This window comes from Pelophylax lessonae, assembly GCF_965119305.1.
Source record: "Pelophylax lessonae genome assembly, chromosome: 8".
Lineage (NCBI taxonomy): Eukaryota > Metazoa > Chordata > Amphibia > Anura > Ranidae > Pelophylax > Pelophylax lessonae.
Window position 1 is genome coordinate 224,053,147 of NC_138775.1, and position 136,914 is coordinate 224,190,060.

A 136,914-nucleotide genomic window follows, 5' to 3' on the forward strand; every position below is an offset into this window, starting at 1 on the left:
ATGGTCATTTAGGATTTGAATAGCTGAGTATAGTGTGGGAGATTCCTTATTCCTCCGTTTTCTGGCAATAGAGAGCCTTGCAGCAATTAAAACGTGAGTAATGATGGTGTGAGGTTAAGAAGGCCAAGTTTTAATACCTACACCTAGGGGTACTAGCTTGGGATCTGGTGTACGTGAAGTTTTATTTGGCAGTAGAAGGAATATTGCCAACCAAAAGTCCATAAGTAAATGGCAGTTCCACCTCATGTGCCAGTGAGCCAAAGGCTCTGCAATGTATTTACTTGGATTTTTATTTGATCAGATGCTAGCACTGGTCTGATACATTGCACATTTACTAAAACTGGAGAGTGCAAAATCTGGTGCAGTTCTGCATGGAAACCAAATCAGCTTCCAGGTTTTCTTATCAAAGTTTAATTGAAGTTAAAAGCTGATTGGCTATCATGCATAGCTACACCAGATCCTGAGTGCACCAGCTTTAGTAAATCTCCCTCAGTGTGTTTATAAGCATGGTATTCAATTAGGATTAGCCTAAAGTCAGCCAAAGACGTCCTGCTGAACTGGCCGGATTTTGGTCCATCTATGGGCAGGTTGGTTGTACTGAAGTCGATCTATCTATGTTTGATCACTGTTGGTGGCTAAAGCCACCGGCAGTGATCATTGTATTCTGATCGCTGGAAAACCTCTACAGTATCTGTCAGAATACAATAGCACAGCAAGAGGGCTTTCCCCATCAACACTGACTGGAGTTGATTTACTAAAACTGAAGAGTGAAAAATCTGGTGCAGCTGTGCATTGTAGCCAATCAGCTTCTAAAGGCCCGTACACACGTACCGATCGTCGGCATACAAACGTCGGTGGACGAAGGATCTGCCGATTGTACGCGTGTTAGTATGGTGCCTCCGACAGATGTCTGCGCACAATCCGCGGACAAAAGTCTTTCGTGCAAACATGAAAATATTTGTATGCCGACACCAGAACGGACGATTGTTCGCCTGTCAGTACACAATTCGGCCGACAGACCGCAGATTTGCAAGACTGGGCATGCTCAGAAAATAGAAAACACAGGGAAAGTTAACCATTACATGACATCACTTCTGCAGTCGGCGGACAAAATTCTTGTGCTGTCCTTGTGCTGTCTTTGCACTTTTCAGCAGACACCGACATCCCGGGGAGAAAAGAGGAACATTTGTAAGCCGACCATCGGTACGTGTGTACGGGGCTTTACTCTAGCTTGTTCAATTAAGCTATGACAATAAAAGCTAAAAGCTGATTGGTTTCTGTGCAGAGCTACTGTAGATTTAGCACTTTCCAGTATTAAAAAAAAAAAACTGCCCCACTATGTTGATGGGAAATCAAGCTATTTTTTTCTCTTCAACCTGTGGTTGAAGGAAAGAAAATTGCATAATGGATGACCTACCTAAGTATCTTTATCTGCATAGATTTTGGAAGACTGAGAGCTTAGCAATTAGCAGCCACACAATTGCTCAATTCTCCATTTTAGAGCTGACGTGGGACAGCAGCAGCATGACACAAATGGAGGTGAATATGTATGTTTTTTTTTTTTTTTTAAGTCTATATTTCTTCTTTAATGACCTACTGAGAGATGGCAGCCAGCACTTGAACAAATGTTAAGGTTAATGATAATGTTAAAACCTATTAAAATATAAACCACATAGAAAGCCTATTGTGTTAAAGCGGAACTGTCTTTACATGGTTCTCGGCGCTCTTTCCATAATATGCAAAGAGGCACCACAGTCAGATACAATTAAGTAAAAAATAAAAAGTACAGTTAATTAAAAAAAAGGATAGCAGGAAGGGAAAGTTGTTTTATGGCAGAAGAAATATCTTTTTCCAGCCATAAAGTTTACCCGCTACTAATCTTTTGTTGATTAACTTTAGTTCCGCTTTAAAGCTGATATACTTGCATTGAGACAGAGGAATAGTAAGCCACAATCACTGTTGGGAGCAGTAAGAACAGACAATAAAATAAGCACAACCAAAAAGTGCTGCGCCAGACCATAAATATTCAAAGTGCTATAGATATCAAAAAATAAAAATGAAACCCATGTGAGTAGTGATAATAAAAGTCCAGAAAGTCACAAGTGTGTCTAATAATCTGCACCTCCGTGAATGTGTTCTTCAATTCACCATAACCAGAAAATTAAATCCTCTGACCTCACCTTCTGGCCCAAGAATCACCAAGGGTCAGATACAGCTGTGCCCCTCAGGGGTTAACGGATGGTTGGAGAGATCACACTAGGGAAAATGGCAAATGTTCACAAGAATAATCCCAGGCATAGAAGAAATAAACACAAACGAGATCTAATGCTCTCTGATGGATAATCTCAATAGTTTATTAAGGTAAATAACACTTACAAAACTGGCACTAAATATTGCATGTAAGGCGCATTTCCGCAAATGATCCGGAGAGGAGGTGACGTTAGGCAAACAGCCTCCACCCCCTATACGTCTTACGTCGGCGTGTTCAGCGTTGACTTCTTCGGTAGGGGTGCTGACCCTTGGTGATTCTTGGGTCAGATGGTGAGGTGAGAGGCTTTCATTTTCTGGTGATAGTGAATTGAAGAGCACATTCACGGAGGTGCAGATTATTGGACACACTTGTGACTTTTGTGACTTTAATTATCACTACTCACATGGGTTTCATTTTTTTTTTTTTTTTTATATCTATAGCACTTTGAATATTTATGGTCTGGAGCAGCACTTTTTGGTTTTGCTTATTTTATTGTGAAGTGGGAACGCAGTCGGTGTTAGCAGCCGGACACTGAGATTGATTGATATTTGCTTGATATTATTTTTTTATTGCATAATTTATATATTTTTTTATAATATATATTTTTTATTGCATCATTGTATCACTATTATATTCATCACTTTGCACTGGTTTGCACAGTTTATTGCGCTGATAGCTTTCTACACTAAGAACAGACAGCCTGTATGCTTTAGGTGCTATTTCTGTTGCAATATGACGCACTACTTAACAGCAAAATCTGCCCTAAGAGTAAAGAGTGAGCATAGCTGAGTTACAGAACATTCTATCCACATTTGTAATGCTCCCTGGTTTAAAAAAAAAAAAAAAAAAAAACGATGAGAAAGCTTGCAAAATGGTCTAAATATGGACCCTGATGTAGAAGGTCAATTCAAAATCATCTTGCTACTCTTGATGATGTCACAAAGAACACTAATGATAAGGTTCATAATTGGTTAGACTGAAACTGTCACTAAAACAAGTTGAATCTATTTACACATAAACTTTTAAGATTTAGAATATATCCACAGCCATTTTTATTTGTTTTGGGTAAAGCAGCAAATGGTTAGAAACGTTGTCAAATCTGCTGTTCCTACCAGGCTTACAAACACTCAAATTTCATTGGTGGCTGGACAAAGGTCTTTATCGCACCGGACATTTCCTTGATCTAAAAGGGGTTCATCCCTCCTTATATTTTGTACAAGATTTAGAGATGCCCCCATCTGAGAGTTTGCACTTACAACAAATTCAACATTATTTACATTCTCTGTGACGACTGAGTCCCAATTTAACAGTACAAACGATGTAGGAAAATAGGTGCATGCAGAGGGCCCTCCAGTGGTGATGCATCTCGATGTTGTACAAATTTGTTACTCCACCGTCGAAACTCTCCTATCATATTACATGGGGAAAAGAACCTGGGCATGGCCCCTGAGGGGGAGGACTGGTGGGCCTGGAACATTTGCGTCCATAAGGGCATCATGCCATAGAGGAGGCAGGATACGAGGTAAATGCTAGGTAGTACACAGTGCCAGAACGCCTTGTTAAAATGTACCCAGGTGCTTCGTCCTCCTGCTTCCAGGGTTGTAGCCAGGTGGGGATGGCCTTTCACAATTGATGGACCTGTCCTGAAGTCAGACACTTTTGGATACGGGTCCAATCCTTAATACTATCTGTGACCATGGTCAACATTACTAAAGTTACTTGGATTAATAAACGAGCCAGTGGATAATATCCTAAGACACGCTATAGCTTTGGCTTTGAAAAGTCCAGTGATAGACTTGGCCTTGATGAAGCGCACGTTGACCTAGATTATGCTGAAAAGATTGTGAATGTCCTTTGGGAAAAAAAAAATCATTATATAACAAGAGGTAAATGTATGTCCCAAAAATGATTAAATCTCTATAACATAGAGAGATACCATCATACTATTGATAGCAATATTGGTATAGCTGGCTACTCACCTGGGGTAATACCTGCCACTGTAGGCACCACTGGGGCCCTAATACAATTTGGATATTTGGGTCGCAGGCTAGTGAATTGCGTGCTACAAACATCTTTATTGGCACTGTGAGATTTACTTTGTTCTCTTTGGTGAAGTGCTCAGTTGCTTGGTTAATTACCTCTTCCCCCAGGGGGATTTATGTGACCATTTTATTGATACATAAATACGTGGCCTTGCGATTATCCCCTGTGTCCACCTTAGGGGATTACACTCGGGTTCCCCTTCTGTTGCTGCAATATCTGACTGCTGGTTTACTCTGGATGGTAGTAATTAGGGATGATCGAACGGTTCGGGTCCACCATCGGTTCGACCTGAACATTGGGTGTTCGAGGTTCGGCCGAATTTAGAACTTTTTGCCCAAAAAGTTCGGAATTCGGCAACCAGAACCGCCCAAAATGCAATGCTTCAGGAAATGGGCTTTAAAAGCCCGTGATTGGACCAGAACCATTAGCAAAAGCCAACTGAGTGGGCAGGAGAATGCTAGGAATGTGATTGGAGTGACTAGGGGGTCCCTAGACCAATCATTAGTGAATACGCCCCCCAGTATATAAGATCGCCCCCGCCATATTCCTAGCATTGTTATACTGGACATGGAAGAGAATGGAAGCAGTTCTGTTAATTTTACTTTAAAAGTGTCATTTAGCTATTTTTATTGTGAGGAAAGGGATATCTAGTGTAGTTAGAGTGCTCCTTTACACTTAAGTTAGCTTCAAAAATTTAGTTTCTGTAGGGAAAGTGTTAAGTGTAAGGGGACCGTAGTGTAGTGTAGGGTTAACTGGCAGTGACTGCTATGGCAGGGTGACAAAACCCTTCCATAGCAGGGTGACCGCTATAGAGAAATGATCATTTCTCTGAATAGCTTCGTAACTGGAATATGGCTTCTCACCAGCCAAGCATTTTTTATGCTGCAGGGGCTGCCACTGCCAGTGCTTTTTTGAGGACATGTTTGATGTCAGACATGACATCTGAACATGTGTATAGGGGGTATATATAGACATATATGTCTGAATATATACCCCTAGACATATCTAGGTGTGATAGTAGCAGAAATAAATGCTTGCGCTAATGAAATCATTTACAGTAATATATTTCTGCTACTATCACACCTATATATGTCTAGGGGTATATATTCAGACATATATGTGTATATATACCCCCTATACACATGTTCAGATGTTTTGCCTGCCTCAAAAGAACCCAAAAAAATGCCAAAAGAACGCTAGCGTCAAAAAAAATGCCCAGGTGTGTTTTTGCTGGCATTTTTTGGGGGGTTTTGGAGGCAGGCAAAACATCTGAACTTGTGCACAGTACCACTATACACAAGTTCAGATGTTTTTCCTGACTGCAAAGATCCCAAAAAAATGCCTTCTATTAAACCGGCAAGGTGTTACAGGAGCGAAGCAAACCCCCTGTCAGAAAGTTTTCTAATACAAACAATCTTTTTTTTTCTGGTTCTGGACATGCTACAGAGCTGAAACTTCACATGTACACCTTTTAGACCCCCCAGATCTGAAATCCAAAGTAAAAATCAAAAAATCTCTTTTTTTTTTAAATCTTTTCAATAATTGGCTTTTTTTATCAAAAATGACAATTTTTTTTTTTTTTTGGTGGCTTGGTCATGGCGGTGTGAGGATGCTTCATCTTGGCGCTCCCGCTCTCCCGCTGCCCCTGTCGGCGTTTACCTGCTGATTTTAGCTGCTATGAGCGTCCGAAAGAAAAGGAAGACTAAACCTCCTTCTGTCCTGTCCTCCAGGGCTTCCGCGGTGACCCCAATCCGCTCGTTTTTCCCGGATTCCCCGAGCTCCGCTCCGCGGGCTCTCCAGCTCACGCCGCGTGGTGCCCTTGGACCTGTGGCGGGCTCCACACCCGACCGGAGCCTCTCACCACTGACGATGTCGGGTCCTGCAGCTGCTCCGAGCCCTCCTGCCGCACAGCACGATCCACCAGCAGTACAGATGGGGGACATCTGGGCTCTTCTCCGCACCCTGCCAACGAAGTCGGACATGGAAGCTATGGTTGCCCAGGTAGCCGAACAACACCGCAGGGACTTTCAGCACCTCAGTGGAGAGGTGGCGGCATTGGATGGCAGGGTTACCTCGGGTGAATCGGTGGTGCAAGATCTACAAGCCAGAATTGCTCTATTAGAGCAGACCCAGATGTCCCATAGTGACGCCCTGGCCGTCCATCAGCTGCGGATGGAGGACATTGAGAACCGGAGCCGCCGTAACAACTTGCGGCTCCGGGGCATCCCTGAGGCGACTGGACCTGAAGACCTTGCCGTGACTGTCAGCGTGATCCTCTCCCGACTCCTCCCGCCAGATCCTGCACCGGCCCTGGAATTTGACAGGATCCACAGGGCCCTGGGTGCCCGCCCGACGGACCCGGATAGGCCCCGGGACGTTATCTGTCGCCTGCATCGGTATTCCATGAAGGAGCGGATTATCAGGGAGGCCTGGGTCAAAGGACCGATTGACTTTGATGGAGCCCGAATCCAGGTTTATCCGGATGTGGCTCGGGGGACCCTACAGCGCAGAGCGATGCTGAAACCTCTGCTGGCACAACTACAATCTCCGGAGATCACCTACCGCTGGGGATTCCCCCTGCTGCTAACGGTCCGGAAGCGTGGTTCTTCCTTTGTGCTTCGCAAACGCGCGGATCTCCCGGCCCTTTGTGACTTTCTGGGCATAGCTCACATGGATCTCCCAGATTGGATGGCCTGGCTTCCAGATCGTGACCCTCGTCAGGGATCCAGGGGCTCGGGTCCTCAGCTGCCTCGTAGACAACGCCGGGCATCCAGGGGACCGCTGCGGGGAGCACGGGGTCCGGAGATCGCAGCTCCCGAAACGTGAGGGTCCCGATTAGGCGGTTCGTGAGTATGGCCTCCCCTCCGAGATCTGGCCCATTCTTTTTTTAATTTTTATTTTTCTCCTTCTTGTCCTGCCATCGCCTGGACCTGTGGACATACTGGCCCCTTACCTGTATCCCTTGTTCCCTCTGGATATGCCTCGATGCCCTGCATCCCCCTGGCTGCTTGAGCTCTAGGATGCCGACCTTCCCTGTGCCTGGTGGTCTCCTTCTTTTTTGCTCCCGGATCCCCTTCACTGACCCTGTGCATAGGAGCTCCCCCCTGCCCCCTTGGCCACTGGACGCATTGCATCGCTTTGACTCTGGGGCTCCCACATGCATGCCGCCCCCAACCACTAGTGCTTCCACCTGCTCCCTGTATGACTCGGCTTGCTAGCAGGGTTGTTGCTACCTGCAAACGGCGGAGGACCTGATCGCTCGTAAGGGAGTAGAAGACTGTGTTGTGAATCTTGCTTTTTTTATCTTTTATTTTATCTAACCGGGGTACTATGGCAGTATTTGTATAGAGATATTCTGCTGCCTCATGCTATCGGAGGTGCCGGCGGGGGTTAGCCTTTCCTCCCCTCCTTGTACATGATTGCCGTATTTTGGCGCGTCTTGGGGGGGTGGAGCTGGGTCCCCCTGAGCCCCTCCCCGCTGGCTTCCTTGTCGGGGTGTGAGCGGGGGGGTCGGGGGTGGATCCCGCTTCCGCCATTGCTGGTGCGGACCCCTCCCGGAGATTGCCGGTGACGTAAATGGTGGCCGGCCGTGCCGGTCCCTCACAGATCAGTCCTGCACGCCTCCTGTGCCCCCCCCCCGGCTGGTCATATTATGTACGATATCTACTGTTGCAGTTTCAGTGGTGGAGGTTGTTCAGTGTTCGGCATTTATACTGGCTGTTTAAGGGGAACCGATGCTGCTAAGCTCTCCCTCCCCCCCTCCTCTCCCCCCCTCCCCCCCCTTCTACCCCCTCCCCCCTTGTTTCCCCCTCCCCCCTTTTCCCCCTCCTCTCCCCCCCCCTTTGGGTTTTTTTTTTTTTTTGGGCCATATCCCTAGTCTGCTCCTTAAGTGCTCCAGGTTGGGTCCTGGGGGGGACCTCTTGAGGATGGGGCCCTCGGGGCCGCCTGGGTACGGATGGGAACACCTTCCATAAGGCCTACCCCGCGGCCCGCCCTTTCTAGATTCCTAGTCATTTAGATCTCGTGGTATTGCCATGTATATTGATCGCACATGACTGTTATTGCTATGTGATTTATGTTTTTTTTTTTTTTTTTTCATGTTTCCAGCTGTTTCGGACGTTTCATACTCATTTGTTTCTTTTTACAAGCCGATTTGGGGAGGGCGGGGAGCGGTCGCCTTCCTCCTCTTGTGGTGACCTTCCTCGTACCCCCTATAGGGTTATCCCCCGGGATCCCCCACACTCCACTCGGTTATTGGGTGGTGGGTCTGGAACCCCGGGTGAATTGAGCCTTGCTCTCGCTGTGCCGTTAGCACTGTAGCTTTTCAGTTCCTTCTACTTCCCCCTTCCCCTCTTTCTATCCTACCTCCTTGTTTCCTCTTCTCTCTTTTCTTTCTCTTTCTTCCTTTTCCTCTCTCCCCTTACCCCTCCCTCTCCAACTTGCCTCCCCCCCTCCTTCTCCTTCCCTCCTTGTCCCCCCCTCTCCCGGTCGGATGGAGATGGCCTCCCCCCGGGCTGATCCGATTCGTTTGGTCTCGCTCAACGTCAAGGGGCTCAACACTCAGGAGAAGCGTACCATTGTTTTGACTGACCTTCGCCGCTTGCAGGCCCATGTAGCCTTTCTGCAGGAGACCCATTTCAGACCCGCCAAGCTCCCTCGGTTGGGGGGGAGACACTTCCCAGCGGTCTACCATAGCTGTTCTCCTGACTCCAGATCTAGAGGGGTCAGCATACTGATCAGCAGCCGAACTTCTTGGACATTCTTGGATTCCTGGAGTGATGAGATGGGCCGGGCCTTATTTGTAAAGGGTCGCCTGGGCACGGGGGTAGTCACCTTGGTTAATCTCTACCTCCCTAACGCCGAGCAGGTGTCGTGCCTTGAATCCCTTTTTTCCGCACTACACGACTTTGCTGAGGGCCAGGTCCTCCTTAATTTTGTCATGGATCCGATATTGGACGCCTCTAGGGGGGCTTCCCACATCTCTTACGCGGCATTGAAACATCTGAAGAGGAGCTTTCATGCCTTTCACCTGGTGGACGTCTGGAGGGTGCTCCATCCGACCTCCAGGGACTACACCTTCTATTCGTCCCCACATGATTCCTACTCGCGCATTGACTATTTTCTTCTACCACAAGCTATGTTGGGCCGTGTGATTTCATCGTCTATCGGCTCCATCACAGTCTCTGACCGTGCGCCGGTGGTTCTTGACTTAGACCTGCGAACCCCGGAAGCTCGCCAATGGCAATGGCGGATTAATGATGGTCTCCTCCAGGATCCTCAACTCTTGGAGGAGCTCCGAGTGGAATTAGGAAGGTTCTTTGTAGCTAATGCCCTTCCGGAAAGCCCTCCTTTGATGGTTTGGGAGGCTCGTAAGAGCTACATGCGAGGGGTCCTGATCAAACTTGGGACTCAACGCAAACGGGAAAGAACCCGCCAGGTGGAGGACCTGGTGCGACGCATTGCTACCTTGGAAGCTGCACACAAGCGCTCGCTGGCAAAGTCTGCTCTACAGGAGCTGACTGTGCTTCGGGAGCAATTGCGCTCCCTGGCCCTTTTTAGAGCGAAGGCATCGTTGGCAAAATGCAAACGTGTTTTTTACGAACATGGCGACAAGTGCGGTAGGATCCTTGCTCGTGCGTTACGTCAACAAAGAGCGTTGACTTTTATTCCGGAGATTCTCGCGGCGCCCCATCAGAAGGTGCAGGCCACGGAGCAAATCACAGAGGCCTTTCGACGGTATTATGCCTCTTTATACAATCTGACCCCGGACGCGTCTTCGCCCACCCGGGTGGGACTCCGTTCTGAGATCCAGGAGTACATCCAGACCTCTGGTCTTCCTAGCCTCTCCGCAGAGGACCTGGAACGACTGGAGGAGCCGCTTCACCTTGATGAGCTCTTGGGAGCCATTGCGGGGTCTCAGAGTGGGAAGGCACCGGGACCTGATGGTTACTCTCTGGCGTATTATAAATGCTTTGCCGATATTCTGGCCCCACATTTCCTTGCTGCCTACAATGCTACGGGCTCGGAAGCGGAGTTTCCGGCTGACTCGCTCCGCGCACATATCACGGTGATAGCGAAGGAGGGCAAGGATCCTCTCCTTTGCCTGAGCTATAGGCCCATCTCGCTCCTTAATGTGGACCTGAAACTTTTCACCAAGATTTTGGCGTCCCGTTTAGCTCCGTTGCTCCCGCAATTGGTCCAGGATGATCAGGTGGGCTTTGTGCCTTCCCGAGAGGCTCGGGATAACACCACAAAGGCTCTAAACATCCTACATATTGCGTGTACCCGGAAGACCCCCATGCTACTTCTCTCGACGGACGCCGAAAAGGCGTTCGATCGGGTGAACTGGGACTTTCTTCTGGAAACTATGAGACACATTGGACTCGGGGAGCGCATGATGTCTTGGATCGGCGCGATTTACTCCCGGCCGTCGGCGTGTGTCAAGGTCAACGGCAGGCTCTCTAGTCCTTTGGATATCTCCATTGGAACGCGACAGGGCTGCCCCCTGTCCCCTCTGATATTCGTCCTGACTCTTGAGCCTTTTCTGCGCATGGTAAGAGCTAACGTTGATATAGGTGGTATTGAGGTATCGCCCTCGCTCACCCCGAAGGTGGCGGCTTACGCCGACGACCTTCTTTTCTTTCTCTCTAAGCCGCTCCTCTCCCTACCTAATCTCCTCCGAGAATTCCGTGCCTATGAGGCGCTATCCTCGTACAAAATCAATTACCAGAAGTCGGAGGCCTTGCCAGTCTCCATGCCCCCATCCTCGCTACGCCCTCTCCAGAGAGATTTCCCTTTTAAGTGGAGTTCTTCTCACATCAAGTACCTGGGGGTATTTCTTCCTAACTCCCCTGACCGTGTCTTCGACTTCAACTTTCCACCTCTCCTTGCGCGTATCCGAAAAGACCTGGATGATTGGCAAAGGGGTATGTTCTCTTGGTTTGGGCGTTGTAACATCATAAAAATGAACGTTATGCCCCGTTTGCTTTACGTGCTGCAAGCCCTGCCAATTTATATCCCACAGGCCTTCCTCCTTAAGATTAATGAAGCCTTTCGTAGATTTCTTTGGCTCCGAAGTCCCCCCGTCTGGCGTTGCGGGTTCTTCGCATGCCCAAGCTGAGTGGTGGCATGGCCTTTCCAGACGCAACGATGTATTACGCATCCTGCCATTTTGCTCGGGTCTTGGATTGGCATGTACACGGCTCTCTGAAACAATGGGTGCGCATTGAACGGGGCATTGGAGACTCCCCACCGGAATCCCTATTCTGGGGCATTTCCGCATTGCCTAGATGGGCTATGGACCACCCGACCATAGGGGCCACGCTGGGGCTGGGACGTAGGATGATCAGGGATGGCGTTATGGCAACTCTGCCTTCCCCTCTGTTTCCGGTGCTCGACAATCGGGATTTCACCCCGGGCCTGACAGACCAGGGGTTCCGAAATCTGAGGACCAAGGGCCTTTATCAGGCCAGACATTTCATTCGCCGCGGACAGTGGGTCCCTAGGCAGGTTCTCTTCTCGGACAGCACCTTTTCTGCCTTGTCCTTCTGGCACAAGATACAGCTAGCCCATTTTCTGGGCTCCCTGCCACCGGCAGCCTCCTTTACGCGGCGTCTCACTCCCTTTGAGGAACTCTGTTTGTCGGCCTCTCCATTGCGCCACACGATCTCTTCGCTGTATAAGCTCCTGACGGGCCCGGAGCCCGCCTTCAGACCCCTATTCTTAACCCATTGGGAAAAAGACTTGGGGCTCTCTTTGTCCGACCATCAGGTGGAACGTATTTTCTTCTTTACCTACAAGACCTCTGCGTGCTCCAAATATCAGGAATCCAGATACAAGCTCCTGACCCGGTGGTACTTCACCCCGGCCAGGATACACAGGATGTTCCCCTCGTGCTCAGACCTTTGCTGGCGCTGTGGGGAAGAGGTGGGATCCCTTCTCCACATCTTCTGGTCCTGCAGCCGCCTCCGCCTCTTCTGGGCGGAGGTGCTGCGCATCTCGCAGAAGTTCACGGACCATCCCCTCACTCTGGATCCCGCGCTCTTCCTCCTCCACCACAATGGCTTTCCGCGCTCATCTTACCGGAAGTCGATTCTGCCGCTCCTACTCACGGCCGCCAAGAGCTGCATTCCTCTTCTCTGGAAACAGTCTCAGCCCCCCACAGTGGCGATGTGGTTGAGAAAAGTAGCAAATATTAATGAAATGGAAGACCTGGTGGCGACTGAACGGGGGTCGCGGGAAAAGTTCCTCAAGCGATGGTACTACTGGCATGAGTTTAGCTTCTCCGCTGAATACAAAGATTTGATCGCTTAACGGGTCTGCGGCGTTGGGGTTGGTCATCTCCCCCCTCTCCTGTCTTTCCTCCTTACCCTCCCCTCTTGCACCCCTGTTTATCCCTCCCCCCTACTGCCTTCTCCTCCCCTCTCCTCTCTCCTCTTTCTGCTCTTCCCCCTTCTGGAAAACTACCCCCCCCCCCTGGGCATTTGGCATTTATACTCTTCCTATGTGGTGATGGCTGCGGAGTGCCTGGGATGTCAGATTGGTTCCTCATCTCCTTACCAGACCGGCCATTTGAGAGATGCCGGTGGAGGGGAGGCCCTGCCTGGCTGACCTACGCACCATAGCCCACTTCCCTTTTTTTGAACTTCCATTTACTATTTTAGCGGTTTAGGAGCATGAGGTTTCACTCGTGTTCTTTTTATTTTTTGCTTGTTCCCTGACCCGCTACATTTCCATTTATGGTTATTGAACGTTTACCAATATGCTCTGTTGTGCGGTATTATATTGTATGCCCTTTTTCCTTTCTCAATAAACATTGAATTTACAAAAAAAAAATGACAATTTTTAAGAACTTTTTTTGTGTGATTTTGTGTCTGGGGGTCTAAAAGGTGTACCTGTGAAGTTTCAGCTCTGTAGCATGTCCAGAACCAGAAAAAAAAAGATCATATAGGTGTTAAAGTTAAAGGAGGGTCCCGACCCACATCCCTGTTCTACTGAAAATGTATCTTTTTTTTTCATGGTTCTGGACATGCTACAGAGCTGAAACTTCACATGCACACCTTTTAGACCCCTCAGATACTAAATCCAAAGTAAAAATCAAAAAATCTCTCTCTTTTTTTTTTTTTTTTTCAATAATTGGCTTTTTTATCAAAAATGACAATTTTTGATAACTTTTTTTGTGTGATTTTGTGTCTGGGGGGTCTAAAAGGTGTACCTGTGAAGTTTCAGCTCTGCAGCATGTCCAAAACCAGAAAAAAAGATCATATAGGTGTTAAAGTTAAAGGAGGGTCCCGACCCACATCCCTGTTCTACTGGGTTCTGGACATGCTACAGAGCTGAAACTTCACATGTACACCTTTTAGACCCCCCCCCCCCCCCCAGATACTAAATCCAAAGTAAAAATCAAAAAATCTCTCTTTTTTTTTTTTTTTTTTCAATAATTGGCTTTTTTATCAAAAATGACAATTTTTAAGAACTTTTTTTGTGTGATTATTAGTTAATGGGGCATGACCCAGAACCCTAGGCACTTTTTAGGGGCATTTATTGGGTTTTAGGGCTTCAAAATTGTGTTTTTTGATTACCAAAGTTCGGGTCCCATGGATTTCAATGGGGTTCTGAAATCCGAACCGAACTTTTGGAAAATTCGGGTGTTCTGGTCGAACCGAACTTTTCAAAAGTTCGATCATCCTTCGTAGTAATTAACTCCTCCTGAGGAAGCAGTTACAACCGTGAAACATGTAGGGGATTGGTTATACATCAATAATTAATTACACCCTGTGTCTTTAAGACTCACATGTGGATACTTCACTAACAGCAAATATCTACGCAATATAATGTTGTTGCAAGCATTGTTTGTTCTATGTGTATGGATATAAGTCATGTACAAATAAAATGAAAAACTTTTTTTATAGAAGTTTGTCTTACTTTCTTGGGTACCAAGATAGTCAATTTCCCATATGCTGAGGGTTCAGTGGGGGCAACCCCTTGCTATACCAAAATTATTAGACAAGATATGGAACCCCTGGCTTTCTTACTTACAGGTGCTGGATACCTTGAGGTGATCTTTTGGTGCGATGATGATGGATTCCTTGATGGGCACACCCCTGATTTCCCCTTTTCGTCCCCTTTTTTTCTTTCTATCTCTCTTCCTTTTGTCATTTTCTATTTCTCAAAGTGTTTGAGAAACTGCTTTTGGGACATACGCCCAGACACTAGGTTTTCTTGTTTGCCTTTCATATGTGATACAATGTAGTTTAGAAACTGTTTAAGTTAATTGAATCTACAGATATCAGCACCATCAAAGGGACTGCACTGGAATTGAGGTCTAGAGATCGTTCGTAAGTTTATCATTTATCCTTAAGTCAGGCTAGTCCCCTATGTTTATCTTGCTGTTAGTATATATTCTGGATTCTAACTTGACTCTGTATCATTGTTCATTTGCTCTTGATGTTATTGTTACTGTAGGTTTCTATTACCTCCCGACAGCTTAGCATTGTACAAACAAATTGTTTTGCTTTCCTTTGTTTCCATTGAAAATGAATAAAAGCGAGTAAATAACAGAAACTTTGTCAATTGTAATAATAATTTACATCTTTATTTGTCATGGTGACCATTGTTACCAAGACTGAAAGTGTGACAAAATCTAGAATTTTGAGTGGTCACCAGAACAGGAGATGAAGAAAATCTTTAAATGTGAATGATGCATTGACAACTGTGTAAGAGGGGAGGGATTTCCTTTTGGTTTCTGCAACTGGCCATACACCAAAAGAGTTTTGTTCAATTTTTTCTTTTTTCTTTTGGAATGTTCATTTATTTTTTAATGGTTAGTGGGTTCAAATTATTTTTCATTTTCGATTGTAGTGATGAGAAAATTTGAAGGAGCACAATAGAAAGTATTTCTCAAACAAATGAAATTCTAAGTGCCGGTTCACACTGTTCCAACTTGTCAGGCGACTTGGACAAGTCGTGCTCCATTCTGTGCAATTGGAACCGTTCTAATAGGAGCGACTCAAGTCGCTCCGACTTAGAAAAAGGTTCCTGCACTACTTTTGGCCGAAGTCGGAGCGACTTGCATTGACTTCCATTATGAGAAGTCGGTGTAACTGTGAATGTGGTTTTGTTTACAAAATTTATACATATTGTAATAAAATTGCTTTATTATGTCTGGGATTCTATTCAAATAGTAGGTCTGAAAGACATTTTGAGGGCTTTAAAACAAGCTTTAGATATACTGTATATAGACCCCACCTTTTTGGGAGATCTGTTGATGAGTGTTTCTTATCAATAAAGCCTTACATGGTTAAATCTTTTTATATAAGGGTAGTATGAAAAGTTCACGGCCGTCATGAAAGAAGTGACCACACTGAAACTTTATCAATGCACCAAACCACTCTTTCAGAAAATGGCACATTTACGCTATACGGGCACAGTTTTCATGTACTCTTTGCAAACACATCGCCCCCTTCCCCCAGTCCCCCAACCCTCCCCTGTAGTCAAGCTTAAAATGGAGAAAGTGGAAGAAGAAGGCTAAAGTGTTCCATCAGTGGGCAAAGTGAGGGCAATGGTCTTCTGAGATTGTGAGGGTGTGCACTGTGCAGCAGTCTGTTGCCATCACTTTGCCTGCTGATGGAACACTCTAATCCTTCTTCTATGCCTTCCCCTAGTAAAAGCAACTCCCTCACAGTACACAAGCACTGGCTAGGAACACATTTAATCATTTGATCACCCCTGATGTTAACCCCTTTCTAGCCAGTGTCATTAGTAAAGTGACAGTGCATATTTTTAGCACTGATCACTGTAATAATGCCACTGTTTCCGAAAAAGTGTCCAAATAGTCCACAGCAATATCGCAGTCCCGCTAAAAGATGCTGATCGCTACCATTACTAGTGAAAAAAAAATAATCTCATAGTTTGTACACTATATAACGTTTGCACAAACCAATCAATTTACGCTTTTTGGGATTTTTTTTAACAAAAATATGTAGCAAAATACATATTGCCTAAGTTGATGAAGAGATTAGATTTTTTTTTTTGTTTTTTTATTGGATATGTTATATAGCAGAAAGTAAAAAAAAAGTTATATATATATATATATATATATATATATATATATATATATATATATATATATATATATATATATATATATATTTTTTATTTTTTATTTTTTTTTTTTCAAAATTGTCAGCTTTTTTTTGTTTATAGCGCAAGAAATTAAAATGCAGAAGTGATCAAATAACACCAAAAGAAAGCTCTTATTGTGGGAAAAAAAGGACATAAGTTTTATTTGGGTACAGTGTTGCATGACTACGCAATTGTCAGTTAAAGTAATGCAGTGCTGTATCGCAAAAAATGACCTGGTCAGGAATTTCCTTGTGGTTAAAGAACAGAAGCCTGAAAAAAAAAAATAATTTAGCCACCGGATGTAATGACCGGCAATCTGCAATATATTACGTTTTTTTGTTTTTGGGTTTAGATGCACATTAAACTCGTTTCCCCCACCTTTGTTTGGTCTTATGGTGGCAAAGCCCTGACTACAGCCCTGAGCATCCTATGGAAAATACTGAGAACCCTTGTTCTTTGATGCAGACATCATTATCATGATGTAACCTTTGTGCTTATCATTTACAACAATAATGTATTTGGCAGGAAGATTACAGCAGCAAAGTAATACAGATATAAATTTACGACACAGAGATCAAGAGTTGCCAGTGTGGATCAAAGCATGACAGCGCTTATGAGAGGCTGCTGCCGCCATCTTACTCGTTTATTTATATCTATGTATGGGAGCTGGCGTCACACAGTGTGAATATACAGTACATCATTAAAAGTAAATGCAGACCCAATGATTTAACTGAGAATGGAGTTACAATTTTTAGCCAGGCACAGTAACAACTCTGGGAAAGCCTGCAAACTAGCAAGCCTGCTACTGGAAAACGTTCAGTTTTCTAGATCAGTGTTTCTCAACTCCGGTTCTCAGGGCACACTAACAGGCCAGGTTTGCAAGAAAACTGAAATACATCCCAGGTGATATAATTTGCTGCTCAGTGATTGTAGTATTCTAGTCTGCATCTCCTCAAAGTAATACTTAAAATCTGGCCTGTTAGTGTGCCCCGAGGACCGGAGTTGAGAAACACTGTTCTAGATTACTGGCTGCTTCCATGGGGTTCTATGTATAATAATGCATTTAAGCTGTGACTACTTAACAAGGGTGTGCAAGATCCCCATGATTAAATTCTGAGGGGCGGAGCGAAACACGCTGGTGGCGTGGCCTGGCCAGAGTTCAGGCTGAGGTTTACACTTATCTTAGGGACAGCACAGATGTGCGGAGCAGGGAGTCCTTTCTTAACCTTCACTGTGCAAGAAGAAGATAGAAAACTAGACTAACATGTAGGGGCATTTAGAGGTAAGAAAAAAAAAAACACCCCTAGGGGCAGCAGAAAAAAACTCCAGTGTGCATGAGGCCTAAGTGTCTAATCACCCATGGGTGACTTAGAAATTGTGTGGCCAGGAGGAGAGGAGTGCATGAGGCCTTAATAGTGGTCTATGAGGTTTGAAGTCAGGAAAGACAAATTTAAGAGGTGATTTCTGAATTGGTTGTATTTGGTTACTGCACTTTACACCCTGAAGAGGGCATTTACATAATTACCATAACAAATTAAAGAGTCTCAGAGGTGTACTGTTGTGGTTTTTTTAAGTGTTTTGTGATGCTCAGAAGACACATCCTTAATACCAACTTTTTTATCTACATCTATATTTCCAGATGACAATTCAACAGCTAGCATATTATTGAACTGAATGGAATTATGCTTTGATAGATACCAAATGCAATATAAATCTGATGCATATTGTGCTCCAGTCATCTGCTAAATATTGCTTTTTTATAGGTATCTATTTTTTAATTTGTAGTTTTAAATACAATAGGGACACAGTAATCACCATGTTCGGAAAACCAACGAAAAAATTGGCTATCGGAAGCCAATAAATTAATTTAAATAGCATGTGACACACAAATGCACACCATACATACAACACACATATAGGCACTTACACACTTGACTCTGCCTGCTGAATATTTTAGCATAAGCATGTTTGGTGTCAAACTGATTGGCATGTTCTCATGCTACCCTGTAATCACTTTTTATAAATGTATCTTTAATAATATAATATATTATTATGGAATAAGCATAGAGCTCTGCTTTGCTCATTTAATAAATAACCCCAGACCAGAATGTCTATTTGCTTCTAGATGGTCTTACAGAAGGGCTGCATTCAAGTTTACAACAATCATTTATGACCAGGCTCATTAACAGAATTGTTTATTCGCTCTATTCATCTACTTTGCGTCAATGCAATATCACTTCCCCATTCTTGCCATGCAGTTTGAGGTTAGTCAGACCTCACCACTCTGACATGAAAAATTAACAAAGCATGACTTTCTATAGTGTGTATTTTCATCAATTCAAAGCACTGACTGTGATTTCTGCTGGCAGTCTCATTCCGCTGCTATCTTTATTAGTCATTTCTGACAGGCTGCGCCAAAACCAAGATATGGAAGTGGGTGGGGGAAGGGAGCTCCAGTACACAGCCTGTGATTGACAGCCTCAGCTGTGCCTGTTTCCCTATGGGATTTGTAAAGGGGGTGTGTTCCTTTCCTCCCCTCAAGTCTCAGATTACACTCAGCTCTACTCTCTGAGCTAAAGTGCGGGACATGCGATATACACTCTCTACCTCTGGAAGCTAAGAAACGCTGTGTAAACTTTGGACTTTAAATGAATGTAGAGAAAATATTGCTGCAGATAAAGAGGCACAACTTATGTAGGAGGATTTGATTAATATCTGTGTTTTATCTGAGGCTAGTCACTTCAGTGGATATATGTAAGAGTTTATAACTACTTTACCTCTTGACAATACAACCATCTGCAAATGACAGAAACAATGTACATTTCAATATAAAATGTAAATAAATATAGACCACAGCAGATACGTGACCACCAGAAAACATAAGCTGAAACATTTCTCATTGAGCACATGTGATGCTTCAATAGCCTGTAGAAGCATATTGGAACAGTATGGATATGTGATAAGTCTTATTTTATTGTGACTCTGATCTAGTTCTTCCATTAATACAAAACATGGTATAATATAGTCAAAGGAAATACAAATGTACATTAAATAGTGCTTTATTTGTCTTTATATAGTGCTAATTGAGCATTTATACAGATAGCAGCAAGGACATAATACAAAAGGAAAAAAAGTAAATCAGGTACAAAAGACAACAAGACTTTTTGCTTGACACTACATGACATGGAAAAAAGTACAAGTACATCTGGATTTTACCACACCAGGAAAGAAAAAATGGTCAGAAAAAGATTTATTTTAGCTTATCTCAGAGTTCCATTTGTTCATGGGCAACACGTGAGACTTTTGCACCTATTAGAATCCAGTCAGTTACTGTATACAGTTTAAAGAGTGCTTATAATGATCATAGTCCACATTTATAAATGCTGATAAATCTGATGTGATGACTGGTACATGCCAGGTCCACTATAAATTGACGTTGATAGATTTCATCATCCATTAGCTGGTAAAGCCTAACTGAAGCCTCAGACGTTTATATCCCTTTATAGTCCCATAACCCTTCATGTTATGCTTTGTAACTTTTTTTTTTTTTTTGCCTTAAAATAAGTTTGTTTTTCAGTGAAATTGCAGCCTCCAGTCCTCACACTGCAGTGCCACATTCTGACAGAGCTGAGTAACAGCCACACCCCTCATCACAGTTGTCCTCTCACAGACTTGCAGTAAAAAAAGGGATGTGTTGGACCAGCATTGTTATTGCTATTATTATACAGGATTTATATAGTGAGGATTAAAAGATTCAGTTGTTAGGGGAAAGCAGGAGGCTTTCTTGAAGAGATACGTTTTCAGGGATCACCTAAAAGTTGGTAGTGTAGGGGATAGCTGGATAGATTGGAGTAGAGAGTTCCAGAGGACGGGAGAGGCTTTGGAGAAGTGCTGGAGATGAGCATGGGTATAGAAAACCAGGGAGCTGGAGGGTAGGAGGTCTTAGGAGGAGCAGAGAAGATGGGTTTGGTAATATATTGAGTTATTTTACCAAGAGCTGAGGAACTAAATCTAACTGATGCCTATTGAACCACACATTCATATTAGACACCATGCCGGAAAGCTGTAACAGAAAAGTGAAGGTAAGACTCAGAAATTGGAGGTGTCTACCTGACTGCTTGTATATTCCTGTGCCTTCAGTTGGGCTTTAAGTAGTGTTGAGATCTCCCCTATGAGACTCTAGCTGCAGCTTGATGACAATGACACCGCTTGCCTTACCATGCATAGGTATAACGAGAATTCAGCATATTCTGGTTGACAGCTCAGCTTTACAAAATGCCAAACACAGTCTGACTGCCATTGTAGGAAGCAGTATCAAGGCTCTTTGGAGGAAGAAATGTGGGTTGTCTGAGTAATCTGTGATCAAACACCGCAAAGTTCAACCAAAATGAATCATTTGGTTAATGGTTGGTTAATTTTTCACAAAGAGGTACATATATTTGACTATAGACATGTCAATAAATTAGAGACATTAGAGAACTGCTTTGTCTCTATTAACCTACTTACCATTTATACAACAAATTTGAAACAGTAATATATCCATACATTGTGGAGGCTGACATTTTGTGGTTTTTAAAAATATCCATGAAAATGAGGTCATTCAGTTAGGCAGGATATAGGGGTCAATTCATTAAAGTTTACAGCATGAGTTATTTACCACAAAGTTCTTAGTGAATTGCACATTTGAAAACAATTTACTGCATGCGTTATTTTACCACATTTTTTCAGTCGATATTTAACTCTGTGAATTGACCCCACAGAGATACTTTGTGACTCTTCTCTCAGCCACCTATGCCCCTGATACTCACAAAAGTTCCTATTAAAAAAATAAGAACCTGTACATTTATTAAATGTATGTATCATTGCACTTTAAAGAGAAAAGGATCACACAGTTTTTAAAGCGGTTGTATCCTCAAAAAAAAAAAAAAAACATTAAAAAAAAACATATCCTGCAGGACAAAGGCATAATGAGCTAGTATGCATCGCAAAACAAGCTCATTATGAAATACTTACCTTAGAATGAAGCTCCGACACGGTCGCCCGGACAACGCTGAGGCAGCTGACATCTTCCCTTGGCGTCTCTTCCGGGTTCGGCGGCTCCGGTGCTGTGAGTGACCGGAGCCACAATGACGTCACTTTCCGGCAAGGAGCTCTTAAGGTCACCGGACCTTCAGAGCGCATGCGCCGCTGGTGTCAGGGTGAATATCTCCTAAACCGTGCAGGTTTAGGAGATATTAGTTTTACCTACAGGTAAGCCTTATTATAGGCTTACCTGTAGGTAAAAGTTAAAAAGCGGAGTATACTACCACTTTAAGAACAGTAGATGTCTTGGTGATATAAGTGATTAAATAGAACAGTGTTTCTCAACCTTTTTTCAGTTTCGGACCCCTTTAAAATTCTGCACAATCTCGAGGCACCCCATTCTAAAATGTAAAAAAACAAAACTAAAAGGAAACTAATAGTTTTACATTATAGCAGCAATATCCATACACATAAGCCATCCAAAGTTAAAAGTGATTTATTCCACCACTATTGCATACTGGTACTGACTAGTGTTCTAGCGTTTCTTTTCTCCCTTAGTTTCTCTTCTTCTACTTGCTAATGTTACCCCAGTGCTGATGAAGAGGGGGAGAGGAGGAGTAAACATAAATTCTATGTAATTTTCCTTCTAAACCAGTGATGTCATTGGTTGTCAGGATGCCAGTGGCTTGACCAGCATGGTGCCCAGGATTGTAATGCTGCAATGTAAAAACCTGTTTCAATTTGTTGCAATTTTTAGGCATTTTGCCAAGGCACCCCTGAAGAACCATGGCACCCTGGTTAAAAAATGCTGAAATGGAATGTTGTATTAGTTTTACATAAATAATTGTTAATGATTCTTTAGCATTCTGTATCACTGGATAACCATGATTACATTAAGGGTCCATAAACAAGGCTTTTGTTTTCATCAGAACTTGTTTTTCTCCCTATACTGTAAAAGTCAAATAGAATGCAAACACAGCTCATAACAGGTTGGTGGCCAGCTTCCTCCAGTGTAGGTCACAAAGATGCACCTGTCAATGAACTTTGAATGATCTCAAAAGTGCCTTAAGCTGAACCCAAACGCAACTGGAATCAACCTGGAAGAAAGCTGCATTCTTCCACTGACAGGTCCAAATCCCATCATCACGAACCCTAGAGGACCTTATTCTCAAATTGTGATTTTATTTATCTATGATTCTTAAGCTGGATACACACTATACCATTCTATTTAGATTTTTTCCTTTAGATTTACCAAAACCATATAATATGAGGTCAGACCTAAACACTTTCAATTTGTATGCAATCAGGCAGGCCCTTGCACTACATAGTTGAAAGTAAATCTAATGGAAATCTACCAACAAAAGTTGTATAGTGTGTATCCAGCTTAAGAACCCACAATTATTCAACCCTCTTCTGGCAAAATGAGTTGCACTAAGTGAAATGGGGAATACTCAAAGCTGGATTGACCATTGGACACAGAAGGCACGTACCTATGGGCTGTGGCAAAGGTTTCTGTAATATTATTATTAGCTCTTTTTTTTCATCATCTGTAGTAACAGTATATTCATCTCAAAACAATTTACATTTTATCACTGTATTCTAAGCCAGGTCAGGGCTTAAAAAACAATATCCTTTGTAAAAGAAATTATTCTAACAGAGGACTATTACTTAAAGTGCATTTCCACTTTTGCAGCCAAATTGGGATATCACCAACTTTATACTACTCTTACTCTTCGATTTTCCCTCCTACAGTGCCTTGCAAAAGTATTCGGCCCCCTTGAACTTTGCGAACTTTTGCCACATTTCAGGCTTCAAACATAAAGATATAAAACTGTAATTTTTTGTGAAGAATCAACAACAAGTGGGACACGATCATGAAGTGGAATGAAATTCATTGGATATTTTAAACTTTGTTAACAAATAAAAAACTGAAAAATTGGGCGTGCAAAATTATTCAGCCCCTTTACTTTCAGTGCAGCAAACTCTCTCCAGAAGTTCAGTGAGGATCTCTGAATGATCCAATGTTGACCTAAATGACTAATGATGATAAATAGAATCCACCTGTGTGTAATCAAGTTTCCGTATAAATGTACCTGCACTGTGATAGTCTCAGAGGTCCATTTAAAGTGCAGAGAGCATCATGAAGAACAAGGAACACACCAGGCAGGTCCGAGATACTGTTGTGGAGAAGTTTATAGCCGGATTTGGATACAAAAAGATTTCCCAAGCTTTAAACATCCCAAGGAGCACTGTGCAAGCGATAATATTGAAATGAAAGGAGTAACAGACCACTGCAAATCTACGAAGACCTGGCCGTCCATCTAAACTTTCAGCTCATACAAGGAGAAGACTGATCAGAGATGCAGCCAAGAGGCCCATGATCACTCTGGATGAACTGCAGAGATCTACAGATGAGGTGGGAGACTCTGTCCATAGGACAACAATCAGTCGTATGGCCTTTATGGAAGAGTGGCAAGAAGAAAGCCATTTCTTAAAGATATCCATAAAAAGTGTCATTTAAAGTTTGCCACAAGCCACCTGGGAGACACACCAAACATGTGGAAGAAGGTGCTCTGGTCAGATGAAACCAAAATCAAACTTTTTGGCAACAATGCAAAACGTTATGTTTGGCGTAAAAGCAACACAGCTCATCACCCTGAACACACCATCCCCACTGTCAAACATGGTGGTGGCAGCATCATGGTTTGGGCCTGATTTTCTTCAGCAGGAACAGGGAAGATGGTTAAAATTGATGGGAAGATGGATGGAGCCAAATACAGGACCATTCTGGAAGAAAACCTGATGGAGTCTGCAAAAGACCTGAGACTGAGACGGAGATTTGTCTTCCAACAAGACAATGATCCAAAACATAAAGCAAAATCTACAATGGAAGGGTTCACAAATAAACATATCCAGGTGTTAGAATGGCCAAGTCAAAGTCCAGACCTGAATCCAATCGAGAATCTGTGGAAAGAACTGAAAACTGCTGTTCACAAACGCTCTCCATCCAACCTCACTGAGCTTGAGCTGTTTTGCAAGGAGGAATGGGCAAAAATTTCATTCTCTTGATGTGCAAAACTGATAGAGACATACCCCAAGCGACTTACAGCTATAATCGCAGCAAAAGATGGCGCTACAAAGTATTAACTTAAGGGGGCTGAATAATTTTGCACGTCCAATTTTTCAGTTTTTTATTTGTTAAAAAGTTTTAAATATCCAATAAATTTCATTCCACTTCATGATTGTGTCCCACTTGTTGTTGATTCTTCACAAAAAATTACAGTTTTATATCTTTATGTTTGAAGCCTGAAATGTGGCAAAAGGTCGCAAAGTTCAAGGGGGCCGAATACTTTCGCAAGGCACTGTATGTGATGTTAAGAAGGGGGCTGGGAAACTGTGTTCACCATAACTAACCGGGTCTGTACTGAGCTGGCATATCCTCATTATCAGTTGTAAACTACATGTGCACCCTGTCTGTTCTAACAAAGGCTCAAAGATCTCAAGCCTTGGGTTGTGCATTGTATGTTAATGCAATAAAAAAATGTACTGTCCCTCAGTTTGTCCCTTAATTGCATAGCTTTTACACACAATAGAAGCTGCTATGTAAAAACCTGCTCTAAAGGAATAGAAAGGTAAATATATATATTTTTTAATATCTTTCATACGCAGTGTGAATAGAAACACATAACAAACATATATGGGTGGTTTCTCAAAGCTGACTGCAAAGGTGGAAATATTCTATTAGGTGCTGAAAGTGGGGCGCCTACTGACTCCAGTGATAAAAATCAGCCCACTCTAAAAAAAATACATATAGTTCTTACCATGTAGCCCTGTCAATAAGTTCTATTGACTTCAGTAGCACATTGTTCCAAACAATCATACACTGAATGTGATATTTAAGCCTAACTCCAGACACATTTTTCTTCTTTAGTTTTGGATATAGTAAGAATTCAAATTTCTCTTAAACTTCTATTCCTGTCTGTGACCCCTTTGGGAAGATTTTTTTTCTATTCTCCCCGTCCCATGTGATCACCTACAAGGAGAAGCAGATGCCTGCAGGATAGCATGGCACACACCTTTAAAACAATGTAATTTCTAACCCTTTTGATAGTCTAATGAAATTGTGCTTTTACTTGTGTCTGTGTCTTCACAGGAAATGAGGGGAAATCTCCCCAACAGGTACACAGACAGCAGTAAAAGCTTAGCAGAAGTTTGAACTTTTCCCCTTTTCATCTACAGCAAATTTAAAGTTCCAGCTTACATTTGGCATTAGCAAACAAGCAAAACAAGTAACTAAAGTGATAAATATGCCAACAGAACATGTACTGTACATGCCATTTTGGTGCAGATCCAGCAATAAACTGAGACAAAATGTCCTACGCTAAGCACAGGCAAATCCATTCATGCAAGCAACTGCATAATGTTCAAGTGTTTTCATGAGAAAATATCACCATAAAAGCCTGTGTTGGATCTTTTGACACAAGGCACATGGGTCCATGGTTCAAAACACAGACAGAGGTTGGAATTAGGAAGAGGAAGTGCTTTGCCCAGGACATTGGGCCTCATCCCTCCCAACCACTACTATCCAGGGCTGGATTTAAACTTACTTCCCCCCTAGGTTTGCTACCCGAGGTGCCAAGACTGACAGGGGTGGCAGCTAGCCACCCAGGGGACTCACAAATTATGCCTGACACAAGAAAAACACAGGTGTATTTTAAACATTTAACATCCTACCTGCAAATTCCATCCCACCTTCACCTCTCAGATAATCACAGATCTTCCACCCAGCCTGGCAACACGGACAACTTGCTGTAGCTTGCTGCTCAGTCATCATGCTGCACCAGATGTTGCCTAGTCACATTCCTTGGTAGCCATCATACCGAAGGCTCAAGGCCTGAGAAACCACTGCCAACATTTCCAAATTAAGCTAAAATTTCTCCAAAAAAAGGAGTTCTGACTTTTAAAAGAACCTTCAACTGAACCTTTTTGCTTTCATCATATGTTATCTAGAATGATCTTTTTTTTATAATAAATTGATTGTCCTTTTCATTTTACAAATAGCAGCTGATATGTTGAAGGTGAAGGTGTATCATGCTTTTGCATGATTACCATTCCCAATGCCCACCTCATTAAACAAAATAAATAAATAAATTAGCAATGTAATCTGTTAAATTGTTATTTTGACAATAGACATAGACAGAAAATATACATTTAAACTGCAGTATTTTCACTCAGTTCATAGCACACTACTGTACATGAGGTTGCAATATATCACTAGATAGACTTAGGTTTACTTATACAGAGTTGCATATATGCATTATGTAAACCATGACACAAATATGCTACACAAACATTTCTTTTACAAAAATTTGCTTTTTGTACTCAGGACTACCAGAAATGGAAGAGAAACAGAGATTAATAACCTGCTTCTTTGTATACAGTACCACAGAAGAATACAGAGATCCACTACACAGTGCATTAGACATGTTTCTATAGTTACAGCTGTAACGCACAGGTGAGCTTAGCACAACATTGTTGATAGCAGAAATGGTTGAACTGGATTGGTATGCAGCTAAATCTAGACTAACGCTCAGCAAAAAAAAAAAAAAAAAGAAGTAACGCAACATAGTAAAGCAGAAGCAAATTCACATCTTCTAAACAAAGTATTTTCATTTCAGCTTGATGCAATACTTAAAAAATGAACTGCAATATCTCCTAAACTGCAGCTTCTGATCTCTATTGATAGGTAGGGTTTCTATATGCACAACAGGCATTGGGAAGGAAATACCAACCTACATGTTTTTACATGGCAAGCATATATTCTATCATGTGTGACACAACATTCTTTGGAAGACTTGGATCAAACCCAGCTTAAACCAGTTAAGCCAAGCTGTTTCATATTGGAAAGTGACTGATTACACAGTAACAAATCTGTAGTCAAAAATAGGCTTTGATGTGGCGCGTGTACTATTTTTATTCTCAAGTTGCAACGAAAAGCAGAAACATAATAAAGTACTTAAAGAGGAACTTCACTTCCCTCTATATATTATTTTTCTGACCCCCCCCCCCCCCTCCCTTACCCTGGCTGCTGGGTTGTCCCCTATAAAAATAATCACATGCCCAATGAAGCCAACGCTGTCTGTTGTAACTTGCTGCTCTGCCTCTGCATGGTGGGTCCCGTGCCACCATCTCTTTTGTGTTTTTGTAGTTACCCCTCTGATGATGAATCATTGGGATGCTGAAGTGTGCTAGAGATTGCCCTGCAAGATGAGAGTTCAGGTGGTGGTGGGGAGGAGAACGGGGGTGGTTGGGAGGAGTGGGGGGTGGTGGTGGGGAGGGGGGGTTGTCATTCTCACACATGCAAGAAAGTCAAAACCCAGTGCAGTAATGGGTCCCACAAAAAAAAGAATTTTAGAAAAAGAATTGTCTTACTGTGTATCAGGAGGTTGGGAGGGCAGGGGAGGGAGTATGTAAAGTGCTCAAAAAGGTCCACGTTAAGGTATAAATAAAAACAGCACCTATTATAAGGGTTGGAACTGCTGTCAAGTCTTTATTACTGTCTGTGTCCCCCATAAAGGAGATTCACCCTCTCTATTTGCCCTGATCACCAATGATACCGGGAATCAAAGTAAAGGTAATTCCAAAATTTTGAATTGCCACCAGAACAGGAATAGAGGTAAACTATTCCATTGGAGGCAGTTGTTCACATGACAACTGTCTAAGAGGGGATTTCCCTCACATTGGAAAGATATCCTTGAAATCTTCCCCATAGCTGGCACCAATAAAACTGACAGTGGTTTTAACCCTCCCCTACTATATCCAAAATTAAAAAAAAAGCTCTAGGCTTTAAACATACTTTAAACATTTTTGTCACTTTGAATTGCCAAGTATCTTGAGTATTTGTGAATTTCCCAGAAGTTATCACTTGATCAAAATAGCTGATGGGCTTTACAGTGTTTTGTAGAATGTGGGGTAAAGCAATACTGTAATTTTGGCAATCCAGTCTTACCTGACTTCTGTTAAAGTGTAACTAAACTAGAAAAAAAAAATTGTATTATAATGCAGCTTACCAGTCCCTATATGTAGTTTCTTTTGATCTGCCAGGAAGTAACAAGGACCCTGCTTTTCTTGCAAGATCAACGGGTATTGAAATGTCTGTCCTTGCTGAAAATGCTTTTACCCTAAAAAAGGAAAACAAATGCAGCCACTATATGTAAGAACTGCCAAGTTGCAATATATCACATTTTAGTTTTGGGGTTTAGATATGCTTTAACTGTTTTAGAATTAAAGTGTATGTAGAACCTGTCTTGTTAAACTGCTTTAGGGTCTTGGCCACTGTGCTGCAGCTCAGTTTCAGGGTCTTGCCAATCTTCTTATAGCCTAGGCCATCTTTATGTAGAGCAGCAATTATTTTTTTCAGATCCTCAGAGAGTTCTTTGTCATGAGGTCCCATGTTAAATTTCCAGTGACCAGTATGAGAGTGAGAGCGATAACACCAAATTTAACACACCTTCTCCCCATTCACACCTGAGACCTTGTAACACTAACGAGTCACATGACACTGGGGAGGGAAAATGGCTATCTGGTCCCAATTTGGACATTTTCACTTAGGGGTGTACTCACTTTTGCTGCCAGCAGTTTAGACATTAATGGCTGTGTGTTGAGTTATTTTGAGGGGACAGCAAATTTACACTGTTATACAAGCTGTACACTCACTACTTTACATTGTAGCAAAGTGTCATTTCTTCAGTGTTGTCACATGAAAAGATACAATAAAATATTTACAAAAATGTGAGGAGGGGTGTACCCACTTTTGTGAGGTACTGAAGTTGTCACCAGAACAGGGGCTTCCATGAGAAGATTTAGGTTCACCTCCTGTACTTGTGTTAACTGTAGAATTTTGGATTTACCATCACTCCATCTCACTGATAATGGTCACCATGACAGCTGGAGAGGGGTTCTAAATCTTTCTTACACTGTCCATAACTGTACTTTACAGTAAATAAAAAGGATTTACATATTCTGAACAAGTACTTTAAAACAAACCTTACTCACCTCTGCAGCTATGGGGATTGTAGAGAAATTCATACACACAGTAGGTGCTTGAAAGCTGTTGGAAAACAACTGACTCACAATTTGTCTTTGTTGTGATCTTTGAGGATTTTTGAGAAATAATTACTTCATTAGGGTTCACACTGGTGCAATGTGGAAAACCCTGCTAATCCCGCATTGCACTTGAATCGCCGGCAGTTCACTCTGCCCTCTGCGAACCACTGAGGGTGTCAATACAAAGTTAACGACACCCCCAGATCATTTTGCAGATCGCAGTGCGGACAAAAAAAGCGTCCTGCACTAGTTTGGTTTGAATGCGATGCAAATTCAGCCATACAGTTTGTATGGCTGAATTTGCATTGCAGACATCACAATGCAATGCGGTGCGAGTCACATGCGATGTCTGACATCGCACCAGTGTGAACCAGCCCTAATACATGCAACTAAAGAAGGTAGTGATGATTTGTTTAAAAACTCTTGCAAGAATATGTAAATATTTAACTGTGCAATGGTGCACTGTGGGTTGCACTTTTAGAACCTAACACCCTAATTAAACTTGTTGAACGCAGACCACTTTGCAGCTGCCCGACTTTTCCAGTATTCATACTACTAGTGCAGGAAATGTATATTCATAGTATGTCCTACCTTGAAATGAAGATCCTAGTCTATTTGGGTTTTAAACTAGTTGTTAAGGCAGAAGATTGTTTTACCTTACTGCACTGTATGCAGTAAGGTAAAAAAAAAAAAAAAAAAAAAAACCCTCTGCATTCAGCACCCCCGTAGCCCCCAAACTGATCCTGATCCATGGATGTGCACAAGAGCCAAGACTCTCTCAGCTCTCTTGTTTCTCATTGGCTCACATACAGCAGCAGGAGCCATTGGCTCTCGCTGCTGTCAATTAGAGTCAGTGACGAGGAAGCAGGCAGTGGGGTGGAAACCCGCTCTGTGTATCTTATGAATACACAGAGATCGGGGCTCCGGAGTGAGCAGGCATTAGTGCCCAGATAGCAAGCGGCTTGTTATTGGAGCACTCCGCAGGAGGGTGCAGCCAGGAGCACCAATGGAAGACCCGAGAAGAGGAAGATCAGGAATGCTCTATGCAAAACCATCACACAGAGCAGGTAGGTATAACATGTTTGTTATTTTAATGAAATAAAAAAAGGAGCTTTACAATCACTTTAACATGATTTAAAGCAGATCTTATTTGTGGTATACAGATATAGATTTTCAATCATGGCAGATAGACCTGGGCCTAGTTTAAGTATTTTTTTAATTACTGCAGTCACAGAGGTTCTTGTACATTATTTTTAGTTTGTACAGCACAAATAAGAATAGGAATTCTTGGTAAATAAAGGTCTCTGCTACCCAGTATTTGACACTCGGATATAATAGGAATGCCCATACACAGATTGGGTCATTCATAGTAAATCTACAGAATATGAATCCACATTTGTCAGTTTACAGTATTTGGTTATTGTCCTGTAGATATTTATATGCAAATGTGGTCAAAACCTTAAAAGTGATGGTTGAGTGGGCAAATATTTGCTTACACACTTGAAAGTTTTAGTTCCTTTACCAGTAGTTTGTTTTGAGATCATGCAGTAGGCAGATAACATATTTGCACTATTATTCAAACATTTAAAATTGCATTGCAGTTGCTCTCAAAGTGTACATCTAAATCAATTTCCAAAAGGGATCATACATCTTCATTATCTGGTGAATTGTTGTCCTAACCTGGCGTGTGAATTACTGTAAAGGGCAATCAAACTTGTGGGATGTATAATGTAATATATAAGATTACTACATTGTTATCCTCACGTGAACCATATTTTATTGTCCTTGGAGTGCTCTATATAAAGTATTGACTTTCTCAACAGACATCCAAATTGGTTGGAGCCGACCATACATGGATATGACATGTACATGTTGTATTTCTATAGGTTAACTCCCACTGCTTAGCATGAACTTCCATGGTACTGACAAATAATGCATTACATTGAATGTCTACATCTCCCAAAACTGATTTGCGTAGGTTTGGGTAGGTGAATTTGTTTTTCCACAACCACAGTAGAGTAGTGTAGATGTTCATTTTGAGATGCTTAAGCTGAAAAGTCCACAATTATCTCTTCATTTCACCACAGAGTACACTTTGAAATAAACTATATGCATGATCTAATTTTCATATTTCATTTAATTTCTTATTAATCTTAAAATTCGATTTTTGCTATGAGGTCATTGCTACGTCTCAGAATGCATTGGTTACATTTGTGTGGATTGTCTGATCTTCCTAATTAAATTTAGCTGAAAAAAAGATACCACTATACATCAATCATTTCCATTTCTTGGAAAAGCAAGGCAGAGCATAGCTAAAAAAGATTGGGCCAGATAAGGACAAAGCCTTTATTCTTCCCTAGTCTGGTTCTCACAATGTATGACCATGTCTAGTAAGCCTTTGACGTGTATTTTGCGCAACAAGAATACATAATTTGCCATATTTTTTAAAATTTTTGTTCTAAATTGAACACATCATCCAAAGAAAATTTCCTGCAATTTTTATCACCCAAAAAGAATTCATCCTTTGACTAGTTTACAGTTGTTTCTGATTGGTTCTTCTAAACATGGTCTGTAAGCTCCCTGCAATACATGTAGCAAAAAAGTATGAACTATACAGTCTCTAAACCCTTTTTCATATGAGCTTTATAGTTTGCTGAGCATTACCTGAGCCACCAAACCATACTCTCCCTCCTTTATAGCAAGCATGACGTTCCCAGGTGGGGAGAAACACATCAAGGGAGGAGTATGGATGGGTGGCTTGTGTAATGCTTAACAAACATTAAAGCTCTTTGAAATTAGAAAAAAAATAATAAATCAGCAGCAGTTTGCTACTTCATTTTAATTTCATATTATATTAAACTAAAGCTGTCACAAACCTTAGCAATTCCAATGAGAATATCATCAGTATATGCCTTCTTTATATCATATGCTCAAGTCTGAAATGCCAAGGTTTGTGATAGTGGTGATTTTAAGATTTTTTTTATCCTCCGCACAACATCAATTTCCATCTATCAATGCTGCTTATATCATTGGTTTTTCTGTGATTTTAGGAGCCCCATGCTGGTTTGACCGCAGTCTAATATATTTCACATAAACTATTAAAGTGCCCTTAAAGTGCATCTAAACCCAAGAAAAGTCCTGGCCACCTTTGTTTTTTTTTTCAAGTTTTTTCCCCCTTATTTCAATCTGTGATCCTGCTAGTAACACTCTTTCTGTAATAGGGTGACAACGCTCACTCACTGTCCAGTATCTATGGGGGAGCAGCGTTGTGGACTGGAAGTGAGTTTGGACTACAGAACTCCTTCCCTTTTCTAATCCCAATACCACAAGAGAAAGGTGTTCTCTAGTCTACAGAGCTAACTGGGAATATTGTTGAGTGATAACAATAAAGCAAAGGTAGGCTGCACAGGCATTAGAGTCGATTTTTTGCAGGATAAACTGGTCATTTTTGCATTTATCAAACAGTTATAACAAAACACTTCTATTGGTACCTTTAACAGACCAAAAGGGAAAAAATAAGTGAAGTTCAGGGTTTACATACACTTTATCTACAAGAACAGTTTGAATAAAGTTTCTGCTAGTATTATACACATGTACTTGTGTAATAGTTTCTGTTTTTCATCGAACTTGAAATGCTTATTTAATCCAGATTATCTGAATAGCTTAATATACCTGCTTATGCAAGCAGCCATGTTGATATTATGAAGACTGAAAGCTAACTATAGCCTCATATATAGAATTCTGGTTACCTTGGGAGATCTTATCTTATAAAGAAAGCATGACTTCAAGTGTTTTCATTTCGAAAAAGCTTCCGAAATGTGTACTTATGAATGTATAAATAATAACCTATTTTTATATAAGGTAATCTTTGTTTTAAGTGTACTCCTTGCCAGTTTGCTCTTGTCCTAATGTGCATTCACAGCTGGGAGAAACAGCCTTACATAGTCACTTTTCAGATGACCCTGAAGCCTTTCCAATTATTAAGAAATTTAACATTCATTTAATTACATTTCTCACATGCCGTACAACCACTTTCTACCCTTCAGACCAGCCATTGTTTTTACACACAATGAACATTTCAAGTCAACCTAAATTATAACATTTTTGGCTTGTTTGTTGAAATATTTGCCTATTAGACATAACAATCAGATATGACATATGCGGTAATTAAATATGTGCGCCTGAACATGTTGATTGAATTAATGTGATGGAATTAAGGATGGAATTCAAGCATTAGCTATGGTAATCAACAAGTAAAGATACATGTGTTTTGCAACGTTGGCAGGATCAGGAATCTTCTACGTTGCTCCCACCTCTTTAGAAACCCAGAATTTCCTCTGTCCACTGATCTGCAAGGATGAAAACATCCAATGGAGCCACAGGTTGATTCAAAATAGCCAGATGATGATGATGAGATATTATTGTTGGCAGTGAAGACGCTTAATTGTCAGAAGCAGTAATATCTGGGTCACCTCTGTTCTTCTTGCCATAGTGCAAGATTGTTCTTGAGATGGGCCAAGTGATCAACAAGTCTCTGAAACCACATGTAGAACTAGCATGGACTCTTCTGCGTGTGGCTGAGTAGGTCATTGTAGATTTGAGATCGGAGAAACCTTGGGTAGGAATCCCTTTCCATTAGACTGCGTACTCTCAACTGGGCCAGATCAAAACACGACAATGTTGGGTGCTGCAGATTTCGCTTAGTCATTTCTCGAGTTGGGAAATCAATATTCACCTTTTGAAAAGCAAAGTTTAAACATAGTGAGTGTACAAGGTGAGGGTTGGATATATTTCTAAAACATATATGTAATAGAGTATTGTATTGTGTGGTCATTATTAATGAATCAAGGTAAGTTTAAGTGATATCCCTTTTGGCTAACTTAAGTTAAAAAAGATGCAAGCTTTTGGAATGCCTTAGCTCACTTATTTTGGCTTTATATGGTTACTCAATTGTTTATTTTAGATGTCTTAGTATAATTAAGCAACCATTTTTCATACATAAAGCAGAAATGAATCCCCCTTGGTACATTTATACCTAGTACACATGGGGTGAATGTCAGGTGGCTTCAGATGGTTCAATAGAAAGCAGCCGACATTCGGCCCGTGTGTACTGGAGTCGGTACGACAGAAAGGGCATGACTGAAAAAGGTCTGCCGATCTGCTCCAAAAAACTAATCTGAGTCAATGGCTCAGAGCACTGACCAGAGTGTTCTGGCAGGGGGCCGCACCCCTGTCCGAACATGAGAACAGCAGTATGCTGTACTAACATTGGATACTTAATACTGGGGCTTCTCATTAGGCTGTCAGTTTTTTTTTCATTCAGCCCTGCTGGGTTGAACTGAAAAAAAAAAATAAAAACCTTCTAGTGTGTATGAGGCTTTTGGCTAAGATCCTTAATTTTGAGCAGATTGTTTCCTACAGACCACACAGAACTGCACAGAAGTTGAACTCCAGACATGCCTGCAAAAACAAAAGTTGTTTTGAGAATTACCTATATTGAGAAGTTTGGAGAAAATGTATCACTGCTAATAATATTGCTGTTTTTAGCTGCTCCTTCTTTTCATTTTCTTGCTGGTTGCTACCATGGGTATCCTTTGCAGCAGGTGATTGGTTTCCTACGTGCTTTAGGTTGCTCAGTACTCTCGCCTTACAGGGAATGCCAAAATGCAGGCCCCTCCACTACCTCACTCTTTAAATGTCATACTGGGTAATGGCAAAGGGAGTACACTGCTCCCCTGCCAATAAAGACACTGTCCAAATCACTTCCTCAAACTCTCCCAAGGACTAGCTCCAATTATAGCTGTATGTGGCTCAAAGGCGCTGTATTTTCATTGCACAATGCACATGCCTATATCACCAGGATAAGATGTAGGATGTCCCGAAGCACACTTCCACTAAATGTAGACCATAAGGGGTTGATTTACTAAAGGCAAAAAGACTGTGCACTTTGCAAAGTGCAGTTTCGCTCTGCAAGTGCAGCTGCTCCAGAGCTTAGTAAATGAGCAGAAGCTCTGCTGACTTCCATTATCCAATCATGTGCAAGCAAAAATGCTGTTTTTGTTTTGTTTATTTTCCTTGCACGCAATTGGGTACTCTTTGCAAGGTAAAGCCTTACCTCATTTACTAAACTCTGGAGCAACTGCACTTGCAGAGGGCACCTGCACTTTTCAAAGTGCATAGTCTCTTTGTCTTTAATAAATCTACCCCTAGGAGAGAGGAAGGAGAGGCTGCTAATTATGTCACAGTAGAGAAAGTTAGTAATATAAGCACTCTGCATTAAAAAAAAAAAAAAAAATCCATTCTCACAGTTCGAAATATCTTAGGGGGGATAGGAGGTTCAGGCACACTGGTAATAATTAGCTTAAGATCTGCAGGGTTCTCTAATGATTTTTCAAAACCGACCAAATAAAGTTGAGAATTGCAGTTGAGAAAGACAGGCAGTGAGAGCTCTACTTGTAATCATACAGATTGTTGACATCACTATATCATTATGGATTTTCTGATTTACAGTTGCAACAGAAAAACTTTATCCTAACAGGACTTACTTTATAAATGTAAGATTTATGTGGAGAAGCAAAGAGGACTGCTAGTCAACATGACTATTCTACTTGGGATCCAAGAATTAGTTTGTACTCCTTTCTATTCAAGTGAGATAACTTCACCAGTGAGTAACAAAACTGTTATGTTCTATGAAGTAGAGTAGGGAATGAATGGAACCTTTGTCAAGTTTTCATTGCTGTCTGTGTCCCTACTGCGAAGACTCATCCTCTTTTTTTGCCCTGGTGACCATTATCCCATAGAGTGTAGAAGGATTAGATTGGATAGAGCGGGAGAGGAGATTCCCCCTTTCTATTTGTTCTGTTTACCATTATCATTGAAAGATAAAGTAAAACAAAATCAAAATTTTGGGTTGTTCCCAGAAAAGTAATAGAGGGGACATCTTGAAATGGGGACAGTAGTTCTCGTGACCTGGGGGTCCCCAAGGAATTCCCTTAATTTGCAGGGAATTCCTCTCACTTCCTGTTTGGCTTTGGGATTGGGCTTTTGGCTTTGGGATGGGAAGTGAAGGGAAAATCTCTGCAATGGGACACAGATGGTGGAAAAAAATCTTATAAATGGATAAGAGAGGATTTTAGGCATTCCTTATTCGATCCAAAACCAAAAGAATACAGTTTAGGGTAGAGATACACTTTGGCCTATAAATTTCCTATTTATACAAAACTAGTTGCATCTGTCATTTTGTGACAACCTAAATTCACACTTAAACGGTGAAGTGATATAAACCTGCGCTCACAATAAATTAAATAAAAGAAAAGAAAAATTGCAGCTGCTGCTTCACTAAGTAAAAAAACTTAGAAAATCTATATAGAATAAAATTAAACACAGCGCTAGCATAAACAATGTACCATGTGTCTTCAAGAATATCAATAATAAATATATAGTGGGCACAATATAAATGATACAATATAACACATATTGTGATGTGAAAAAGTCCAAAATTGAATCAATAAAGTGCATAGTGCTCCAGTGTAAAATAGGAAATCATAAGTGCTCCAGGTGATCGTGACCCCTCCAGGTACCCCACTCACCAGAACAACTCGACCCTGGGAAGCCTATAATCAATGGAATGTAATGATGCACCAGGACTTCTCCTATAGTATGCCAGGTAATAAAAAAATGGTTCTTGCCAAGGATGGTCCGAGATTCCTCCACAAACCCAATATCAGAAAGAAAAAGCCACGGATAGTGAAGGACGCACTTGCGGTACGGCACTCTTGGAATCGTCACTTCCGGTTAACTTCCTGGATCGACCATAGGACGCACGCCATAGCGGCGCTCGCAGGATTTCTGTATTGATATACACTGCGATCCTACTTCTGATGTTTGTGAGTATGTTTTTTTGGGTTTAAAAATAAAAATACCATAAAATACTTCACTATCCATGGCTTTTTCTTTCTGATATTGGGTTAGTGGAGGAATCTCGGACCATCCATGGAAAGAACCATTTTTTTTATTACCTGGCATACTATAGGAGAAGTCCTGGTGCATCATTACATTCCATTGATTATAGGCTTTCCTGACCCTTCCCATGGTCGAGTTGTTCTGGTGAGTGGGGTACCTGGAGGGGTCACGATCACCTGGAGCACTTGTGATTTCCTATTTTACACTGGAGCACTATGCACTTTATTGACTAAATTTTGGACTTTTTCACATCACAATATGTGTTATATTGAATCATTTATATTGTGCACACTATATATTTATTATTGATATTCTTGAAGACACATGGTACATTGTTTATGCTAGCGCTGTGTTTAATTTTATTCTATATAGATTTACACTTACTTTTCCCTACTTTCTCCCCCCTTTCTCACATTTGGATATATTTTTATTTTTTTTTCCAAAAAGCTTTATTGAACCAGGTACACATTAGAAAAAGGTACAACAGTTGGATCACCGAGAATGTTGATCGGAATGACCCAACTGTTGTATATTTTTTTAACCTTATAGTATTTTTTTTGCTGTGATGCAGCACTTGCGTTTCTCACACACAGAACTAAAGTCTGAGCAGGTACTTTCAGCACATTTGCTTAGATGCCAGAGCAACAAAGAACGTGGTGCCAGGTGACAGAGCCAAATCTAGAGGAGACTGAATTTCCTGTTTAAAGTGGGCCTGAACTCAAACAGTAAAAATGTGATATCTATAAGGAACATCTAGAAATGTAATTGTGCCCAGGTAGTACCCAGAAAAATCTACCCTTGGTTTTGAATTCCTCCTAACAACACTGTATTTCATGACATGTGACTTTGACTAATCACTCTTCTCTGGTTCTGAAACTATTAGCAGAGCAGAATATCAACAAGGATCATCTAGGGCACACTGGGGTTGATATACTAAAACTGGAGAGTGCTAAATCAGGTGCTGCTGTGCATGGTAGCCAATCAGCTTCAAACTTCACCTTGTTAACCGCTTCTGGACCGGAAGGATTTGCCCCCTTAACAACCAGGCCATTTTTTGTGATTCGGCATTGCGTTACTTTAACTGACAACTGTGCGGTCCTGCAACGCTGTACTCAAATAAAATTAATGTCCTTTTTTCCCCCCACAAACAGGGCTTTCTTTTGGTGGCGTTTGATCACCTCTGCGTTTTTTTGATTATGCGCTATAAACAAAAAAAGAGCGACAATTTTGAAAAAAAAAAAGCAGTATTTTTCACTTTCTGCTATATAACATCCCCAATTAAAAACATTTTTAAATCTAAATTTTTTATCATTTTTGGCCAATTTGTATTTTGCCACATATTTTTGGTAAAAAAAATCCCAATAAGTGTATTTTAATTTATTTGCGCAAATATTATCGCGTCTACAAACTAGGGGAAAGATTTATGTCATTTTTATTTATTTATTTATTTTTACTAGTAATGGCGTCAATCTGTGATTTTTAGCGGGACTGCGACATTGCAGCGGACAGATCAGACCCCTAACTGACATTTTTTACACTTTTGGGGGGGACCAGTGACATTACTACAGTAATCAGTGCTAAAAATATGCACTGTTACTGTAATAATGACACTGGCAGGGAAGGGGTGAACACCAGGGGCGATCAAAGGGTGAAATATGTACCTATGGGGTGATTCTAACTGTGTGGGGGGCAGACTTGGTGGATGGAAACAGGGCTCCTGTGTTCCGAAATAACAGGAACACAGGAGCCCTGTTTCAATCAGTGACAGATGAGCGGAGTGCCATGTTTACAACGGCACACCGCCTTCTGTCAGTCCCTGCAGCGATCGCTGGGTTCCTGGCAGCCATCACAGCCGCTGGACCAGTTGCTTAGCTACAGGGCTAGAGAGCGGGTGCGTGCACCCGAGAACTGCATCCCCGTGAGCCGGCGTTCCCATACGGTGGTTTGCGCAGAAGAGCCAGCCTGCCGCAGTATATCTGCGGGGGCTGGTCTTTAAGTGGTTAAAGGAGTTGTAAAGTCTGAAGGTTTTTTATCTTAATGCATTCTCTGCATTAAGATAAAAAGCCTTCTGTGTGTAGCAGCCCCCCCCCAGTCCCCCCTAATACTTACCTGAGCCCCATCTCTCTCCAGCGATGTCCACAAGTCCCTCAGCTGTTTGGGACTCTCCTTCCTGATTGGCTGAGACACAGCCATGGCACCATTGGCTCCAGCGGCTGTCAATCAAAGTCAGTTACCCAATCAGGAGAGAGAGGGGAACGGGTGCCCCCATAACAAGCTGCTTGCTGTGGTGGCACACTACAGGAGGGAGGGGCCAAGATAGCAAAGTGAATAGTGAAGAGGGGGATCCGGGCTGCTCTGTGCAAAACCAACTGCACAGAGCGGGTAAGTATTACATGTTTGTTATTTAAAAAAAACGAGACTTTACAATCACTTTGGGTTAGGCTTTGACAAAGAAAACTGGAAGCTGATTGGTTTTACAGAGCTGCACCAGTTTTTGCACTGTCCAATTTTAGTAAATCAACCAACCTCTGACTTAGAGTCTCAGAAGGTTTGGAATGAGATTTCACCACTCTGTGGCTTATTTTTCTCCTTGCTAAGGAGGAAGCTGTAATTGAAGGGCTACAGCACAAAAATGTTCCTGCTTCTACTTCGTGTAATCTGTGGACCCCTGCCTCCTCTTAGGCCTGGTTCACACCTATGCAGATTGCAGTTTGCATATTCCAGGTGCATTTTGAGTTTTTTTCATACATGTTTTAGGTCCATTGAAGTCTTTGGAATCAAAAACCAGATAGAAGTCCTGGTCTTTTGCACAGATGTAAATGTGACCCATTGGAAACCATGTTAAATGGACTGTAGTGTGTTTCTGTAAAACTGAAAATGCACTAAAAAAAATGCATAGGTCTGAACCAGGCCTTACTGCTTCATAAATATTCCCCACAGAGGCGTCTGTGGAATCTTCAGTGCCCCTGTGCAAGAAACCATGATGGGGGCCTTCCCTTCAAGCCTGGGGCTCTTCCCATTGATCCTGGGACCCTTACTCTCGTTGCAGGGCCCTTTATTACAATCCCACAGCGGGACCCTTTCACAAGTTCTGCAGTGGACCCCCAAGTTCTGCAGGGGGCCTCCCCACATTGGTGGAATGCCAGGGCCTGGTCGCAAGTGTGACCACTGGTGTCAGTAGTTTTTATTATTTGGTATTTTAATTGTATTATTTTTTATCAATTCATTTTTTTTTTACAATGTCACTGACCATTTAGAAAAGGAAGGAGCTGGTAAATTACATATTTACAGACCCCTTACTGGTTCTCTATTGTGACAGATCCCCTGCAGCAGCCGGCAGGAGAAGTAAAGGAGCACAGTGGGGGGGGGCAGCTCAGTAGGGTGCTGGGGGCCAGGGGAGCACACAGGGGGCCAGAGACAGCAGAACACAAGAGAACTGGATAGGAGGAGTGGCGGGGGCTGCATAGAGAGGAACCAATCTCCTCCATTTTCCTCCTGCAGTTACAGGAGGAAAAGGGAGGACAGTGATTTCTCTACATGCTGCCCCCCGCCGCCCCTCCTATCCAGGTGTACAGGGGAGCCGCACAGGCCCCCCTGGAGCGTGGAGCCTGGTTGCAATTGCAACCCCTGTAGTTACGCCCCTATTGATTCCCCAGTTATCAAATCACCAGTCATTAGAGGGGCTGCTCTGACATGAGGCCCTACTCCTCTACCAAGATACAGTAGGTCAGTAAATGGGGTGTGGGAGAGGGGGGGTACAGGAAGACCGCAGGCAATACTGATAACTAGTCGTTTACCATCTGCTTGCATTTTGTGTGCACAGATTAAGCTGTTTTTGTTTCTTAGTCTGTGTGCATAAACGGCAGCGGAATCTATAATCAGCTTTACATGACTTATTTATAATTTTACTATGCTTGTTCAGAAAATTAGAGCATCAGTTTGAATAGCATAGGAAGTGATGCATATTGATTCAGCACATCAAGTAGCTTAACTAATCCACCAATACATATTCAGATGGTATTTTCTCCTCCAGCATCAAAACCTCAGCATAGTTTTTTTGGTGGTTAATCTTTGAGTCTGAAGAATAATTCCCAGGCCGGTATAAAACTTTCAGCATCTATAAATTAAGGAAGTGAGTTGAAAGCTTATGATTTATGATTCATGTGGGTTCAAAAGAATGAACTATACTTTGCCTGAATCACCGCTAGAGGTATAGCAGAAATAAAGGCATCTTCTGACCTTATGGAAGAAAAACGTTGCTCGGGAATTATTTTTATCAGCGTGCGTAGTCTCTATATAATTCTATATTTGTCTGTGGGAGTTTTGTGCAAATAGGGGAAGACAAAGTAAGACAAAGCTAATGACATGCAAAGTCACAATCTAAGTGATGTCAGATGAGTGGAAAGTGGAAGGACATGAAGTGCAACGTGTAGATAACAAATTTGTATTGAGGGAAATAGGCTTTCGTTATGGTTGCTGTTGACTCTTGCTTCTAAAAATGCTAGCTGTCTGGCTATCACATTGATGGCTCCAAAACTTTATCAGTCACTGAATCAGAACATATATGCAGATTAGGGGTCTCGTTGACTTAGAAGGACTGAAGATAGGGGCAACTACTAGCAATTTCAGCCTACAAATCACTCTCAGTACAGCAGCAAACCTGTATTACCATTGGCAATTCAAACTAAACATATGAAAAAATACATAAGCAGAGATTACTAATAGTAAAATCCACATATTAACAATATCTGTAGATCCAAACACATAGGCTGCGAAAATCGCATACGAATCTTAACCTTCCCTTGTTAAATTAAAGCGCAAGCCATCCTCTTCTGCTTCCTAAGGGTCCTTCCACACAGGCTTTCCAATCAGGTCCCCCTGGGACCTGATCGGACCCTCCAGTCTCCCCTACAGAGCGATGGATGTCAGCAGATATCCAATCCAATCCTGCCAGCAAAATCCAGACGGATGGTGGTCCTATTTTCTATCTGTCTGGCAGATCGGATAGGATCAGATGAAAATGGACAGGCGGTCTATTTCCCCCCGATTTCCCCATAGAGTTGAACAGGACTGTGTCCATGTCCGCTCTGCACAGCGGACAGGACCTGTTATCCGCCTGCTCAGCGTGGATCTGCGGAGCAATCCCCTGCTGAGCAAGCAGAGTCCGCAAGAGGGAGGCGCCCGTTGAAAAGGGGCTAAGTCTACCTACTGGTCAGTAAAGCTGCCTATCACATTAAAGGGTCAACAGAAACTCAGGAGGTGAAAGGGGGTGGAACCAAGCTCAAGTTCCTTTTTTTATGTTTTAGATCAGCCATACATAGGCTGAACATTATAAAATGAGTAGATTCCTCTATCTTTGCTAAACAGCTTGGATATAAGAATCTCCACTACTAGCTATTGTATTCAGGTACTCACGGCATCCGGCTGATAATTTCCACCTGGCACAGTCAATTTCTTACATTGACTTTTGTCAAGTCCAGTGGTGCTAACAGGGAATTTCCAAAGGAATCTGTTGAAAATTGAGACATCTATGGCCAGCTTTAGTTGCATAATAATATTAGGATTATCTAATGTAATCATTGTCTATGATTTCCCATGTAAACTTGTGTACTACAATGACTTGTGTACTCTGCTACTAAAAAATAAAAGGATATGACATATCTAAATTCAGTGACCTGTGTAATATCACTGGGTGTGAGTTCTTTGTTCAAATGTTTCTGTAGTCAAATGCTTTGAATAAAGTTGGAAAGGGATAGAATCCTTTTCAGGATTACCCTGCTGTCTGTGTCCCTGCCGGGTGGCCTTTTCCATTTGTCTGGGTGAAAGTGATAAGAAATACAAATTTCACAGCTGTCAACAAAACAGAAGCTAGGGAGGAATCTTCCAAAAAAGGGGATTTTTGTTCTGGTGACAACTTTCTAAGAGGTAATTTCCCTTAACTTTGGAGAGATTTCTTCTCACTTCCTGTAGCTTTTCACAGTGTCTGTGTTTTGAAATGTATTCCACAGCAGTAATTAGAGGTCTGCTGAGCTTTTGGAAACGCTGTCATGGAAAACTGTTCTTATAAACAGTACAAATGGATGAATCTACTGCTGCAACCATTGTATCCTGACAACCGGCAATCAAAATAGGCGAACATTGCCTGCATCTGTGTGATAAACAGAATGTGCTTTGACTGACACTTTTCCACCACACTCCATTGATTTTTCAATCACAGGGTGTTGAGTGTTGCCAACAGTAACACACATTGATCAAATTTCTTAAAAGAACTGGCCGAAAACCACTCAGTGTATGCCCCCCTTAATTGTTAACATACTACCTTAGACACAGACTCAGGGAGAGAGCCTATCAGCTGCTGCGGGAGATTGCCCCGCTCTCCTCAATGACACTGTACAGTATTCGAGCAGCCACCCACCTTGCTCTCGATCATGCTTTCCAGTTGGCAGGAGGAGGAGAGCCAATAAGCGCATGACTGCAGGAACAGCAAAGGACTCTGGGAAATGTATTCCCTAGCACCAGCAGCCCCATTGTGATCCCTAGGGGGCAGAACTACCCACCCCTAGCATGCTCACTCTTGAGGGGAGAAGAAGAAACCACAAGGCTGCCTGGGAGCTACTCACTCACCGTGAGGCAAGGGGAAGACTGGACAGGAGTGAGGTGGCTGCTGCTTCTCGGTCGGTGTGACTGTCCTGCCACAGCTCCAAGAGTCATTTGATTGTGAACATCCCACCAGAGAGGGACCCCCAGGTGCATCTCCAGGCGTTCCTGAAAGCATGAGGGGTTCCAGTGATTAGGTAGCCAGTAGGGCAACCTGAAGAATCTGTCCCAGGACATCTTTACCTTTGGGCCTACTGGCGAAGGATTGGTGAGGGGGCACTTGCCCAATCTTCCATAAGCCAGAAAGCTGCATACAGCCCCAATATTGTTTCTTTGCTTTACCTAATTAAGAGAACCTGTGATACTCTTACACTGCTGAGCAGTGATAGTATATGCCTTGCTTACCTGGATACTGCCAACACAATTTGCATCACCTCTGCCTACCAGGACACCCCTGAATACACCTTGTTTACTTTGCTAAAAGGACATCCCCACAAGGCTAACTAAAGACATAAGGGCCCTATCTACACCCGCCAGGACTCTAGTCGCTATATGACTTAAGGGTTAATTCAGTGCACCGAATCGGTGGGGTTGAGAGGCAGAGAACAGAGCCAAATATACTCAAGCGGCTCCTGCAGGGGTAGTGCTACTTAGATATAAATACAGTATATATATATAAATATATATATATATATACATATATATATATATATATATATACATACATGCATACACAGGCAATAGGATGATTTGAATATATGCTGTATATACAGTATCTCACAAAAGTGAGTACACCCCTCACATTTTTGTAAATATTGTATTATATCTTTTCCTGTGACAAAACTGAATAAATGACACTTTGCTACAATGTAAAGTAGTGAGTGCACAGCTTGTACGACAGTGTCAATTTGCTGCCCCCCCCCCCCCAAAATAACTCAACACACAGCCATTAATGTTTAAACCTCTGGCAACAAAAGTGAGTACACCCCTTAGTGGAAATGTCCAAATTGGGCCCAAAGTGTAAATATTTTGTGTGGCCACCATTATTTTCCAGCACTGCCTTAACCCTCTTGGGCCTGAAGTTCACCAGAGCTTCACAGGTTGCTACTGGAGTCCTCTTTCACTCCTCCATGATAACATCACAAAGCTGGTGGATGTTAGAGACCTTGCGCTCCTCCACCTTCTGTTTGAGGATGCTCCACAGATGCTCAATAGGATTTAGGTCTGGAGACATGCTTGGCCAGTCTGTAACCTTTACCGTCAGCTTCTTTATCAAGGTAGTGGTCATCTTGGAGGCATATTTGGGGTCATTATCATGTTGGAATACTGCCCTGCAGCCCAGTCTTCAAAGGGAAGGGATCATGCTCTTCTTCAGTATGTCATTCTACATGTTGGCATTCATGGTTCCCTCAATGAACTGTAGCTCCCCAGTGCTGGCAGCACTCATGCAGCCCCAGACAATGACACTCCCACTGCCATGCTTGACTGTAGGCAAGACACACTTTGTACTGCTCACCTGGTTGCCACCACAGACGCTTGATACCATTTGAAGCAAATAAGCTTATCTTGGTCTCATCAGACCACAGGACATGGTTCCATATATATTTCCTTAGTCTGCTTGTCTTCAGCAAACTGTTTGCGAGCTTTCTTGTGCATCATCTTTAGAAGATGCTACCTTCTGGGACGACAGCCATGCAGACCAATTTGATGCAGTGTGCTGCGTATGGTCTGAGCACTGACAGGCTGACCCCCCACCCCTTCAACCTCTGCAGCAATGCTGGCAGCACTCATACGTCTATTTCCCAAAGACAACCTCTGGATATTACGCTGAGCACGTGCACTCAACCTCTTTGGTCGACCATGGCGAGGCCTGTTCTGAGTGGAACCTGTCCTGTTAAACCGCTGTATGGTCTTGGCCACTGTGCCGCAGCTCGGTTTCAGGGTCTTGGCAATCTTCTTATAGCCTAGGCCATTTTTATGTAGAGCAACAATTATTTTCTTCAGATCCTCAGAGAGTCCTTTGCCATGTAACACCTTGAGACCTTGTAACACTAACGAGTCACGTGACACCGGAGAGGGAAAATGGCTAATTGGGCACAATTTGGACATTTTTACTTAAGGGTGTACTCACTTTTGTTGCCAGCGGTTTAGACATTAATGGCTGTGTGCTGAGTTGCTTTGAGGGGACAGCAAATTTACACTGTTATACAAGCTGTACACTAACTACTTTACATTGTAGCAAAGTGTCATTTCTTCAGTGTTGTCACATGAGAAGATATAATAAAATATTTACAAAAATGTGAGGGGTGTACTCACTTTTGTGAGATACTGTATATACAGTATATATTCAGAGCAGTCTTTCTCATCCAGGGCTTCTTGGGTCCCTAGGGTTCCACCAAAGGCTGCTAGGGGTTCCTTGAGCTGTAACTAACTGACTTCCTATTTGATGGTGCCTGTATAGTTTCGGGCCAGTGCCACTTGGCAGAGCCGACAGCATGACATCTGAGATCTTTTTACCTGTCTGTAAGGGTGATAATCGAACCATTCTTCCAACTGACCACCAATGTAAGAGCCAATTTTCCCTAGTGACTGTCAATGAATTGGTTTTAGCAGGGGTTCCCTGAGACCTGGAGATATGTTTTAATTTGAGAAAGGCTAATCCAATGTATGACAAACATTCTTCAATGTGCCCTGAACTTTTGCTCTGAGATTGTATTGTATCTTGTCTATCATCTCTAAACTCCAATAGTAACATAATTATTCCTTTCACAGTTTCAGTTGATGTTGGGTATTTTGAGAAGCTGTTATTTTTAAAGAAATGATTGTTTACCTGTACTAATGGCTATATGCTAAGAGAGTGCCCCAGAATGGGTGAAAGAGACCAAGAACATGAAAGACAGCAAACACAGAAATATAGGAGTTTCGAATCTGCCTCTTTTTTAAAAAAAAAAAACAGTTTTGTCTGAGTATAGATCTATGTTTGTCCAAAGCATGTTCAAATTCACAACTGTTTACTGACTTACTACCTCTGCTGGAAATCTGTTCCAAGTATCAACTACTAGAAAATAATACTTTCTAAGATTAGTTTTGAAGTTACTGCTGTAAGTTTAAGGTCATGCCTCATTGTTCTTGATGTTAGCTACTGCCCTCCTGAACCATATTTATAGGTTTCAATCATGTCTCACCTTACCCATCTTTCTTGAGACATATTAAGTTATATTTTCAGCACCTGCAGTCTCTCCTAACATAGTTTGTGCCTAATGGGCCATACACACAATAAGATTTTCTGAAGACTTTTTCCTTTAGACTTACCAAAACCAGATAATATGAGGTCAAACCTAAACAGTTTCAATTTGTATGCAATCTGGCAGGCCCTTGCACTACATAGAAAAGGTAAATCTGAAGGAAATTTACCAACAAAAGTTGGATAGTGTGTATCCAGCTTAAGTCTAGTCATACAACCTGGAATATTCCCCCATCCAGGTGAATGGAGGAATGTCCCCTGTCGGCTATTTTGTTTAGGCACCCATATCAGTGACTGATCTGCAGTTATATATAGACGCCCTGCAAAACTGCTATAACAGGAAAGTGGAGTTAAGACTATGAATATAGGGGTTGTTAGCACAGTGGCTGTCTGGCTACATATCTTTTTTCAATTAACACAGTTGGGTTACAAGGAAAATGATGAGGTATTGATACTAACTGTTCTCATGTTAGGGATTACTGGAGTTTAAAAGATCCTTACTTGGGGTGCTCATTAACACTAATTTTAATAAGGTGCTACACACATAAGTTAAAGTGGAGTTCCGCCTCCCCCTCCAAAAATTAAAAGTCAGCAGTTACACATACTGTACACATACTGTAGCTGCTGACTTTTAATATTAGGACACTTACCTGTCCTGGAGTCCAGTGATGTCGGCACCGCAGCCGATGTTTCCCTCGGCTGTCGGGTGCTTCCGCCACCATTGCCAGTAAGGGAACTCGGCAGTGAAGCCTTACGGCTTCTCAGGCGGATCCCTACTGCGCATGTGCGAAGCGCGCTGCGCATTTCTACTGGCTTGGCGGTGGAGGAGGGAGAAGGGGGCCGAGCTTCCGAGGGACGGCGCCGCGGCGCCATATCCCGGAAGTGGGGAAGGGTACCTGTCAAAAAAAGGTACCCGTTTCCCCCTCCCCCTTGAAAGGTGCCAAATGTGGCACCGGAGGGGGGAGGAAACAAGAGAGCGGAAGTTCCACTTTTGGGTGGAACTCTGCTTTAAGAACATTGCTCTGAAGTACTCAGTGAGATCTGAGCATTTCACAGACACACATCTTTTGGATAAAGATGGCAGACCCTTTGACTAAAGGATCTCTGAATTTGGTAGGGTATATGCATGCTTGCCATCCCAGTAGCGGCTGGTTCTTTTTTCTGTATATAATCCTTTTAATTACTATATACTGCAGTAGACTTTTTCTCTCGGTAATTAGATCCTTGAAATGACAGATTTATTGTGGTATAAGTGAATAGTGAATATTTCTTCAACTTACTTCTCTAGGAGCCTGAACGTCAATGAATTCTTGGAAGATATGACGAGCCTTTGCTGGCAGTTTGTTCACGGAACGGGTTTTCCTGTATTCTTCACAGGCCATCCAGAACTCCAAATTCTCCTCACTGAATTCTGACTGCAGGAAGGCACGGAATGCAGAGCGGCCATCTAGGGTAAAAAGTTTCTGATCAAACTTAACACTACTTCATTTAACTAAACAGCAATGTACAAACCCTAATATTAATAAAGCTGATGTTTAGATGTGGCAACGTTTACATAGTTTGTCCAGCTTTCCTTTTTTGCTGTTCAAAATTCCTTTTTGCTGATTTAATTTCATTGTCCTGTATAAGTCATATGAATTAATTGAAGATCCTTAATTACCTAAGGACTCTATTTTGTGGCTGACCCAACATGCATGATCCAACCACTGAAAAAACGTTCAACAAGTTCGTGAAAATCGAAGAGCTAATACACATCTCCCATGACAGACTACAACATTTTACACTTATAGTATCGTGGCTTGCTGACTATACATTAAAGCAACCCTAGCATATTCCTAGATAATGCCCCAACTCCCATCCAAGTAACCTAAACAGGGCCCTATGTAAAGGCCCCCCTTCATACCTGAGCTTTGCAAAGCCTGCACCTTCTGACATACACCAACTAACTACCTTTTTCTCTTCCAATTACTAGTTTACACTCCTCATTTTTTACCTTTTTTTCCATTTCACTACCCCTACTCCCCTTCCTCTTCTCCTTCTCCCTACCCTTGTACACGTTCACCCACTACACTTCCAAATCTACCTCATCTCTCCTATTCATTCATCCATACCTATTGTACCGCCTATATTATCCCTAAGTTGCAATATGCATCTAAACTTAGATTTCAAGCAATTTGAAGGACTGTCAACAGATCAATATACCAGATATGCATATTTCAATGAAAAGCTCTTACTAGACAGCTGAAGGCCACCTGCTCAATATTTATGTCCACTACTCCTTCATGCACCATATCCGCATACACCCTAGTCTCAAATATGTCACTTTCGCACACCACTAATATTGTAGGAGTAAGTGCTTCAATTAACCACCCTAACCCACTTTTGCACTATTTCTATTTAATTTAATTCATTTTTAATAGGGTTCAAACAATGAACAGTACGAAAATACAAAAAACATAAGATTATAAGAGGAAAAACATTCCACAAAAACTACAAAGGCGTATAAATTTTGGCAAGCTTATGTACAATAACATTAAATCCAGCAATATAGCAAATATGGCATGCATTAAGCTATAGTATAAAACCAGGGAATGATAAGACAGCATAGTGCATATTGGGTCGGTAGGTACAAACAACTCATATCAGTATGTTAAAACATTACATAGTGTAAATCACTTCTGCAAGGCATGAAATATGGCAGTAGTTTCGAATAGGGAGAATGGCCATATATATAGTAAACCACAGACAAGATAGTAAACATTATAGCACAATAGGTGGCTAGTAGTGGTACAACCTATGTGACTTCTATCATTTCCAAGTTACAGTAAAAGACTTTCATTTATCATTCTTTTCTGCATAGAGGTGTTTCAAACCACAAACATGGTTAAGATCCTCAATTATTTATGAAATACTAGGCATGTGGAGAGATTTCCAATTTCTTGCAATGTTGAGTTTGGACGAGAGTAAATTATAAATGATAAGCGTTCTAGTTTCTTTAGGGATAGATTCTATATTGATGTGCAAAAGTGCCATAGCTATATCTGGAGAGATGGGAGCAGGCATAAATTCTGAGATTAACTTATAAGTTTGGTTCCAGAAGTATTTGACCGAGGGGCAGAACCAAAGAATGTGTATTAGTGATCCAAGCAAGCTACATTAACGCCAGCAGGCAAGAGTAGTATTTGGATACATCTTAGAAAGTTTATAGGGAGTGAAATACCCTCTATAAATAGTTTTATGAAATAGTAACCAATGATCTGCACATAGTGTGTGACCTTAGAGGTTGTTCTAATATCTTTTTGCCAGACAGTGTTGGAGAATGAAAGCCCTAAATCTCTTTCCCATTTGAGAATGGTTGATGTTTTAATAAAGTCATGAGATGTACTAAGATTTAAAATAAAGCCATACTCTGCCTATGTGGTCCAGTTGTATCAAAAAATGGAAGAGAGATGCTGGTAAAATAAATTCTGTAGGAAGTTCCTAGTTTTAAGGAGGTGCCATATTTAGATATAATGATAATATTAAGTTGATGGGAGTTTATATTTATGTATCAGGTCTGAAAAAGGTACAAGAGATTTATTCTGTCTGTAATATGGCTAATCCCAACTTTTTCTCAGGAAACTAAATTAAGGTATAAGTCATAAACACCGGCAGATACGTTAGTCAAAGAGGTTTAGTAATAACAGTCCGGTTTGCTTGTTGAATGTTAGTAAGGATTCAAATAGCAGATAAAGTTGCCTGGATGGCTGGATAAGGGGAGTCGGGGAGTAGGTCCCCTACAGTGGCACAAATAATGAAACACACCATTTCTATTAATTTTATTTTAATTTAATTTTATCACTCTGCATATTCAATACATGCTGACATCTAACATTGTGTTGTTGTTACTGCCATGTACCACTTGTATCTCCTACTTATAAACAAATGTATTTTCATGGAAGAAAAAAAGGTTGGCCAGCAAAATACTCCAGCCAATTAATTCTTACCCCAAGCAGCCAAGCAGCAGTTGAGCTGTGGTTATAGACATGCAAACGTTCCTTGATCTAGCCATAGGTGGCCAGATTAAAGTTGAAGTTTAATTGGCTAAAATTTTGCCTTCCCTGGTTTGTTCCTCCCTGTGCTTGTCTATTAAATTTTGGTAGATCCTGAATGATGAGAGTGGAAAGCAAGGTGCTGTAGGGTGTCCTTAAAAGGAGTTAGGCAAATATCAAAATGCCTTGATGGATGTCAGTCTGAAGTAGTGGGCATTCCTAGGTAGGCTGCATTTGCATGCAGAATGCCCTAGATTGTGCCCATATACAGATGCTGCTGAGTCTCCATTGAAAAGAATAAAGGAACTAAAAACCTATTTATAAAAGAAGTGCACCAGAGACATTAAAGTGATTGTAAAGTTTTTTTTTTTTTTAATAACAAACATGTTATAGTTAATTGTTTTGCACAGAGCAGCCCAATCCTCTTCTTCTCGGGTCCCCTGGGGGCGCTCCTGGCTCCTTACCCTTGTCCGTTATCATCTGATCTCCCATAGAGGAGAGCAGGAATCTGACAGGTCTGTCTCTGCAAAGTAGGCGGAGACGGACCTGTCATCCACCTGCTCAGCGGGAATCAGTCCGCCGGGCAGGAATCCTTTGTGAAAGGACCCTAAAGCTAGGGAGAAAAGGACTAGATGAGGCTGGACGATAGAAGATGATGCTGAATGACAGGAAATGAGGGGGACTTTATCTGATTTCCTGCATTTTCACAATCGTGCATAAAAAAAACCTTAAACCCTCTCCAAGAAAGTACAAGCTGTTATATCACCTGATGGGTATTACTAGGTACAGCTAGAACGTCAGCCATATTCATTACAGATGTAACATGATGTAGTTATTTTATGACAATTCACAGCTATGGTTTGTTTTAGGTACAGCTACCTCAGCTAGTGTTTGTTTTAGATATGTCGGCCAGAACACATTAGGAATATTCGTTACAATACACAGATATAATAAAAGACAGGTTTATGTCAGTAGTAGGATATAACCACCCCTGCTACCTAATAAATCATATAGCTATACCTTAAGTCAGATTCATTGTGATATACAGCTAATATATCAGTCATATAAATTACAATACACAGCAGTTTCCAGATAAGAGCATCCCATCAGATATAGTAAAAGGACAAGAAATGCTTTCCTGAATGGGTAAGTTTGGTGAGCGGAGCTGATTGTTAGAGTGTAGGCAGTGCATGGCGAGGAACAGAGGCAGCAGAGGGGACACTGGTGGGGCAGGAGAACTGTCTGTAATGTTGGAGCTATGAGTTGGTCCGAGCATGAGTTTGGGCCGAACATTTGCTTGTTCGGCTGTTCACTGAACCCCCAAATTTGCAGGGTGTTTGCCGGGTCTTTGACTCAACGAAAACACCCTGCAATGTGCTGAGCGCTGCACAGTGCATTCTGTGCCCTGATTGGGCAAAGATTTGCCCAATCAGGGTGCAGTGTAAGCTGGTTGTTAAGAAACAGAACCGGGAAGCTGGCCGCCGCATCCTTAACAGCCGATGAGTCATCAGCTGTCAATGGGTTTCCCGCTGACAGCTGAAAAAAAAAAAGTGCCGGTAAAAAAAATTAAGAACATTTTTTAAAAAATACCTGGCATGTGGTCCCCCCTAAAATTCATACCAGACCCTTATCCGAGCATGCAGGTCGGCAGGTCAGGAATGGATAAGGGGGGAGGATGAGCAAGAGCTTTGATGGGGACAATGGCATCTTCTCGACAACCCAGGGCTGTGGTTTTCAGGGTTTGAGGGTGGGGGGCTTATCAGAATCTGGAAGCCCCCTTTAACAAGGGGGCCCCCAGATCCCGGCTCCCCATATGTGAATGGGTATCAAGTACATCATACACAATCACCAAAAAAGTGTAAAAAAGTAAGAAACACAGAAACCCCGAAGGGCCTGGTATGGACTGGGGGGGGGACCCCATGCTGTTTTTTCTACATTTTTTATTAGCCGGGAGGCGGCAATTGTAACCACGAGTCATTTTAAATGGGATTTTTTTTTATTTATAAAGCATATTCTGTATATGCTACAAATGCGCCACTTTACAGCCACATTAAGGGGACCCCCCGGTTGCACTTTAACCACTTTAAGACCGGAAGGATTTGCCCCCTTAATGACCAGGCCCTATTTTGCGATTCGGCACTGTGTTACTTTTTAACAGACAATTGCGCGGTCGTGTGATGCTGTACCCAAATAAAATTGATGTCCTTTTTCCCCACAAATAGAGCTTTCTTTTGGTGGTATTTGATCACCTGTGCGATTTTTATTTCTTGTGCTATAAACAAAAAAAGAGCGACAATTTAGAAAAAAAAAACTATATTTTTCACATTCTACTATATGACCTTCTCAAAAAAGAAAACATTAAAAAATCAAACTTTTTTAACATTTTAGGCCAATTTGTTTTCTGCTACATATTTTTGGTAAATAAACTCGCAATAAGCGTATTTAATTGGTTTGCGCAAAAGTTATCGCGTCTACTAACTACGGGAAAGATTGCTGTCATTTTTATTGTTTTTTTGTTTTTTTTACTAGTAATGGCGGGGATCTTCAATTTTTTGCAGGACTGCGACATTGCGGTGGACAGATCGGACGCCGGACTGACATTTTTGACACTTTTGGGGGTACCAGTGACATTACTACAGTAATCAATGCTAAAAATATGTTACTGTAATAAAGACACTGGCAAGGAAGGGGTTAACCCTATGGGTGATCATTTGGTGAAATGTGAGCCTAGGGGAGTGATTCTAACTGTGGGGGGGGCGTGGCTTGTGAAATGATCATAGAGACATGTGATCCTATATAGAAGGATCACATGAGCTCTGTGGTCATTTCAGGGAGAAGAGCGGTCGGCTGTGTTTACAACAGCCGACGGTCCTTCTCTCTCAGCAGGAAGCAATCGCGGGTGTCAGGCGGCAGTCGGAGGCGCCTGACCCGTGCATCGGCTTCCCCGCTGCCGAGTGGGGGTGGGAGTGCGCCGGCAGCGGTGTGCGCTTGCCCTCTAGCTTCCCGCGCGCGACCAACGTAGACTTATGTTGGTTTGCGCAGGAAAGCCACCCTGTCACAGTAAATAGGCGGCGGGTGGTCGGGAAGTGGTTAAGCATCATTAAAAATCACTGCTCCTGAAAAAAAATTATCATTTAAAAAAAAAAAAATGATTGATACATGTCCCCCAGGGCAGTACCCAGACCCCCATACCCCTTTTATGGCCCTCAAAATGGGCACTTTTGATTTTTCCTGATCGGCTCCTATGGACTTCAATGGGGTTCACCGTTAAGGTTAGAATATTTACCCTTTTCGGGAGTTCTGCTGTGAACTGAACAGGGGGGTGTTCGGCCCATCCCTGCTGTCAACAGGGGGTGAGTGATGAAGGAGAAATGTGCTGTGTGTGGGGTTTGGGTGAAGTGATTGTGATGGGGCGAGGCTGAGGTGCCTGGGAAAGTGGTGTAGCTGGAAAGGTTAGATAGAAGAACGATATGGACAAGGAAAAGATAATCTCCAGTGATCCAACAATTTACAAATGATTGGATCCGACAGAACCGCTACACATGTACCCTGGCCATCCCTTCTCAGGGGAGTAGATAAAGGTCATCTTTAGGGATAAGACACCAATTAAGTCAAACTTGATTTCACAGTGCAGTTACCAATTTAGTAGGGCTTTCTTTATAAATAAAGCCATGTCATACTCTGATGCTGTGTAACATGATTAGTTGATTGAACAAACCCCCCCCCCCCCCCCCAAAAAAAAGAAAAAAACAAATGTCACTGACAAAGCTTTATCAAATATCAACAAAGCTACGTGATCCCATTGTCATAATGTTCTGTATAGGGAAGGCCCTTTCTTGGTTGGAGCTACCCAATAAAACTAGCCCATTCTATAAAGATATGCAGCAAAGTCTTAAATAAATTCCAGTTGTATAAATGTATTATATATATATATATATATATATATATATATATATATATATAGGTACTTTGGTATACTCACATTTATGAGACAGGAGTAGATCAAACGACCGAGCCCATCGCCTGGCTTCCTCCACGGTCAGTCGTCTGTGGGAGCGAAAGATATACATAATCCTTGGTTTGTTGGTTCTAGAACACAGGGAACATTAATAGGGCTGAACTGTCTACTGGACACAAAAACATAAGTAAAACAATGATTTCATACTCTGGAGTGGATCAATGGTAAGTCTCTGGCCCAAAGGTTCATAATGTGAACCAAATCTATATACCATCTCATTGGTAATAACTATCATAGGCATTCATAATTATAAAACATAACAACTTGTCAGTGTAATTCAGTCTTCAGAAGGACATTCCTAATAGGGCGCATATATGGAATATAATCTTAAATCAGTGGCAGAGCTGGACTTACCAGGGGTCATCAGCCTCGTTCTGTTTCCAGCAACACCCAGACATTCTTTTTGTGAGCTTCCCCTGTACCAACCAGTGTGTGTTTGCACAGATAACGTCAGAGCCGCACTAAGGCTGGCCAAAGACGGTTTAAACCTTTGCCAGTTCAGCAGAAACCGGCCAAGAGCCTAACCATGGTAAACGAATGACGTTAAGCGCCAAAAGTACCTGCGCTTGTTGGATAAAGTGCAAACGTGCTGTATAAATAAGTAATGTATATGTGCTAGTGAGTAAGTGAATTATTTGTTAGGAATCAATAATAGTGTAAAATGTGCACAGTGTAATGGTGTAAACCAATAATCTAGGGAGCTGCAACTCAATCGTAAAAAACGTGTAATGAATATATGATACACACAAGGTGTACTAAGCTGCGCTCACCTTTAAACGTGCAAATATGTGGTATATTAAAATTATCTTGTAAAGTGCATAGTAACAAATCAACAACTGTATAAATGGTCAACTGTATAAATAAATAAATGCATAAAAAAATATAAAAAAATATGCATAAAAAAATATATAATTAAAGTGCATCAATGGAGTGAGACAAAAAAGTTCAAAGTGATAAGTCCCAATATGCGGATGTATCAATAAAGATATATCTCCAAGGAAAAAGACTCTTCACATGGTAAAACCTTGAACCCTTCACCATCTAGGCACCACTGTGTGAGTGTGCTTACCAGAAAGCACAGACCCCTTAATTACAGGGGGTCAATGCAAGCAGGATCAGTCAACACGACCAGAATCCGGGTATATAAGACCAAGCCCTCTGAAGTGGTCCCCTTCACAGCCTCCTGTACACCACAGAACTCCACACTCCTCCTCCTTATGCTCCTCAGCAGTATGAAAACAAAGGAATGACCAGGATAGTGAAGTACGTATAGACAGTTTAATGTAAAATAAGGTGGACACACTTACATCAGGGTCATAAAAACAGGCATATAGAACTTGAGATCCAAGATTGGACACAGGATGACACCCACCGGAACCAAAACAACCCATTCAACCTCTATCCCTCCGGAAAGACCCGCCCGGATGTGTGTAGCGAGGGCGGAGTGAGACACCGCCGGATAGATGCCCGCTCTCCTTCCGGTTCAGCGGGTGAAGTCCGTTGCGTCACTTCCGGGACAGCCCTCTGAGTGTTTTGGCCGTCTTTCCGGAGGGATAGAGGTTGAATGGGTTGTTTTGGTTCCGGTGGGTGTCATCTATTTGCATTATACGCTCGGGACAATTTGACTGGCTAAGAGCTGATGACCATGCATATGTTTTGAAGAGGCTGATTGGCCAAGAGATAATTAGCATGCCTTTTTATAATGATACCAAGGTGATTGTGGTCACATGACCCTTGAAAACGACGGCCATACGAGCCGACGAAACCGGTCGGGAATATTGGGATACGATCACCCTGCTATCACTGCCATTTTTGAGACTGTCTGGAGAGGACCAGTGAACGCGGAAGCGGTTACCATCCTGTGTCCAATCTTGGATCTCAAGTTCTATATGCCTGTTTTTATGACCCTGATGTAAGTGTGTCCACCTTATTTTACATTAAACTGTCTATACGTACTTCACTATCCTGGTCATTCCTTTGTTTTCATACTGCTGAGGAGCATAAGGAGGAGGAGTGTGGAGTTCTGTGGTGTACAGGAGGCTGTGAAGGGGACCACTTCAGAGGGCTTGGTCTTATATACCCGGATTCTGGTCGTGTTGACTGATCCTGCTTGCATTGACCCCCTGTAATTAAGGGGTCTGTGCTTTCTGGTAAGCACACTCACACAGTGGTGCCTAGATGGTGAAGGGTTCAAGGTTTTACCATGTGAAGAGTCTTTTTCCTTGGAGATATATCTTTATTGATACATCCGCATATTGGGACTTATCACTTTGAACTTTTTTGTCTCACTCCATTGATGCACTTTAATTATATATTTTTTTATGCATATTTTTTTATATTTTTTTATGCATTTATTTATTTATACAGTTGACCATTTATACAGTTGTTGATTTGTTACTATGCACTTTACAAGATAATTTTTAAATACCACATATTTGCACGTTTAAAGGTGAGCGCAGCTTAGTACACCTTGTGTGTATCATATATTCAAGAGCCTAACCATGTATGGGGGCCGGCTGAATGTACCAAGTTGATCAACTTGGGTACAACCAGCCTCCCAGATTTTACATAGGATTATCCCTACCGGCTGGTATAGCCACCAGCAAAAAACACTGGGAAACCATCTCTGCCAGGAGAATACATTGGCTCAGTGGGAGGGATTCCCCTATCAACACCGTTGGGGTAATCGGTGGTTGCAGGACAGAAATTTGCTCCGTGTATGGCCTGCCTTAAACTTTACTTGGATGACATTTCGTTTGGTAATGCACTTTGTACCATAAACAACTGCTATATTCTAATTCACCATTCTCTTTCACCTACCCTGTTTCCCTGAAAATAAGCCCTACCCCGAAAATAAGACCTAGCATGATTTTCAGGGATGGTTGCAATATAAGCCCTACCCTGAAAATAAGCCCTAGTAAAATCCTTAATCTCAGCCCCTCCCTCTGCAGTATTCGGAGAGGGAAAGTAGATCTCCGGAGGGTCACGTGAGTGCCCAGCGGCGCTGTAGATAAGGTATTTTCAACAATAAAGTTACAAAAAGGTGCCACACTGCACATTACATAATCTTTTTACAAAATCGATTACATAATTTTGCAATGACTTTATCCAAAGTTTATTTTTGGGATTAAATAATGTCTTAATGCTGACTCCTAAGCTGACAGGGAGAGAGGGGGAGAGAACTTTTATTTAAACATTCTATTGTTTTATTCCAGGTCTTTAGAACATAGAGAGGGGTAAATGACACCGCACAAGCACTGTGCTGTCTATCATGCTTTAAAGCATGGGTGTCCAACCTTTTGGCTTCTCTGGGCCACATTGAGTGTAGAGAAATTTTCTTGGGCCGCATATAAAATATATACTATAGTTAAGGTATATAAGTAATAAAATGCCGCCATGTCCTTCCCGCGCCGCCGAACCCCCCCCCCCCCAGCACTAATTTTAACACAACTAGAGGATGATCAAATGAAATGGAATCAGTATACAGAGGTTTACTTCTTCTGAGAGATATTAAAGGAACACTCTAACCACCATGACCACTTCAGTGATTTGAAGAAGTGGTCATGGTGGTAGGAGTCAGAAACACTGCACATGCTCACCTCCCCTGACTCCCCTCCGAGGCAGCCTCTGCCTACCGTTAGTTGTAAGCTGCTGTGGCCATGCCCCTGACCCAACTTCCTTCCTCCCCAGCAAAAAAAAATTGTCAGGGGGCAGTGGGCCGCATTGCCTGGGGTTCCGGGCCGCATGTGGCCCCCGGGCTGCAGGTTGGACATGCCTGCTTTAAAGGATCAGGATATTTATTAATTTACTTTAGGGTTAAAATCACTTTAAGATCGACATTGTACATACCGTAAATAAGACATCCCCTGAAAATAAGCCCTAGTGTGTTTTTTGTAGCCAAAATTAATATAAGACCCGGTCTTATTTTCGGGGAAACACGGTACCTCCTGTCAGCATTAATTTACTCCCCTATCAGTTGAACATCATTGCTCAGGACCAGCTTACTGATAATAGCATATGTGTGCAATGTGTGTTGTAGCCTCCACCAGGGAAGCACATTTTGGAGACAGTTGCCACACAAAAATAGGAAGTGCCTGAACAAGAACCTTCATGGCAGGATCACCTATAAAAATGCTGTAGATTTTAAAAAAAAGGAAGTATTTTGAAAGTATTAAATAAGAAGTATGGTGGATGCTGCACCTGTCCCCCACCACTTCTAACACTGAGGGCTGAGCGATTAAACACTGCCAAGCTCTTGATTCTCAGGGCTCCCTGAGCAGAGAGCTGGTGGCTCTCCGCTCTGCCCCCTCTCACTGGAGGGCTGGGCTGTGGAGGGACAGGAGCAGCCACCTGGGTGTCGGTCCAGGCATGAGGAAGGTGCCAGTCCAGGCATGTGGGCGGATCCGGACTTCATTGTCAAAATCTTGCCTGAGCCTGGACTCAGGCATCAGCCCACTATCTGCTAAAAACGGGTCACAGGAGTGCAGAACGAACTGCACTTCTGTGACCCACAGGAGAAGTACAGCCAAACAAGCCTTGGCTGTACTTCTCGTCTAATGTGAGATTTTAGTGGTTGAGTTTAGATTGGCTTTAATAAACCTGACATTTTAAATTATGCAGCCCTTCATCATGAGCAAGGAAAAAGAGATTTTAAAGCAGAGCGTACATGTTGGCTGCTGGCAGAAATAAAATCTACATGTCTGACAAAGCTCTAATGCAGTTTTTCTCAACCATTTATCAGTCGCAGCACCCTTTAAAAGTATGCAAAATCGTAAGTTACCTAAATGGAAATGTCACTGAGCTGAGCCTGGAACAAGGCACACAATGCCTTGATGAAATTAAATCCACATCTGAAGTCCTGCAAATACAAAACACAAAGAAAGGGTGCACCAGCCTAGCGCATTATCCAGGGATAGGGTTGACGCGTTTCGAGGCCGTGCCTCTTCCTCAGAGCCTCAAGGTGAAGAAGCACGGTCTCGAAACGCATCAGCCCTCCGTCTTCATGAGACATTGGACTTTTCAAACGATGCTGCTCAATTGAATTGATATGCTGGATTACTACGCATGTTTGTGAGTAGTTGATTTTAAATTTATGTTATTAAAAGCCTGCTGAGGATATAGGCTGGTGTGCCCTTTCTTTGTGTTTGTATTTGCACTCCTGGTCACAGTTCCTTCAACCCAGAGCCCCGAGGTCATACAGACCCACCATTATGTCAGAGTCCCCCATCAGACTAGAGATCTTTCATCATGTCAGAGGTCCTCCCATCACATTAGTGATGTGTCTTCATGTCAGATTTACCCCTTCAGAGGGCCCCCATCGTAGAGTGCCCCCCTCTCATCAGGGACTGCCATCACACCAGAGGTCCCTGTTCATCTCAGAGTTCCCCTTACACTAGGGAGCTTCCATATCATCAGAGGCCCCATATACATGAGTCCCTCCATCATATCAGAGTCCCTTATCACATCAGAGTCCCCTCCATCATCACAAATCCCCCAATTACACAGCCCCCTGATCCTAGAGCCCCCAGTCACACAGTCCCCCCAAAACAGAGATCCCCAATCATACAGTAACCAATCATACATCACACACAGAGCTCCCCATTCACACATGTCCCTCCATCACACAGCCCCCAAGTCTTATAGTCAACTCATTACAGAGCCCCCCCCCCCCCCCAATCACACAGTTCCCTGTTCACATCAGAGCACTATTTTTTGGCTCCAGCAGCGTGGTAGAGGGCAGGAGCTGGAGCAGGTTTTCTGTCTTCCCCTAAATGCAGGGGGTAACCCTGCATGCAGTTGCACAGTCATGCATTGCTATGGTGCATGTGAGCCTGCAGCCATAACCATAGCAACAAATAGTGCTGTGTTTCCTGGCCCTAGAGCACATTGGTTGATATGGTGTTGGCGTCCAACCTACCCGTACCATGGCAACTCAGGATGCTGGTCCAGGGCAAACTGGGTCCTGTACTTGCAACACCCCAGGGAAACCCAAATAACACCCCAGTGTACGGTGGCACTGCTCTAATATCTATGGAGAGACTTAGTGATTGCACATTTCACAAAGAAATCTGTTATTCACATAATGCACCCAACATATGATTAAAGGACAGAGCAGAGAAATTCATTCTCACAACAAAACAAGAGGCAATCTGCCACCAATGACACTTCTGCCTTAAAAATTAACCTTTCTATACCCCAAACATGTAAACATAGTGATACCATCATGGTCTGCCTCATAAGCTGTTTTGGACATTTTAGTAATTTTTTCTTTAAAATATAGAGGCCAATGCTGGCCATACAGAAAGCGATTTTGAGCCATTTCCAATGAAATGGCCAAAATTCACTCTGTGAGTGGCCCTTTTGGTGGATAATTGTTGACTGAACAGCAAAGCCCATCCTTTATATCAGACTTCCCCGTTCACACCAAAGACTTGATGGTTACACAGGGCTCCTTCTCTTTGCTCCCAATGGTAAATGGAGAGGTGGGAAAGGTAGGTATAACCGGTTTTGGGGGGGGGGGGGGAGGTTGGGGGGCAGCAGTAACACAAATCTATCGTTTTGCCCTGGAAAAGGTTCACTTTAAGTTGTAGTCTTAGTGGCCTTTCTATCAAATTGGATCCAATGTGCCTATTGCTCTTACTTCTTTGTAATGTTTTCTGTTGCTTGGTGCAAATACAGTGAAAAAAACATTGCATTGTACCATATTGTGCGTAGCCCACATTATGAGTCATCCACTGACAGATGTGCCTGTGAAACTACAGTATTAGCACATTAAGCTGAAGGTTAAATGATGTGAAAAGCTTAATGATCTGCACTATCCCAGGAGTAATGTAATACACACTCAAAACATATAATTAATGAAACCCAGATTACTGAAAAAATTTCATTTGAGAGTTTAGGGAATCATATCAAACCTTCATATGCATTTTAATGAACAACTACAGTAATAAAATGTTATTATTATTTTATAGAGATATGTGTAATGCATGAAAATGTCACTAAGACTTATCCTCAACAGTGCCGGATGCAGAGAAACAGGCATTTAACGCTTGGCCAGCCAGCACTCAACCTTGGCTTGGAACACTAACCTCACCAATTGAAGAAATCAACATCAGTCAATAAAATAGTGCAAGTTTAATGTTGCAATGAAAGTGGACCTAATCTTACAGATATGTTATTTTGCCAAGTACATGATGACAGTACCCCCCACTACCCTTACAATGCCCTCATCTGTTTTTCCGTCAGTGCCATTTTTGGTCTGGCATCACCAAGGGTCAGTATCTACTTCCTGGACTTAGATGCCAGCTTAGGCCGGCCATAGATGGCTCAAACCTCAGTCGGTTCTGCAGGAACCAGCTGCAATTTAAACCATTAATGGGCAGGCTTAATGTACCAAGTTTATTGATCGAGAGAAGACAATTGCTCGTCAGGAGGGAATGGTTGCAGGAAAGAAATTCACACCGTCTGTGGCCTGCCTTAGAGATGACACAGTTATGTAAATCCCCATAGAAATTGAAGCACCACACTACTAAGAGGTCCAGATACAATTGTATTGTTATTAAAGTCAGGGATATAATCCAAAAGGTAGCCAACATGTTTCGAAAGTCAAAGAACACCCACCTTCATCAGGACATGATTGACAAAAATGTGAACAGACCAGAAGTGAACTGAACCTTGGGAGGCCAAAACCAGTTGCTGATAAGACCTGTACTAGCAATCACACTGGAAGAAATACCATTAAAAGTCCAGTTCAATTCTAGGGGGGGGGGGTGGTTCTTGGACCCTTGAAACATGTTGGACACTCTTTTGATTGTCCCCCTGACTTTTATTGGAATAAAGTTGTACCTGGACCTCTTAGCAATGAGGTGTGTCTTCAAATTCACTTTGCGTTACATTATATTACAAGTCAAGGAGACTGTGGAGATACTCTGGGATATACAGGCTGCCTGCCCAGAAACCAGATCATTTACATCTATGTCAGTACTTTTAAGTTGGTGATACCAGAGCGATAACCTTACAGGTCTATGTTATGTTTCCACTTTCATCCGATACAGGAACACATACGGCATTCGTAATGAAAGCTTCAATGCAATCTTCCTCTCCTACTTTGCAGAACGGCTGGGCAAGATAAGCATCCAATAGTGTAGTACTGTAAAACTATTTATTTGTCATAAGCCAAAACTACTTACAGAACACCTTCCTGTTAAGGCTCAGGCAAAGCGTGGGTGACGTCAGCACAAACTCCACCCCGCCCGACGTACGTTTCGTCTAAACAGACATTATCAAGGGGATCAGTTGAACTATTGGAGGCTTATCTTTCCTTGCCGAGCCGTTCTGTGGAGTAGGAGAAGAAGATTGCAATGAGGCTTCCATTACGAGTGCCATATGTGTTCCTATATCGGATGATCCAGGCTCAAGACCCATGCAGCTTAATGGCATGTCTGACCTCCTATAATTTGGTGTCTAACAATTTGGTAAGAGGCTATATGTGCAGGTAGTGGGCTTATTATAACACTTTTTTAGGGCTTATCCAGAATATGATGGACACCTTATTATTCACAGAGGAATAACTCTACTCACTTTTTCACTTGCTGATTGTGTGGACTTTTTTTTGTGTTTGGTATTTTTATAACACTTGTAGCGGATATTTATTAAACGCGACTATTTATGGACAATATTTATCAGTTGGTATAATTACTTATTTGCAGGGCTTTTTTATCAGAGAATAGGTGCAGGAACTCCCCCTTTCTGAGTCAATTCTTGTCTTGGCCCCCTACCCATCTCCGAGAACCGTTTCTTGATTACACCCCCCACTAACCTCTCAGTGCTGCCCCTTCTAGAGAATACAGAGCCAAGTATCATTTTGTGGTGCTAAGTAATTTGTATGGAATTTGGTAATGATAACAAGAAAAGTGGTTAAAAAAATCCCCTGCATCCAGCAGAAATATTCCCCTCCCCGGCAACCACAGACCTCCTAGCACTCAGCATCAATAGACCCCTCCCTCAACAGCAGATCATATCTAGCAACAATTGACCCCCCCAGGCAACATAAGCCCCTCCCTCCAGCAAACCAGCAACAATAAACTAGCATGCAAAAATAGATTTCCTCCAGCAACAATAGATCCCCCATCAGCCAGCATCAATAGACCCGCCAGCACACCCCAGCACCCCTTGCTATTACATACAGTACCACTGAGTACTGCAGGTGCCCGGAACTGCGCTCCCATGTGTTCCCGCTGAAAAAAAGCCCTGTTTGTATTCAGACACCACAACTATTTCAGGTTTATATATATTTCATGCATATTGTATTTTATGTTTTTGAGAGCATCTGTGACAGGGTTAGTAATAATTTTATTTTTTTTTTATATTTGGGAAATCGCTGAGCACAGTTTTTATTTGCTTAAAATGACTTGTAAAGTTGAAAAAAATCTCTCAGTTGAGCCAATGCAAAGATGCAAAGCTTTTTCAAATCGAAGTGAGTACACACCCTTCCGCCCAACAATGGCAGCTTGTGGAGGCTCAGCCCATTTATATCATGTACAACAATATTCCAGATCAGGCATAATGCTTCTAAACTTTTTTACATTATTTTTTTCATTTTTTTTTTGTAAAAAAAAAAAAACAGGTTTGGAATATAATTCTGTAACCTTTAAAAATAATAAAATAATATTACATAGTTACATAGTTACATAGTAGGTGAGGTTGAATAAAGACAATAGTCCATCTAGTTCAACCTGTGTAGGTGTGTGTGGCTGTAATCATCTCACATACCCCTGAATGTTCTGATCCTTGAGATGTAAGTCTAAGAGTCTTTTGACTCTTGATTACTAAATGCTTAAAATGTAACTCTCTGTTTTGAAAATTTCTCTATTCAGTAATGATCCAAAATTAAGTATTTCATTGTAAGAATTAGATGATTTGCCTAGCATGAGATAGCATGTTAAGAAATTTGTGAATCACAGTGGAAACCTGTATTGCTGTACATTAATAAAGAAAACCAAGAAATACCGCGCTAATAACCTTAACAGAAAATCATAAATGAGCAGCCAGCACAGCAGAGGACAGTCTGTATACAAAAATAAAAACAACATGTGCGGCGCTAATATAACACTAGTGAATGAAAAAATGTGCATAAAATCACAAATAAACAATAAATAGTTGATAATAAATATCAATGACTGTTATTGCCACAAAAATATAGTGTAACTATATATAGTATCTGAAGGGGAATGACAGGACCTCTTTCTAGTTGCTGGCAACCATTTTCTAGCTTGACCTGTGTAACACCATTTTCTTTCTTACAACTGTGACTTGTAATGACTTGTTTCAGTTAAGGTTACTTTAAGTCTTTAGTTAAACATGAACAATGACCTAAGTAAATCACCCGATATGTTCTGACACTTCAAGATACAGATACATCCCCACTTCCTTTGTACCTAACACATTCTGCTTCCTTTTATTCTAAGTTGAGCTATAGGGTCTAGACAAGGCGTATTTTGCAATTTCTAACGAACATTCTGTATTAACCCATTGTTCAACTTTTGTGAGAACTTGACTCTTCCTGAGAGTATCCACTCCCCCTCCCAACTGTATTTCCTGTTCAATACTGTGTATAATAGTTACCCCGCTTTGCAAATAAAGTTAAGAATGTTTTAGACTGAGCAGTGGTTGCACGTGTCTTCTTTAACAGGATAAAACATTCTCCAGAGCTCTGCTTTATTTTGCATAGAACAGACTAGATTTAGCCAATAAGTCAGGGACTTATGATATACATATACATTTAAGGTATCTAGGGTGAATATTAAGAGAAATCACCAACAGATTGGGGGCTCGTCCGGGATGGAGAGAGAGCGGCCATCACGGGTCCAAGGATTCACCGGTCTGGGTAAGGAGATATTTTATTTTATCTGTTTGCCTGTCCGGTGGGACTTGGCCGTTTGGCCCTGGTTCCGTTCTTTGAGCCATAGACACCAAACGCTCAGGGAGCGTGTTGGATAATAGAGCAGCTCTGGGAGACGCTCTGGATCTTTACATATATATATATATAGAAGCTTCAGGGAAGCTTGAATACTAATATATATATAGAGAGGCTTCAGGGAAGCCAGAATAATATTTTTCAGGAAAAGATATTATATGTTAGGTTGTTGAACCTGAATACGTTCCGGGAACGTATCGAGACAGTGTCTCTGGGAGACACAGGATTTGTCATTTATAAGGAAAGACAATATCCGGGGCTTCTGGGAAGCCCAGGGGATTTTTTCTCGAGAAGAATCCCGTTCCTCTGGGAGGGACAAATAAAACGTCTCTGGGAGGCGTTGAAGCTGTCTTCAACAAAGACAGTATTTTTTATTTGGGTTTCAGGGAAGCCCAGGGGGTTTTAGGAAAACCCCGTTCCTTTAGTGAATAATAAATAGATGTCAGTCTGTTCTGTTTAGAAAACAAAACTACCCCTTTTCTTGCTTATATCTTTCTATCGCATAGAACTGTAAGATTTAGAGTATAAGATAATTTGTTTGTGTGACCTAACAAAAGCTTATTTAGTAAGTAGATAAGTTCGTTCATCACGTGATTATTTTGTTATTTCATTTTGTTATGCCATTTGAAAATATTGTCATATTGTATTGGAGTATTATATTGCTGGTTTGACATATATGGAAACTGTATCTATAATTATATATGACTTGTAAAAATTGCGCCTGCTGACTGTTAATATAACACACTGTTCTGATAGCGACAGTTTCATTATTACTGTAAAAATTGACTGACCGATCGTGGGTTATCAGACAAATCAAGATGAATGTTTATTATGTGTATTGTTTGTTTGTCTATAATGGTGGGAAAGCCTTCTTGATAGCCACTATACCTGGGAGTATAAGGTGTAATATACATACACCAAATGGCTTTTCAGGAGGGTTTTTAACCATAAAGAGGGTCTAAGGACCCAGATACATTTAAGGTATCTAGGGTGAATATTAAGAGAAATCACCAACAAACGTTTTTAAAACGTTCTTAACAAAAATCTGGCCAGAGGTTCCCTTCTTTCAATAGAGGGTACCCCTAAAATATCATTCAAGAACTATAATCAGATAAAAAGTTAATCTGATTTGAAACTTTTGGCTCTGTGCCAACAGGGTCCAATGGTCACACTAATTGCGGTAACTCTTTCTGTCCAAAAATAAATTCCATAGCTATAACAGGAATATGACATTTGAACGGTTTCTTGGCAAGTAGCCAATTTTCAAAATTTTGCAGGAAGGCTCCCCTTCATATAGGGGGTCATTTGCAAAATATAATTTTTCATTATCTATAATTCTATAAAAAATAACTTCAAAATATCCTGCCGACAGCAGCCATTTTTTAATTTTTTTTTTTTTTTTAGTAAAATAGTGTTTTTATTCATTATTACTAAGCTCATACAAGATGGGCACAAATGTATAAATGGCAAAACTTCTAAAAAAATCTATAAAAATAATTGCATATGTATGGGAATGCTGAGACCGTTCATTTGCAGAAGTGACCTCCCCCCCTCTTTTCCCCTCGTGTAAGGAAATGTACTAGTTTTAAATGGGCTACTGATATTAAAGGTTGTGTTACACCACAACATAATATATAGGCAGCCATAGAGGGAGCAGAGGATGTTTTTGTAGTTAATTTCCTGCTCCAAGCCAAAAGATCACACATTATTGAAGCTACAAACACATACTACAGAACAAGTTTTAAGGACTTAGGTGATGTTTTAGAAAAAGTTGAGAATCGCCTTTTTCTAAAAGAGGGGAGCTCTTGTGTGTATCCCCGCAGCTAGCACCCCACTGTTTATTGCCTAGTATTATGGAATAGGACACAGGGGGTGGGAAAGAACATATGAAGTATTACTGACAGTTTAGTGCAAGCATATGTTGCTAGATGCATCACCTGTATTAGGAACAAACAATCCAAACATGAGCATCTCCAATACCCATCAAACCCATTCACACATCTACAAATAGATTTCACATATAGGCCCAAAGCAGGGAAGAAATAAGAGTTCTTTTTAGTCAAATAGTGGACGTGTTCAGCAGATGAGTGGAAGCTTTTAGGACCACAAAAAGGGAGATGACCACACGGTGGCACACATTCTCAATCAGGAGATTATTCCTGGATGGGGGTGCCTGCCTTGAATTAGGCTTAATTATACTCCAGCTTTCATATCAAAAATATGCCAGGAACTAGTTAAAATCTTGAAAATAGATTATTATCCGCAGAGTTCAGGTATAATGGAAAGAATGAATAGCGCAAATAAAGACGAATTGAGAAAAGAGTAATTGAAACTTAAGAATCAAGTGGAATGGAACGAAAAGTTGCTCGCACCTTTTCTTTTCTTTTTACAGGAAAATACCCATCCCTTCAGAGAAGGAGACGTAGTGGTGATGAAGCTGCTGCCCAAAGGAAAGAAACAAAAGGATTTCGCCTACGGCCCAGAGACCACTGTGGTAGCAGTTACCAGGACCGCTGTCTTGACCAAACACAGCCCTACTTGGATCCATGCCACTAGAGTGAAGTTGGTGCAGACAGGACCTGAGCCAGAGGATCCAGAAGCAAGCAAGAAGGTACTAACGGGGGCAGACCGCCCTGACCTTGAACAGGAGGATCCAGAAGCAAGAGAGGTACTAACGGGGGCAGATTGCCCTGACCTTGAACAGGAGAGTCAAGAAAAGGGGGTACTGACAGGGGCAAACCGCCCAGACCCTGTAGAAAATGACTTTTCCAGTTGCACCGGACTCAGCCAAGCTATGGCTGCTGATAATCCTGATTCCATTTTCAGTGTTTTCCCTTGTATGGACTGTTACTAACTGCATCTATCACCCTGAAGATTTGGGTGTCATGAGAAGTATATGCGGACCATACCCTGCAAATGAGACACATAATAGAATAAAGAGAGAATTGAGTATTGAGCATAATGTAGATGAGAATCCACCCACTTTTCATAGTGAAATGTTATTAACAAAATTTAAATATGCTTATGCAAGGAAGTCAGGTTTTGAGAAATGTTGGATATGTAGCAAACTCCATCCAGAAACAGCCCGCATCCCTCTTATTGCTGTCCCTTTGAATATTACCCAGTTTCTTAAAGAGACCTCTGCTACTTTAACTAATGTGCCAAGTAATAATAATATCACCTTGCCAGTAGATGGTAGAAGCCATTTCCCAGACTGGTGTTTCAGCCTGGGAAATAACACACGTGTTAACCCTTCTATTTGCAAAAAGTCAATTCTTAATATTACTTCCTGCCAAGTCCCACCAGGAGACTCATGTTCCCTGTTTGACATATCAAGTCCTAGTTTAAATAAGACCATAATGAGTAATTACCAGAATTTCTCTAGAGACATACAAAGAGTACTGGACCACCTTGTGACCGCAGTACAGAATAGACGCCTACAAGAATATATTTCCCAAAGACCCTTTGCACTGGGAAAGAGTATATATGTATGTTGTGGGAAGGAATGTTACCCCTGGGTCCCCCTTCATGTCTCACGGTGGTGTAATTTAGCTTCAGTGGTCCCAATTATGGGAGTTGTGGATAATGACAACAATGGGCACATGCTTGAAGCAAGTGCACATCCAAGATACCCCTTGAGACATAGAATCAAAAGAGATCTGTTTAGCACAGGAGACCTCGCGTGGGCGTGGCTCCCTTCCTGGACTGGATGGTCAATCGATATGATGAAAAAATTTAATAATTATTCTGGAATCATTGATGAGGTAATGGAAAAGAATTCAGATGATATTAAATTGCTAAATCTTGAACAAAGGGCCATTAGGAAGAAGTTAGAATTACATGATCTAGCTATAGAAAGTATGAGTGCTGCATTGACTGGCCTCTGTGAGCAGAGCATACTGAGGACTATGAATGTTGCACTTGGATATACAATACCACTTTGGAAGTGCCAAATTATTATGACATAATTGCCCAACACAGAAAGGAGGTCAATAAGTTGCAAGAAGAGGCCCGTAACATTGCTAAAAGCTGGGATCCCTTTGTAGGTATGGGAGGTTTTGGTTTTGGAGGGATGTTTTCCTGGTTAAAAGACATTGCTATGATGATTGTGATGATTTTACTTTTTCTATTATTTTTATATGCATTTTTTAAGCTTATTGTGTGTTTAATCGCTAAAACCACAAAGAACCCAGACTCAGCTAGCAGAGGGGGATCTTATGTAAGTTTGTACTTTAACAGAGATGCTGAAAATGTTGAAACATTTCTAACAGCTAGACAAGGTGTTCTGATCCAACAAACCCAAACCCCTTTCGATTACCAGGAATACGTAAAGTTTTATAAAGCTAAGAAAGCTAAGTCTACCATTTAGGTGGGCAGGTTTAGGTCCTTATTTGATTATACTAAGGAAACAAAGGACATTGTCGCCTAACCTGCTATTCCTTTCCAGAGAGGCCTTGTGTCCTCTGATGACACCGTATAAAGGATAAGGAGAAAAATCATGCATATGAAATTATGATTTTTTAGAGGGGATTGAAGGGGAACGACAGGACCTCTTTCTAGTTGCTGGCAACCATTTTCTAGCTTGACCTGTGTAACACCATTTTCTTTCTTACAACTGTGACTTGTAATGACTTGTTTCAGTTAAGGTTACTTTAAGTCTTTAGTTAAACATGAACAATGACCTAAGTAAATCACCCGATATGTTCTGACACTTCAAGATACAGATACATCCCCACTTCCTTTGTACCTAACACATTCTGCTTCCTTTTATTCTAAGTTGAGCTATAGGGTCTAGACAAGGCGTATTTTGCAATTTCTAACGAACATTCTGTATTAACCCATTGTTCAACTTTTGTGAGAACTTGACTCTTCCTGAGAGTATCCACTCCCCCTCCCAACTGTATTCCCTGTTCAATACTGTGTATAATAGTTACCCCGCTTTGCAAATAAAGTTAAGAATGTTTTAGACTGAGCAGTGGTTGCACGTGTCTTCTTTAACAGGATAAAACATTCTCCAGAGCTCTGCTTTATTTTGCATAGAACAGACTAGATTTAGCCAATAAGTCAGGGACTTATGATATACATATACATTTAAGGTATCTAGGGTGAATATTAAGAGAAATCACCAACAGTATCTCACAAAAGTAAGTACACCCCTCACATTTTTGTAAATATTTTATTATATCTTTTCATGTCACAACACTGAAGAAATGACACTTTGCTACAATGTAAAGTAGTGAGTGTACAGCTTGTATAACAGTGTAAATTTGCTGTCCCCTCAAAATAACTCAACACACAGCCATTAATGTCTAAACCGCTGGCAACAAAAGTGAGCACACCCCTAAATTAAAATGTCCAAATTGGGCCCAATTAGCCATTTTCCCTCCCCGGTGTCATGTGACTCATTAGTACAAGGTCTAAGGTTTGAATGGGGAGCAGGTGTGATACATTTGGTGTTATTACTCTCACTCTCTCATACTGGTCACTGGAAGTTAAATATGGCACCTCATGGGAAAGAACTCTCTGAGGATCTGAAAAGAAACTGTTGCTCTACATAAAGATGGCCTAGGCTAAAAGAGAAGATTGCCAAGACCCTGAAATTGAGCTGCAGCACAGTGGCCAAGACCATACAGCAGTTTAACATGACAGGTTCCACTCAGAATAGGCCTCAACATGGTCAACCAAAGAAGTTGAGTGCACGTGCTCAGCATCATATCCAGAGGTTGTCTTTGGGAAATAGACGTATGAGTGCTGCCAGCATTGCTGCAGAGGTTGAAAGGGTGAAGGTTTAGCCTGTCAGTGCTCAGACCAATACGCCACACACTGCATCAAATCGGTCTGCATGGCTGTCGTCCCAGAAGGAAGCCTCTTCTAAAGATGATGTACAAGAAAGCCTGCAAACACTTTGCTGAGACAAGCAGACTAAGGGCATGGATTACTGGAACAATGTTCTGTGGTCTGATAAGACCAAGATAAACTTATTTGGTTCAGCTGGTGTCAAGCGTGTGTGGCGGCAACCAGGTGAGGAGTGCAAAGTAAAGTGTGTCCTGCCTACAGTCAAGCATGGTGGTGGGAGTGTCATGGTCTGGGGCTGCATGAATGCTGCTGGCACTGGGGAGGTACAGTTCATTTAAGGGAACCATGAATGCCAACATGTACTGTGACATACTGAAGCAGAGCATGATCCCCTCCCTTCGGAGACTGGGGCGCAGGGCAGTATTCCAACATGATAACGACCCCAAATACACCTCCAAGACGACCACTGCCTTGCTAAAGAATCAGAGGCTAAAGGTGATGGACTGGCCAAGCATGTCTCCAGACCTAAACTCTATTGAGCAGTTGAGCTGTGAAGCACTGGTGAACTCCATGCCCAAGAGGGTTAAGACAGTGCTGGAAAATAATGGTAGCCACACAATATATTGACACTTTGGGTGTAATTTGGACATTTTAACTTAGGGGTGTACTCAATTTGGTTGCCAGCAGTTTAGACATTAATGGCTGTGTGTTGAGTTGTTTTGAGTGGACAGCAAATTTACACTGTTATACAAGTTGTACACTCACTACTTTACATTGTAGCAAAGTGTAATTTCTTTAGTGTTGTTACATGAAAAGATATAATAAAATATTTACAAAAATGTGAGGGGTGTACTTACTTTTGTGAGATACGAAAGTGATAAAACATAGTGCATATAATAGAGTGAACTACATAACAGTACAATGGTACATTGAGTGTTCCTTGACACTATTTTTGAAGTACTTGAATAGAAAAGGTGAAAGGAATAAAGTCCATGAATTAAAAGGTCCAAGCCGGTGTACAAACGTGAATCTTCAATGTGTGATCCAAGTAAATGCTGAATAACACTAATGCCCCGTACACACGTGCAGATTATCTGAAGAATTTTGTCTTCAGATTTACCTTTTCTATGTAGTGCAAGGGCCTGCCGGATTGCATACAAATTGAAAGTGTTTAGGTTTGACCTCATATTATATGGTTTTGGTAAGTCTGCAGACAAAAGTCTTCAGATAATCTGCACGTGTGTATGGGGCATTAGAATAAATCAACCACCACCAACTTCAAGGAGGCTTACAGGAACAAGTGAACCCAGTTTAGCATATGAGTAAAAATGTTGCAGCGCTCAATTATTCTAATATAAACAATATAAAAAAAATTGGTAATGTGCAAATTCAATAAAGTGTCCCAGTGCTGAATTGGTAAACAATAAAAATTACACAATAATAAAGTCCGAAAAAATCATTCATGTGCAGGTTCAATAAAGTGTCCCGGTGCTGCGATGATAAAGCAATAAGCACTCATGCAAGTGTATCGTCCACCTTATAGGTAATACTCGCACTCACTAGAGCTATATGCTGTCTACATTATGGGACAGCAATAGCATATAAATCTGTGGGTCTCTCAGTCACGGAAAACCTCAAAATCTGAACCAACCGCTGCAGGAGTCCTCCTCCAGAAGGATGTATGTCTCAACATGCCACACATATATGGATCCAAATAAAAAGGAAGGGCTCATAGTATAGTATGGATGTAAATAAAATTGAATATAAAAACAATGCTAAGGCTCCATGTACACGGGACGTTGTAAATGGCCGTTTAGGAGCAGTTGGGCATTTTTTTTAGAAGCCCCCGAACCCATCTACATTTTATCTTATCTGTCCATGTACACAGGGTCGTTTACAGTCATTTGCAGGCAGTTGAGTTCAGGGACGGTTTTTGGAACGCAATTATTTGCGTTCGAACGTGTGTTTCCTGGCGTTTGAAACGCAGAAACGCGGCCGAACGTGACCAAACGTGACCGAACGTGATGAACATACGTTGGAGCCTACGGCGACGCGCGCCACACGCGGAAGAGACACGGCGGCCATCTTGTCGGTGGGATGCAGCAGCATCGAACCATCGGAGGAGAGTGACACACAACGCCTACTATCTGCGGTGATCTTGTAAGTCATTTACATTGCATTTGGGCCAAATAAAGTTTTAAGACAGGTTACACTATGAGGAGGTGTTCTGTTTCCTTTTTTTGGGCCCTATGATTATGAGGTGACGATCGGTTGTTATGTGCTGAGACTAAGGAGTGGAGGATCCCATTTGCCTGTGATACATATGCTATATGACCTTTGTGATGAGGGTCATGTAAAAGAGCAGAAGACCAGAGAGGGAGAAGACCAGAGCAGGAGAAGACCGGATGAAGATTTTTAATAAACTTTCCAAAACGTCTCCTGTCATTATTTACATACACTGCCTTTTATAGGGTGAATGGGTAGGGGTACAGTGTACCCCCATACCCATTCACATAGGGAGGGGGTCCGGGATCTGGGGGGCACCCTTGTTAAAGGGGGCTTCCAGATTCCGATGAGCCCCCTGCCCGCAGACCCCCACAACCACCAGCCAGGGTTGTGGGGATGAGGCCCTTGTCCTCATCAACATGGGGGCAAGGTGCTTTGAGGTGGGGGGTGCAGAGCTCCCCCTGCCCCAAAGCACCAACACCCCCCCATGTTGAGGGCATGTGGCCTGGTATGGTCCAGGGGGGGTGGGGCCGCTCGCTCGTCCCCTCCCCCTTCCTGCACTACCGTGCTGCATGCTCGGATAAAGGTCTGGTATTGATTTTGGGGGGGACCCCACGCCGTTTTTTCGGCCTGGGGCTACCCTCAAATTCCATACCGGACCCCAAGGGCCTGGCTTGGAACCTGGGGGGGACCCCCACGCCGTTTTTTTCCCATTTTTGGCGTGGAGTTCCCCCTTAAGATTCTCACAGCGCAAGTCGCGCCACAAGTCGGATCATCCTGATCCGACTTGCGGTGCGACTTCCATTCAAATCAATAGGCTCCCATAGGGAACCATTGATTTTGAATGGAGGCAGAAAACACGCTGCTAAAAGCAACGTGGCCAAACGTGCAATAACGCCAATGGAAAAAGCTACTGAAAGCACATTTAACAGCTGCTTTCTCCCGGCGTCAGAACTTGCTTTGCAGCACGTTTTTTTTTAACGTCCCGTGTACATGGAGCTTAACACAGAAAAACACTGATCTGACAATACAGTGTAAACAAGCAGGATCCTGATGACGGGTGTGACGTGAGACAGCCGTAGAGCTACCGATATATGCCTGAGGTCCAGCCACCACTCCATTTTTTTAAGTGGTGGCTCTTGATGTGAGTCATCAATTGATGTTTGCTCTTTGCATTATATCATCGGATCTTGCTTGCTGTTGGCGCTTGGGCAATCATGTTTTTCCCTTGTAACTACAATGAGGCCTGAATGAGGAAGCGAGGAAGTACGCGAGCGCTTCATAGTCTGTAAAGAGGCTTGACACACCGTTCCTTCTGCTCCAAATCTCCAAATAGAGGCTTGAGTATCTGGAGTTCCGGTCTTAGGTACCTGGAAGTCCGGTGGTAATGTCGGTGTTTGTCATGTGCACGTCACATCAAAAGTGAGGCTTGGCAGTCACGCACGACACCATTTTTTTGGTGTTTACCATGTGCGCTTCATATTGAAAGAGAGGCTTGGCACTCACGCATCAACGCCATTTTGTTTGTTTTATACACAGCAGACATGTTTATATTCATGTCCGTGGTGCTACAGGTAATCTGTCCTAATTTGTAGTCACATTCTTTAAAAACGCAATAATGAGAATGGTCTCATATCACAGATGATGTCTTAGTAGACGAAACACGTCGGGTCGAGCTCCGTTTGTGCCATTGCGTATCCATACTCTCTACAGAATGCAAAATTGAAAGCGCTTTTTTATCTACCTAATTGTAAGTGTTCTTAACCTTTAATAAACTTTTTTTATTGTATAGTTTTACACTATGTGGAGGCTTTTTGTCTTTTTCCTTTGGATAATCTATTAATTGAGCTTAATTGGAGAAGATTTTATCCATGCTTAACTGAGATTCTGCAGATCCCCTATTGAGCTGATTCCATTGAGGGTGGATGTGGAGCATTCGGGTGTATGGAGAGTAGAGTGGAATGTGGTGGGAGAGATTTAAACTACCTTCTCCCCTTCCCTACTAGGTGTATATACACCACAGCCTCTGTTGACCCAATAAGCATATGCTAAACTGGGTTCACTTGTTCCAGTAAGCCTCCCTGAAGTTGGTGGTGGTTGATTTATTCTTAGTGTTATTCAGCATTTACTTGGATCACACATTGAAGTTTCTACACTGGCTTGGACTTTTTAATTCATGGACTTTTTTATTCTCTCCTTTTCTTTACACGTACTTCAAAAATAGTGTCACGGTACACTCAAAATGTACCCTTGCACTGTTATGTAGTTCATTTTATTATATGCACTATGTTTTATCACTTATATAGTTACACTATATTTTTGTGGCAATAACAGTCACTGATATTTATTATCAATCATTTATTGTTTATTTGTGATTCTACGCACATTTATTTTTCAATCACTATATTAGCGCCGCACATATTGTTGCAATAATTGCTGTACATTAGTGCAATGTCTAACCACCATTTCATATCTCACTAATGCTTCTTAATTTCTGCCTACATCTCTCTGGCTGCATTTTTGGATGGGTAATTGTCAATGAGGAATGCACAAAGCAACTAATCAGCAATCATTTTAATTGAACTGACAGCTTTAAACGGAGGAAAAGTGAAATCCCATTGCATATCATTGCTGTTAGCTCATTTGTCTAATTTTTCTACATTATGTAAAGCATGGCACCCATCTGCCTCTTGTCGAATCTCTGGTGAGTAAGCATAAGGCAGCAATTCTTGAATCAGGGCCCTCTTGTAGCTGCAGGGACCATGGGCTCAGTGACATTCAGTACATTTGCTATATTACTGGATTCTATCATGTTAACACTGAACAATGTCTGGACTGGTACCCAAGAAATAGTCACTGGAAAGGCATGACAGGAACTTACAGGAAACCTGTAATGAGGCAAGAATGATGATTGCTATAGCTGACCTATTTCAGAAAATGCTAGTTACTTGGCTGTCTCTGCTATCAATACCTTGTCTGACTCAAAACAAGCATGAAAATGGAGAAACAAGTGTCCCTATCTGCTTGACCAGAATGACATCCAAGAATCTAGTGTTTTGGGAGGGGGTGTCAGCAATGAGAGCCCTTACATCACATGTGTCAAACACAAGGCCTGCGGGCCAAATCCGGCCCTCCAGGCCATTTCATGTGGCCCTTGCACCTCTCCTGCAGCTCCAGCCCTCTTCTGGTCCTTCTCCAGTCCCTGTACTTTTTGCTTTCCAGCAACACCTACAGCTTCTTCCCAGTAGCAGCACCAGATAAGGGGGCTGCACTATGACGTAAGGGAGGATGGGGGACTCAATTTCTCATGGTGGAGAGGCTCTTGATGTCTGATGTAAGGGTAGGGGATGCTCTGGACATCTATTCTTACAGATACAACCTGTCCTTTTGAAGGGCAATCATGATGCTGATGCGGCCCACGATTAAATTGAGTATGACACCCCTGCCTTACATGTTCTTGTAGCAGGGTTCTTTTTAAATATATTAGTCACAAGACAACCTAGGCAGGATCCCAGGGCCAGGGTAGCTTAGCTAGAACCTTTCTCTTCTCCTGTAGTTAGCCAAGTAGATAGTACAATTGGTGAAAGTTGTGCAACTGTCACTTTAAAAGGGAAGATGCACTTGGTGTCTAATGTAGCAAGCCTGTACAGACAATGCAAATGGTGCAGCTTATCTGTGCCTATTGCATTACTTATCAATGTAATTCCAAGGTGTGTGGGGGTTGGGGTGCAAAACTGTTTTCTCACCTAGAGCCAATACTGTCATAGTCTATGTTTGGCACAGGCTGCAGACTGCAACCTAAGCAATGATGGAACACTTTATTATTATTTTTCACTTCTAATTGACTAAAGGTTTGAAAGTGGTCAGGGTGAATGAAGTGCTGAGCCTGTAGTCATTGATATGCTTAAAGTTAAAGATACATACTAGATACTAAAGCTGTGTTTATGATTTCCCAGGCCATAGAGCAGGGATCCTCAAACTACGGCCCTCCAGCTGTTCCAGAACTACACATCCCAAGAGGCATTGTAAAACTCTGACATTCACAGACATGACTAGGCATGATGGGAATTGTAGTTCCTGAACAACTGGAGGGCCATAGTTTATACACCCCTGCCATAGAGGATGGCATTACACAGGACAAGACACAAGAGCCTGAGAATTGATACTGAGGACAGAGGCCAAAACTTTATTTTTGACAGAATATCAAAAGTAACAGGGGTCTTCAAATTATGGCCCTCCAGTTGTTTTGGAACTACAATTCCCATCATGCCTAGTCATGTCTGTGAATGTCAGAGTTTTACAACACCTCATTGGATGTGTAGTTCCCCAACAGCTGGAGGGCCGTAGTTTGAGGATCCCTGGTATAGAAGGTTAAATTCACTGTCAATTTGTATTTGCAACTTGTGTCTTATTAGGGAGATATCCCATTACTTCTTGTCCTGTAGACTCAACAAGAAGTTAGATAATTATATTTTAATATGAGGGAAATCCTCTCTCCCCTCTTGACTTTCCTTCTAATTTTGTTCTTGTGGTGACTCAAAATTTTGCATTTACCCTCACTTTCATTCCTGGTCGCATTGGTGATCATTGGTGAGGGAAATCCTCTCTCCCCTCTTGACTTTCCTTCTAATTCTGTTCTTGTGGTGACTCAAAATTTTGAATTTACCCTCGCTTTCATTCCTGGTGGCATTGGTGATCTGGACAATTAGAGACAGTGAATCTCACTAAAGGTGACCCAGGCTGTAATATACCCAGGCTGTGGTTTTATCCCCTTACCAGTCTACTGAAACTGAAAAAAAAAAAACATAATTTGTCTTTAGCTATACTTTAACCACTTGCCGACCGACCACCCGCTGCAGTTTTACTGCGGCAGGCTGGCTCAGCTGCGCGAACCAGAGTAGTACTACGTCGGTCGCGCGTGGTGCTGGGGGAGCGAGAGCATGCCGGCGACGGTGTACTCCCGCCACCACTAGGCAGCTGGGCTGCAGATGCACAGGGCCGGTGGCCGCAATTGCCACCAGCCATCAGAGACCGCTCCCCGCTGAGAGAGACCGTTCTTCTCTCTGAAATGATCACAGAACACCTGTGATCCTTCTATATAGGATCACAGGTCTCTATAGTAATTTCCCAAGCCCTTCCCCCCCACAGTTAGTAAACACTCCCCTAGGCTCAGATTTAACCCTTTGATCACCTACTAGGTTAACCCCTTCCCTGTCAGTGTCATCATGACAGTAACAGTGCATATTTTTAGCACTGATTACTGTAGTAATGTCACTGGTCCCCCCAAAAGTGTCAAAAAGGTCAGTTAGGGGTCCGATCTGTCCGCCGCAATGTCACAGTCTTGCTAAAAATCACAGATCGCCGCCATTACTAGTAAAAAAAAAAATAAATAAATAAAAATGACATAAATCTTTCCCCTAGTTTGTAGACGCGATAACTTTTGTGCAAACCGATCAAAATACGCTTATTGTGATTTTTTTTTACCAAAAATAAGCAGCAGAATAGAAATTGGCCTAGAAGGATGAAAAAATTTGATTTTTAATTTTTTTTTTGGGGGGGGGGGAATGTTATATATCAGAATGTGAAAAATATTGTTTTTTTTTTTCAGAATTGTCGCTCTTTTTTTGTTTATAGCGCAAAAAATAAAAATCGCAGGTGATCACATACCACTAAAAGAAAGCTCTATTTTTGGGGAAAAAAGGACATCAATTTTATTTTGGTACAGTGTCGCACGACAGGGAAATTTTCCGTTAAAATAACGCAGTGCTGAATCGCAAAAAATGGGCTGGTCATTAAGGGGGCAAATCCTTCCGGTCCAGAACTAGTTAAACTTTAGTAATACTGGAACCTGACACAATTTATTGTAGGTACTTATATAGTGCTGTCAATTTATGCAGTGCTTTAAATTTACATTGTACATTCACATCAGTCCCTACCCTCAAGGAGCTTACAATCTAAGGTCCCTAACTCACATTCATACATACACATACTAGGTCCAATTTAGACAGGAGCCAATTAAGCTACTAGCATGTCTTTGGCATGTGGGAGGAAACCCACTCAGGCACAGGGAGAATATGCAAACTCCAGACAGGTAGTACCAGGGTTGGGATCCAAACCAGCGATCCTTTCGCTACTAGGCGAAAGTGCTAACCACTAAACCACTGTACTGCCCTCTAGAATTTTGAGGGCAACATTAAGGATGAAATTATAATTTAACCAGCTCTAAGGGGTATAAAATGGCAAATTGACATTTGTTCACTATTCCCTGATTCATCTATGACCTGTCTAAAGATTTGGTGCATTTTTAAAAGCCTTTGGCCCGGAAAGATTAGTCTCCGCTTCATACCAACTGAATCACATTTGCTACCGTTTGCCTAACACTTGGATTTCCCATTATTCTTAGATCTTTGAATCATTCAGCATATTTCTAATACAGCCAATTATACATTCACTTGCACCATTCAATTTAAAACATTTTGAAATGGTGAATCATTGTTTTTAGAAACATTTTGGCATTGATTCCTATGAAGACTGACTGCACTCAATCCCTTCGTCAACTATGTTTTTACTCATCTTTCATTTTACGCCCTGGAAATTAGGATTTTGGCCAAAAACATGTCCTGACCCCATAACTTCCCTACTCATCAGAACAAGAACTGGCTACAGGCCTGCACCTGAAGTCAAATGATGAAAACATTTGATAATTATGGAAACCCAACATGCTTAATTACACTCCATCCGCAAAGCACAGAAATGAAAGTGTTTATGGATGTGGCAACTTACTTAAGTGCCTGATTGTGCTTGGCGTCATACTGAAGAGTGGAGAAGTCACTGAGCGAATCTGACTTCTGTGATAGACAGCTCAGATGAGTGCGGATTCCTCGGCTCCTGCTGGAGATGAGAAGACAATGGTCAAAAAAAAAAAAAAATCAGTGCAGACACACATTAATGCACACAGTAAATGTGAACACATCTTGTTTATTTAGATAGATAGGTGCAATACCAATCAGTAAATGCTTAATTACATTGAATGTTTATACGGTAATGACACCACAATGACAATTCCAATGATAAATGTGTGGTTTTGTACAACTTTCTGTTTACCATTTACAAACTTGAATAGAGTAAACCTGGCAGAAAAAATTGGCAACCCTTCATCAAGATCCTGTCCTAGGCACGTTCTGGTCTCCCACAGCTCCAATTCCCACCATTGATACCTTCATAAAGTCCCCAGCAATCAACAATACCTATCAGAAAATGCTTATGAACGTTTAAGGGATTAGTGGTAGTTATCAGAAGAGTCTGTAGTTCATAATTCTCTTAAATATTTGCCCAGAGTTGTATAAAGTACTGGAAACCCATACTTGAGTAAAAGTACAAGTGCTCGATCAAAAAGTGACTTGAGTAGAAGTGGAAGTGCTCAATCAAAAAGTGACTTGAGTAGAAGTACTAAAGTATTCAACATGTTTTGTACTTAAGTATTGCAAGTAGTTTTTTAAAAAATTTTGCTACTCAAATACTGAAAGTAAAAGTACCAGTAGTTTTGAAAAAAAAATTGCTACTCAAGTACTGAAAGTAAAAGTACAAGTACTGTGTTATGTAGTTATTAAAGAAAGAAGTCAAAAGTTTGAACATCATATTGTTTTTTATTATTTCAAATGCAGCTTTTATTTATACATACAGTAGCATTTATTTTAGTATGCGCTGATAATACACATGTTTTGAGCTTCATGAAACCTGCCATCTACTGTTCTGGCAGTGGTAATTTTTATAATAGTAACGAGTAACTATGCAGCACAAAAAAAAGATATCAGAGTAGAAGTATTGAAATCATCGAAAAAATGTAGTGAAGTAAAAGTGGAAGTAGGAGAAAAAAATTCTACTCTAGGAAAGTACAGATACTGCCTTTCGGTACTTAAGTACAGTAGTGAAGTACTTCTACTTAGTTACTATACATCTCTGTATTTGCCATGCAGCGTTTAACAACAGATAAACAGGTAGGTTGATTCTACAAAAGAGCTTTTCCAAGTGGTAAAGTATTGAGAGATTATTTGGCTTCCACTCAAATTTGGATCAGTTTTATGTGTAATTCCAGGTCCCTCTAGAAAGTTATACCTGGCTCAGCCAGTGGCTTGCTAGCACAGATTTACACTGATCAGCCATAACTTTATGAACAATGACAGGTTAAGTAAATAACACTTGACTGGGGGTATTGTCCAATATTGCGGCTGCCATAGCCTACCCAACCACCACCATTTTCCAAAATAAAATCACACCAACACCTCTTTATTTTGGGTTTTAATGGCCATAGCAGCCCCTTTATTAAACAACCGTAATTAACAAATCTCTTCATTATACCATATAACATTCTTTTAGAAAAAAAACAGCCTGATATAGCTACCTGCTCTTGTAATAGGTCTTAAGATTTTTGAAGGCACACTTAAATGACCAACCGGCTGTATCTGGCACCAACTTGCGTCACCAGGGGCCCCCAAGCCACAATTACACCGGCTCAGGGACAAACGTTTATCCATACTCCAGCCGATACAGCCAGCTTAACCACTTCCATATTAAATCAGACACTTATTAGGGCAGGTACACCCATACCGAAGATGGGCCCAGACCCTCGCTCTCCAAAGAGCGTAACCATCCCCTGCCTTCAAAAACCTAGCGACCCCTGCCCGCTGCCATGACAACACCCACACCATCCTACCCCGAAAAAGGATACCCCAGACAAAAACTGCAAATAAAAGGGGGTGGGGGGGGGGTAATCTTTCCCTACGCTGTCCCCTTGCTGGAATGATGCTACAAGCAGCATGTCCCACCAGAAGACCCCTGTGACCACACCCTGCCCCACCCTAACCTCCACCAATAAGGTAAGTCCTCTAACTACTCTTATTCCTTATCATACTTAACCCCTTAGTGCCCTCTAGCCTATTTGCCCAAACCCCAGTCATGTAGGCCCTTTGCTTAGGATGTGCCTTCAGCTACTGGGGTATATTAGGCAGCGAGTAAACATGTCCATGAAGTTAATGTGTTCAAAGCAGAAAAAATAGGCATCGCAGCTTGTTGTGTATGGGGCTGGGTAACCACAGACCAGTCAGGGTGCCCATGCTGATATGTGTCCCCAGCCAAAAGGACCTACAATTGGCATGTGAGTATCAGAACTGTACCACGAAGCAATGGAAGAAGGTGACCTGGTCTAATGAATCACATTTTCTTTTACATCATGTGGATGGCAGATTGTGTGATGCTTACCTAGATATGGGATACCTAAGATATGGGACCAGGATGCATTATGGAAAGATGGCAATCCAGCAGAGGCAGTGTGGTGCATGTGTGCAATGTTTTGCTGGGAAACCTTAGGTGCTGCCATTCATGTGGATGTTATTTGACAAGTACCCCCTACCTAAACACTGTTGCCAACCAAGTACACCCCTTCATGGAAATGGTATTCCCAGATGGCAGTGGCCTGTTTTATCTGGATAATGCACCCTGCCACACTGAAAATGTGTTCAAGAATGATTTGAGGAACACAGCAATGAATTTGATGTGTTGACTTTGCCTCTACATTCTCCAGATCTCAATCCTATTGAGCATCTTTGGGATGTGCTGGCAAAACAAGCCCAAACCATGGATGCCTTGCAACTTACAGGACTGCTACTGGTGGCTTGGTGCCAGATACCACAGCATACCTTCAGAGGTCTGGCATCTATTCCTTCGATAGGTCAGGGCTGTTTAAGTGGCAAAAGGGGGCCTACTTAATATTAGTTAGGTGGTCATAAAGTTAAGGCTGACCAGTGTATTCCAACAAGCTGAAAAATCTCCCTGTTATTTCTACAAGCAGTTCCAAGATCGTGAAGAACTCCCATTCTTTAGAAAACAAAATCCTATAACAGCTACATACCATTGTAAGCTCTTAGGGGCAGTTATGCCTCGTACACACGTACCGATCGTCGGCCGAACGATCGGCCGTCTTTTGTCCAGGGCTGTCGTGTCTGTTGAAAACTGCAAAAGACTGCACACGAATTTTGTCAGCCAACAACAGCCGACTGCAGAAGTGATGTCATGTGATGGTTAACTTTCCTTGTCTTTTTTCTTTTCTGAGCATGCCCAGTCTTGCAAATCTGCTGTCTGTCGGCCGAAATCTGTACTGACTGGCGAACAATCGGCCGTTCTGGTGTTGGCCAACAAAAATTTTAATGCTTGCACACAGATTCTGTTCGGCCGAAAATGCGCTGTCGGCTGTCGGAAGCATCATACTAACAAGCCTACAATCGGCTGATCGGTACGTGTGTACGGGGCATTAATATGTATAAAGTAACTCTGTAACAGATCTGTAGAAATTCCAAACATTTGTAAATGATCAAACTACAGTTTGAAATAAGAAGTAAAATTTGTAACGGCCAGAAGTGACAGTTCAATTTTCTCTGTACGGTGATACCATTTATTGGCTAATTAAGTATATTTTCATGCAAGTGTTCAAAGCATGCTGGCCTGTTCTTTAGGCAATTCTACAGAGTGTTGTATCAATGGCTAACATGGTACAACGCTCTGTAGAAATGGAAATTATTCTTTCACTGGGGAGCCCAGTTACAGTATAGAGCAGGTATAAGGCCTTACTGCTACCACAGCAGTGCTTTAGTAAAAAAAAAAAAAAATACGGATATAAAGTCCAACATTGTGAATTACAAATGTGTTTAGCGCTTCTCTTTCTTCAGGTCTCTGAAGCAAATGAAGCCTATTTTAAATAAATTAATGAAAAAAAAAGTCAGTTGGAGGAAAGCCAAGACGGTTGAGCTGTCAATGTCATGTGACTGGCATCTCCACCAATTACACAATGTTCTCTATAGGGTTATGCAGAGAACACTCTGTAGGACCCACAGGCTGCACACCATAGCATGCAGTTTATGAATTATTTGTAAAATGCAGGCACAGCATAAAGCAAACACAGCATTGCATTGTGTAGAGGCATCTACTCTCTATTATAAATGGGAGCATAATATACATCAGAGCTTCATGTCACCCAATTGTCATTTTTTTCTCAATTCTTCTTTATTGAGAAGAGAGCTGGCCGTGCGTGCGCAGCCTTCAATTCTATTATTCAGTTGAGTCTCTAAACATCGCTACACTATATTTACATTGCATTCATTTCTCTGTATGTGTAACTCCTGATGTCAGTAAGCATCCCACATCTTCCCATACACTGAGAACATGTATTCCTTCTAATCTGATATTACCGCTGTTGTTATATGCTGTTTGAGAACCCATTCACACTATTGCGCTGCGGTAAAATGATACATGCATTGACATCCATTCTGAATTGCAACCTAATGCACCTTGCTGTCGGATATGCCTTAAAGTGGCATAATAAAACCCTCAGTGTTTAGTCAACTAAATTCTGCCAACCTCCCCTTCAAAAAAAAAAAAGATCACTAACACTTACATACTTACTATACCATGGAGTCCAGTGTTACCTTGCTGAAGCAAATGCTCTCCGCATTTACTGGCTGTCAGAACACAATAGCCTGCAGCAGAGAATTAGTCCACACAGTTTAGTGTGGATGGAGGCATCTGTTAGAATTCTTTCACTCTTTCCTTTTACTTTTGCTTAGTTCAGAGCAGAAACAGGGCAGTTATACTGCATGTTAACTTGTGATCGACCGATATCATTTTTTTAGTGCCGATACTGATATTTTGGTCATCGGATATCGGTATTGGCCGATATTGGCCGATATTTTCGGACATTAAAAAAAAAATAGATTTTTTTATTTTTCACAGGTACTATTGTGGAGGGATCTGGGGGTCTTAAAGACCCAAAACCCCTCCTCTGCACTTAAAAGCATTAACCACTTGCCGACCGCCGCACGACTATCTACGTCGGCGGTCAGCCCCTCACAGGCAAACTAACGTAGGGCTACGTTGCTTGCTTGTGAGGGTCTAGGGAGCGAGCGCGCGCCCCCGGGGGCGCGCTCCCGCTCCCGCGTGGTCACGGACCCCCCCGCGCGTGTGACCAGCGGACCCGATGTCCGCCGGTCACTCGGCGATCGGCGGGGGAGAGGGAGAATGTCAGGCAGCTTGTGTAAACAAACTGCCTGTCATTGTCCTCGCTGCAAAGACACTGATAAAACGGATCTGGTATGTAGATCCGTTGATCAGTGTCCTTACAGCTAGAGCCACAGCCAATCACAGTAGAAACCACGCCCCTAGGGACACACACAGCCCCTCCCTTCCAAATAAAGTTAACCCCTTCACTACCAGTGTATTTTTACAGTAACAGTGCATATGTATAGCACTGATTACTGTAGAAATGTCACTGGTAACCCCAAAAGTGTCAAAAATGTCAGTCAAGGGTCCGATCTGTCCGCCGCAATGTCGCAGTACCGCAAAAAAAATCGCAGATCGCCGCCATTACGCGTTAAAAAAAAAAACAACAAAAATGACAAAAATCTTTCCCTTTGTTAGTAAACGCGATAACTTTTGCGCAAACCAATCAAAATACGCTTTTTGCGATTTTTTTTACCAAACATAGGTAGCATAAAACAAATTGGCCGAAAATTTTTAAAAATTTTGATTTTTACATTTTTTTTGGGGGGAATTTCATATAAAAAAATGTGAAAAATATTGCTATTTTTGCAAAATTGACGCTCTTTTTTTGTTTATAGCGCGTGATCAAAAAATCGCACAGGTGATCAAATACCACCAAAAGAAAGCTCTGTTTGTGGGAAAAAAAGGACGTCAAATTCGTTTAGGTACAGCGTCGCACGACCGCGCAATTGTGCGTTAAATTCACGCAGTGCCGAATCGCAAAATACCCCCTGGTCGGAATGGGGGTAAAATCTTCCGGGGCTTAAGTGGTTAAAAACGCCAAGTTTGGCTGTTTTGAATGGTCGCATTTTTTTTAATTTGCCGCCGAATGTGGCTTTGATCGGGTCTTCTCTTCAGCGGCCGTGCAGGTAGGATGCCCGGGTCTCCCGGTGGGATGGGAGACCCGGGCGAGCCGCAGAAGGCGGCGGGAGGGGGGAGATGTCCCCTCCCGCTCCTTGTAATGACAGCCGAGTGGCTTCTCAGCCTCATCCGTTGTCGTTACAAGACAGCCGACCGCCGGCTATGGACGCCGGTACCGGGGTGATGCCTCTAGCTGCAGGCATCACTCCGGTACAAGCACTTTCCCAAAATATCGGCAATATCGGTAACCTCAGGGGCTGATTCCGATATATCGGGGAAACTGCAGATCGGCCCTCAATATATCGGTGGTGCCGATAATCGGTCGATCCCTAATGTTAACCCAATAGCAAAAATATAATAAATTTCAGCTTACCAGTCCTTAGATGCAGTGGCTATATTAGTTTTCTTTTTTAAGATTTTTCCTTTTTTTTTTACCTGGTGAACCTGCAAATTGCACACTTTCTGCCCTAGGTGACAATGCTCACTCACTGTACTGAATCTATGGAGGAACAATGTTGTCACACTAGGACACGAAGTGAGTTAGGATTACATATTTCCCTGCTCTCTCCTAAAACATGTTGGGGGGTTATGTAGTTGACAAAGAGCACTGATAACAGTGCAGCACATGGAGACAGCACAGATAATCATCAGCTCACTAGATTTCTAGGAGAATCATCAGGTATTTGGTAACTTATCTAACACATATATTAGAAAACATTTTTAATGGTATATTTAACATAAAAAAGTGAAAAATTCGAGAATTTAAGTACATATACATTGAATTAAAAAAAAAGAGCGGCACTCACTGGTCTTGAAAGGTAAATGCACAATTAAGTTTTTAATCGGCGTTTGGACGAGGCAGAAGCTCGTCTTCCTCAGGATGAGCTTGTGCCTCATCGAAACGTCAATTAAAACCGCCACTGTGCGTTTACCTTTCTAGACCAGTGAGTGCCGCTCTCTTTTTTGGTTTATATGCGCTGCGGTCTCTGCTGTGCACCCAGACCCATTTTTTATCCTTGATTTGTGTGCGGTTGCAGCCATTGGATATTGTATACTATAAATTAGATGTATGGGCAATGGAAGTTGGTGCTTAATTTTTTTTTTGGGGGGGGGCGGCAAACAACCCCCCCCGTCAGGTCTGCACTTACCCCATCCAGGTTGCGGGTGGCTTCTTCGGCTTCTCCTCCCAACCAATCTGGTCTTAAGACCCATTTCATGTCCTGATTGGCCGGGAGGAGAAGCAGGAAGACAATAGCGAATGTTGATTTGCTAATGTCACAAGTGGGTGGGCTCTGAACCCCAAGCCCAACCTTTTTGAAGCTTATTAGAGCCTCAGGCTCTAAACATATGCTCCAAAAAAAAAAATCTAGTAGAAATCTATGTGTCCGGCACCCCACATGGAGATTAGGGGCTGGCGCATGGAGATTGGGGGGGTGCCGCCCCTGCACCCCTTATGGGCTAGCTGCCGCTGTGTATGGGGTTAATGAAAAACAAACCTACATACTCACCTCATTGCTGTAGCATCGGAGTGATGCTGCAACTGTCCTACGTTGGCTCTAAGACTGGGAACTAAGCGATCTCATGACCAATGTTTGGAGCGGAGAACAGTGACTGTCAGTTACCACTCTCTGCTATGCTCCTGCAATGCTCTCTGAGTGCTGGTAGGGGCTGAGAGACAAAACCAGCTGTCAATTAAGCAGCTGGGTGAATCCTGACAATATGGTCAGGATCCTTCCAGAATGACTCCACTCCTGTGACTCGCAAGAGAAGAATGGCTAATCTTATAAATATTAAATTGATATATTCAGATGTATACATTAAATGTAGTGTAGCACCCTCCTAGGTAGGTGCTAGGTAAAGGCATTGTTTTGCTCCATCTGCTTATCAGGGGAGCCTAATCAGTAGTTTTGCCTGTTACATGTGTCCATGTGTGATTTACTTGGTCTGAGGGAGTGTCCCCACTGTATCCAATAGGGGAGCCTGTTGGACAGTGGAGGAAAGCCAGCCAATGACACACAGGCTTTTGTGGCTGTCCCAGTGGGAGGGCACAAGAGTGGTGCATCCTGGAATAGGTCATAAAAGCCTGGGGCACATGTGACAGGGTGTCTTTGGGTGGGAAGCCAGGTCCCAGGAGGAGGGTGACGGTTTGTCTCTCCTCCTGTCAGCAAGGAAGGTGGTCACAGGCAGGCGACCTAGTGGACCAAGTGTGTGATGCTGAGCCAGGAGGTCCAGGATTCTGACAAGTGGAGCTGAAGGCAGAGCAACCCTGGGAAAAACAGTGTCCGTGAGTACAGGGAAGCTTGCCAGGGGTCTGCCCAGGAAGGGGACCACTCCAGTGGAGAGTCAGTGGACAAGGGGCTAGCATGCACGGGAAGTGAGAAAGGGGGTGCCAAGTCAGGACCCTAAAGAGAAATTCAGTCAGGAACCTATTTTCTACTTCACTTCAGTGGCAAGGTGAAGCAGCGGCCTTGCCGTACTCATTACAGTTAGTGTCCTCAGAAATTGTGCATAGTTCAAGTTGGAGTAACCCACTCATCCCTTCTCCCATCCAAGTTCCAAAATAAAACACAAAAAACAAATCCCCTGGACTGTTCATTATCTGAGCCAAGTCTTAAAGTGATAGGTTTTAAAGACTGTTGCTAAGGGTAACCCAGGGAAATCCACACTCAGCAGCTCCCAAGGGGGCAGTGCTACAGTAGTATATTGACAGTTGTACAGGAAATAGAGTTGGGGGAAAAAGACTCAAAAGTGAGACTGTCTCTCTAAAATAGAGTGTTGTTTCTATAAACCATTACAATCTTCAAATTATCAAATGACAAGGACCCCAATAAGTCCTTATTGTTAGCAATGTCATGTCATTTATAGCCAATGGTTGCTTGTTGTTCATACAACGGCCATGTCTATTGCTTGTGTACATGAAATGATAGGATGGGATAAAAACAAATAAAAAGCAGACAAAAATTACAGTTCCTCTCTATCTACTGCTATTGACTACTACACTGATTAGACACCAAGCTCCTGGGTGGATAAATCATCACACGTCACCAGTGTATCTCTAATGACTCAGTGTTGTGTCTCCATGGGGAGGCAAATCCCACATTCCACAACTTCAGTATTTTACAGGAAGGAAATTACTGATTTATGAAGAGAAATACAGGAAAGAAAATGAATGATTATATTTGAGTGAGTAATAGTTTCTGAGAGAAATTAGATTTGTTATACATTTGTTAATTGAAGCAATTCATTTATTGTAATGAAATTTCATTTTTTTAAATTATTTTAATATATTATTATTGAGATTTTGATTGTAGAAATTTATAGAAATTTACAAGACAAGAAAAAAAAGAAACACAATTAGCAGCATGGAAATGTGCAGTAGAGCTCATAGGTGCCCTAAGTAAATTTTGTAGTATACCTATTGAAAATAACATAGATTACCATGGAAACTATTAAGATTTTATTAACAAAATTGCATTAGGGATTGAGTATTAATAGCTATAATTAAATATAGAAAAGACAAAAAAAATACTTAGCCCTGTCGACAGGGTGTCCAATAGTACAGTGGTCCTCAACCTTGGTCCTCAGGGCCCACTAACAGGCCAGGTTTGCAAGATAACTGAAATTCATCCCAGGTGATATAATTTGCTGCTCAGTGATTGCAGTACTCTAGTCTGCATCTCCCCAAGGTAATACTTAAAATCTGGCATGTTAGTGGGCCCTGAGGACCGGAGTTGAGGACCACTGCAATAGTATATAAGGAAAAATGGGTTTTATGGTCAAATGGGAAAGTTTTAGGATAATAAAGTTGCAAAGTCAGGGTGTTTTTATTAAAAAAAATCCAGGGGATGCATTTATCTTAAAAATTAGAATATCGGTCGTGCAGCTGCGTCAATAATTCTTCCATTCTCATAAGCTTATTATATGCAGTTATCCTTTCTATTATTGAAGGAGTGTGCTGGGATTTCCAATGTGAAATTGTAGCCCTGGCAGCCAGTAAAAAGAAACAAAAAATCAAATTCTTAACTTTTTTTTGTTATTTTAATGGATTTTTATTACCCAAATCAAATGGTTCCAAAGTATCTATTTGCTTTACATAAATCAGTGGTCGCCAAACTGTGGCCTACATGACAGATGATGCTCTTTGCTTTCCTTTATCTGGCCCCCGGGTCACTATTCTGCCTACTGATACTAGGAATTATTCCTCTCACTGACACCAGCAAAGAGGCACCATTCCTTCCACTGACACCATCAGTGAAGCAAATTTCCTCCTATTAACACCAATCACTAATAATGGACTACTATTCCTTCCACTGAAACCAGTGGTGAGGCAATATTCTTTCCACTGACACCAACGATGGAACACTATTCTTCCCAATGATACCAAAGATGAGGTACTATTTCTCCCTCTGATATGAAAGATGGGTCACTATTCTTTTCACTGACACCAATGAGGGGCACTATTCTATCCATTGACACCAAAAATGGGTCACTATTTCTTTCACAGATACCAATGAATGGGGCACTACTCCTTCCGCTGATATCAGTGATGGGCACTATTCCTTCCATTGATACCAAGGATGGGACACTTTATCTTCCACAGATACCAATGAATGGGGCACTATTTCTTCAACTGACACTAAGGATGGGCACTATTTCTTCCACAGATACCAGTGAATAAGGCACTTTTTCCTCCTGATGGCACACTATTATTCCCACTGATAGAGTATCATTCCTCTCACTGATACCAATGATGGGGCACTATTCCTACCACTGACACCAATGATGGGGCTAAATTCCTACCACTAACACCATTGATGGGGCATTATTCCTTCAACTGACACCAACATAGAGGCAGCACTCCTTCCAATAATACTAATTATGGGGCACTATTCCTCCTCCTCCTGACCACAGGTGCTATGTAATCTTTATTTGGCTGTTCAGGAAAAGGCAGTCAAACAAGCTTCTATGCTGCATAGATCTGGTACTTCACTGTTGCTAAAAGAAAGAAAGGAAAGATAGGTGGTATCACTCCAGGACAGCCAATAAAAAAAAAAAAAAAACAACAAAAGCTCTAAACCTTCCTGTTACTTTCAGTGTCCCTGTTGCGGGATTTATGCTCATTTTCTGTTCTGTACAATATCCATAAAATGGACAGAAAGTGGAGAGCTTTTCCTTCACTTCCTGTCTGACGTTTGGACAGGAAATAGGAAGCAATCTACCTCAGGGCGACAAAAGAAAGCAATGCAATTCTAAAAGAGACTCCAAATGTTACTGTGCAAAAATCTGTTTCCATTGCTGCCTGTCCCCATGCTGGGGGGAAATGTTTTCTTACTTTGTCAGGTTTCCATGGGTATATAACACATAATCAAATCCAGGGAAAAAGGAAGGAGAAATAACACTTGGATACTATTGAGTGTCATTCTAACCTTGCAAGAACAGAAAATGATAGCATGTGATTATCTAGAAAATGTTCTTTTAATCAAAGTATCCTGCTCTATGAGGACCTTGAACGACGTGCACCATCCAGAGGATTATCAATAGCTTCCTAAGCTTGAGTATAAGTAGAGATTGTGTTGCAGTGACCTGCAATAAATACAAACATTTTCACATTTTTGTGATTTCCTGCAACCAAAACTTGTACTTTGAAGCCTTTAAAGTGGAACTCAACTCAAAAAGGTCAGGAATTACTATGAAATATATACTGTATAGTGTAAATGGAGTGAGGGGTATATGCTATTCCAACATCCCTGGAATCAAGAATATCTTACAGTATGTTGCAATTTTGTTTTGGGATTGGTTAGGCAATAATAATTCATAGATACAAGAATTAATTAAAAAATAATGCCACTTTATTGAAACATTTCATGTTAAAAAGCATACCTTATAAACTGTAGTTTGGCTGAGAAATTTTGAGCACATACATTAACATTAATTATCTATACAATTATAAGTGTACCCTTCATATTCCTTTGACTACAAAGGAACAGACTTACTCAAGCATTCAAAATCCTTACGATCAGTAGGAATTTCCAGATGCGTTTAAAGAGGAATCTCTTCATCTGGGCTAAAGTAAGACTATAAAGTTGGTGGTTTCTAGAGTTTATCAACCATGTACATACATTTTAAAACAGTCTCAAATGGAGGGAGCCCAATCATGCCTAGGTATCCCCATAAGTAGGTGTGTGCCAGCAGGAGCTCAAAGGGTGTACACAAGAGGATACACCTTAAGGATTGTATAATGACAAGAGGGCACCTCCAGGATCCATGTTGTAGAATCCTACAAATGCACCTTTTTTTCTGGAATTCCTTCTGAAATATAACAGTGCACTTCCAGGTATATGAGTGTGCCTAGGTACTCCTGTGCCTGTATCTGCAGTGTGAGATCATCTACGACATTGTTGTCTATCTTGTAAGATTTCACTGTTGTTCTTGCTGAAGACTCTACTTTTAGAAAGATGGCTACCTCTGGACAGAAGCACATTGCAGAAAAAGGCATGGTGAGTTATTAATGGGAAATGATGATCAGTTAGCAGGAGACCACAGGCAATAATGGTAACTAATCTTTTGCCCTCTGTCGGTATTTTTGGGCATAGTTTTCAGAGCTTAGTGCCTCTTTAAGGACTCTTTCACACGGGCGCTCCGTATGTCCATATTTCATCCCATTTTTCTGCGGATAAAAAACGGACATAATGCATGTCAATGGGATTACGGGTGTCAGGGGATGACCATCCACTGACATCCGATTTTCGTCCTTTCAGTTGTGTTCCGTTTTTTGGAACATAACAGAACCCTATTTTTCTTCCGTTTAAAAAACGGAACGGATGCAAAATCGGATGTCAGCGGTGTCATCCGCTGACATCTGCAATCCCCCTAGACATGCATTATGTCTGTATATCATCCGCAAACAGATGGGATGATATGCGGACATACGGAGCGGATGACACAAGTGTCATCCGTGTCCGTGAAAAAAAAAATGTGCCGCAGCGGAATAAAAAATCGGAGCGGCCGTGTGAAAGAGCCCTTAGAACCTAGATTATGTTTGTACTTGATCCAAGGCTCAGAATCAGTTATGGAGGAATCCCCAAACATTATGGATGACTGAACATTTTTACAGATATCCCCATAACAGTTTTAGGCTGCTCTTTCATTTTTATAATGATAATTATATACCCAGGGTTGCACTGTAGAGTACTATACAACATACAGAAAACTCCCAGTTTTGTGGGAGATAATGTACAAATATATGATCATGTCCAAATTAAATAAAACATTTTATATGGACAGTTTGATTATATGACAGCCAAATGCAAAAAAAATAAAAAATAAATAAAATGGCTTTGCCATGGACATTTCTGAAATGACAGACACCCTTATAGAGAATATATTTCCCAGACTAGGCAATGTAATGGTTAGTGTACATGGGTTTTTGAAAACCGTAACTGGATAATGTTTAGTTTTTGCCAAAGCTCTTTGTATAATAGGGCAACTATCATGTTTTTTCATAAATTACTGGTCCCCCTTTTTTCATTTTTGGTTGGACATCAGTGCTGCTGGCCTCCTCCATCCTATTTCAGCTTTTTCCTGTCTACTTATACCCACTACTGAACACAATTTCCCTGAATCTGCTTACAGTGGACGTGTCTGCGCAATATTTATTGGTACAGTATGTACGCTTGCAGTTTCCACCAGAGACTCATATGACAGGGTGGCAATCCAAAAGCACAACTGAGAGACAGTGGCATTGCATGATGTGTCAACACATTGACAAGGCTGATTGTGGCAGGGTCACTGGGTGCACTTCCAAGGGGCAACCACGGAACTCCAGCACAGAGTTTGCATGTTCCTGCGTGGGCTTTCTCCGTATGCAATGGTTTCCACCTCCAAAAACACGCTAGGTTAATTGGCTCCTGTCTAAATTGGTCCAAGTATGAATGGAACCTTAGATTGTAAGCTCCTTAAGAGCAGGAATTGATGTGAATGTATAATACAATAAGGTATGTAAAGTTCTACATGAATTGACTGCCTTATATAAGTACCTGCAATAAATAAAATAAATACCAAAAAGATTAAAAACTACTTTTGAAATTAGATTAAAGGCCCATTCACACTAACAGTATGCGTTGTGCTAACGCATTGCAAACACTCATTTTACTATGAATTACTACAACACGTGTTATCACACAAATCAGTGCAGTTCTTTTTGAATGGCACCCTATCGCATTATTACTGTATGTGCCATGCATTGTGGTGTGCTGTGTTACCGGCAAAAACAGTCAGCTCCAATTTTGGTTCATGCCTGTTCGAAATGAATTGGGTTCCTTTATGCAGCGAGCTATAATGTGTTAATGCAATGCTTAGTGTGAATGGGCCCTTATGTATTGAATTTTATATGAGATTTTGGTGATTGGGTTTAGAAGTTAGCTTGAGATCTGTTCATGTTTGGTGTTATCCCTTCATCTGACCAAAGTGAGTGCATGGCAAACACATTTTGAAAGCATCTCATTTTTAAATGATCCCTTGCAAGCAAGCACATGCTTAGTTTATTGATATAGCAATGGGTTTTCCAGGGGCTCTGAAGGTGGATCAGTTTAAGGGGCTCTGATGGTGGATCGAGGGAGCTACAGCAAAAATGTGCATGCTGGCTTACATAGAATATTAGAAATTGACAATTACACCAACACAGGGTGGTACTGTGGGTGTATAGACCGCTCCACGTCCTAATAATTAAATATATAAACAGAAAAATGGGAAATATGAACTTTAAAAGCACAATTTTAAAAAAAATACACATTTTATTAATAACCATTTAATAACCATTTACATAAAAACACATGGACATATGATAAAATTACAATGTAAACAACACGAAGATATAAAGTCAGAGCCAGTGAGATTTCTTATTTTTAATTTCTATAAATATAACTGTAGAATATACTGTATTCTTTTTCTCAGAGGACATTTTGAACTTTGCAAAAAAAACTGAAAAATATATAGTGCATGGAACGTAATATATTATATTATATATATATATATATATATATATATATATATATATATATATATATATATATATATATATTGATATGTTTCTGTTATTGAGAATATGTACAAGCATATGTAAGCTCCTGAAGAAGCAAAATATTGCGAAACATGTAGAGCTATTAGCCAGTTTACATCATATTCCATCCCTGCAACAGGATATTCTCAAGTTCTATTATCTCACTGGCTCTGACTTTATTGTCAGAACTGGTTTACTAACTATATCTTCGTGTTGTTTACATTGTAATCTTATCATGTATATATGTGTTTTTTTGTAAATTGTTATCAATAAAATGTGTATTTTTTTAAAATTGTGCCTTTTATGCCCATATTTCCTGTTTTTCTGTTTATATACTTACATGGAATCTTGACATTTTAATTATCAACAGGTTTTGAGATTCGACTGGGCTTTTAATCCATGCTAATCACCCACATTGGTGGAGGCAGCATACGCTGACAATGTATTTGTTCCTATGATGCAGTTTTCATTGTCGTGCATCATGGCTGAACCCACAGAACTGCTGATTGTATTGTGTGTAGGCAGGAGGTGACAGAGTACACATTTCATGTGCCTACTTCTAAAACCAACTGTGTTTTGTCTATGCTACAAATTAATTGTAACGGAAAAAAGGCATTTCTTAGTTCTGTGTACATAAAGCCTAACCTTGATTATCTACCAATTGTCAGCATGTACATCCAGAGAAATACATTGTGATTGATTCTGCAAAGATTTGTTTTAAAAGACCGGGGAAACACAATACATTGAATGTGTTTATTTCATTATGCTCAGTGAATAGGTGTAATTAAAAATCTAATAATGGTGTATAAAACATAGACTGACTCATGACATCTCTTATTATCACAACATTAACGGTCCTATGTAAAATGGCAAAGTTCGGCTGTCAGGACACATAGAAAATCCTAGCCTTGTTTTAGCCTTAAATTGAGGGTAAAACAAACCTACTGTATTTTTTACATGCTCCAATTAACAGAGCATAACCTAAAAAAAATATGTAAACATTGTTGGTTACCAGCAACTTTTAAGTGCTTGCTACTTGCTTACAAATCCTTACATGCTACATGTTTAGGAGGGGGTTGTGGAGTATTGTGTAAAGAAGCAAAGAAACAAATCACCGCTCAAAGTGCTGACAGCTGGGCCAGTAGAATTCCCAAGTAAACTGTAGTAGTCCTGCAAGACTGGGTGCTCACCAAGGTCCGCAACCTAAGAAGTCCATATGCATGTAGAAAGAAAGTGGCACTTCCAGTCTCAGGAAAGTAGAAACTTGAGTTTTATTTCTTCAAATCAAAAAGTCCAACATCGACATGTGCAAGACAAACAGGATAGCTGCTATTCTGTTTGTCTTGCACATGTCGATGTTGGACTTTTTGATTTGAAGAAATAAAACTCAAGTTTCTACTTTCCAGAGACTGGAAGTGCCACTTTCTTTCTACATGCATGTGGAGTATTGTGTAACATAAATAAACCTCTGTTGAAGTCATTTGCTGACGAAACGCGTCAGAGCGTGGTCACGCGGTCTCGAAGGTCGCCTACATCACATGGCCAGCTAGGTACCGAGCTACCAGAACGGGGAACGGCTGCAGGACGCAGGTTTACCTTCTATTCTACGCTTTTATGTGCTTGATTTCTGTAAGTGCAATACTTGAGGGGTCTATCTGCTCGGGGAAATAAAGTTTAAGTTAAGCAGTATCACGCTATGTGATCTCATTATTTTTTCATGCACTACGGTATGCTGATTGGCCCAATGTGAGGTGAATATCCTATCCAATGGTCGCTAGGCTTTTGAAATACATCAGGGTATTTGCAGTGGAGTCTGTCTTATATCCAGAGTCTGGGGGTGATCGGAGGGTTTGGAGGCTTCCTATCTATGACGGCAGTATTTTGGGCTTGTATATATTGCCTTTCTGGTGGGTTTACAACCAAGGGGTGTGCACAGTGGTGAGGTTCCTTCTTCCTTGGTGTGGTGAACAATCGAAGATCCACATTGTTTGGACTGTCACCTCTGGAGAATGTTTGGACTTAGTGCATGAACTTTATATTTTCACCTAAGACAGAGTTTTATATATATTCAGCTCCTTTATATGCCTATATGAGGTGATATACTTTGTATTTGTAGACATACGATTCAGTAGCGCTGCTAGTGTGTCATCTTTGGTGTAGCGGTATGCTTTATCACCTAGTTTATACACCTTCTTTTCATTCTGTTTTATTCTTAATAGCAGCAGCTTATCTTGGAGTGTCTATATTTTAGACTTTTATTTGATATTTTGAATGCCGGGTGAGCAAGTTGTCCCCCCTTTTTCTTGCTCCTGCTTGTTTACAGGGTAAGGCTGGTGTTTAGCTTAAAAAATTACCTTTCTTTTCACAGTGTGCCCTGTTTTTTTTTTTTTTTTTTTTTTTTTTTTTTTTAGCTCAGAACATTCTGAGTGATCATGTGACAATTATCTGCTTATTGATGAACATGTAAGATACAGCCATGGCCAAAAGTATTGGCACCTCTGAATTTCTGTCAGATAATGCACCACTTCACCCAGAAAATGGTTATAATTGCAAATGTTTAGGCATTCTGATGTGAAGTGGAGAAGCAAAAAGCCAAATCTGACACATTCCAGGGAAAACTATAAAAATAAACTGCACAAAATATTGGCACCTTCTTAAAATTGTAAGAAAGAATTGCACTCCAAGTTTATGATGCTCCTGTAATTTGTAATTAAACTCATCTGTATCAATTATCAGGTCCTGACAATATAGAAATAGCACCGGCAACCAGGTAAAATTGTGAAAAAATTAACTCAACCTTTCTGTCTCCATGTGCCACACAGAGCATGGAGAAGAGAAAGAGCAGCAAAGAATTGTCTGAGGATTTAAGAATATAAATTGTGGAAAAGCATGGACAATCCTAAGGTCAAATCCATTTCCAGAGATCCTAATGTTTCTGTGTCCACTGTGCACAACAAGAAGTTTACAGCCATGGTACTGTAGCTAACCTCCTTGGACATAGACGAAAGAGAAAAATTGATCGCAACGAAGGATTGTTCAATCGGTGGATAAAGAACCTTGATCAACTTCCAGACAAATTCAAGCTGACCTTTAGGCACAGGGTACAACTGTGTCAGCTCACACTATACGTCACCTTTTGAATGAAAAGGGACACTATGGTAGAAGACCCAGGAAGACCCCACTGCTGACACAGAAGCATAAATAAGCCAGATTGGGGTTTATCAAAACATACCTGAGGTAGCCAAAATCCTTTTGGGAGAATGTGCCGTGGATAGAAAAAACAAAATTACAGCTTTTTGGTAAAGCCCACCATTCTACTGCTTTAGAAAAATAAATGAGGCCTTTAAAGAAAAGAATACAGTCCCTACAGTCAAACATGGTGGTGGTTCACTGATGTTTTGGGGTTGCTTTGCTGCTTTAGGCACTAGAAAATAGAATAAAACAGGCGCCGCTGAAGTAAGCCAAAACTTTATTGTATGACAAACATAATACAGTAACTTACATGGGGTATTGCTCTAGTTCATGTTCCGTAGGTGGTGGTTCCTTGGATATTGCCTCCGGAGTTCCGGCCGTCCTGCAGCCAGGAAGTGACGATCCAGGGAGCTCAACCACGGAGCTGGTTAAACCGGAAGCCGCGATGGAACTCCGGAGACAATATCCAAGGAACCACCACCTATGGAACATGAACTAGAGCAATCCCCCATGTAAGTTACTGTATTATGTTTGTCATACAATAAAGTTTTGGCTTACTTCAGCGGCGCCTGTTTTATTCTATTTGCTGCCAGCGGGATTTCCTGTTTTTTGCCTGTCAGTGCTGCCCTGAACGTTGGCTACAAGTGGAAAGTCTGGAAGCACTCACCTGTCATCTGTCTGTGCCATTGGTGGACATTTTCCTTGGTAACTAGCGCCCAACACCTATCTCTCTGAACGCTTCAGGCACTGGATGTCCTAACTGTGTACATTGCATATATGAAATCTAAAGACTATTGAAGAATTCCCAAAATTGTTTTAAGACAAAGCGCTGGTGAGCACTTAACTGGCTGTAAGAGACGCTCAGTGCGCATGCCCAGGCACACGGGAAGGAATGTGCGAATGCGCATGCGCCAATGCGCGAACGTGCGTACGCAACGTGCGCACGCAATTGGCGCCAAACGGCCTATTTATACCAAGCGGTGACAGGAGCACATTGCTGAGTGGTCTTTCAGCTTGTGTTCCTGTCTACCTGTGCCCTGACCTGCTTGTGGATTTCCCGTTATACTGACCCGGCTTGCCTTTGACTCTCCTTGGATTCCTGCCTGCCTACCTGTGACCTCAGCCTGTGTTTGACCCTGCCTTGCCTTATGCCTTTGTACCTTGCTGCCAGACTGTGTACCGACTTCGGCCTGTATCCTGACTCCGCTTTTGCCTCACGTTCCTGTACCCGTGCTGTCCGGCTGTTGACAACTCCTTGGCTTGTGTTCCGACTTCGCTCCTGCCTTCTCATCCAGCATCACCGAGTTCCAGTTCCAGGTGTTCATCCGGTGATCCACAGCCATCAGTCTTCTGCCAAGACATCACCTGCTATACCGGCCCTCGTGCCACTCTGTGTCCTACACCGCCTGTCATCTCTATCAGGGGTGTTGGACAGGAGGTGCAAGAGAAGCCCCCTCTACAGCTTGGTCTCCACCAGGTACGTGATACTGGCCAGCAATGAGTCCTGATCTAAATCCCATAAAGTACCTGTGGAGAGATCTCAAAACAGCAGTTGGGAAAAAAACTCTTCCAATTTGAGAGACCTGGAGAAGTTAGCGAAAGAAGAGTTGTCCAAAATTCCAGTAGAGGTGTAAAAAACACATTGATGGTTACGGGAAGCGTTTTTTTTTCCCCCAAGAGGTGTGAAAATATTAAATTGAGGGTACCAATAATTTATTCCAGTTTATTTCTGGAGCTTTGCATGGAATGTGTGAGATTTGGTTTTTTGTTTCTCCACTATTTTGTGTCATACCAATACAAACAAAAGAAATAGACAAGAGAATGCCTAAAAATTTGTAATTGCAACAAGTTTCTGGGTGAAGTGGTGCATTGTCTGACATAAATTAATGGGTGTCAATTATTTGGCCATGACTGTATATACATGTAATGGGTTTAATCACATTATTAATTGGCAGACGTTTGAGTGTTGAGTGTTTAGTAATGATTTGTAAATTTTCATACAATAATGAAAAAAATTATAGAAGACTATTTCATAAATCATTGCAAAAAGTAAAATTAAAATTCTCCAAAAACTATTCGAGCTGATACATGCCCAACACTACAAGTAATCATGATTTGTGGAATTATTAGTGCCATAAAGCTTCTTTATGATTACCCACAGATAATGGGCACAGACACTTGAAAGAGCAGGTACCTAAAAATGTCAGGCGTGAATGTTCTAACAATGAGGTCAATGGGCTTTTATTAAGCCAGAAGACTACATACGTCTTTGAGACTGCAAACACTTCAAGTTCAGATCACTCCATTAAAACGTAAATGGCTAGGCAATGGTATTCTTTAGTTAAGAGTTCAAACTCATCAGATCAGCTAATGCCATAGAGCAAGGTCAGAGTGATCCAAAGCAAAAAGGTTAAAAGCTTCCTTACAGACTGCATGGATAAGATTGCTCAGTGCTTTATTGCACAATGATTTCTTTTTAATTTTAATAACAACCAGTTCCTACAGTTAAAAAATTAACGCTGGAAGACACATATAAAGAGATATTTCACAATTGTTCAATAGCTGACTATTTTACATTTATTTTGACCATTCCGGGGAAACCAAAACCCATATACATAATTTTCCTTTGCTTCCCTGCTACTCCATTCAGTGCTTTGAGATAAGGACAATTCTCTTTATTATGGAGGAACATGTGACTTCCTCCATGTGACAACACTGGGCCAATCAGCGCTGTCACAAAGCACTGTATAGCCCTGTGTATGTCAGGACTCCAGCAACTTGTACTGTATCTTGCACAAGACTTCCTTTCAGCTGCATGGAGTGGTGGGGAAAAGACAGGGGGTATGTAAATGCTGCCGGGGAGGACTATTAAAGTGAATATATTGCTTTGCTCTGAATGTGAAGGTATGTTTGTAGTAAACATGGGTGAGCTCCACCTTGCTTTAGTTACAATATCTCACAAAAGTGTGTACACCCATCACATTTTTGTATATATTTTATTATATCTTTTAATGTGACAACACTGAAGAAATTACACTTTGCTACAATGTAAAGTAGTGAGTGTACAGCTTGTATAACAGTGTAAATTTGCTGTCCCCACAAAATAACTTAACACACAGCCATTATTGTCTAAACCTCTGGCAACAAAAGTGAGTACATCCCTAAGTTAAAATGTCCAAATTGGGCCCAATTAGCTATTTTCACTCCCCGGAGTCACGTGACTCGTTAGTGTTACAAGGTCTCAGGTGTGAATGGGGAACAGGTGTGTTAAATTTGGTGTTATCGCTCTCACTCTCTCATACTGGTCACTGGAAGTTCAACATGGCACCTCATGGCAAAGAACTCTCTGAGGATCTGAAAAAAAGAATTGTTGCTCTACATAAAGATGGCCTAGGTTATAAGAAGATTGCCAAGACCCTGAAACTAAGCTGCAGCACGGTGGCCAAGACCATACAGTGGATTAACATGACAGGTTCCAATCAGAACAGGCCTCGCCATGGAAGTTGAGTGCACCTGCTAAGCATCATATCCAGAGGTTGTGTTTGGGAAATACACGTATGAGTGCTGGCAGCATTGCTGCAGAGGTTGAAGGGGTAGGGGGGTCAGCCTGTCAGTGCTCGGACCATACGCCGCACACTGCATCAAATTGGTCTGCATGGCTGTCGTCCCAGAGGGAAGCCTCTTCTAAAGATGATGCACAAGAAAGCCTGCAAACAGTTTACTGAAGACAAGAAAACGAAGGACATGGATTACTGGAACCATGTCCTGTGGTCTGATGAGACCAAGATATCTGATTTAGTTCAGCTGGTGTCAAACGTGTGTGGCGGAACCAGGTGAAGAGTACAAAGACAAGTGTGTCTTGCCTACAGTCAAGTATGGGGGGGAGAGTGTCATGACCTGGGGCTGCATGAGTGCTTCCGACACTGGGGAGCTACAGTTCATTGAGGGAACCATGGATGCCAACATGTACTGTGACATACTGAAGCAAAGCATGATCCCTTACCTTCAGGCACTGGGCTTAGGCAGTATTCCAACATGATAACAACCCCAAACACAACTCCAAGACAACCACTGCCTTGCTAAATAAGCTGAGGGTAAAGGTGATGGTCCAGATCTAAATCCCATAAAGTACCTGTAGAGAGATCTCAATACAACAGTTGAGAAAATGAACCCTTCCAATTTGAGAGACCTGGAGCAGTTGGCAAAAGAACAGTGGTCCAAAAGGGGGACTGGCCAAGCATGTACCCAGACCCAAACCCTATTGAGCATCCGTGGGGCATCCTCAAATGGGAGGTGGAGGAGTGCAAGGTCTCTAACATCAGCCAGCTACGTGATGTTCTCATGGAGAAGTGGAAGAAGACTCCAGTGGCAACCTATGAAGCTCTAGTGAACTCCATGCCCAAGAGGGTTAAGGCTAATTAGGCCCAATTTGGACATTTTTATTTAGGGGTGTACTCACTTTTGTTGCTAGCGGTTTAGACAATTATGGCTGTGTGTTGAGTTATTTTGAGGGGACAGCAAATTTACACTGTTATACAAGCTGTACAGTCACTACTTTCCATTGTAGCAAAGTATCATTTCTTCAGTGTTTTCGCATGAAAAGATATAATAAAATATTTACAAAAATGTGAGGGGTGTATTCACTTTTGTAAGATACTGTATTTACTCCATTGAACTCATGGTGAACAGAAAGATTAGCCATGACAGAATTCCTACCTAGAGATTTAGGAGATTCTTTTTTGTCTGGACCATTGCCAAAGACCTCTGAAGCATAGGAGGCCCTTCTGGTAGCTATTATCTGCATAGCTCTCAGGATCACCACTAAGGCAAAGTAGGGAGCTTTAGTTTTCCTTTTGGCTTAGTTTTATCCTTTGAGGTTGCTTCAATATATCGTCATCAGTCTATAGGTAAAATATCAGTCTTGTTAGGTAAGCACACACCATATACATACAGTACACTTACTGCCATGGACGCCTATTTCCTATCACAGCCAAAAGCAGAAGACACTTTCTTAGCTAGTTCCATAGCCATGAGTTTAGGTACTACTACAGAAAATTATAGGCTTCACCTTTAAATCAGAGTTGTTAAGATGGCCACACACATATCATATACATTTACCAAGACTGTGGCAAAAACGCAAAAGTGCCGAAAAATCGCAGCACGTTTTTGCTGTGCTTTGTTTTTTCCAGCGACCAGCAGTCAAAACGTTCCTATTCTGAACGCGATTCTTCCGTGTTCAGGAGAGGGAGGTTAAAGTTCACCTAAACGCAACAGCTCCTTAACTCTGACACTGACACATAGGCTTTTATGGAGTTCAGTTTAGGACCTTTGAAAAAAAACCATCAAAAGCTCTTAAACTCAAGCTTAGGAGCTCCCAGAGTAGCCTAGTGTACATGAAAGCCTTTGTCTGTTTTTCAATATTGCTCATTGACACAGAGAGTGTGGCTCGGCCTCCCTCCCCCCTTCTCTGCTCACTGGGTGTGATTGACAGCAGGGGGGGCACCAATGGTTCCCAGTGCTACCACCATCTCCAAGGAGGAATGAGAGAGGGCAGAGATAGCCACAACTCTTGGGCACAGCACTGGATTGAGATCGAGTTCAGGAAAGTATAAGAGGAGGCTCCATTAAAGAGAATCCATTAAGGTAAAAAAAAAACCTCTACCTTTACAACCAATGTAAGACATCCCTGAAGCATACTATTTAACCACATTCGGCCTGGCCGTCATTCTGCTATAGGGCTGACTGGGTGTCAAATGATGTTCAGCAGGATAAGCTGCTTGTAGCAATCAGTAGCAATCAGTGGTGCAGTGTGTCGTTCTGACGCATCGCATCACCAATCTCGGTAAAGAGCCTATGACGTAAGCTCTTTACCACGTGATCAGCTGTGACCAATCACAGCTCATCACAGTGGTAACCAGGAAGTGCTGGTAATCGGATTTCCTCAGTTTGCGCTGACAAGGCGAGACCAGAGGAGAGCCGATCAGTGGCTCTCCAGACAGGGGGAGTCTGCGCTGTTAATCAGCACATTGATTATCAGCGCAGCCCCCATCAAAGGTGCCCACAATGCACAATGTCAATCAATGCGAATAAAAAAATGCCAACCAGTGCCCTCCCAGATGCCAATCAGTGCCCATCACAAATGCAAATCAGTGCCCATCAGTAATGCCTGTCAGTGCCCATCAAAGATGCCAATTAGTGCCCATCAGTATTGCCTGTCAGTGCCTCCTCATCAGTGCCACCCATCAGTGCCCATCATTGCAGTCTATCAGTGCCCATCAGTGCCGCCCATGAGTGCCCATTAGTGCTGCATATCAGTACCACCTATCAGTGCCCATCAGTGCCACCTATCAGTGCTGCATATTAGTGCCTCCTCATCAGTGCCCATCAGTGTCACTTTTTCAGTGCCACATCATCAGTGCCCGTCAGTGCAGCCTCATCAGTGCCCATCAGTGAAGGGGAAATTTTACTTATTTACAACACTTTATAACAGAAACTAAGAAGAAAAAAAAATTACTGAACAGTGTCTCTGAAATATATAAAGACATATTGCCGATTGCTAGAATATGGCAGAAGTGTTTCATAGACCCCTGCTAGTGGGGTTGGGTTTGTTATTGTGAATACCTGCATTCCATTGTCCTATTGTTCCTGTCTGCCTTGTAAGCATATTATGGGATGTGTTTTTGTGTGGAATGACTCGAAGAGGGAGGGGTTTTGGCAGAGTGTAGATCTCTTCTGTTTTCAATAAACAACCCATTCTAGTTTTGACTCCCAGCCTATGTGTCGTCTAGTTCTTGGGAGGGAATGAGGGTATATCGCTACCTGGATTGTTGCATGCTGTACCTGCCTATTTGGATTATTACCTGTTTTCCTGTCTATCATTGGAGACCCTGTAGATTAAACTACCTCTCCGCTAGAGGTACAGTCTAGCATAACCGTGCAATTGTCATTCAAAGTGTGACAGCGCTGAAAGCTGAAAATTGTTTGGGCAGGAAGGGGGTGGAAGTGCCCTGTATTTAAGTGGTTAAAGGATTTGTGTATTTTCAAAGTTGCTGTCAAAGTGACATGAAAAGACTCTACGAGCTTTATAATTTTTTTTTTTTTTGTATTGTATTGGCACATGTGCCCAACTTCCTATGCCTTTTTTCTGGACAGTGGTTTTCCAAGTAGCCCTAAATAATGGCCAGAATTTATTAGACTCACCCCCTATAGACTTCAATGGGATTCACCTCTATGTAAAGGGCCATACACACGATAAGAAAATCTGTAGGGAAATTTCGTCCGACGACCGATCTGCTGATTTTCGGATTGTTAGTATGGTGCTTTCGACAGCCGACTCCGACTTTTCGGCTGACAAAATCCTGATGTGCAGGCTATAAAATTTTTGCCATCCGTCAACACAACGTCCGATTTTCATCTCATTAGTACAGATTTCGACAGAAAAAAATCTTAAGAGCAAGACTAGGCATGCTCAGAGAACACATACAAAAAAATCCAACACATGACATCACTTCTGAAGTAGAATTCTGTCGTATGGGAAAATTTGTATGAAAATAACCTCTTCACTTTCCACATCAGACTAGCATGCCACAAAAAAACGGACGACAGATCGTTCGATAATCTGATCGCGTGTACGGGGCTAAAGGATCTGCCAAATTTCAAACAGGATTCACCGAACCCTCTGTGAATTAAACCTGGGCATGGGTAACACTTTTGTGGCCTTATCAAAAGCATTTGCAATGCTCTTGAATGATTCAGTTACACATATGACTGTCTTATCTTTGTAGCAGCCTCTGCCCATACTATAGACTTTAATCAATACATTAATCATAGAAAAGGATAAAAGAAGATTGGATGAGTTTGACTGTATGAAAAAAAAACAAGTGTAGATCAGAATGACTACATGGAGGCTTCAATACCTGACCTTGTCCTCCAGCTGGCTGATATCTGTAGATGAGAATGATGGTTGTAAAGAAAGAATTTAGGCAAAGCTGGATTATCTATTTTTGTAATATTACAGAAAAGCTATATAAAAGGATTGTTGAGAAGCTTTTTATACCACTGAAATGTGGGAATGACGTTAAGTGAAAACCATAGACTATATCGGGCTTTCAGTAAGCTAAATATCTTTGGTAACCCTGCTATGTTTCCCCATCCTAGCCTGCTCTCTGCACAGATGGCCACAGATAAGGGTCCTGGTAGCAGAAGGAGATTTGTGATTTCACAGCTTCGCCCCTCAAATCTAATAATCTCTTTCCATTAACTAGAGCGATCAGGATTTTTTTTTGCACCCTCTGCGTCACATGTCATGTGAGACATCTTAATGGCGGAAGTAGTATACAATCATAAAAACTCATCACGCATTGGTTTGTTGGTGATGATCTGCAGTCAGTAACAGCTCTATAAACCATAATTAAATGCTAAAGTTAAATCTGCATTGCATATTTAAAATCCCTATGCTGCTAGCATTAGAAAAATTGATAGGAAAGTACACTATATTTCCAAAAGTATTGGGACGCCAGCCTTTACACACACTCCAACTTTAATGGAATCCCAGTCTTAGTCCGTAGGGTTCAATATCGAGTTGGCCCACCCTTTGCAGCTATAACAGCTTCAACTCTCATGATAAGGCTGTCCATAAGGTTTAGGAGTGTGTCTATGGGAATATTTAACTATTCTTCCAGAAGCACATTTGTGAGGTCAGGCACTGATGTTGGACGAGAAGGCCTGGCTCACAAATTGCGATCCAGGTGTCCTATCGAGTTGAGTTCAGGACTCTGTGCAGGCCAGTGAAGTTCCTCCACTCCAAACTCTCTCATCCATGTCTTTATGGACCTTTCTTTGTGCACTGGTCCAAATTATTTGGTGGGGGATTATGGTGTGGGGTTGTTTTTCAGAGGTTGGGCTTGGCCCCTTAGTTCCAGTGAAGGGAACTCATAAAGTGATTGTAAAAAGGTTTTTTAACCACTTCTGGACTGGAAGGATTTGCCCCCTTAATGACCAGGCCATTTTTTGCGATTCGGTACTGTGGTAATTTAAAGGACAACTGCACGGCCGTGCAGCACTGTACCTAAATAAAATTGATTCTTTTTTTCCCACAAACAGAGCTTTCTTTTGGTGGTATTTGATCCCCTGTGCGATTTTTATTTTTTGCGCTATAAACAAAAATAGAGCGACAATTCTGAAAAAAAAAAAAAAAACAATATTTTTCACATTCTGCTATATAATATTCCCCAAAAAAATATTTAAAAATCAAATTTTTTTTATATTTTAGGCCAATTTGTTGTCTGCTACATATTTTTGGTAAAAATCGCAATAAGCGTATTTTGATTGGTTTGCGCAAAAGTTATCGCGTCTACTAACTACGGGAAAGATTTATGTCATTTTTATTTATTTATTTTTTTTACTAGTAATGGTGGCGATCTGCAATTTTTAGCGGGACTGCGACATTGCGGCGGACAGATCGGACCCCTAATTGACATTTTTTGACACTTGGGGGGGGGGGGGGACCAGTGACATTACTACAGTAATCAGAGCTAAAAATGACATTGGCAGGGAAGGGGTAATCCAGGGGCGATCAAAGGGTTAAATGTGTACCTAGGGGCATGTTTCTAACTGTATGGGGGTGGGGCTTGTGAAATTATCACAGAGACCTATGATCCTTGAGCTCTGTGATCATTTCAGAGAGAAGAACTGTTTACAACAGCTGACCGTTCTTCTCTCTCAGCGGGGAGCGATAACGGTCGGCAGGCAGCAATCTGAGCCACCTGTCCCGTGCATCGGAGTCCCCGCTGATGAGTGGGGGCGGGAGTGCGCCGCCAGTGGCCTGCGCTCGCTCCCTAGCTGCAGGCGCGCGACCGACGTATACCTATGGCGGTTCACGCAGGAGGGCCAGCCTGCCGCAGTATTTCTGCGGCGGACGGTCCGAAAGTGGTTAAAAGAAAATATAAAAAAATAACAAACATGTTATACTTACCTACTCTGTGCAGTTGGTTTTGCACAGAGCAGCCTGGATCCTCATATTCTGGGGTCCCTCATTCCTGCTCCTGGCCCCTCCTTCCTACTGAGTGCCCCCACAGCAAGCAGCATGTTATGGGGGCACCCCAGGCGAACTGCAGCTCTGTTTGTCCATTCAGACACGGAGCTGCCGTTCAGCACCGCCCCCTCTCTCTCCTGATTGGCTCACTAACTTTGATTGACAGCCGTGGGAGCCAATGGCGCAATGGCTGTATCTCAGCCTATCAGGAGGGAAAGTCTAAGGAGGGCCGAGGGACTCATGGACATCGCTGGACAGAGAGGGGGCACAGGTAATTTTTAGGGGTGCTGGGGGGGCTGCTACACCCAAAAGGCTTTTTATCTTTATGCATAGAATGCATTAAGATAAAAAAAACTTCCTGACTTTACAGGCGTCAGCATACCAAGACATTTTGGACAATTTCATGCTCCCAACTTTGTGGGAACAGTTTGGGGGTGTCCCCTTCCTGTTCCAACACGAGTGTGCACCAGTGTACAAAGCAAGGTCCATAAAGACACGAAGGAGCGAGTTGGGGTGCAGGAATTTGACTTGTCCTGACCTAAACCCGATAGAACACCTTTGGGATGAATTAGACTGTGAGCCAGGCCTTCTCTCCAACATCAGTGCCTGACCAAATGCGCATCTGGAAGAGTGGTCAAACATACCCATAGACACACTCCTAAACCTTGTGGGCAGCCTTCCCAGAAGAGTTGAAGCTGGTGTAGCTGCAAAGGGTGGGCCAACTCAATATTGAAGACTGGGATGCCATTAAAGTTCATGTGCGTGTAAAGGCAGGCGTCCCAATACTTTTGTTAATATAGCTTATATCGTATTTACTCTTTTTTTTTTTTTTTTTTTTACATTGCTTCTTGGGTTCCAGGCTTAGACAAATGATATCATATATCCTAGGAGTCTTCAGGAGGGGAGGAGGGGTTTTATCAGCTCCTGCTTCCATGCCTGAGCTAAGGGCAGATAGTTTCCAGGAAGTAAATGCTTCACAAATCATCTGTCCGTACTCTAGATGACCAAAGCTAGAAATGCTAAGGGGGAGTTTTTCGAAGTGATTTCTTCCCAAAATAGAGCATGGAGACATGGGTGGATGGGTGAGTTTGCTTTGAATATTTTAAATGAATGAAATTGTGTTTTTGGTTTGCGGTGCTCAGATGCAGTACAGTCCGCTTTAACTGGTATTCATGTGAGATAGAAATAAATCCAGATCTTTCACATTGCAAAGAAAGCAAAAGGTACCTGCCATTATTGTTAGCCAGAAAACGTTCTTTCTAACAAAGTCAAATCAGAATCAAAGAGGAGCACATAAACTGTTTTTCTGGCCAACAAAAAAATAGCAAACCCTTATTTGTGTTTGCTCTTCAGAACTTTTAAAGTGGTTTTAAACCTTGTTTTTTTTGGATTAAAATAACAAACATGCCTATCCTTACCTGCTCTGTGTAATGGTTTTGCACAGAGCAGTCCTGATCCTCTTCTTCTGGGGTGCCCCACCAGTGCTCCAGGTTCCTCCTCTTCATCAGATGTGTCTGCAGAAAGCCGCTTTCCCTGGGGGCACACATGCGGGCTAGCTCCCGAGTCCTGATGCTACGTTCATTGACATAGACAGCGGGACTCGGCCCCGCCCCCTGTTCCAATGTCATAGGATTTGATTGAGAGCAGCAGGAGCCAAGGGCTCAATCTGTCCAATGAGGTGAGAGACAGTGGCTGGAGCTGCTGCACTTGTACACATCGCTGGAACAGATCGGGCACAGGTAAGAAAAAGGGGAGGTCGGGGGGGGGGGGGGGGCACTGGAGCACAGACGGTTTTTCACCTTAACCACTTCTGGACCAGACCATTTTTTGCGATTTGGCACTTGCGCAGTCGTGCAACGCTGTACCCAAATAAAATTGATGTATTTTGATGATCTTTTGGTGGTATTTGATCACCTGTGCAATTTTTTTTTTTGCGCTATAAACAGAAAAAGAGTGACAATTCTAAAGAAAAAATATATAACATTACATAAATAAATATATACCATTCCAAAGAAAAAATGTAAAAATAGAATTTTTTCATCATTTTAGGCCAATTTGTATTCTGCTACATATTTTTGGTAAAAAAAATTCCAATAAGTGTATTTTGAAATTTATCGCGTCTACAACCCAACTAGGGGAAAGATTTATGTCATTTTTACTTTTATTTATTTTTTACTAGTAATGGCGGCAATCTGCAATTTTTAGCGGGACTGCGACATTGCGGCGGACGGATCGGACCCCTAACTGACATTTTTGACACTTTTGGGGGGACCAGTGACATTACTGCAGTAATCAGTGCAAAAAATGTGCACTGTTACTGTAATAATGACACTAGCAGGGAAGGGGTTAACCCAGGGGTGATCAAAGTGTTAAGTGTGAGCATAGGGGAGTGTTTTCTAACTGTGAGGGGGAGGGACTTGTGGAATCAACACAGAGACCTTTGATCCTAATTAGGAGGAACAAAGGAGCTCTGTGTTCATTCCAGAGAGAACAACAGTCTGCTGTGTTTACAACAGCAGACCAGCGTTCTCTCTCAGCGGGGAGCAATCGTGGGTGCCGATACCGTGGATCGGCTTTCCCGCTTCCTAATGCGGGCCCGCGCCTCCTAAAGGAGTTGTAAAGGCAGAAGGTTTTTTTTATTTTAATGCATTCTGTGTGCAGCAGCCTCCCGAGCACCCTCTAATAATTACCTGTACCCAGTGATGTATCTTGGCCTAGGCCAACAAGGCCCAGGCCTAGGGCGGCACTTTGCAAGGGGGCAGCAAAAAAGCTGCACCCTGCACAAAAAAAATAAACAGCCTCCTCCCGACTCCCGCACGAAAAGGGTCCCCGCCAGCTTGCGGTACACGTTTAGTATAGTACCAGTCTTATGGGGCGAACTGGGCTAGAGGGCAGGTTCCAAGAGGCAAATCAGTCAGGCACCCCCAAAAAGCGGTCACATTGCTACCTGCTAGTATGATAATAGAGGCGGGTGAGGAAATTTGGACAGACCGCAGGCCGCCAACCAAACTTAATACAATTGGTCCAATGGCCCCCAATGATAATAAGTGTGGCACTACAGCTCCACCTACCCTCCTCTGCCCCCAGGTATGGCAGACATCAGTGTCAATAATATAATTTCCATTTCTTTAAACATCCTTGTTCGTGAGCGAGCATATTGAATTGCATCATATAAAATTAAGACTTTTAATTGTATATGATGGCAATAATATTTTGGACCCGCTCACCTCATATGTCCTATCTCAATATGTCACTGGGTTAGTAAGATTACTATCTTATAAGATATTTGGACTTGTGTTTGCTGCCACTGATTATTTCACTTATTTGTATAATGACGATGGACGTTCTAGTCATTATACAAATAAGAGAAATAATCCTATAATTACGATCAGTGGCAGCAAACACGAGTCCAAATATCTTAGGCTGCACTAATGGGCACTGATAGGCTGCACTGGTGGCCACTGATGGGACTACACTGATATGCTGCACTGATAAGGCTGCACTAATGGGCACTGATGAGGCTGAACTTATGGGAACTGATGAGGCTACACTGATGGGCACTGATACACTGTGGTTGTGGTCTGTGGTTTACAGATGACAGAAAAGGTCATAAACAGGAAGGGGTGTGGCCTTTACAGGAAGCAGTGGGTCATATTTAAATTAGGGGGTGTACAAGTTTAGTCAGGCCTAGGGCAACAGAAAACCTAAATACATAACTGCCTGTACCCCCTCTCTGTCCAGCGATGTGCATGAGTTTTCTGCCTTTTGGGACTCTCCCTCCTGATTGGCTGAGATACAGCCGTGGCGCCATTGGCTCCCACGGCTGTCAATCAAAGTCAGTAAACCAAACAGGAGAAAGAGGGGGGGGCTGAAAGGCATCTCCGTGTCTGAATGGACATACAGAGCTGCAGCTTGGCTCGGGTGCCCCCATAGCAAGCTGCTTACTGTGGGGGCACTGGATAAGGGGGAGGGGCCAGGAGCAGCAACGAGGGACCCAGGAAGAGGAAGATCTGGGCTGCTCTGTGCAAAACCAACTGCAGGAGGTAAGTATAACATGTTTGTTATTTGTTATTTTCTCAAAATGAGACTTTACAAGAAGGTAAGAAACCTTAAGGATTTACAATCACTTTAAAGGGGCTCATCCACCCTTGCAGTGGAGTGGTGTGTAGGTTAGGTGTCATATATTTAGGCCAAAATGTATTTAGCTACATGTCTTTGACAAAAAAATTCTCAATGAGCGTATTTTTAACCGCTTTAAGACCGGAAGATTTTACCCCATTCCTGACCAGGCCATATTTTGCGAATTCGGCACTGCATTACTTTAACGGACAATTGCACGGTGTTGCGATGCTGTACCCAAATTAAATTTATGTCTTTTTTTCCCCACAAATAGAGCTTTCTTTTGGTGGTATTTGATCACCTGTGCGATTTTTACTTTTTGCGCTATATACAAAAAAAGAGCGACAATTTTGAAAAAATAACAATATTTTTCACATTTTTTTATATGAAATTCCCCCAAAAAAATGTAAAAATCTAAATTTTTTTAACATTTTAGGCCAATTTGCAAATATTTAAATAGGTATAATATATGATTGGGTTATAATTGGTTTAGGAGGGGGAAAAGGTAAGGTAGGGGAGGAGTTGCAGGGGGGGGTGCATAGGCAGAAGGGATGGCTGATCTTCAGTCGAAGGGAGAACAGCCAGGGGAAAACTTCCCTCCCGCCCTCCCTGTTATTTCTGATCCCCTTCTGTTAATTGGGTAATTGTGGGTATTGGGGGATTGGGTCACTTGTTTTAAGCGGATGGCGGGGTTCAAGGTCCTTGTAGTTTATTGTGGGCACTTAAATGTACTTGGTAGGGACCCGTCTGAGGTATGGATCCCAGTTGTTATAATAGAGGTATCTGCGGCTGGTTGTCTCCGAGTCGGTGGTGTTACGGCTGGAGGCCTGTAGTAGGTCGCAGGTATGTGAGTGAGGCCTACGAGGACCTTGAGGCTCCAGTTCTACTGTATTTTTACATTCACGTTGTTATGTTATATTATGTTATTCATTACATTGGTTAATAAAAGGCCGCTTTGGCCATTAACTCCAGTTGGTTGTCAGCGTGGTTATTAAAGGGTTAGTGGGAGTGGTAATAGCCAAAGTGGTCAAAGACATCTTTAGTACCCTAGACAAGGGTAATCTAACTAATAAGTAACCATTTTGATGCAAGGTCTGCTTTAACCAGTTCCAGGCCGCCCACTGCATATATACTGTGGCACAGCGGCCCGCCTGCGCAAAATCATATACATGTACATGATTTTATGCAGGAGATGTCGGGGGCCCGTGTGCACCGCCACCACTGTGATTGGACCACGATGGTCGCCGAGACCCGCGGATCGTTCAGTGGAATGAAAAAACAGTGGTCTGCCTGTGTAAACAAGTAGACCGCTGTTCTGTCAGGGGGTAAAACAGAGATTTTGTGTTTCAGCTGATCTCTCTTTTCCTCCAGTGCATCCACTATCCCACAGTTAGAAAGCACTCCCTAGGAGCACACCTAACCCCCTGATTGGCAATGATGTCAACCCCTTCCCTGCCAGTGTCATTTAAACAGTAACAGTGCATTTTCTTTTAGCACTGATGATTGTATTGGTGTCACTGGTCCCCAAAAAGTGTCACTTAGTGTCAGATTTGGCCGCAATGTCGCAGTCCCGCTAAAAAATCTCTGATCGCCGCCATTACTAGTAAAAACAATAAAAAATAAATAAAAAAAGTCCATAAATGTATCCCATAGTTTGTAGACGCTATAACTTCTGTGCAAACCAAGCAATATATGCTTATTAGGATTTGTTTTTACCAAAAGTATATAGCAGAATACATATTGGCCTAAATTGATGAGAAATTTTGATTTTTTCAATTTTTTTTATTGGGTATGTTTTATAGCAGAAAGAAAAAGTAAAAAATATTGTTTTTCAAAATTATGGTTCTTTTTTTGTTTATAGTGCAAAAAAAAAAAAAACGCACAGGTGATCAAATACCACCAAAAGAAAGCTCTATTTTTGGGGAAAGAAAGACACCAATTATATTTGGATGCATCATCGCACAATGGCTCAATTGTCAGTTGAAGCAACGCAATGCCAAATCGCAAAAAAAAAATGGCCTGGTCAGCAAGGGGATAAAACCTTCTGGAGCTGAGGTGGTTACACAAACCCTCTAGTAGTCTCACAGGGGCTTAGAAGTAATATCAAAGTTCAACTCCTGCCAGAATTTTTATAATTGGGATGCCTCCAAGAATAAGAGGAAAAAAAGACAGAGGCGGGGGAGAGCTCCTTATAGTGTAATGGTTTAACAGATGGTTTGATAAAATGAAAGAAGAGAAGATAAAATGCAATGGTGTACTCACATCTGTGAAGTGTCTCCCTAATGGGGGATTGGAAAACCTGGAGGGAATATAACTGTCCCTGCACAGAAAGCCATTGCACTCAATACTCGGTGGGGAGATCCAAACAATCCTACACACTGCAGTCTCTGGATTCGGGTGTATTCACAGTAGGGGCTCATTGAGCCCCAAAAATGGGAAAGTGGTGTCAGCAGAGGTGCCTCAAAGACCTCATCTTTTTATTCTTGTCCGTAGGCTACTTTTTGGTAGGGCAGGGGAAAGTTACATCTGTTCCAGTAACATTCTTTCTTATAATTTTTTGTGCTTTTTGTCACTGGGACAGGAAGTAAGGGAAATCTCCCTAATGGGGACTCCCAACTTTGTCCAAAACCAAAAACAAGTTTTGACTGGAACTTGCATTTATATATCAAGCACACAATGGGGGAGATTTACTAAAGCTGAGTCTGGTGCAGTTGTGTATGGTAGTCAATCAGTTTTTAATTTCAGCTTGTTCAGGTAGAGTCTTTGCTATATATATATATATATATATATATATATATATATATATATATGTAATGTTTGGGGGTTCTAAGTAATTTTCCAGTAAAAAATACTGTTTTTTACTTGTTTTAACTTGTAAACAGCAAGTGTCAGAAATAGGCCTGGTCCTTAAAGCGGAGTTCCACCCAAAAGTGGAACTTCCATTATAGGTAGGAATAACCCCCTGACATGCCACATTTGGCATGTCATTTTTTTGGTGGGGGAGCTAGTTTTGACATGTACCCGCTCCCACTTCCGCTCGGAGCGCCGCGGCGACCTGAGCGGAAGTTCTCCTCTCCCCCTCCCTCCCTGCAATCTTCTGGGACATGTCAGAGGTCCCAGAAGATTGCCGTCCAATCACGACGCGTAGCGCAACTCGCGCATGGGCAGTGCGTACCCGGCTGTGAATCCGCAAACTGTCACAGCCAGGTGCCCACACCAGTGATGCCGGCGCCGCAGAGCAGAGAGGGAGAAGAGCGGTGAGGCTTCGGGCGGCCGCATCGCTGGACCGTTGGACAGGTGAGTGTGTAGGCTGGAACTCCGCTTTAAGCAGTTAAATAGGGCTTTAATGTCATTAAAGGTACTTACGCAGTTTGTGGATTTCAAAATAACTCATTTCTTTTTATTCAGATTTTGAAATGATGGCATAAATGCTACAACATTGTACAAAATGGGTTCTATTACAGGTGGAAGTCAAAGCTTATATGTCATTTTTAGTATGGGCTACATTATCTACCATGAATTAGAAGCTGGCTACTAGACCAGGGCCTATAATTCATTAAATTACATGTGACCTTTGCTTTCATGAGAAAGCTAATTGTTTTCTTTCTTGTTTAAACAATTTGGCGGTGCTTCACATAGGAATAGTTGGATACTTAGTGGGCATAGTTTCATAGATGACCATTACTCACACTCGACTCAACCATATTTTAGTATCAGGCAATGTTCAGCATGCTTATGGTCAGCTTCAGATCAATTTAATCTCCAAAGCAATACCTACCTGTCTAGTTGAGTTTTTCATCCAGTAGACCATTGTCCCTGCAGGAAATGTAACTATATTTGATGTGTGTCCACCGCATAGACCTGCATTGTTGTGCAGTGCATGTATACAGAACATATCTATGGATCAATCTGTCACACAACCTTGTTGATCATCCACATAAAACCACCATCTATCGCCTATAGCCACCTTGTGACATGATTACAGAAAATACATTTTCAGAGAATACTTTTTTTTTTACAGAGAATACATTTTCATTTATATTCTTCAACTTTCTACATCTGAACAATTACTCTCATGCCTACACTTGGAATTGCCATGTAAAATAACAATTTGCTGCCTGTAAAAGATCACATCCATTAAATGCAATTTACACCTTCAATACAAAACAAGTCAACGAGTTCAGAGCTAAATGTACAACAAGCTAGCTATGTCTCATTTTTCATCATGCTTTCAATGGGTGTTCAAAAGTCAAAGATTAAATCAAAACTGCGGCACGTTAAGGGGCTCGGTGATGAATATAAACATGACTGCAGTCACCGGTGAAAAAAAAAATGCATTCATCCATCAACATTTTGAAAAATCAACATCAGCACAATCCTTATGGGAGACGTGTAAAGTATTTATATAATGCAAGACTAACAAAGCTTTAATCAATTGCTTCCAATTTGCCGATGCTGCAGCAAGTGCCTCTCCGGCATTCACAAAAGACCACTATTGTCCCCTGTGCCTAATCAATGTCCTCTCAATTTCCAAGTCTGGATCAAAGATTGTTTTTTTTTTTCTAAATGAAATTCCGTCTCCAGACCCCGCTATTATCCCTTCCACCGACACAAATGGCTGCATTCATTTCAGTTTTACTTTTTGTTCCAGGCCAATTTAAACAACCGCAGCCTATGATAATGTCATGAGTCAAGGAGGGAATGTTGCAGAGCATCCTTTGATAGAAGCATTGTTTGAGAACAAGCTCTTCCCAGCTCGGTTACATATTTCACTGCCTGATTCCGCCTATGTGAAACAAGTCTTATGGCTGACGTTGTTTACACAGCTCATCTGCGTCTCCTTTCAAAGGGATTGTATTTACACTAGCAAGGATTAGGATAAATGATAGAAATAATAATGGATGCCGGTTGCCTAATATGTCAGGCAAGTCACATTTTGCTCACAGCGTGAGATGAAAATTTTCACCTTCTCTACAGGATGCAGAAAAATCGGAGCCCGTTAAGCTCTTCATTAATACGCCCGATCTGCATGACATGGCATTAAAAAGCAATGTTTTATCATCGTTACTTCGACACACATACCTTGCCTTGATTGCTACCTCTAAGCTTTTTAACACAGATCTGGGAGTTATGGGCTCTATGGAGAAGGTGACAGAGGGGAAGATGTATGTAATCAACAACTACAGGGTTAGGGATAAGGACAACACAGGACAAGAAAAAAAAAAAAAAATGAGTGGGCTCTTGAAAATTGTAAATCTTACCCCAGATTAGACCCACAAGGTCGGGGCGGTTTTTCAGTTCCGTGACCCCCCAAAGCAGCGTCCATTTCATCTGTGGTACGTGTCGGACAGCTCAGGCTGAGAGAACGGAGCTTGGTGCTTTGATGCATTATCCAGAGAGGACAGACCCCCGCCTGACAAGTAATCCCCCCTACACCAAGCCTCCTGTCCTCGTTTGTGTGACAGCTCAGTTTCAGCCCTGTTAATCCCCCCCTAGGCGTCTGGTCAGGCAATGTAACACATGTGTTGGGAGCTGCTTGCATCTACCAACATACCCCTGCCGTTCCTTGTATTCACTGATGCTGAGGAGAACTATCCTGACTGCATGGGTACCAAAACACTAATAGTCACATGATGTCTGATCCAGGCATAACCTCTCCTCCTCCAATACCCCTATTAACTGTGTGTGCTCAGCCCCATCCTCTGCAGCGGATGATGGAGATCAGAGATCAGAGCTCAGGAGCTCTTAATACCCATCCTGGGCCCACTTCTGGGCATGCACTGTCATTTTTTTCAGCAAGTATACATGTTTTTAATACCGAGTCAAAAATGTAGGAGAGAGCATTATACCGCCCATATGGCAGACATGAAACAAAATATGAGGATAGTGTCTGCCATAGAAAAATAGACAAGCAGACGATTAGCAGTGCTACACTGTGCTGCATCTAGGAAAAAAAAAAGAACATTTGAGGCAGTCAACTCTAAAAGACAATTTAAACAAGGTTGATATCTATATAATATATATATATATATATATATATATATATATATATATATATATATATATATATATATATAATCTATATCTATATATATAGATATATATATATCTATCTATATATATATATATCTATATATATATATATATATACATCTCTATATATATATATATATATATATACACACACACACACACACACACAGGTGCATCTCATAAAATTAGAATATCAACAAAAAATTAATTTAATTTCAGTAATTTAATTCAAATAGTGATACTCATTTATTTTATATAGATGTGTTACACACAGAGTGATATCTTTCAAGTATTTATTTATTTTATTTTGAAGATTATGGCTTACAGCTAGTGAAAACCCAAAATTCAGTATCTCCAAAAAAAGGATACCAATAAAAAAAGGATTTTTAATACAGAAATGTTGGATTAATGAAAGGTATGTCCATGTACAGTATAGTATGCACTCAATACTTCGTCAGGGCTCCTTTTTCATGTATTACTGCATCAATGCGGCGTGGCATGGAGGCGATCAGGCTGTGGCACTGCTGAGGTGTTATGGAAGCCCAGGTTGCTTTGATAGCGGCCTTTAGCTCATCTGCATTGTTGGGGCTGGTGTCTCTCATCTTCCTCTAGACCAGGGGTCTTCAAACTACGGCCCTCCAGTTGTTCAGGAACTACAATTCCCATTATGCCTAGCCATGTCTGTGAATGTCAGAGTTTTACAATGCCTCATTGGATGTGTAGTTCCACAACAGCTGGAGGGCCGTAACTTGAGGATTCCTGCTCTAGACAATATCCCACAGATTCTCTACGGGGTTTAGGTCAGGCGAGTTTGCTGGCCAATCAAGCACAGTGATACCATGACCAATAAACCAGGTATTGGTACTTTTGGCAGTGTCGACAGGTGTCAAGTCCTGCTGGAAAATGAAATCAGCATCTCCATAAAACTGGTCAGCATAGAGAAGCATGGAGTGCTCCAGAATTTCCTGGTGGTCCCTTTTTTTGGTCTTATGTAATATTCAAATTTTCTGAGATACTGCATTTTGGGTTTTCACTAGCTGTGAGCCATAATCATCAAAATTAAAAGAAATAAATGCTTAAAAATATATCACTCTGTGTAATACATCTATTTAAAATATGTGAGTTTCACTTTTTGAAATAAATACTGAAATAAATAAACTTTTTATGATAATCAAATTTTATGAGATGCACCTGTATATATACACTGTATATACAGTGCCTTGCGAAAGTATTCGGCCCCCTTGAACTTTGCGACCTTTTGCCACATTTCAGGCTTCAAACATAAAAATATAAAACTGTAAGTGGGACACAATCATGAAGTGGAACGAAATTTATTGGATATTTCAAACTTTTTTAACAAATAAAAAACTGAAAAATTGGGCGTGTAAAATTATTCAGCCCCCTTAAGTTAATACTTTGTAGCGCCACCTTTTGCTGCGATTACAGCTGTAAGTCGCTTAGGGTATGTCTCTATCAGTTTTGCACATCGAGAGACTGAAATTTTTGCCCATTCCTCCTTGCAAAACAGCTCGAGCTCAGTGAGGTTGGATGGAGAGCGTTTGTGAACCACAGTTTCCAGTTCTTACCACAGATTCTCGGTTGGATTCAGGTCTGGACTTTGACTTGGCCATTCTAACACCTGGATATGTTTATTTGTGAACCATTCCATTGTAGATTTTGCTTTATGTTTTGGATCATTGTCTTCTTGGAAGACAAATCTCTGTCCCAGTCTCAGGTCTTTTGCAGACTCCATCAGGTTTTCTTCCAGAATGGTTCTGTATTTGGCTCCATCCATCTTCCCATCAATTTTAACCATCTTCCCTGTCCCTGCTGAAGAAAAGCAGGCTCAAACCATGATGATGCCACCACCATGTTTGACAGTGGGGATGGTGTGTTCAGGGTGATGAGCTGTGTTGCTTTAACATTTTGCATTGTTGCCAAAAAGTTTGATTTTGGTTTCATCTGACCAGAGCACCTTCTTCCACATGTTTGGTGTGTCTCCCAGGTGGCTTGTGGCAAACTTTAAACAACACTTTTTATGGATATCTTTAAGAAATGGCTTTCTTCTTGCCACTCTTCCATAAAGGCCAGATTTGTGCAGTATACGACTGATTGTTGTCCTATGGACAGAGTCTCCCACCTCAGCTGTAGATCTCTGCAGTTCATCCAGAGTGATCATGGGCCTCTTGGCTGCATCTCTGATCAGTCTTCTCCTTGTATGAGCTGAAAGTTTAGAGGGACGGCCAGGTCTTCGTAGATTTGCAGTGGTCTGATACTCCTTCCATTTCAATATTATCGCTTGCACAGTGCTACTTGGGATGTTTAAAGCTTGGAAAATCTTTTTGTATCCAAATCCGGCTTTAAACTTCTCCACAACAGTATCTCCGACCTGCCTAGTGTGTTCCTTGTTCTTCATGATGCTCTCTGAGCTTTAAACGGACCTCTGAGACTATCACAGTGCAGTTGCATTTATTCGGAGACTTGATTACACACAGGTGGATTCTATTGATCATCATTAGTCATTTAGGTCAACATTGGATCATTCAGAGATCCTCACTGAACTTCTGGAGAGAGTTTGCTGCACTGAAAGTAAAGGGGCTGAATAATTTTGTACGCCCAATTCTTCAGTTTTTTATTTGTTAACAAAGTTTGAAATATCCAATAAATTTTGTTCCACTTCATGATTGTGTCCCACTTGTTGTTGATTCTTCACAAAAAATGTCAGTTTTATATCTTTACGTTTGAAGCCTGAAATGTGGCAAAGGCTCCTAATCTATATACAGTTATCACATGACCTAGCTCTTTCCCAACCTGTCTGTAGGGAAACATAAGCAGGAGGAGCTTCTAGTCCTCTGCTACTTTTCACATGTTCAATATAAAAAAAAAAAAAAAAACCAGACTTTGGGATATAGAGGAAAATGAATTAATAATATCAATAAACTGTTTTAAATTGCCATACAAATATATATTTGAAATGCAATCTTTATTATTTGCTGCCAATAACATAGTGTGGGTGGATTTCTGCCAGTCACAGGTTCTGTCATGCCCCTCCAGCCTGTGTATTAGAATAACGGGGAGGTGAAGCCTCTATCAATCACGACATAATATCCCACCCCCAATGAGTTTAGCTGATTAGTGGGCATGAAGGAGGAGTAAGGGAGTGGGCTGTCATGTACCACTGTGTATACATCCACATGTGTGACTCTATAGTGACATGGGATGCTCAGATGTGAGAGGGAGGCAATGTTTAGGGTATAAAATACAGTGAAAACTTATCATGTGCACTAGCTGCCAACAATGCTCTACAAAATCCCCAACTGCAGTGGGGACATGGACAGGAGGGGAAGACAGAGAACAGCAGGATCCATCAGGATGTATACCATGGAAAATGAATCTCATAGTGACTGAGTATGAGCAGCATGTAATACACCATTTAATGATAGTTTTTAATGCTGTGGGTTTAATGACACTTTGATCGTTTTAACCACTTAAGCCCCGGAAGATTTTACCCCCATTCCGACCAGGGGGTATTTTGCGATTCGGCACTGCGTGACTTTAACGGACAATTGCGCGGTCGTGCGACGCTGTACCTAAACAAATTTGGCGTCCTTTTTTTCCCACAAACAGAGCTTTCTTTTGGTGGTATTTGATCTTGATTTGATTTTTTGATCACGCGCTATAAAAAAAAGAGCGTCAATTTTGCAAAAATAGCAATATTTTTCACATTTTTTTATATGAAATTCCCCCCAAAAAAAATGTAAAAATCAAAATTTTTTAAAATTTTCGGCCAATTTGTTTTATGCTACCTATGTTTGGTAAAAAAAATCGCAAAAAGCGTATTTTGATTGGTTTGCGCAAAAGTTATCGCGTTTACTAACAAAGGGAAAGATTTTTGTCATTTTTGTTGTTTTTTTTTTTAACGCGTAATGGCGGCGATCTGCGATTTTTTTTGCGGTACTGCGACATTGGAGCGGACAGATCAGACCCTTGACTGACATTTGTGACACTTTTGGGGTTACCAGTGACATTTCTACAGTAATCAGTGCTATACATATGCACTGTTACTGTAAAAATACACTGGTAGTGAAGGGGTTAACTTTATTTGGGAGGGAGGGGCTGTGTGTATCCCTAGGGGCGTGCTTTCTACTGTGATTGGCTGTGGCTTGAGCTGTAAGGACACTGATCAACGGATCTACATACTAGATCCGTGTGATCAGTGTCTTTACAGCGAGGAGAATGACAGGTGGCTTGTTTACACAAGCTGCCTGACATTCTCCCTCTCCCCCGCCGATCGCCGAGTGACCGGCGGACATCGGGTCCGCTGGTCACACGCGCGGGGGGGGTCCGCGACCACGCGGGAGCGGGGGGGGGCGCGCGCTCGCTCCCTAGACCCTCACAAGCTAGTGACGTAGCCCTACGTCACTTTGCCTGTGAGGGGCTGACTGCCGACGTAGATCGGCGTTAGGCAGTCGGCAAGTGGTTAAATAGTAGCGGTTTATCCTGCCATAAAGGTCCTTGTTCAGGCACTTCCTTGTGTTCGGTAACACCATTCTGTACATGTCTCCCGATTCAAATGCTACTGCTCACCATTGCATAACAAATAATGCCATAATGCTACAAATAATCATAAAACCTGCCCTGTGAAACACCGTTGCGACCATCGTTGGAGTGCATGTAAGCAGGAAGTGGTTGGAAAAAGGCTGCAGGAGAGCAGTAACACTGAGATACCACAAAGGATGAAAAAAGGTAAAAAAAAATAAGTATTTGTTAAAAAAAAATAATTTAGGAATACATCTACTTTTACTTTACTGAACTGCAGTGGCAGCGGGAGAGGGGGGCTGACCTGGGCCCCCAAAAAGCCCCAGGTCTCGTGGTGCTGGTCCTGAATTGATAGCCCCGAGTCAAGTTCAGGCCAGGTGGCAGGCAGGCCCAATCTGATCCGATCCTCTGCTCCGGTGGCCAGGCCTCTCCTGCACTGATTGCTAGTATCACCTGCCGCTTGGTGTCTAGCAACCAGTGACGTCACCGTTGTCACATGACAGCCAGGAGAGAGCGAGGCCCCAGCATTCAGAGCGGAGGAGGATTTAAATCCTTCCTCCGCGCCTAGAATTGACTTCACCCACCTCTCTCCAATGGCTCCAGGCTCCATCTTCTCCGGGCGGCAGCAGAGGGAAGGGACAGGGAGCATCAGCGGACAGACTGCTGCTGTTTTGTGTATCAGACACCAGGTGAGTGGGCTTGAATTGTGCATCTGGCAACTATCCATCCCAGTCTTTAGAAACTTGCACATTTATTAAAGGAGTGACATGGTATGTTGACCTTCACTGAGTTTAATAAATACAGGAATTATTTTTTGCCCAGTTGTGGTTTGTATCTCATTTCCAAAGTATGATGCACTGAGCTGTTGGTGCTACTGACATAATAAATAAATTAATCAGAAATCTCTCTTTAACCACTTCTGGACCAGAAGGTTTACCCCCCTTAAAGACCAGGCCATTTTTTCCGATACGGCACTGTGTTACTTTAAAAGCCCCTTTCACACTTGTGCGACTGAAAAGTCGCCCAATTTTGTTGCCACGATTTTGACACGACTTGAAGCAATGCCTATGTCTTTGGACCTCAAAACACATTAAAATCAGCCAAAAGTAGTGCAGGGACTACTTTGAAGTCGGTGCGGCTTGAAGTGGTACAGATATGAATGGTACTCATTGGAAATCATAGAGAACGACTTGTCATGTGACTTTGCAGTCCCCAATCACAGGACAAGTCGCACAAGTGTGAAAGGGGCCTAACTGACAACTGCGTGGTTGTGCAGCGTTGTACCCAAATAAAATGTATGTCCTTTTTTTCCCACAAATAGAGCTTTCTTTTGGTGGTATTTGATCACCTCTGTGGTTTTTATTTTTTGCGCTAGAAACAAACAAATACCAACAATTTTGAAAAAAAAAAAAAACAATATTTTTTATTTCCTGCTATAAAACATATCCAATTAAAAAAAAAATTAAAAATCAAATTTCTTCATCAATTTAGGGCAATATGTATTCTGCTAGATTTTTAGTATATTGATTGGTTTGCACAAAAGTTATCGCGTCTACAAACTAGGGGATAGATTTATGGCATTTTTATTTATTTTATTATTTTTTTACTAGTAATGGTGGTGATCAGCGACTTATAGCGGGACTGCGACATTGCGGCGGACAGATCAGACACTTCAGGGGGGAATGGGTGGAGTTTGGGCGGGGCACTTTAAAATGTGGGAGGGGTTATCAAATTGTCATTCAGGGCTGAAGCCCCTGGTCTTTTTCCCACCTAGCAACGCCCCTGCTGAACTGGTATCAGTAAATAATCTAGTTTGGGTACTACATTTCAGCACAGTTTTATTCAGGTCCCCAAATCCAAGACTTTGTGTCCTTGTTACCACATTTACAGTCATATGGCAGAGACAGGTGCCAAAAATCATACATGTGTGTCTGCAGGTATAGGTGGGTGTTACAGGTGCAGACAGAGGGCGGATTACAAAACATATTCAGTTTTTCTTTGTAACTTTGCAGCTGCAGTATTGCTCAAATAGTAACTCATTGAAAGGCTCCAATATTCTTATAGCCTCTTACCGGGAAATTATGATCATTGTCCTTAAGATAACAATGATTAATATTATTTTTATTACACAAAGTACCTAGGCTCCTACTGTCCTGTACACAATAAACTGCATTTATTTACACAGCATTGTTACGGTTATGTAATTTTCACACTATTGTTAAAGTCGCTCATAAAAATTTGTTTCGTAATTTCTGGCCACAGAAGGTGGTAGATAAGATCTAAGGTATAGCCCAAGGCTCCCAGACTTTCGAATGTTCCTGTACTGATATTGTGCTGGGTAAGGTGCCACCATTAATCGAGTCCAATCACCCTTAGGTGCCCTCAAGATGCCTGCTACATCTTCTGAATGAATCTGAACATACAGTATATGTTATGATCTAATTGTTCAAGCATCTTTAGATCTACAAAACAACCATAAAAGGGCGTGGGTCTGTCTATATAGATACCACTTGAATGGATCATTTAGTTAGGTTCTCATTAAGTGTGGTTTTGGTAAATATGAAGAATATTTACTTCTAAATGTAGCTACCATATCATCAGAGGGGTCTAGTTAATTTAGTTCTGCTGGGTAAAAGTTTGCCCAGGCCAATTTGTAGTTTTCTTCACTTAGTTTTTCCCTTAGGTTTAGGATTGCTGCTGTCCCTTCTACCGCCACTTAGTGCCACTGGCCATTATAGCAATTGTTAGGGATGGTGACAGTCTTGTACTACTGAGCATTTATGTCCCCTCTGGCAACCACTAGGACGGTCGTGGCCTGTGGTGTATGCTAGAACAGGCTAAAAACTTTAAAGAGTGGTCTAGTGGGCTCTCTTTCCCCTGGACTGCAGCCTATGGTGTTTGTGGAAGGCCTTGTGCTGTGTAGGCCAGAGCTGTTTGTGGCCTAGCAGAAAATTCCTCAAGCTACCCTCCTGTTCATGGAGGTTGCAGCACATAAGGTGGCAGAGCCAGTGGATACAGTCCTACTGGATGGGGATTGGTGCCCACCCTCAGAGGAACCTGGCACTTCCTTGGAATGAGGGAAAGTGTGGAGGAGTCTAGAGGTCTAATGCTAAAGGAGGCTCATACCCTAACCCACCATGTGAGCCAGAGAAATAAAACTAAAGAAAAAGACCAAAGTGACTGGCGCCCATCTTTGTCATGTCTATCTGCAACTATAGATCCACCGTGGGGTAATCCTAGCCCTCTTACTGGGTTGGGGGGTATGTTTTCCCTGCCCACAGCCAGAAGGGGTGCTACATAAAGAAACCCAAAGACACTGAAATATAGAAATAGCACATTCTACAATAAAAATAAAAAATAAAAATATCCTGTCTCTGGCTGGCCAGAACATTGGCTTGCCAGTCATAACGTATAGGAAGGAGGAGGAACAAAAGTCCAAATATTTACAGTGAGCAAATAAGTGCACATCTGTGTGGTGGCAGAGAGTGAATAAATGCTTGTCAGTGCAATAACAGCATTCAAATAATTGCACGTCAGAACACTGGTGGCGAAGAGGGAGTAGTGACAATGAAGGGGATAATGAACAAGTGCATGTTGGTGCAATGGTGGTAACTGATTAAGCATGCATTGGTGCAGTGGCAACAAGTAAATAGGTGCACATCACTTCAGGTGTGGTTTGTGAATAAGCGAACATCAGTGCAGTGACAGCAACTGAATACATGCACAGATCAGGAGTTGTAAGGGGGGACTGTGCATCAGAGCAGTGGTAAAGAGGGAGTTCATATAAATAAGTAACTATTGGTACAGTGGTGGTCAGTGATTATGTGTACAGTAGTAGTGGTGTAGTAGTGTTGAGTGACTAAGTGTACATTGATGCAGTTTTGGCAAGTGCTTAAGTGCACATTGGTGTAGTAGCGGCAAGAAATTAAGTCCGCATCCATGCAGTGGCGGCAAGGACAGCCATGCACATTGGTAGTGTGGCACTTCCGTGGTAACAATTTCCTCAGCTCTCTCTTTCACTTGAAGTGGTGTAGCATCCTCTTGTGTGTGCTAAAAGTTAGTGTAGGAAAAATGTAGTTTGGCTCAGGGCTAGGCCTGAGCCATGAAATCTGGGTCAGCGGTTCATTAAAGTTCATGGCTGGATGACACATATTGGCAGTTCTCTGGTGCCTTCTCCTGGTCTAGAAGGTTGGAGAATCTTCTAGAAGTAGAAGGCGGGGGTTAGCGGAGCTGCCTTGAATATTTAGAGGCCTCAGCCAATCCCCAGTAGTGGGCTGGCAGGGAGCAAAGAATACCTCATAAATAGACATGGGCCATGCCAGCAGAAAAGTCAGGTGGAAGAGGGAGAGGCAATGTTGAGGAGGCTGTTGGTGGCCCTTGAGACAAACGCCCTAGTCTGGTGGGTGTCCTGCCAAAAACACCAGGGGAGGATGCTTTCCTGGAGGCATGGTAGCAAGAGAGGACAGTGTGAATGGTTCAACACTGTGGTGACTTACAAAGGGGGGAGACTGCCACATATATTCAGTCACCCTTGAAGACAGAGGTGTGCTTAAGTCTTTAGTCCTTTCCCAAAGAGGTCTCCTGGGAGTCAGCTGGGTGGGCTGGTAAAGAGGCAGCCAGGAGGGCTGGTGAGAAGGGCAGCTGCAGCCAGTTGGGCTAGCATTGCCTGAAGAGGTGGTGCTGGGATAAGTGGCCACAGAGAAGAAGTTACATGCTGTTTCACTATATCTGAGCTACACATAAAGGGGCTCCGAGTTCACGCCTGTAATGGGCTTTTGCTAGAACCTACTGGGAGCCTGTCAGATCATCTCGAGAGGTATTCAGCTGGAGTCAAGCAAATGTTTGTGATGGAGAAGAGAGGAGAAGAGACTGTATATGCTGAAGATGTATATAGGAAGTTTTCCCTAAAGTTGTTGAAGTCAAGTGGGCATCCCATAACCTCCTATCCAAGTTAAAAAAACCCTCTAATAAATAACAAAGGCAAAGCCAAGGACAGTTTTCTAAACCCAGGTGCTTGTGAACATTTGGTGTGCCTGGCTGTGCAGGAGTGGGGATCCCCTTCCATGAACCCAAAACGAAAAATGTATTATATTGCAGCTTACCAATCATTAGATGTAGTGGCTGCATCGATATTCACTCTGTTTTCAGCTGGTGATCTGGCCAGTAACACACCTTCTGTATTGGTGAGCCACATCTCTGGAGAAATAAGCAAAGGAGGCACAGCAGACAGTTGCAATGTCAGTCGGGGGGGGGGGGGGCTTAGTGTTAAATGTATTAGCAGACTTCAATACACAAACAAATTGAAGCCGAACTCCAGCTCATGCTGTATAATCAGTTACAGTACAAAAAGGGAAACAAATACAGCCATCGCATCTAAGAATTGGTAAGCTGCAATATAATAAATGTTTGCTTTTAGGTTTAATACTGCCTTAACCGGTTGCCGACCGCCGCAAGTACATATACTGCGGCGGTAAGCCCCGGCCAGGCAAAGTGACGTACCGGTACGTCACTAGCCTGGGAGCCAATAGTGGGCAGGCGCGCGCCGTCGGAGGAGCGCTCCCGCCTCGGCTCGTTCACGGACACCTCCGTGCGTGTGACCAGCGGACCCGATGTCCGCCGGTCACTCGCGATCGTCTGCTGTGAAGGGAGAAAGGCAGGCGGCTAATGTAAACAAAGCCGCCTGTCATTCTCCCCTGTGTAAAAGCACTGATCTAACGGTCCTGCTATGTAGGACCGTTGATCTGTGCTTTTACACACACAGCCACATCCCTGCACAGTAAGAAGCACGCCCCTAGGGACACACATAGTCACTGCATCTCTAATAAAGTTAACCCCTTCCCTGCTAGTGTCATTTTTACAGTAACAGTGCATATGTATAGCCCTGATTACTGTAGTAATGTCACTGGTACCCCCAAAAGTGTCAAAAATGTCAGTCAAGGGTCCGATCTGTCCGCCGCAATGTCGCAGTCCCACAAAAAAAAAAAAATCGCAGATCGCCGCCATTACTCGTTAAAAAAAAAAAAAAACAACAAAAATGACAAAAATCTTTCCCTTAGTTAGTAAACGCAATAACTTTTGCGCAAACCAATCAAAATAAGCTTATTGTGATTTTTTTACCAAGCATAGGTAGCAGAAAACAAATTGGTCAAAAATTTAAAAAAAAATTTGATTTTTACATTTTTTTGGGGGGAATTTCATATAAAAAATGTGAAAAATATTGTTATTTTTGCAAATTTTTTTTAATTATAGCGCATGATCAAAACATCGCACAGGTGATAAAATACCACCAAAAGAAAGCTCTGTTTGTGGGAAAAAAAGGACGTCAAATTCGTTTAGGTACAGTGTTGCACGACTGCGCAATTGTCCGTTAAAGTCACGCAGTGCCGAATCGCAAAATACCCCCTGGTCAGAAAGTGGGTAAAATCTTCCGGGGCTTAAGTGGTTAAAACTTCCATGTGCTGCATTATCCCACTGCTAAATTCTTCTTCCACCTCGCTATACAGGTTTATTATGGGAAGGCTGTCAGCAGAAGATATTAACCAGTAATCATTAACAACCCCTCTACATTAAACAGCATCAACCACCCCCAATATAATGAAGTTGAAAAGAGGACGGTGTGCTTGTATGTCCAAATCAAAAGAGCAACCTAAAATACCACTTATGTGCCTTCAAAGATACAGTGGATTGAAAAGCGTAGCCACCCTAGGACACAAAGTGTTCTACTTGCAGGCTCACCAGCTAAAAATAATAAGAAACAAAAATTGAAAAAAGGCAACCAATGCATGTTTAGAGACATGTTACGCTAACAGCTATATAATTCCCACTGTTTTATCTGTTGCCCAGAGAGATTTTTTGCCTGATAAAATAGACATTAGTGGAATAGGGAGTCTATTTCACAATGCAATAGATTCCCACCACTGCAGCTGGCCACCTGGGGTTACCATCAATAAAATCAATAAAACCCACTTGGTTGGAAAAAGTAGTTTTTGAAGCTTAGTACTTTTATAAACAGTAAAGGCTCATGAAATAACCCATTGTATATTGTCCTCAAATGCCTCAAGTCCCATACAATAGTGTATGTCTACAGATCTCTAGCAGTAAGAAAAAAAAAATGGCTCTGCGACAAGTATTATCCCTGTAATACCTTTGCATTTATATTAAAAAAGAATAGCGCGCAAATGCAAAAGAAATAACTACCAAATCTGAAGACAACCCATAAATAAAAATGGGGGTTTGGTCCCACCATATGGCCATATCGTGCTCAAGCCCACTACTGCGTCAAAGTACCCCATTATCAGTGGGTCCTACACTATCCATGAAAAAGAGATGAATCCAGCCTAACCCTTGGAGATAATACTCCTTGCTGGGAAGGATGTGCAAATGCACTACAGGGGACTCCTACTATATCCACTAGATGGTGGACACTGATTGAGTACAGGTGTGTGTGGGGGGGTGGGGAGGGTTGCTCAACCTCGATAGTCTGGTCAGACCGAATACATAATAAACAGGCAAAAAATTTGGGGGAGCATACCCATGTATTTCTAAAGCTGCTGCAGCTATGAACCAAAAGACATGTATATTAAAAAAGAAGAATAGCGCGCAAATGCAAAAGAAATAACTACCAAATCTGAAGACAAGGTATGCTCCCCCAAATTTTTTGCTGGTTTAATACCTTTGCATTGCTGACTTTACAGTATTTGTACTGGAGCTAGAATAAAGTGATTCTACAGGCAATTTTATTATTTTTGAAAAAATAACAAACATGTTTATGCAATGGTTTTGCACAGAGCAGCCCCAATCCCCCTCTTTTCGGATCCCCCCGCTGGCGCTCTTGGCTCCGCCCCCTCATTGAGTGTCCCCATAGCAAACTTCTTGCAATGGGGGCTCACATGTGTGCTCACTCCCGAGCCGACTCTGTGTGTCTATAAGACACACAGAGCGTGGCTTGGCCCCGCCCCACACTTCCTCTTCACTGTTTGTGATTGACAGCAGAAGGCGCCAATAGCTGTGTCTAAGCCAATGAGGAGAGAGAAAGCAGAGAGAGCTTTGCTGGATTGAGATCGGGCTCAGGTAAGTATAAGGGGGTGGGGTCTGGGGGTACACTGCTTGCAGAAGGTTTTTTTAACTTAATGCATAGAATGCATTCAGCCTTTAGAACCACTTTAAATAATGGTATTGTTTTCTTGCGACCCCTAAAGTGTATATAATGTAATAGTATTCTGTTGGTACTGTGCCTGTTAAAAGATCATTATATGTATGTAGCACTTACGCTATTTTCTCGGATCACCTGTTTCCAGAGCCCACAACTCTGTAAGAACCACCACGCTGTGACACACTGATACTGAAGATGGGATTGTGATTTAATGTGACTTTACATATATGCAGCAGGCAGAGAAATGGAAATGGCAATAACCCCTCAAAAAGATATAGCGCTACCCCAGAAAGAGCTCCGAGAAATTTGCCTAAGTTCCCTAAGTTCTTTTTCCCAGTAAATGCCCCACAGCCAGGCACACGGTCACAGTCACTTTTCGGCTCAATGAGCAGTCCAGGGGTGTTCTTTTTGCTGTTTTTAATTTTGAGGTAAGTTGGATAGGGTTGGGGAATTGAGTGGGATCCTCTAAGAACTATACATAAAGTGAGGACAGTAAACAAAGTTCTTGTAAAATCAAACTGTGGATTTGGCTTTGTAGTAGTAGTACCTAAAGGCACAGAAGCCTCCTCTTTTGAGCAATTAGAGGAGAGTCCTTCCATAAAGAATTAGATAGACTGAGCTCTTGAGGACACCAGCGGATGTCCCCTTTATACACACACAGCTGACTCTCTAGCACTAGAGGGGTGGCAGCAGTCCACAGTCTTTAAGATCTCTCACAGCAGTCTTTACTCACAAAATGTCCTTCAGACGACAGCCCCTCAGTCACCCACCTGAGGCCTCAGCACCTTCAGCAACGCAGGCCCTCAGGTCACCCACCTGAGGCCTCAGCACCTCAAAAGCAGACCGCCCTCCCCCCTTAGACAGTGGTGCTCTTCTACAGGAAAAAACCTGGAAGCTCTGTGTCTCAGAGTATTTATACAGACGCCCAGCAGCCACCTGGGCCAGCCTCCCAGGGATTAGCCAGGGCTGTCTTAATATTTATGTCACCCATTTACCTTGCTCCACACCTATGTTCCAGAGACATCCACAGTTCTCAAGAAAGCAGAGTGAGCAATTAAACCTGCAGCAGGTGAAACACTCAACAGGCCAGAACAATTAACATAGTTTCACTGAATACAGTGAGCAACACAAAATTTGCTTAACAACATAACTGCAGCTCCACTGGATGCAGTGAGCCAGAAATAAATTTACCTAATTTTAGCACCTATCTAGGAGGGTACTACACAAATAAATTAAACAGTAGCAAATAGGAAATGCAGTTGGCTAAAAAATATTCATTAATAGTAACAACTGGGGTATACAGTGGTAAAGTAATGGTCCAGAGAATGACCCCTAAACTCTATACTAGGGAGGGTCCTGCCTAAGGGACAATGTTACAATAACCATCTGTCAGTTTGTATTAAACTCTTTCCCTGCTGGCCAGCACTCTGAGACTCAAACTTGGCATTGGCACTCAAGAATCAAGATACGTTACTCCTAACCCACTGCCTTCACTGTGTCCCAAGCAAAAATGACTGTTTCTCTTACAAGGGGTGCCTCACACCAAATCCTGGGGTGGTAGCTGGTCTCTGTTCTCCTGGGGTGGCTGAGTGAAGTCAGGGGCAGCTTTGTCCCCACCAATTAGTCAACAGTACAAGCCAGCGACAGCAGCGTGGTTCCCATGATCAGGTGGCAGCACCAGTCAGTGACAGTGGTGTTCTCATGTACCAGGAGATGTCCACTACTCTGGCTCTCTGCATCCCTGATGCAGTGGAAAACATTCTGTTAACAGCCTGCAGCACTGTCTCTCTACCTTTGCCAGGAACAGACTTCCCTTATCTTCTCTACAGAGCTCCGGCAATGCTGGCATATGTAGACCCCCACCCCTGCTCCAATCTGACAACAAAGGCTCAGTCTCTTTGGAAACTATATCTCCCACGAGTCATTATTGATCCCAGCAAGCTCTGTCCTTCCCACAATCCATAGCAGTTTCCACAGAGAAAGCATATCCCCTTCCTCTGCACCCTCCTATAGCCAATCACAATCTGCCCAGCATACACAGTGGCTCACTTAAAATGGCCACCCCCAGAATTGAGACACTCAGTAGCTGAGCATTGTTCATGGTCTTCCCCAAAATGGTCACTGCAGCTCAGCATTGCTGGCAATACATTTAACCTTCCTTGTGCCACAGGTAAGGGACAAAGCTTCCAAACAGGGAAAACATTTGTAACTTCTGCAAACCTGACTACATGTATTGCATTGTGTATTGACATGTTTAAGCCATTAAGTTAACTCCAAGAAAGACTCATCTTGGGCAGAAATTCTATTGATTGGGTTTTGTTTTATTACAGGTACTTATATTGAATTCTATAGTTGATTACTACAGTTGTCATAGCAACAGTTCATAAAGCAACTACTTGGGCATCTTTGCTTGCTGTTGTGCCCTTACGGCCACACTTTCAGTAACTGAAAAGGGGCTCTGGCGTCAATCCTAGCGTCACTAAACCAGAGGCCCGGTGCTAGTTGCTAGGGGTACAACAACAAACATTGGAAGACGACGTTCAGACTCAGAAAGCTATTTGGCTGGACTGGTGTGTGTACAATAGCTTCCAGTTAGAATCAACGGTACAAGAAGCAGCCCAAGAGATTGATGTCAGTGGAAATCCCAGATATTACTGCTAGTACTAGTACCCAAACAACACCTTGCAATGAATGCAACTCATGCAAACAATGAAACTAACAAAAAGTACACTCGCCTCAATTATTTCCTTTGTGACTGGTGTATACACTATATATACAGTGCCTTGCGAAAGTATTCGGCCCCCTTGAACTTTGCGAACTTTTTCCACATTTCAGGCTTTAAACATAAAGATATAAAACTGTAATTTTTTGTGAAGAATCAACAACAAGTGGGACACAATCACGAAGTGGAATGAAATTTATTGGATATTTCAAACTTTGCTAACAAATAAAAAACTGAAAAATTGGGCGTGACATGGTTGCACAAGGGCCAGAGAGAATTGGCCTAAGAGAGGAACAAGGAACAATGCCTCCAAATGAAGGACAATTGTGAGCTATGATGATACATAGTTAGATATATACTGTTTATGAATGTTGATAGATGTCAACTGACCAATTAGGGGAGATTTACTAAAACTGGAACACTCAGAATCTGATGCAGTTGTGTATGGTAGCCAATCAGCTTCTATCTTCAGCTTTTTCAATTAAGCGTTGACAAAAAAAAAAAAACCTTGAAGCTGATTGGATTCTCTGCAGAGCTGCACCAGATTTTGTACGCTCCAGTTTTAATAAATTTCCCCCATAGTGTCTAATTATTTTCTCAAAATGAACATGCATTTTCTAGTTCTGGTTGGAGTGGGGAAGGGTGAGAACCTCCACCTATTTTTTTACAGGCCTTGTGACCATTTTGGAAATTTGACCTCACTTCCTGTATACTGTCACTAAACCAGCAAGTGCGAGGAATCTCTCCAACAGGGAAACAAATAGAACTAAAAGCTGGTTTTGATTTACTTATTTTTGTTAGTAGGGGATAATGTGACCTTTGTTTTGAGCCTTATATCAATTTACTGAAATTGACAGTTGTCTTTTTTAGTAGCCAGCAGTCTGTCTGGCAGGTGTTTTATATTCATTGGGAGAGAGCAGGCAGAATCTGACACGTAGAACAGCCCTTGCAGGATTCTGGGGCTGACAAGGACATTCACAGCAAATTAAGTTTATGGAAAAAGCATGTGCAGGATTTCCAGCCCCCATGACTTTTTCTATTAGAAACAGAATTGATTTAAATGATACGCAAAAATTAACAATACCCATGTGCAGAGGTCAGGTGTAAGTAACATACAATAAAGCAGATAAGAAGTGTCAGAGAAATACAATGATAATTAGGGAGAGAATGGGAGAGGGGGGGGGGGTGAGGGGTAAGATAAAGAGGTGGGAGAGGACAGGGGGGAGGGAGGGAGGAAGAAAGGGAGAATACTCACTTACCAATCATGCCCCCCGTCCCCCAGGGCCATCCGCATTCCCACAAAAACCCATTTCATAGGTACAGCATTGCCATGCATTTCATGCTGGGGGTTGGATTTTTTTTCTCACATTTGTACCCCATGTTCCCATGGCAGTGTCCAGTTTCCAATATTTTTTTTTTTTAACTATAGCAATGTACCCTTTCGTTTTAAAAATTGTTGGATGAGAGAGGGGGTAAGGAGAGCGAAAAAGAGAGACAAAGGGGGAGGCACATAGAAAGGGAGGGGGAGAGATTGAGAGTAACCGGGAGAGAGAGAAAGAAAAGGGGTGAGGGTGAAGACAAAGTGAGAGGGGGAAGGAAAATAGAAAGGGAAGAGAGAGAGAGAGAGAGAGAGAAAGGGAAGAGAGAGAGAGAGAGAGAAAGGGAAGAGAGAGAGAGAGAGAGAGAGAGAAAGGGAAGAGAGAGAGAGAGAGAGAGAGAGAAAG

At 42.1% G+C, this 136,914-nt stretch overlaps 1 protein-coding gene across 4 annotated transcripts; it reads right to left on the reverse strand.

The window, feature by feature from the left end:
- Window positions 1-33,400: 33,400 nt before the first annotated feature.
- Window positions 33,401-119,369, reverse strand: LOC309562386 (regulator of G-protein signaling 8-like). 4 transcript variants are annotated; one of them, XM_082266583.1, is made up of 5 exons: window positions 119,006-119,369; window positions 81,178-81,285; window positions 55,362-55,468; window positions 48,629-48,795; window positions 33,401-34,280 (listed from the first exon to the last, which is right to left on the reverse strand). In XM_082266583.1, exons 1-5 carry the CDS (start codon window positions 119,284-119,286, stop codon window positions 34,098-34,100), a joined length of 846 nt encoding a protein of 281 aa, XP_082122709.1. In that variant the 5' UTR covers window positions 119,287-119,369; the 3' UTR covers window positions 33,401-34,097. The 4 variants fall into 4 exon arrangements, with proteins under 4 accessions (XP_082122709.1, XP_082122710.1, XP_082122711.1 ...); XM_082266584.1 differs by having other exon boundaries at window positions 81,178-81,282; window positions 119,006-119,368; XM_082266585.1 differs by having other exon boundaries at window positions 55,362-55,426; window positions 119,006-119,368.
- Between the last annotated feature and the right edge of the window lie 17,545 nt (window positions 119,370-136,914).

Excerpts from the sequence above, each read along its gene's own strand:
- LOC309562386 (XM_082266583.1), bottom strand. The coding sequence starts at position 119,286 with ATGCAAGCAGCTCCCAACACATGTGTTACATTGCCTGACCAGACGCCT. Across the intron at positions 55,469-81,177 it reads AAGCACAATCAGGCACTTAA|AACCAACAAACCAAGGATTA; the intron begins GTAAGTTGCCAC and ends CCTGTGTTCTAG. Across the intron at positions 48,796-55,361 it reads TCTACTCCTGTCTCATAAAT|ATGGCCGCTCTGCATTCCGT; the intron begins GTGAGTATACCA and ends TTTTTACCCTAG.